Raw genomic sequence first — 109,732 nt, 5'->3', positions numbered from 1 at the left:
AATGCACACTGGATGTTTAACACAGTGTCTGTCCCCCCCCCCCCAGCAGATGCTCTGAATACCATTTTAAAATGCAACTGTTGGAGCTGGCACTGTACATTAAGCCTCCACTGCAGTGCCAGCATCCCATATGGGCGCCAGTTCGAGTCCCGGCTCCTCCACTTCTGATCCAGCTCTCTGCGAACATGCTGGGGAAAGCAGCAGAAAATGACCCAACTACCTGCATCCCTGCGACCCACGTAGGAGACCTGGATGGAGTTTCAGGCCCCTGGCTTCAGCTTGGCCAGGCTCTGGCTGCTGTGGGCATTTGGAGAGCGAACCCGTAGATGGAAGATATCTCTCTCTCTCTCTCTCTCTCTCTCTCTCTCTCTAAATCTGCCTTTCAAGTAAATTTATTGTGGATGTGCTGAATGCCACAGATTTTTACATTTTAGAAGAGTGAATTTTATGGTATGCGAATCTCAATTTAAAAAACAAAAAATCACTTATTTTCTAACTATAGGTTTATTCTAATTTTTAAATGTTTCCATGTTAGTTTTGGCAAGCTATTGTTTTAAGGAAATGTATTAATTTATCTAAATTGTCAAATTTCTTGGCATAAAATTGCTCATCATGGTTTTTTAATGAATATAGGCTCTGTAGTAATGTCTCCTTTTTTATTTTTTGGTATTGCTAATTTGTGCCTCCTCTCCATTTATATCTTACAAAGGGTTAATGTTTTATTTGTTATTTTTAAAAACAACTGTGGTGTTGTTGATTTTCTACATAGCATATTTGCTTTCTGTTTCATTAAATTCTGCCTTTTCTGTTACTTCCTTTCTCCACTGTTTGGATTTAATCCGTTTTTCCTTTTTTGTATATTTAGATGGGTACACTGATTTATATAGATATTAAAGAGAGGAAACACAATTTTCTCCCTACCCTTCATAGTTCTTAGTTGGGGCAGATCCTCAAAACAAAAGACAGGTTGATAAGAGGATAACAAACAGAAGTTTAATAGCAGCCGGCGCCGTGGCTCAATAGGCTAATCCTCCACCTTGCGGCGCCGGCACACCGGGTTCTAGTCCCGGTTGGGGCGCCGGATTCTGTCCCGGTTGCCCCTCTTCCAGGCCAGCTCTCTGCTATGGCCAGGGAGTGCAGTGGAGGATGGCCCAGGTGCTTGGGCCCTGCACCCCATGGGAGACCAGGAAAAGCACCTGGCTCCTGGCTCCTGCCAGGATCAGCGCGGTGCGCCGGCTGCAGCGGCGGCCATTGGAGGGTGAACCAACGGCAAAGGAAGACCTTTCTCTCTCTGTCTCTCTCTCTCACTGTCCACTCTGCCTGTCAAAAAAAAAAAAAAAAAAAAAAAAAAAAAAAAAAAAAAAGTTTAATAGCGTGTATACCTCATGCATACATGAGCCATCCAGGAGACGTTACTAACTCTCAGAGAGGTGGCTCAAGCTCCGGCTTGACCTTCATCTTCAACTGAAACAAAGAAGGAAGGCTGTGGAGAAGGCCAGGTGAGAGCGGTGACCTGGGACGGGGCAGTGCCGCAGGGGAGCTGCGTCCTGCAGGGTTAAGTCAGTGCCTTCTCTGACGTCAGCCATCCTGGGGTTGAGCAGCAGACACTCGAACAAGTGGAGTCTTTTATAGACTCACACTTCTCTTACAAGAGGATAATTTCTGTTCTGTTTTTAGAGCTTCTCCTGTGTCTGTAGTTTCTCAAAATAATCAGCTTAAAATAATCCTTATGCTTAAAGAGGCGTATTTTGGGCCGGCATAGTCTGGCCTCCCACAATGTTAAATCCTTCTCCTTTGCTATGTGCATTTAAGACGATAAATTTACCTCTAAGCATGACACTAGCTGCACCCACGTAGTGTGGTATGTTATGTATTTATCATTCAGGCAAAGTTATTTTCTGACTTTTTCTTCACTTTGGGAGTTACTTTGAATCATACTAATAATTTCCAAATATTTTAATATTTTGTGTTTGATTCTTGTTATTTCTTTCTTGCGTAATCCACGGAGTAATAGAATATTCTCTGTCACTTTTTAACCCAGTAACATTCTGGGCGCTGAATTTGTGACTCGGTACACGGCCAATTTAGAGAACTGCTCAGTGTCTGCTTGAAGAAGAAGGTGTTTTCTTTGACACGTGGGTGAAATGTCCTATGTATATCACTTGGGTCAGTTTCTAACTGTGCTGTTAAAATCTTTCACGTCATTACTGATGTTATTGTTGTCTACTAGTTTCATCAGAGGAGTAAGTGCTTTTTCACTACGACTGTGTGTATTCTGTCCCATTGCTTTCGTTTTCTTCTTGAAAACCTCATTTGTACATGGGTTGGATCTTCTCTGTTTTCTGTATCTATCACTTTCATATCTTTTTTTCCTATTCTCTAGTTATTATGATTTTTTAAAAATTTTTCCTATCTTTTCATCTTTCATTTCTGTTAACATTATTTATATTAATTATTCACTCTAAGCATTTTCATTTCTGAAATGGTTTTTGACTTTTAGAAATGTTTTTCTTTACTAAATAATATGCAAACTTCATTCAGATTTTTTTACCTAATTATCTAATTTCTTAACTTTTACAACCATGACTTGCACTGTGATTTCACAGATTCTGTCATTTTAAAAAGCCACTTTACTTCATTTTGAGATGGTAAGTTAGGGCCAGGCATTGTGGTGCGGCCAATTAAAACAATGCTTGGGAATCCTGCATCCCATATGCAACTGGTTCAAGTCCTGCCTATTCCTCTTTCTATCCAGCTCCCTGCTAATGCACCCGGGAGGCAGATGATGACCCAAGCACTTGGGCTTCTGACACACAACTGGGTGGAATTCCTGGCTCCTGGCTTTGGCCTGGCCCAGCCCTGTCAGTTGTGGCCATGTGAAGACTGAACCTTTGAAGATCTATTTTCTCTCTCTCCCTTCCTATCTGCTTTTCAAATATTTTAAGGACACATTGTTAAAGTTCTCATTGGGCTTGTTGGCATCTTTCTAGAGACCCTCATGGTATGACGAGCTGTTCTGATGCTCCGTAGTCTCTCACTTGTAAGAAAACCTGAACGTTGCTGGCTCCCTTCTCTGCAGTCCTTCCTGGCCCCCCTGTTTATGTGAAAACGGGCTTTCCTGTTTTCCTCCACGGGGAAAACGGACAAGGGTTTCTCAGCCGAGAAACTGACTCCAGGGCTCCTTCCTTGGCTGCCACAGAGGAGTCTGAGGCGGCTTCCTCGGTTCCCCTCCCAACTTCCGCTGCACCTTCTCTTTTCCAGGCCCCCCACTGTCCTGTTCAGCTCAGAGTCTACCCCAGCCATTTCTCCCCAGTGTGGGGCTCTTCCCTAGATGGGATCCTTGGCTGGTGAGTTTCAAGATTTTAGAAGGAGATTCCCTGGGTTGTTGGGACGTTAAACGTTCATGATAATTATAAAGAACTTTAAAAGGTGCATGAGTGAGCTGTAATTACAATTATTATTATTGTTCCACCTGCACACCAGTGCCATCCATGAGCTCCGCTGTTTCCTGCAGGTGTGCAGCCCTTCTTGGTCTCTGTGCCATTGCTCCAGTGCTTTGCTCTGAAAACCCAGCAGTCGCTTCCACCTACCCATCTTTTCTTTTCTTTTTCTTTTTAAGATTTATTTATTTATTTGAAAGGCAGAACTACAGAGAGGCAGAGACAGAGGGAGAGACAGAGAAAGGTCTTCCATCCACTGGTTCACTCCCCAGTTGGCGGCAACGGCTGGAGCTGCGCCAATCCTAAACCAGGAGCCAGGAGCTTCTTCCAGGTCTCACATGTGGGTGCAGGAACCCAAGCACTTGGGCCATCTTCCTCTGCTTTCCCAGGCCATAGCAGAGAGCTGGATCGGGAGTAGAGCAGCCAGGACTCGAACCAGCGCCCACATGGGATGCTGGCACTATAGGCGCCGGTCCCCAACCTACCCATCTTTCAAGACCATAGTATTCGGAGGACCCCAGCTCAAAATTACTGCTCCCTACCCTGGACCACTGTATCTCTGCATTATTGAACTGCACATTCTAAGTCATCATTAGCTATGCTAATGGCCTTTTTGTTTTTTAATTTGAAAGGCAAGGCAACAGAGGGAGAGATCTTCCATGTGCTGGTCCACTCCCCAAATGCCTACCAGAACTAGGCCAATCCAAAGCCAGGAGCCACGAACTCCATTTGGATCTCCCATATGGGTGGCAGAAACCCAAATACTTCAGCCATCACCTGCTACCTCTGGGAAGCTGAATCAGAAGCAGAGGTGGGACTCAGTCCCAGGCACTCTGGTCTGGATTGTGGGCGTCCCAAGTGCCAGCCTAACCACTGGACCACAATGCCCACCCAATGACCTGATTTTATTTAAATCCTTGCTCTAACGCCAAGCCCTTTTACACACTGGTTCATTTAGTCTCCACGGCAACACTGAGTTACTGGTGTTGCTGATGGTGCAATTATTAGTCTTAGTTTACAGCTGAGGACACCACGGCTTCCAGAGGTTAGATACTCATCCAAGGAAGGTTTTTAGTTGTAAGGTAGAGCCGGGATTCTGGCCAGGCAGACTGGTTCCCAGAACTCTGAGCTCCATCATGGTGCTGAAACGTCTATGGGTTGTAGCCTCCTGCAGGGACACAAGCTTGTCTTAGGCATCGTCGCAGCCTTCTCTGTAGTCATCAGTACCTGGCACATGGCGGGTGCTCACTGAAGACCACCAGTGAGCAGCAAGCCAGACGAGCACGCACACAGCTGTGCCCGGCAAGTGCAGGGAGCTTGGGGGTTTCTAGCTGAGAGGCAGATGGAAAAGTCTCAGGCGCTACGAGCGGTCAAGTTCTTCCAAGGAGCCGTTAGTCAGTCTCTTACTCAGAATTTCTTTTATTTTTTTTTTCTTTCCATTCAGGTTTGAACTCAGGGAGGCATTTATATTTTCACAAGCCTTCCTTGGTCACGGGCAAGCCATGAAAAAACACGCAGGCCGTGGCCAAGCGTGGCTGGCTGGGCAGACCCAAGGTATTAAGCTGACGGGCCCACGCGGTACCAGCTCTCACAGAGGAGTCCCAGACCGCCTGTTCTCCAGCAGGCACAGAAAGTCAGGAGCTCATGGATGAGGCAGCAAGGCAGCTTTTCCAGACGCTGAAATTGCTCTCGAATGCGTTAAGCAGCAGAGTGGGCTGGGCTCCGGGGAGGGCACTGCCTCAAGCAGGCAGCCTGGGCTCGGTCCCTGCTCGGCCACTTGCTGGCTTTCTAACATCGGGAAAGTACTTCCTGCTGGCTCCCAGAGGGGGCTTTCATTAAAAAAAAAGAAAAACGGAACAACGTCCTGCCTGTGTCATAACACTGTTAGCACAGATGGAATAATGTATGTGAAACTTTGCGTAAGCTGTGGAGTCCGCTCTCCCACAGAAACAGGAGGGTGAGTTGTGGAAGCCAAACGGGAAGGCGGGGGCTGCCGTTTTTCTTTCTGTCTTTGCTGCCAATGGTAGAATTCCACTTTTTTATAGCTGAGTAATACGCCACGGTGTATATAGACCACATTTTCTTTGTCCACTCATCTAACGATGGACACCTTGGTTGACTCCCGATCTGGCTCTTGTGGGCAGTGCTGACCGTGCTGCCGTACACGTGGTGGTGCAGGGATCTCTTGGGTTCCATGGTGTTCAAGTCCTCTGGGTGCAGATCCAGCAGTGGGATTGCTGGATCACAGTCTATTTCTAGTTGGTTAAGAAATCTCTACACTGTCTTCCACAGCGGCTGCACTAACTTGCATTTCCCCCGAACACCGTGTAAGTGTCCCCCTTCTCCACATCCTCACCAGCGTCTGTAACTCTTTCTCTTGCGTCTTAGCCATTCTGACAGGAGTGAGGTGACGGCTACTGTGGTTCTGATTTGCATTTCCCGGATGGCCAGTGATGCTGAGCATTTTTTCGCATTTTTCTTTGAGAACTGTCTACTGAAGTCCTTTGAGGGCTGCCACTACTAAGTTGCTATGCTGGGACCAAGAGGTAAATGGGTGGGCTGAGGAGAGGATCCAGTGTTGGTGAAGAATGAATTAGAGGGGCTGGCGCTATCGCATAGCAGGTAAAGCCACCACCTGCAGTGCCGGCATCCCATATGGGTGCTGGTTCGAGTCCCAGCTGCTCCACTCCCTATCCAGCTCTCTGCTACAGCCTGGGAAAGCAGTGGAGGATGGCCCCTGTCCTTGGACCCCTGTACCTATGAGGGGGAACCGGAAGAAGCTCCTGGCTCCTGGCTTCAGATCGGCGCAGCTCCAGCTGTTGTGGCCATCTTGGGGAGTGAACCAGCGGATGGAAGACCTCTCTCTCTCTGCCTCTCCTTCTCTCTCTGTATAACTCTGACTTGCAAATAAATAAATAAATTTTTTAAAAAAGAATAAATTAGAGAAAAAAAGAGCAGCTGAAATGCTCTGAAGTCCACAGGAGAAATGGAGAAAGGACAGGGAGAGGTGGAGGCTGAGTCTTCCTGCTCCTGCAAGGACCAGCCGCGTCCCGGGAGGCTCCCGCAGGAAGATGCCCTCCCGGCAACCCTCACTCTTCTCAGGGACTGAGCACGGACTAAACGCAAGCCTCCTCGTGTGTTCAGGCTGCTCTGCAAACATCACAGACTGGTGACGTGCAAGGACAGACGTTCATTTCTCACAGTTCTGGAAACTGCAGTCTGAGACAGAGGGCCAGCATGGTCAGGGCCACGTGAGGGCCCCCTTCTGGCTGCAAACGGCGGTCTGCTCCTGGAGTCCTAACACGGTGGAAGGAGGGCCCTCGCTCTCGGGGCCTATCTGATGCGGCGCGAATCCTGCTCCTAAGGACGCCACCCTCATGGCCTTATTACCTCCCAAAGACTCCACTGCAAACGCCATCACACTAGGGGTGAGACTCCCAACACAGAAATGTTGGCAGAGAGCAGACAACACTGAGTCACAGCAGCAGGAAGTGCTCCTTCTACTCCTCCCCAAGAGAGGCACGTTAGCATTCTAGTCTCCTGGGCTGCTTGTTAAAAAGATTAATTTTATTGATTTGCTAGAGAGAGTTACAGCGAGAGACAGAGATCTTCCATGAGGGCAGCAGGGGCCAGGTACTTGGGCCATCTGCTGCTGCTTCCCCAGGCACATTAGCAGGGAGCAGCTGAGACTTGAAGTGGCGCTCTGGCACGGGGTGCCGGTGTCACAGGCGGTGGCATAACTCACTGCCGCAGGCTGGGCCCCTCAATTCCCGTCTTATTAGCCTGCAGAGATGAATGTGGTAGAGTGACCTGCAAATGGAGGGTGGTACCAATGCCCTCTTCATGCCGCCTCAGTTGAGTCAATCTGATGTGGAAACATTGTTCGTATGAATTAGTTTCCTGCAGAAAATTATTCATAGCCAATATCCACCATGAGCTTAGATGGCTAGGTTAAAACGGGAAACTATTTTCCCTTCATTTAATACTGTGAATTAACTGAATGTTGCTATATCAACCAGAGTCCTTTGAGTCTTAAATTGAAAGAATAGAATCATCTAGCACATAGTGGGCAGTCAGTAAATATTTGTGGGAAGAAAGAACAGTTGCTGGCACTGTGGAGCAGTGGGTTAAGCCGCTGCCTGCAGTGCTGGCATCCCATATGGGCACTTGTGTGAGTCCCGGCTGCTCTTCTTCCAATCCAGCTCTCTGCTATGGCCTGAGAAAGCAGTGGAAGATGGCCCAAGTGCTTGGGCCCCTGCACCCGTGTGGGAGACCTGGATAAAGCTCCTTGCTCCTGCCTGACTCAGCTCTGGCTGTTGAGGCCATTTGTGGAGTGAACTACTGGCTGGAAGATTCTCTCTCTCTCTCTCTCTCTCTCTCTCTCTCTCTCTCCTTCTCCTCCTCCTCTTCCTCTCTAACTCTTTCAAACAAATAAATAAATCTTTTTTTAAAAGACAAATAGATTGATCAAATACTATTGAACAACTATCCTAAAAGCTCCCTCGTTACAAAACACAGAGGAAGGCCAGGTTAAGCATAATGACATGTATCAAAAAGGATAGATGAAGCCTTTAAAAAGGAAACTCAGGAGTCAAAAGGTCAGAGAAGCCAGAAGTAGAGGGTGAAGCAGGCCAAGCTGCCAGGGAGGGCCTGGGACACACACCCGGCCGGGAACACCGCAGCCTCCCTCACAGTCCAGTGACCACATGTGCAGTGTGGCCAACACGTGCCGGTGGAGCTGGAGGCAGGGGAACTGCAGCTGAGCCCACCCCACAGGAAGCCTAACCAGATGCGCAAACGGCTAACGGTGTCAACGAGAGCACGGGCTCTCAGCGCGTGTCTTCGGCAGAAAAGGAAGCCAAGGAGGACACGTGCCTGTCTCAGTCTTAAATGGCTGTGGGAGGGTGGCGTCTCCTAACCGTCACAGCCACAGACCTCCCTTCCCATACATCTGAGGTTCTAATTATACCACATGCCAAGCCAAAAAATAAACATAAATAGGTCAGGGGTGGTAGAACCGGGAGGTGCCTTACAGAAGTAAATACAAACCCAGTTTGGGAGAATGCTCTCAGTGTGGGCCCCCTGGGACTCCCGTGGTTGTAAAAGGTGGCCAGGAGTGAGCTCACCATCGAAAATGACAAGCAAACACTTGGGGAAACACGAGAGAGAATTCATTACACATAAAATCCAAAGTGAGCATGTTTGAATGATTTTGGTTTATTTAGCATTTAAAGGAATAGAAGACACAATCATGAAATTTGAAACAGAATGGAAACAGAGTTCACAAATTTCAAAAAAAAAATCATCGTTGTAAGTAAAACTTAACAAAAGTCTAGAAGTTTGGGTCGGTGTTGTGGTGTGGCTAATTAAGCAGCCGACCTGCATGCCACAGCCCAGACCAGCAGGCCACAGATCCAGTCCCAGCTCCACCTGCAATTCAGCTTCCCGCTGATGCGCCTGGGAAGCAGCAGAAGGTGGCCCACGTGCCTGGGCTCCTGCACCCACGTGGGAGACCCAGATGGAGTTTCCTGCCTCGCGGTTTCAGCCTGACCCAGCCCTGGCTGTTCTGGGCATCTGAGGAGTGAACTTGTGATGGAAGATCTCAATCCTCCCTCTCTCTCTCTCTCTCTCTCTCTCTCTCTCTCTCTCTCTCCGCCCCCTCCCTCCCTTCAACTAAACAAAAAAATTTAAGAAAATCTAGATGTTTGACCACACACTCCGTAGGTGAGGCTGAGAGAACACAGGCCGCTCATGAACACTGAAAAGAGTGCAAACTCGTGCCAGCCACAGGGAGGCGATTTATAGCAACTTTAAACACACAATGGAAAAGGCACAAGATTCTGACCTGGAAATCCAGTTCCTGGGAATGTGTTCTGCAGATACACCTGCCTGTGTCCAAATGAGGTACGGACAAGTTCATTCATTGTGGCATTATAACAACAAAAGAAGGTAAGCAAGCCAGGTGTCCCTCAGTGGGAGGCTGGCTCAGCCATGACAGCTCACCCGCACACTGACACACTCCACAGAGGTTTACAAGAGGGGGCACCGCTCTGTGTGCTGATGGGGAATGAGCACCAAAGCATGGGATTCAATAACGAAATCAAAGTGCAGAAGAAAACAGACAATGTGCTTCCTTTTTGTGGGGAAGACAGAGAAAGAAAGAAACTGTTCATGCCTCTATTTGTGTGAACAAAGTCTGGGAGGAGGACACCAAAGAAACTAAAAAAGAAAAAGCAGAGGGGGTAGGCTGACGTGGGGCAGAGAACAATAATTCATTGTCACACTTGCGATATTCTTTTGATTTTCGCATCTTGACAAATGTACTGTATAATCTGAAAACTCAGAGAATGAATTAACAGCAGGTTACTCACATCTGAAGTAAGAATTAGTGAACTAGGGGGCCGGCACTGTGGCACAGCGGGTTAACACCCTGGCCTGAAGTGCTGGCATCCCATATGGGCACCGGTTCGAGACCTGGCTACTCCATTTCTGATCCAGCTCTCTGCTATGGCCTGGGAAAGCAGTAGAAGATGGCCCAAGTGCTTGGGCCCCTGCACTCATGTGGGAGACCCGAAAGAAGCTCCTGGCTCCTGGCTTCAGATCAGCGCAGCTCCGGCCGTTGCGGCCATCTGGGGAGTGAACCAGCGATGGAAGACCTCTCTCTCTCTCTGCCTCTCCTCTCTCTGTGTAACTCTGACTTTCAAGTAAAATGAACAAATCTTAAAAAGAAAAGAAAAGAGAAAAGAGCCACTAAACAGCAGCAGTGGTGGAGCCAGAAGCCGTGCCATGGTCACGGCTAACAGAACATCCGAGTCCCCACGCTGAAACTATGATTCAAGACTAACTGAGGGGCAGGCGGTTGGCCTGGCGATTGGGCCCCTGGCTGGGATGCCTGCATCCCCATCAGAGCACCTGTGCTGTGGGCAGCGGGGTTGGCTCTCCCCGCCATGCATGAAAGAATGCAAAGTGGAAGCGTAAAGATGTGCAGGGAAACAGGATCCATTCAAAGCAAAGGAAAAGTGCAGGAAAACTCCCGAGAAGGAACAAACAGTCTAAATACAAAAGGACCCCAAATAACGAAAAAAAGCACAACCAAAGGGAAAAACCCTAAACAAAAAAAATCCCCTCATCTAGGGTGGGGCCATCCTTTTATACCATCAGGAGGTATGGGCTGATGTTTAGGGGTGTGGCTAAGTTGAATATTCAAAAGTGGGTGGGGCTTGAGTGCCACTCGTTTTCAGAAATCTCAGCATTATCATGGTGTCAGGTGTATGACAGGAGTGGGAAGGCCGGCATGGTCATTTTATTCTAATTAACTAAGGACACATCCTGCAGCCATGCCGGGTATTTCCAGCCGATGCTGATTCTGCGTTCATTAGGTTTCCACTACTTAGAAGGGGCAGGGGCTCAGCGGTGTGTGAAAGGCCGGCCTGGATGCTGCGGTGGCAATGCCGCAGCCCACACCACCACGGACGTCGCCCAGGGCTCTCCAGCAGTAGCCTGTGCTGCCACACATGCCACCCGGAGCTGTCCAGCCACAGCCAGGGCTGTCACACAGGTCGCCCAGAGCTCCTCCCTCTGACTGCCGGCTCCACCCCCAATTCCAGCTTGCTGCCCATGTGCCCCCTGGGAACCCGCAGGTGATGGCTGAGGTGGTCAGGTTCCTGCCACCCATATGGGAGACCTGGGTTGCGTTCCTGCCTCCCTGTCTCTTTAGGGAGTGAATCAGAAAATGGAAAATCTTTGTCTCTCTGCCTTTCAAATAAAATGAAAATAAAAAGTTCAAATAAAAAGGAAAATGATTCTCAAGTGAAGCAAAGAAACTGGTAAACACAGATAAATAAACAAGTTGATTATACCAAGTAATAATACAAATTACTAATTTAGCAGAGGGAAAATAAGATAGAACTAAAATACTACACAAAAAATAACTGAGAATGAGAAGAGGTGATTTTAGTCGACAGCACTGTAAGGTGTCTGTGTGCCTAGGAATGAGAGCAGGAGTGAACAGCCCCACACTTTGCTCAGAACACATCACAAGCCCGGTGCTGCGATGCAGCAGGTTAAGGCGCCACCTTTGCCACAAGCATCCCACATCACAGCACTGGCTCAAGTCCCAGCTACTCCACTTCCAATGCAGCTCCCTGCTAATGTGCCTGGGAGGGCAGCAGAAGATGGTCCAACTACTTGGGCCCTGCCACCTGTGTGAGAGACCTGGATGGAGTTCCTGGCTTCTGGCTTCAGCCTGGTCCAGACCTCCCTGTTGCAGGAATTTGGGGAGTGAACCAGCAGGTGAAAGACCTCTCTCTCTCTCTCTGCCTCTCTCTCTGCCTCTCTCTCTACCTCTCTACCTCTCTCTCTCTCTCTCTCTCTGTTGTTCTACCTGTCAAATAAATAAATATTCTTTAAAAAAAAAAAAAAAGAACACATTACCATTCTTATGGGTAACTATCAGAAACAAAACGTATAAACTCCAGGCCAGGACAAAGAAGAATGTAGTATTTTCAAAGTTTGCTCAATCTAAGAGAAGGCAGGAAGGAGGGGGAGAGGACACAGATCTGATGACAGAAGCGAGCTCTAGCAGAACAGCCATCACAATACGTATGAACGACCAAGTGCGCAGATACGCAGAAACTACTCTGGCTGGAGGACGAAACAAAATCCAACGCTGTTTAACAGAGATCCACAGAACCTGAAACATGGAGTTTGGAAGTAAGGGAGAGGAGGCGCTCCATGGAGAGTGTAATCAAAAGTCTAATGAACATGGTTAAAATGGTCAGTTTTATATCTATATTTTGCCACAAATAAAAATATCAGTAGAAAAGGAAAACTGGAGGGACTCTATTAACATTGGAGAAAATAGACATTTTCTCAACAGTTGTTATTGAGAATAAAAGGGGTCATGACATAATGATAGAGTTCAATTCCCAGGAAGAGAAAACAATGTTTAACCTGCTGAGTTAGGCAGCCTCAACAAACATGCAGCAAAAATTGCAAAAATTGCAACTGCAGGGAGAAACGGAACAATCTGCCTTCCTTCAGGGAGACTTTAACACGACTGTCGACTGTCGTGGTAATTAACACATCAGAAGGCCATCTGCGCATGGAACCCTGCAGCCCAACATTAGTGAAAACACGTCCTCACGTACACTGGGGCATTTGCAAAAACTGAACGTTCAGTGGATCACACAGAAACTTGCAGCAAACATCAGAGAATCGCAGACACCACTCTCTGACTACAGCGTGACTGTGTCAGGAATTCACAACCACAACACAAGCTAAAACCCCAGGCCCCTGAGCTCACCTTTCCAGCACTCACAGGCAGAAGGAGAAATCACAAGGAAATGCAGAGAACATTAAGAAACGAGGCGATAGCGAAGACACCACACACTAACACTCCAGAGATGCAGTAAAAACGGCTCCTGGAGGGAAACGCTTTTGTCAAGAAGAAAAACTGGAAATCAATGAACTACAGACTCAACAAAGGCAGAAAAAGAACAGCAGAAGAGTCCACGGGGTGCAGGAACAGGAAGGAGAGAGGGAAGCAATAACAGGGGGAAGAACTACGCAAAAACCAAGAGCGGCTTCTCTTCTGCAACAAATTCACGTAAACAACCTTGAGCCAGACCGATCAAGAAACCAAGAGAAAATTCTGTGACCAAAAGGGGGCAGAGATAGTTTTCACAAAGACGAAGGCAGAGTACTGTAAACAACTTCATGCCCACAAGTGTGAAATTTTAGACCGACTCTGTGTGATCCACTAAACGTTCTAAAAAAAAAAAAAAAAGTAACTTGCCAAAACTGACACCAAAAAAAAAAAAAAAAATCAGCAGAAAACCTGAATAGAAGAAATGGGCTCAGGAGTCGGAGGTCTGCCCAAGTGTGGTATGGAGGGCCAGGCTCTCCCTCCATGGGATGGAAAGAGAGGAAAGAGCCTGCAACTCACTCCAGGGGACTACAGGTGAAGTGAGCAGAAATGTGGGTAACACATGTGAGGGGTGAGGAAGAAGAACCCCAAAGTTTCACAGACCTGTAGAGAAAAGGAACCAGACAATTACCACAGCAGGAAGACAACAGCATCTATGGCCGCATATGAAGCAATAATTATGCTCCAAACATTTGCTTTGTCAAAAGACCTCTGATTACGGTACGTGACTAGTTTAGGTAGCGAGCACTATATAGATAGATAGATAGATAGATAGATAGATAGATAGATAGATAAGTAGATGCAATCAGGATCAATATGCCCTTCGTGCATTTTTTTTTTAATTTGAGAGAGAGAGAGAGAGTGAGCACGTAAAGCTCTCTTACACTGGTTCACTCCCCAAACACCTGCAATGACTTGGGGTAGGCCAGGGCTGAAGCCAGGAGCTGAGTAACAGAAACCCATCTATTTGAACAATCACCTACTGCCCCAGTGTGCACATTAGCAAGAATAGGAAGCAGAACTGGAACTCAAAGTCAGGTACTCCATCCAACCCCAGGTACCCCATCCCAGGCACATAAACACCTTAATCAGCGTCTTAACCACCAGACTAAACATCCTCCCAACTCATGCACTCTGTGTAGAATAGTGTCTATTCCTACCACTCTAATAAAATGCCTCAGCCTGGGTAACATGAAGAATAGAAATGTGGCCAGCACTGCAGCTCACTAGGCTAATCCTCCACCTTGCGGCACCAGCACACCGGGTTCTAGTCCCGGTCAGGGCATCAGATTCTGTCCCGGTTGCCCTTCTCCCAGGCCAGCTCTCTGCTGTGGCCAGGGAGTGCAGTGGAGGATGGCCCAAGTGCTTGGGCCCTGCACCCCATGGGAGACCAGGAGAAGCACCTGGCTCCTGCCTTCGTATCAGCGTGGTGCATCCGCTGCAGCGCGCCGGCCATGGCGGCCATTGGAGGATGAACCAATGGCAAAGGAAGACCTTTCTCTCTGTCTCTCTCTCTCACTGTCCACTCTGCCTGTCAAAAATAAAAAAAGAAAAAGAAATGTATCTCCCTGGTCCTGGAGGCTGGCAAGTCCACGATCAGGCACCCGCAGGGGCATTTGTCCACTGAGTGTTGCCCTCGGGTTCCTGGGCAGCACCGTGTTGCTGAGTCCTACGCGGCAGAGGGGCCACAGGGACCAACAGACTCCCTCGAGCCCTCTGCAAAGGCACCCATCCCCTCCTTACGGCGTCATCTCTTAGGATTACTGCACTGGGGATCAAACTTTACATGAATGCTGAAGGGGCGCAAGCGTTCAAACCATGGCAAGGATCTATGGAGCTTTGGCGTCAGGGCAGATATACAGTAACTTGAAAACATCGACACCACATTGGATATCCACCTGCAGAAAAAGGAAGTCAGACCCTTTTCCATACACCAAAATTAACTCCCAGGGGATCGAAGAGCTAAATGTAAGAGCTAGAGCTATAAAACTCTTGGAAGAAGACCCAGGAGCAAATCCACATACCCTTGTGTTAGGCAGGGTCTTCTTAAATAAGACACTGAGATGACAAGCAACAGAGCAGGTGCTCAGCAGAGCAGCCACGACAAGCAGGTGACACGTCCGAGTCCCTGGACCACAATTCAGCCACGGCAAGCACATGCCACGTCCGAGCCCATGGACCACAGTTCAACCATGGCAAGCACATGCCACGTCCGAGCCCATGAACCACAGTTCAGCCACAGCAAGCACGTGCCACGTCCAAGTCCCTGGACCACAGTTCAGCCACAGCAAGCATGTGCCACATCCGAGTCTCTGGACCACACAGTTCTGCGCCCTGCTCCAGCTCCTAACTCCAGCTTCCTGCTAATGCAGATCCTGGAAAGCAACAGTCATGGCTCATGTACTTGGGTTCCTGCCACCCACATGGGAGATCTGAACTCCTGGCTCCCAGCTTCAGCCCCTGCCCCAGTCCATGGCTGCTGCAGACATCTGGGAAGTGACCCAGTGGATGGGAGCATTCTCTGTCTGTCCCTCTCTCTCTCCCTCTCCCTGCCTCTCAAATATGTAAGTAAATAAATTCTTTAAATGAGCAAATGACTTAGATATTTCTCCATAGGAGATACACAAATGGCCAATAAGGACGTGAAAAGATTTCAGGGAATGTAAATCAGAACCACAGAGAGAGGCCACTTCAGACCTGCTAGAATGTCTGTAATAAGACAGCGAGATAAAAACGAGGAGGGGGAGGATGTGGGGAACCACATCAGACACTGCTGGGGGGACCATGGGGCAGCCACTTGGGCAAACGACTCCTAACAGCGTTCTGAGGGTACCCGTGACCCAGCAGCTGCATTCCTATACCCCCAAAAGCAAATAAAAGCACACGCGCACACAAAACCTTCTGCTAAAGTGCTCAGTGCAGCATCGTTCATGACAGCCAAGAAGTGGAGGCTGCTGAATGGGTACACAGAGCATGCTGTGTGCATACAACGGAGCACTGTGCAGCCACAAAGTGGAACGAAGTACTCATTCACGCTGCAACACACCAGCCCTGGTGAGATAAGCCCAGCGCAGATCATGAATGATTCCATTTGTGTGAAAGGGTCAACACAGGAGACGCCATTGAGTGCAGCACTGGAGGGGAGTGAGCTCCTCCAGTGAGTCCGGGGTTTCTCTTTTGGAGGTGGCGAAAACGCTCTAATATTGGCTGTGGCAGTGGGTGGACATCTCTGGACATACCCCAGCCATTGCGTCCCCTGCTTTAGATGGGTCACTTACATGGTATGTGAATGACATCTCGATACCATTGTTCATAAAAAGCCGCATCATTGGTGTCCGGCCACTGAACAAATGAATCGTACACTTGCTAGGACGCGCGTCTCTGGGAGCAATGTGCTGGCACGTTGCTGGCGTTAAGTTTCAACCGGACAGGGCAGCGGCCATCAGTTGTACCAGCCAAAAAGAGCTGAAAACGTCAGTGTCATCATGGCCCAGCCACAGGGGCACCCCTGGAACACGAGCCTTCTCACAAGCCCCTCAACACCTGCTAAAGGCACCTTGCTCGTGAGTTAGAAAGAGTGTCTGGAATGCTAAAGTCCCCTCTTTGATTTTACTTAATATTTATTTATTGAAAGGGAGGGGTGGGGAGAAAACTCTCATTTGCTGGTTTTCTCCCCATAAAGCCTGCAATGCCAGAGTTGGGCCAGGCTCAAGCCAGGAGCTGGGAACCCAATCCATATAGGTGGCAGAAACCCGAGTGTGGAGCCACCAGGGTCTGCATTAGCAGGAGGCTGGAATCACCGGCACCCCGACGTGGCATGGGGGAGGCAGATGTCCCAAGCAGCAGCTTAGTCACAAAGCCATACACCCGCCACACTGTCTCCAGTTCTACAGAATGAACTACGGTTCAGAAGGGGTAAGTTTAAAACATCTACAGAGAGCCGCGCGGCAGTTTCTGGTGAAGCTGGGACTGGGCCCTGTGCAGAAACTGTCTCTTCCCTGCAGGTGCAGAGCTTCTGTGACCCATACTGGCCTTCCACTCAGGCACAGGGCCGAAGCTCCTCAGGGCCTCGGGCGGGAGCTGGAGGGGGCTCAGGGGGCTCAGGGGGATATGGTTACCGGGAAGCGAGCGGGAAGGACGGGGCCGGGTTCCCAGAAGGCAGCACGGGGCCCTGTTCCTGTAAGAGGGCAGTGGTGGGGGCCCAGACGGAAGGGATGAACCTCAAGATGTGACCCACAAGACACAGGTCACACGTGGTCCAGGCCTGCGGCTGTTTGTCCCCATTGCGCCTACAGCTGGAGATGGTAAGAAGGGGGCCCCCTCGCCCACTTGTCCCCTAAAATGTGCTCCATGAGTCACTCCACCCAGGGAAACACCATCCTCCACCCCCCCACTGACCTTGGTCCCACCCCAGCCTCTGGTCCCACCAGATCTCTCTCATCTGCACCTGCACCCTCAGGCCAGGCCTGGGGCCAGTGTGGGAGCCACTGATGCCCTCACAAAAGTGGGGGTCCTATCCCAGGAATGTATTTGGGGGTCAGAGCCTGGGCTGAGAGGGAGGGTGGGCAGGAAGTGGGTGCAAGGTTTGAACAACATTTTCCCCCTCACTGCTCAGAGAAGAGGCGGCGGCCACACGTATGGACAGCACCGAGGGCAGGCACAGCTCTAAGCACCTGACGTGACCGACACACCTCATCTTCACAACCGCCTCTGGGGTGTACATTCACATTATCCCCAATTGTTTGATGAGGAAACTGAGGTAGAGAAGCCATTTGCCTAGCCACAAAGCTGGTACATACCAGAGCTGGCACAAGCCCAGGTGGCCTGGCTCCCACACCGCCGCACCCTGCTCCCACTATGGAGTGCCCGGGTCATCCTACAGATGCAGTCAGAGCAGGGCAGTGGCCCTGCCGGCCTGTACCTCAGCCCTGACAATGAAGTACAAAGTCCTATGAGCCCAGCGCCCCCTCCACCTGCTGGCCCTGGGTCTCCACTCCCAGTGCAGTTCTGTTGGGCAGAGGAGCCCTGAAGCTTCTTCCTTAAGCGTTGTCAGCAGGGCCGGATGAGGAGCTGGTGACAGGGGGTGTGCTGGTGGGACCTGTGGCCACCGCTAGGGGCGGGGCAGGAAGCAGCAGTGATGTGAACCAGCCCCGTGAGGGGCTGTGCATAGGAAGGCCAACACTTCAAAAGCCCTCGGTGGGGAGCGAGCGTGCCTGCGCAGGGGCTTCTCTCCGTCTACTCCAGGTAGGAAGGAGGCGGGGGCAGGGAGGCTGCAAAGTCCTGCGGGGGAGGGAGGGGAGCCTGATGGGCAGGAAGTGCCCAGGATGCTCCTGCTCAAAACTACTGCCCAGAGCAAGGCCTCCTGGGAGCCATGTCTGGGTCGGGGCAGAGAGGAGAGAACGGACCCAGGGCAGGCCCCAGCTTCCTTTTAAAACAAGCAGGCACCTGCTAGCCAGCCTTTCGCAGGAGCAGGCATCAGGCAGGTCCCTGTCACAGCCAGGCCTGGGAGGAGACTTGGGCAGGGGAGAGGCTCTGAATGACAAACTTCTAGGGTCCTGTGTGTGCTGGACCAACAGGTGCAGGCAGAGCGGCAGACTGCAGCCTGACACTCCTCCCTGAGGCTCCCAGCGAGGGCCCCAAAGGGAAACCGGGGAGAACAAGGGTGAGGCCTGATCCCAGTTCTGCTAGCAGCTCAGCAGGAGAGACTGGAACAGAAGGAGCATGGCAGTGGGGAAATGCAGCCTGTGCTGGGGTTAAAAATGACTCCCCAGGCCCCCAGCCCTTCCCTAAACCTGCTACCACCACTCTGTCCCTTCTGCGGCCAGAGCCCCCTCCTCATCGGCAGCAGGTGCAGCACTGGGGAGACCTCCCTCTAGATCCCCATTAGGCTTTAGTTAGATAAATCCTAGCCAGGAGCACCTCCCGGCTGTGTGACCCTGGGCAAGGCACTCCCTCTCTCTGGTCCCATTTAACAGTGTGGGGTGGGTCAGGCCTGCGGGGCCTATTCCAGCCCCCAAATCCAACGACTTTAGAGATGGCTCAGTCCCTTGCTTGCCCCACGCCCCAGTGATGCAAAGCAGAGAGCACGACTCAGCCATCCTCCATCCCCCTAACCACAGCTTCCACAGCCCAGACGCCCCTGTCATCAGCTCCATGGCGACCGGCCTGCTCCTCCCAGGCTTCCTCCTGCTGCTGCTGCCCCCGCCCACTCCGGCCCCCTGCTACACAGCTGCACGCTCAGAGTGCAAACGTGTGCGCAGGTTTGTGCCCGGAGCGTGGCTGGCCGGAGAAGGTGTGGATGTGACCAGCCTCCGGCGCTCGGGCTCCTTCCCGGTGGACACACGCAGGTTCCTGAGGCCCGATGGCACCTGTACCCTCTGTAAAAACCTCCTACAGCGGGGTGCCCTGCAGTACCTGCCCCTGGCATTCACCCACTGGCGTGCCCAAGGCTCCGGCTGCCAGCGCCACGTGGCGAGGGCCAAAGTTAGCTCCACAGAGGAGGTGGCCCGGGACGCGGCTAACAGCATCAAAAACGACTGGCGGGTGGGACTGGACGTGAATCCCAAGCCCAGCAGCAATGTCCAGATGTCCGTGGCCGGCTCACACTCCCAGGAGGCCAACTTCGCAGCTCAGAAGACTCACCAGGACCAGTACAGCTTCAACACGGACTCAGTGGAGTGTCGCTTGTACAGGTGAGGGCTGGGAGGAGGCGTCACGACCTCTGCATGGCGGGGTGGGGGCTCAGAAGGAGGAAACTGCAACCCAGGTTCTCAGACCCCTTGGGGCCTCCTCCCATCCACGAGGGCCCCAACCTGCGAGTGCCCAGATGGAGGACGAGGGCAAGATCACGCCCCAGAGCCCCAACCCCTTCTTCCTGGGCACTGCCAGTCCTCCACAGGGTCCTTCCTCGATACAGGCAAGGAAGGACTGCCCGAGTTATCCCTCCTTAGCGCCGTGTGGCTCTGGGCATCTCGCTTCTCCTCCTCGGGCCTCAGTCATTCAACTGACACTCATGTCTGCCTTGTGTCCAGGCTGCACTGGCGAGTGACAGCAGTCACTGCCCCGGTGCTGGGGAGCAGGGTCCTGCATCACGTATACCTGGCTTCTGGGACTGGAAGCCATGTCCAGCCCCATTCGCCACAGCTGACCCCAAATCACTCGCTCTGAGTCACACAACTATAGGTCCTGTCTTCTCCACAGCTGTCAGGAGCCCGGGCATATGGGGCTTCATAGGGGACAGAATGGTGCAGGTCACACAATAGGTTCCAAAGCCAGATGGGGCCGGCGCCGCGGCTCACTAAGCTAATCCTCCGCCTAGCGGCGCCGGCACACCGGGTTCTAGTCCCGGTCGGGGCGCCGGATTCTGTCCCGGTTGCCCCTCTTCCAGGACAGCCCTCTGCTGTGGCCAGGGAGTGCAGTGGAGGATGGCCCAGGTGCTTGGGCCCTGCACCCCATGGGAGACCAGGAAAAGCACCTGGCTCCTGGCTCCTGCCATCGGATCAGCGCGGTGCGCCGGCCGCAGCGCGCCGGCCGCGGCGGCCATTGGAGGGTGAACCAACGGCAAAGGAAGACCTTCTCTCTGTCTCTCTCTCTCACTGTCCACTCTGCCTGTCAAAAAAAAAAAAAAAGCCAGATGGACATCTACCACAAGGGCAGCATCACTACTTTAAAAAAAAAAGTATTTATTTATTTATTTGAAAGGCACAGGGAGAGAGAGAGAGAGAGAGAGAAGGACACAGAGAGATCTTCCGTCCCCTTGTTCACTCCCAAATGGCCACAACGGCCAAGGCTGGGCAAGGTCAAAGCCAGGAACCTAGCACTCCATCAGAGTCTCTCATGTGAGTGCAGAGACCCAAGCATTTGGGCCATCCTCTGCTGTCTTCCCAGGTGCATTAGCAGGAGCTGGATTGGAAGTAGAGCAGCCAGAGCACAAACCAGCACCCACATGGGATGCTTAACCCACAGCACCACAAAGCCAACCCCTGTCATTGCTCTTATAATAGGAAAATAAGGAGGGAAGAACCTTGGTGTGTTCTGCTCACTCCCATGTGTCCTGGGACAACCATTATTGTATGGGGAAAACACTACTGTCTGTGGCCCCACCTGAGGTTTCTCTCTCCCCACTCAGTTTTCACCTGGTGCACAAGCCCCCGCTGCACCCTGACTTCAGCAGGGCCCTCAGGGACCTGCCCCCCGATTTCAACACCTCCACGGAGCCCTACTACCACAGGCTCATCACCAACTATGGCACCCACTTCATCCGGGCCGTGGAGCTGGGCGGCCGCATCTCAGCCCTCACCGCCCTGCGCACCTGCCAGCTGGTCCTGGATGGGTTCACAACCGATGAGGTGGGGGACTGCCTGACGGTGGAGGCCCAGGTCAGCATCGGCGGGCAGGCCAGCACCTCCTCTGAGTATAAGGCCTGCCAGGACAAGAAGCAGAAGCACAAGATGACCACCTCCTTCCACCAGACCTTCCATGAACGCCACTCCCAAGTGGTTGGCGGCCACCACACCTCCATGCACGACCTGCTGTTTGGGCGCCAGGCCGGGCCTGAGCAGTTCTCCGCCTGGGTGGCCTCACTCTCCGCTAGCCCTGGCCTGGTGGACTACAGCCTGGAGCCCCTGCACCTGCTCCTGGAGAGCCAGGACCCGCGGCGGGAGGCTCTGAGGCAGGCAGTGAGCAAGTACCTGATAGGCAGGGCACGCTGGAGGGACTGCAGCCGGCCCTGCCCCCCAGGGCAGCAGAAGAATCCCCACAACCCATGCGAGTGCCAGTGCTCCAGCTCAGAGGTCACCAGTCAGGACTGCTGTCCACGGAAGCGGGGCCTGGCCCGGCTGGAGGTCATGAACTTCCAGGCCACAGGCCTGTGGGGGGATTGGATCACGGCCACGGATGCCTATGTGAAGGTCTTCTTCGGTGACCAGCAGATGAGGACGGACACCGTGTGGAACAACAACAATCCCAGGTGGACGACACGCCTGGACTTCGGGGACGTGACCCTGGCCGGACAGGGACCCCTCAGGGTGCAGGTCTGGGATGCGGACTATGGCTGGGATGACGACCTCCTTGGCACCTGTGACCAGTCTCCGAAGTCGGGCTCACATATGGTGAGCTGCAACCTGAACCATGGCCATCTGAGGTTCCTCTACCGTGCCATATGCTTGCCCCACCTGGGAGGGGAAACCTGCCTGGAATATGCCCCCCAGGGGCTTTTGGGGGAGCCCCCTGGGAACCGGAGTGGGGCTGTGTGGTGACAGCAGTGGGCTCTAGGAGGCCCCAAGATACTCAGACTGAAAGGGGCTCTCACTATGGAAGCCCGGGCCAGTCTGTTTATTCTCATTAAATGGATGGAAAACTGAGGCTCCAACTTTTTCCTTGAGGTGTCTGAGTTCAGAGGCCGTGGCCTCTGCCGTGGCCCTGCCACACACAAATAGCTACCAGCAGAGTTAGGCAGGGGCCAGGAGCCCTTCCCTCCACACTGCCCAGAGCTCGTCCTCAGAGCCCCTCCTCTTGCAATCCTCTCCAGGGAGCAAGGCTTTGTCCTTGTAGATCTAACCCTTCTGCCTCACTTGTTCCGTTGGCTCCTTTGTGTGGCACACGTTGCCTCTCAGGTCAAGTGCACGCACAGCTTGACAGCAGCCAATCCACACGATGCGGGAGCAGCCATAATGGGGGTGCTGTGGCAGAGCAGAACACAGGGCCCAAACACATCCCCAGGGTTAGCTTCCCCATCAGCAACCCACATGCCAAGGCGGGCAGGCAGGTAACATACGGAAGCTGATTCTTACCTGGGATGCAAACATAGGGGCTCAAAACCTCTTACCTCCCTAACTCTCTGATCAGAGAACCCATGCATGAACTGTGGGGCATCCAGCTCCTGGAGGCAAGACAACAGGGAATGGCGAGGACTGTGGTGGCCTGGCTTGCATGGGTCTCATGCCCAAAGGGGCGGCTAGAGCTCTGCTCCAGCCAGGCGTGGGGGCCCAGTGCTACGCAGGCTTCTGCTTTCCCAGAGTAACCACACATCCCAACTGGACCTGGTGAAAATAAACCCCTGAGGCTATCCACAGCATAGGCTCATGGGGACACGAACACAGGCCGGCCCTGACCCGAGGCTATCAGTTTTGCAAACCCTGCATTCTACAGTATCCACTGGCACTGACTGCAAAGCTCCCCCCATCTCGCAAGTTGAAGGGCAAGGGCAGTGGCTCTAACAGGGGAGTCTTGGAGGGCCTCCTGGGCTTGGCACACAGGAGGCCCAAGACCTTTGATTCCCGAGTTAAAGTGAAACGGTCTGTGTGCCGGTGGCTGGAGCCAGGCATCGGCATGCAGGCCCACAGGGTGGGGGCAAGATTCAGGGCAGCTTCCTAGATGTGCGGGGACTTGGCTGCGTGGAGTCGTTGTCAAGGGGCAGAGGCCGGGGTTGGTGAGGTTTGCCTGGCACCCACCTGCCAAGCAACAGTATTTTACTGTCAGTTTCCAAGGGGCATGGAGGGACCAGCAAGGTGGCAAAGCCTGGTTGAAACCCATTTTTAAACGCTTCTGCTCACAGCCACACACCCAAAGACAGCATGAGACAGCGAAGATGCTAGCGCTGTGTAATAACGAAAATGGGCTGGGTGTGGGCCACGCCCCTTAGAGAAAGCAAATCCTTGGGGCGAGGGTGGGCCTGGCTCAGGTAACAGCCCTGGCACAAGACAGGAGTCTTTTGTATGCTTTGTTTTTAAGAATTGTGTATTTATTTGAAAGGCAGAGTTACACAGAGAGAGGAGAGAGATTCTAACTGCTGGTTTACTCCCCAAATGGCCACAATGAATAGGGCTGGACCAGATCAAAGCCAGGAGCATTTGGGCCACCTTGCACTGCTTTCCCGGGTGCATTGGCAGGGAGCTGGATCAGAAGTAGAACAGCAGTGATTTATATGGGATGCCAGCGTCTACAAGTCCTGAGCGCTCCATTCCAACATGGCTTTGGGGGGATCTGGGTCAGGCTCTGTCTGACCTTTCATGCAGGCTGCCCCCTCTTTCTGGAATTTCTCTTCTCCACCCATGTCCTCTTTGAGCTGCTTCCTCCAGGAAACCTTCCCTGACTGCCAGGCCTGGGTCACACCCCCTCCATCCCGCTCCGGTAGTCCCTAGTACTTCCCCATCACAGCACTGTGTGGCCACGAGCCATTTCTATCTTGCTCACGGTTGAATCAACAGGCAATAATTTGATGAATGAAAAGTATCGGGCGGATGAGTGACTCTGCCAAGGAATCTTCTGGTCCCTGTTGGAACTCTCCCAGAGACGGAGAGCTCATTGCCTCCTACGACAGCTGTCCGTGGGAAACCTCACCAGGGCCTTCGTATTTTATGCACCTGCCTCCTTACAACTCCAGCCCTGGCCGTGGCCCAGGGCTTCCACGTATCTAATCTCTGGCCCAGATCCAGTTGGGTCGGGTAAAAACGGCTTCCCCTCGTTCTCCTTCTGTGAGGGAGGCACAGATGGGATGAACTCCACCTGCTGGACGGAAATGGGGCTGGGCTGGCACCTCTGTCAGTGACGATAGAAACGAGAGCCTCTCGGGGAAGCTGATGCACTGCTCTCGCCTCTCAGTGCACCTGTCAGCAGCTGGACAGGTGACAGCTCCAGCTCAGGTGTCTCTCTCTGGGCAAAGCTGGTGCACACTTGGCCTAGAGGGGCGGGGCCTTACCTTGGCCTGCTCCTGGGGTCCCCTCTCTCCTCTATTGCCTCATGAGGTCCTTTCCAGCCTTATTTCCGCAGCCCAGCTGGCCACAGGGCCCCTAGGGTCCAGGACAGACTGAGCATCTGCCCAGTGTTCACTGCCTTGGATGGTGTGGGGAGGGGTCCGGTGCAGTGAAGACCAAGGTCACAGCAGAGAGTCTCAAGGGGCGGTCAGAGTGAGGGGCACATAGGAGCAGGCACATTCAGTCACAGACAAGACCTAGAAAGCTGCTGAGGACTGGCACTCAGGCCGCCAAGGAAGAGACCTCAGCCTGGCACATGCCCCAGACCCGCCCTCAGAGACCAGCCATACGAAGCCAGACTCAGGTCCGGGACTCACCTGGACCCCAACCAGACCTGAGGACAAGGAACTCCGCTCCTCCACACTCCAGGGTCCCCTGCTGTAAAGCAAGGGGTGTGAACCCCAATTTCTGTAGAGCCACACGTGGTCCAGCCCGACACTCAGGATGGAGCAGGATCAGGAGCCCCCCATCTTCACCTGTCTGCATGGTGGGCACAATCCACAAGCCCCACCCCTCCTGCCTCTGTTTCCCCGACCGCCAGGGACTCAGCCCCGTCCACCCAGAGCCAGGACGGCTGCTGCAGTTTTGCTGTCTGCTGCTCCTGGGTGTCGCTCCCCATCTTCGCGGAGGAACGACACAGGACCCTGCGTTGTTCTTCTGTCTGCTCGGCCCTCCCGGGGTTTGCTGCTGGTTCTTCCCGGGTTGGCTGCTGGTCCTTCCCGGGTTGGCTGCTGGTCCCTTCCACCTCTGTGAAAGGGCGGTTCCCCCTGCCACATTCCCCACTTCCGCAGGGGAGCGGCACACCGCCGGCCAGCTCTCTCGGGGGCTGCACAGGTGTTCCCCTTAGATGTTCCTGGTGCATGCCGTCTCTCTCCTCCTTTATAGTCCTCTCCACCAATCCGTGCTCTGCTACCCACACGCCGAGCGCGCCGCTCTCCTCCAATCAGGAGCGGCTCTTGCAGCTTATCAAGTTGGCAAGAGGCAGCTGCGTAGAAGCTGTTTTCTCCTCTCCCAGCGCCATATTGTGGGAGAGCAGATGCATAGAATAAGTCTTAATTCCAGTAACTTAGTCTAGTCCGAGTTGCTCCCCACACTGGGGCTCACAGTTCATCTCCACAGCAGCTGCTCTGGGCTCCATATGCAGGATGCGCTGACATCAGCATGCTGGCAGGACCCCAGCTTGCACCTAGGAAATCCAAACGCCTGCCTCTCCTCCTGTCCACTCTCAGGCATCAACTCCAGGTGGCCAGGGTCTGGCACGTCCTGCCACCGGCAGGAGGCTGTGATAGGCAAGGACTCTGCCAGCAGCCACGCCTGTCGCTCCACCAGGCAGCTTGGTTTTAGGGCTTTCTGTGATGTCACTCGGTAAAGCATTTTCCAAGCTGGAGAAACCCAGAGACTCGCTCTCTTTCCTGCCCCTTCGCTTCCATTTCTCTCCCACAAAGCAGGAGGTTAACAGGAGCAAAGAGCACATCCCAGGGCCCACGGTGCCTGCAGCAGCTCCTCCAGCCTTCGCGACAACTGACAGGTGGACTGACGGCTCCCTTGGTGGCTGGGGCCAGCCCCTCACGCTGTCCACCTCCCCTAGTGGTCCCACTGCGGGGCTCCTGCAGGGTCTCCTGTGCATTTGGCACTGCTCCCTGGGGTCTCCCCCACAGAATCCCCCAGCATGTCAACACAACACTAGAAGTGGCTGGAGGGGACCCCCCACGGCGGGGTGGGCACTGGAGGGGAGAAACATGCCACCCTGGCACTTGCTTTTTTCTAACGTGGTAAAATGTAGGTAACATAACATTTATCTTGTCAGCCATTCGTAAGTGTGCAGCTGGCCATCAGTGGTATTAACTGAGCTTACGATGTTGTAACCATCACTATGTTTGTACTGAAAAATTCTCCATCCTCCTCAACAAAAAGTCCGTTCCCATTAAAACTGACTTCCGAGCAAGTGTGTAGCCTAGTAGTTAAGCCACGTGTGTTGGGGCCAGTGCTGTGGTGTGGTGGGTAAAGCCGCCGCCTGCAGTGCTGGCATCTCACATGAGCACTGGTTCAAGATACGGATGTTCCACTTCCGATCCAGCTCTCTGCTGTGGCTGGGGAAAGCAGTGGAGGATGGCCCAAGTGCTTGGGCCCCTGCACCTGTGTTGGGGATCCGGAGGAAGCTCCTGGCTCCTGGCTTCGGATCAGCCCAGCTCCGGCCGTTGCGGCCATTTGGGGAATGAACAAGTGGGTGAAAAGTTCTCTCTTTCTCTCTGCCTCTGCCTCTCTGTAACACTGCCTTTCAAATAAATAAATAAAATCTTCCAAAAAAAAAAAAAAAGTTCACATGTGTCCTACATCAGGGTGCCTGGGTTTGATGCTCAGCTCTGGCTCCTGACTCCAGCTTCCTGCTAATGCAGACCCTGGGAGACAGCAGTGATGGCTCAAGGAATCGGGCTTCTGCCACCCACATGGGAGACCTGAATTGAGTTCCTGCTTCAGCCTGGCCCTGGCCCAGCTTTTGCAGGCATTTGGGAGGTGAACCAGAGGACAGACACCTGCCTGTTTCTTTCTGCCTCTCAAATTAAAAAAAAAAAAAATAGGAGCCAGTGCTGTGGCACAGGATAAGCCACTGCCTGCAATGCCAGCATCCCCTATGGATGCCAGTTCAAGGCCCAGCAGCTCCACTTCTGATCCAGTTCCCTGCTAATGTGCTGGGAAAGCAGCAGAGGATGGCCCAAGTGCTTGGGCCCGTGCACCCACGTGGGAGACCAGAAAGAAGCTCCTGGCTTAGCCTGGCCCAGCCACAACTGCTATAGCCATCTGGGGAGTGAACCAGCAAATGGAAACGTTCTCTCTGTCTCTCTCTTTCTCTCTCTCTCTCTGTGTATGTAACTCTGCCTTTCAAATAACTAAAGATAAACCTAAAAAATAAAAAAATAAAAAAACAAGGGGCCAGTGCTGTGGTATACCTGGTAAAGCCACGGCCTGCCGTGCTGGCATCCAATATGGGCACTGGTTCAAGTCCTGGCTGCTCCACTTACGATCTAGCTCTCTGCTATGGCCTGGGAAAGCAGTGGAAAATGGCCCAAGCCCTTGGGCCCCTGCACCCGCGTGGGAGACCCGGAGGAAGCTCCTGGCTCCTGGCTTCAGATCAGCACAGCTCCGGCCATTGCATCCAACTGGGGAGTGAACCATCGGAAGGAAGACCTCTCTCTCTCTCTCTCTCTCTCTCTCTCTCTCTGCCTCTCCTTCTCTCTATGTGTAACTCTGACTTTCAAATAAATAAATAAAATAAAACTTAAAAAAAAGATAATGCGAATTTTCCATGCACTTATTACAGCCCCCACACGCAGGTTGGAGCTGCTGAGTCATACAGAGCTCCCTGCTTAGCCGTTAGAGGAACCAAACTTTTCCACATGTGGCTGCAAGCTTCTTAGCTGGTCTCTGCCCTGGCCACCCCAGGCCCACCTTGCCACTTGTTGGACCAGGACTAGACCCCTGGTCCCACGCAGCTCTGCTGCATCAGGGAGACCCCTGCACACCCCTGGCTCCCCTCCCTGAGGTGCTACAGGGGACCCAGCCTCCTCACTGCTCTGTACTCCATGCTGCTCCCCACTAAAGCAGTGGTCCCGGTGGGGGGGGGGGGGGACCTATCACCGGGTGCCAGCATCTTCCCACTTGTGCCCCATCTCATTCTGTCTTATTCCTCAGTCTCCACAGCCCCTAGCATGTGCCTGGTGCATAGCAGGTGCACAGTACACACCGCCGAGTGAGTGAAGGACTGCTGACCTGTATCCCCACCCCCACCGCCAGGTCTCTGAGTTCCCTGAGGGCAGGGGACATGGCTTGTCCATCCCAGTATCCCCACAAAGCCTGGTGTGAAAGGCAAATCCACAGACAAGAGGAGGTTTGTTGAGTCAACTGGAATGACAAAGACTGAGAACTGAGAACAGCTTGTTTGGCCAGCAGGGACGGGACCCCTGGGGAATGAGGCTGGGTAGGGCAGGGAGACGGAGCTCGGCTCCCATGACCATCTTCTGGGCCAGAAGGGGGAGGGGGCCAGGGCTGGATGTGGGAGCTCCAGGGAGCCTGATGGAAAAGCAGGGGCAGTCATTGGGCAGCCCTCTGTGACAGGCTGGTCACTCTGACCCCCTGGAGTGACAGCACAGGAGGGCCCTCCCTCCAGCCCATGCTGGCAGCCCTGGAAGGCCCTGTTGCTAACAGTCCTTCCCTTCCACTGCCCCAGGCCGACTGCCAGGGGACAGCTAGCTGGTGCAAGGGCCCTGAGGCAGGTCTCATGCCTGGCCAGGACCCGTCCTCACCGCCGAAAGAGCAAACTGGTAGGAGGAGAAACAGAAGGGCCTGCACTGGAGGTAGAGCCTGCTGCCTCCACGCAAACATGTGTTCACAATTCAAACAACAAAACAAAGCTGAGGTTTGGGGAGCCAAGTGCTGGGCAACTGAGATGGCAGCGATGCTGTGACTTTTTTAAAAATTTTTTTAAAGATTTTATTTATTTATTTGAGAAGTAGAGTTACAGACAGTGAGAGGAAGAGACAGAGAGAAAGGTCTTCTGTCCGCTGGTTCACTCCCCAGATGGCCACAACAGCCAGAGCTGCACCAATCCGAAGCCAGGAGCCAGGAGCTTCTTCCAGTCTCCCACGTGGGTGCAGGGGCCCAAGCACTTGGGCCATCCTCCACTGCTATCCCAGGCCACAGCAGAGAGCTAGATTGGAAGAGGAACATCTGGGACTAGAACCAGCGCCCATATGGGATGTTGGTGCCGCAGGCAGAGGATTAACCTACTGCGTCACAGCGTCGGCAATGATGCCGTGACTTTAAGGACCCAAACTGCCTCTAAGGTGTCCAGGAGCCTCAGACCGAGCCCCTTTGCACAGTAAGCACAGCGCGCACACCATGCATACGAGTGCCTGCAGTCCTCACCTGCTCCACTTCTGATCCAACGCCCTGCGGATGTGCCTGAGAAAGAAGCAGAAGACGGCCCGAATCCCTGGTCCCTGCACTCGTGCGAGAGACCAGATGGACTTCCAGGCTGCTGGCTTTGGCCTGGCCCAGCCCCAGCTGTTGCAGCCATTTGGGAAGTGAACGAGCAGACCAAAGAGGTATCATCCTGCCTTTCAAATAGACAAGTCTCTTTTGAAAGCAGGAAAGGAAGGAAGACGGATGACTGAAGAGCGCAGCTTTTGGTGAGGGTTGGGCCAACGAAGACCACACGAGCGAACGAAGCACGGGCAGCATTGGAAAACCAGGGCGTGGACACAGAGCCCCAGCAGTTACGAGGGCCTTGTCCCAGCAACTGGAGTGCTTCGTTGGAGTCTGGGCTCTGGCTCCTGACTCCAGCTTCCTCACGATGCAGACCCTGGGAGGCAGCAGTGATGGCTCCAGTAACTGGGTGTCTGCAGCCCAAACGGGAGACCTTGAGTGAGTGCCAGGCTCCAGGCTTCAGCCTTAATTCAGCCCCAGCTGCTGTAGGTATCTGGGGAATGAATCAGCAGATGGGAATTCGGTCTGACTCCTAAATAAATTAAATTTTCTTTGGACATGTTAATAAAATGGGAAAAGATGACCAAAGAAAAAATATGTGAAATATCCACAAAACTGATAAAGGGGACAAAGCTACAGATGCAGAGCGGGCTTGAAAATGTTTACGAGATGACTGCATGTGATTTACATGATTAATCTGACAACCTTGGCAGCAGATCTGTGTTTTTCCAGGGAAATGTTGGTATTTGGCTAAAACTGATGCAAGGAAAAGGAACAAGCCTGAAAAGGCTAATGAATGCAGAAGAAGCTGAAAAGTTTACGAAACGTCCACACGTGAGCCCTGCCAGCTGCAGTGGGCGCTTGTCACAGTGGCCGTGAAGCTACTCAACAGGCTGCATCCCTCACAGAGTCCTGGGCTGGAGTCCCTGCGCCACTCTCAGTTCCAGCTTCCTGCTCACGCACACCCCGGGAGGCAGCAGACGATGGCTCAAGTGCCTGGGTTCCTGCCTCCACATGGAGAGCCAGGTCTGAGTTCCAGGCTCCCAGCTTTGGCCTGGCCCAGCCTGGCCGTTTGGGGAGTGAACAAGCAGACTGAAGAGCTCTCTCTCTCTCTCTCTCATTTCAAATAAATAAATAAATCTTAAAAAATTAATAAAGTTTATCATTAGTCTTAGTAACGAGTGGAAGGCCACTATTCCAACCTTGTATAGAAATGTCCATCTCATATAAAAAGACAAGAAATACCAATTATAAGGCTGGCGCCACGGCTCAATAGGCTAATCCTCCACCTGTGGCACCAGCACACCGGGTTCTAGTCCTGGTTGGGGCGCCAGATTCTGTCCCAGTTGCCCCTCTTCCAGGCCAGCTCTCTGCTGTGGTTTGGGAGTACAGTGGAGGAGGGCCCAAGTCCTTGGACCCTGCACCCACATGGGAGACCAGGAGAAGCACCTGGCTCCTGGCTTTGGATCAGCATGGTGCACCAGCTGCAGCACACTGGCCACAGCGGCCATTGGAGGGTGAACCAAAGGTAAAGGAAAATCTTTCTCTCTCTCTCTCTCTCTCTCTCACTGTCCACTCTGCCTGTCAAAAAAAAAAAAAAAAGAAAGAAAGAAAAGAAAGAAAGAAGAAATACCAATTATAAAAACTACAAGTATCAGAAATAAATGAAAGTTATTATATTCAGATAATATGATCACCTATTCTCCCAATTCAAGAGAACTTTAAGAATCAGCAAAAAAGTTATTTGATGTTGAGCACAGGACTACAGCCAAAATCAAACAAAAACATTATTTTGAATTGTTCCCTTCATCAGGAATGACCAAGTAGAAACTATAACAGAAAACATGCATAATCACAAAAAATATATAAAAACCGTCATCACACTCCATGAGAAACAGGCACGACTTACATTCACAACTCGGATGAAAACAAAGCTTTATAAACAGGGCAGGACTGGTGAGCTCCAAGGACCAGGCGTGGCACCAGGGGCTGGGCGAGGGGCGGCTTCGACTCCAGCCCCAGCTCCAACTCCAGCTTCCTGCCCACTCAGACCTGGGCGGCTCAAGCAACCAGGTCTCTGCCCCAACACAGGAGCCCTCGCCTGAGCCCCCGGCTCCTAGCCGCAGGCCTGGCCACTGCAGGCACTTAGGGAGTGAACCAGCACCCTGCCTCTCAAATTCACAAAAAACAAATGTAAAAAAGCAAAAATGTCTTTGACAAAAGAAAGTTCACGAGGCACCAAAGTCCCTGGCTCTGGACATGATGTGACACAGAAGCTTGACGTCCACATCTTGAGCGCCAGTTCGTGGGCCAGGGTGTGGTTAGTTCTCAGATTTGCTTCTATCTCACGGCTCTGTGACAGCCTCTACGCTCCCCTGTGCAGCCGCCTCTCACCTCCACTCCTTTAAGTTCCACAAGAACAGGTAAGGCTCTTCCGGTCACTTGGACAAACATCTGGGATACACTCTGATGGGATCTCACAGGCCAGCTAAGTCACAGGCCCAGCCCTGAGCCAATCAAAGTGCCCAGGACACTGCGATGGACAGGTGCCTGTCCCTCTGGGGGATGAGGAAGGTCAGAGGTGGTCATAGCCAGGACAATACACATAGGTAGGGACAGAAACCACCCCACATGTCCCTCTATGAACCTGGTGATACATGGGGACCTAATTCACCAGAAGGCTCGGGTTCAAGGGGTGGCAAGATGGGGCTGCTCGATGGATAGTGGCCAGCTCCATGTCCACTCAGGAAAGACAAGCTATACTCTATCTCGTATCATTGACACTTATTTCAGATAAGCTGAAGAAGCAAACACAGAGGCTGGCGCTGCACAGTGGGTCAAGCCATCATTTGTGAGGCTGACAGCCCACATCATAGTGCAGGTTTGAGTCCCAGCTGCTCTTCTCAGTTCCGATCCAGCTCCCTGCCAACGCACCTGGGAGGCAGCAGATAATGGGCCAAGCACTCCCTGCCACCCATGTGGGAGACCAGGAAGGAGTGCCAGGCTCAGTCTCAGCTGTTGAGGCCATTTGGGGAAGGAACCAGCATGAGGAAGACACTTTTCTCTGTCTCTGTCTCTTTGAATTACTCTGCCTCTTACATAAATAAATCTTTTTTAAAAAATAAAGAACTAAACATAAAAGAAAATACTGTTGAAATATTCAAAAGAAAGCATAGAAAAGAGGTTATCAGAGAGTGTTCAGGGAAATTTTATCTTATGAAAAACCTTATTCATGGATTTCAAAAACATTTTTGTACCAAAGTAAGCATCTTTTAATTCTATTTTCCATGAAGTTTCTGAAATACTTTCAAATAAAACCTTAGGTGGAGAAGGCACACTTCCACCAGGCGCAAAATACACCAAGCAGAAGCTTACGACTGCGCTGTGACAAAATACCCCACAAATTTGACACGAGACAAACTGAGAGAAAGAACTGCCTATGAGACAGATTCTGTTAAAGAATTACACCTACTCGTTTGAAAAAATAAAATAAAATAAATAAAGACAAACCAGTAGCGAAGCGGGCAAATACAGAGCAGAGTGGACCCAGGGGCCGGTAACCCTGTGACGACACCGCCCAGGAGAGTCTCCCGAAGACAGAGCAAAGCCCCTTTTGTTCCTTATCGCAGTGGCAGAAATGAGCTGGAGGCGGGAACGGGGTCGTGGGTGCTTGTCAGCCCTGGAGACAGCGCCACTTAGCTCCTCTGGGGGGCGCTGTGTCGCTGGGCGGGGTGTGGGTGCGGGAGGGGGGAGAAGCGGCACAAAGTGAAACTGAGAAGGCCCAGGCCCCTGGGAAACAGGCCCTCCTGGCGGCCGTGGAGGGGGCCTCTTGAAAGTCCACAGCGGTGCGTGCCGCAGTGAGTCACAGAGCCGCAGGGACCATGCTTTCCTCTCAGTCCCCTCCCCAAACCGCAGCGGCCTGCCGCCTCTCACGCCCCTCCCCCGCTGTGAACGGCCCCACCCTGGGCCTCAGTCTCCCCTGCCATAGAACGGGGATGGTGATACCCACCTCGTGCTTGGAGGGCTGAGCGAGATGACTGCAGAGACAGCTCAGCCTCGTGCCTGCCACAGAGAACAGGCGGAGGTCGGCAGAGGACAGGGCACCTCCAGGGAGGCCGAGGCACAGGGGAGCCCGGAGGACAGGCGCTGTGGGGGGCGACACAGACGATAACACAAGTCAACAAGACAAACACTCCAAAGGAAAAAGCAGCAGGGACTAGGTGGTTCACACAAGAGAAGGTATCAAAGGCCACACAACGTAAAGAAAGGCTCACTGTTAACATTAGGAAGTGGGCGGTGAGCCTGGTGGGTAAGACACCCACGTCTGTCCTCTGTCCGTGTGAGAGCCCCTGGCTTCAATACCCAGCCCCAGCCCCTCACTGCAGCTCCCTGCTAATGCTTCCCTGAAGACAGCGTGAAGGCTCACGATGCTGGGTCCCTGCCACCCACGCGGGGGGCCTGGGTTGAGTCTGCAGCTCTCAGTCTCAGCCTAGTCCCGGCCCAGCCTTAGCCAACACAGACACCTGGGGAATGAACTAGTGGATGGATGGGAGCTTGCTCGCTCGCTCTCTGCCTCTAGAATAAATAATTTAAAAAGAAATAGAAGGTAAAAGAACTATGAGACTCCATCTGACTCATGAAACTCAACAAGAAGTCTCAGAGCGTGCCCTGGGCAGTGCCTCCGAGTCAGGACAGATTTCAAGTGCATGCGGGCGCCCTGCAGCATAGGAAGGAAGTGTGGGCTGGCACTGCCACCCACACATGGGGCACACCTGCCTACATGCCTACGGCCTCCTCCTCCCATCCACAGGGAGGGTCCACAAACAAGTGCCTGCCCTCTGGCCGGAGTGGATGGGACAGGCGGCCACTCACGGGCCGGGGGGGGGGGGGGGGAGGCAGCACAGCCTGGCTGGAGCTGTCACTTAGGAAGTTGGGGACTGGGTGGTCACGTCCACCAAGAGGTGGCAGAGAAGCGCCAACCTTGACCAGAACAGCACAGATGCCCCAAGAGGCCAAGGCAAGGCGGGGGCAGGGGTGTCATTCAGGGCCTCAGAGCCACAGACCTGACACGGGGTCAGGTGAGCGAGGGGTTATCTGGGGAGACACCTGAGAAGAGGAGGAGGCAGGGGAGGGCGGAGACAGACAGAGGCAAAGGGCTCCTGGGGCTCGCTGGGTGCCAGTCCCCAGCCTGAAGGCTTCACACGCAGTCTCAGTCACCAGTGGGCCTGAATTAGCAATGGAGACTTTACAAACAGAAAAAGGCTGAGAGAGAGGCTGGGCGGGGCATCACCTGTTGTGTGCCTGCTGGCCAAGTCCTCACCAGGCAGCAGGGAGGGCAGGGGGCGGGGGGTCGGCCCGGACCCCAAGGTCATGTCTGTGACACCTCACAGCCCGGGCACCTGCAGTGGGGGGGCATGCTAGCAGCACGGATGCCCACAGGACAGTGACCAGACGTGTGGGCAAGTGGGGTTCTCCTAAGGACCCCACAGGGCTGGCACAGACACACGACACGTCAGCTGCTGCTCCAGAGTTTCCACAGTGATGAGGGGACTTCGCAAAGTTTGTGGAAAGAGGAATGAAAAGATAAAAGTTTATTTTGGTGCAAAAAATATTTGGAATCTGTGCACATGGGTGATTTTTAAAATGTTCATGGAAAATGGGTATTATGAAAAGAAAATGCATGGATGCCAAAACCCTTTACATCAAAATAAACTTTTCATTCTATTTTCCATGAACTTTTGAAGTCCCTCCCACTAACTTATACCTTAGAATCATTATTCAGCAACGTATACCAGCGCTTATGATAGCAGCCGGCACTGTAGCATAGCGGGTAAAGCTGCTGCCTGCAGTGCCAGGCTGCTCCACTTCCAATCCAACTCTCTGCTGTGGCCTGGGAGAGCAGTGGAAGATGACCCAAGTCCCTGGGTCCCTGCACCCACATGGGAGACCCAGAAGAAGCTCCTGGCTCCTTGCCTCAGATTGGCACAGCTCTGGCTGTTGCAGCCAACTGGGGAGTGAACCCATGGATGGAAAACCTCTCTCTCTCTCTCTGCCTCTCCTTCTCTGTGTAACTCTTTCAAGTAAAAGAGAGAAAGAAACAGCTGTGACAAAGAACACATTAAAATATCAACAATTTAGATTAACACAGAAGAAAGACCAAACTAAATTATCAAGTACCTTTTCTTTTTTCAAAATTAATTTTTTTTTTAAAAAGTGGTAGGCAGAGAGACATAGAGAAACAGACAGATCTCTCCCATCCACTGCTTCACTCTGTCCCCACAACAGTTCGGGCTGCACTGGGTTGAAGCTGGGTGCCAGGAACCCAATCCAGGTCTCCCATGTGGGCGGCAGGGACCCAGGTACTTGAGTGATTGGCAGGTGTACATTAGCAGGAAGCTGGAATCAGGAGAGAGCTGGGACTCAACCCAGAGGCTGCAGCATTTTAACGCTAGGTCACACACCTGCTCCAGAAAAGTAACTTTGAATTAGCAAGTAGATTGAGTGCGATGTCCTGATGTAGGTGTTCCTTGTGGGATGGCTTTGTGGAGCTAATTAACATATGCAACGTCTTTGGTGATGAGAACACTGAGCAATTTTCAGGAACACAGCACACTGCCCACGCAGTCCAACAGCGCTCCTGAAGCCACTCGTCCTCACCGGAAACCCATCATCTGACCAGCGCCCCGCCCCCACGCCAGCCTCCCGACCCCCACCTCTGCTGTCCAGCACCTCACAGTTCCTGTTGAGTCCACTTCTTCACACCCAACATGCATGTGAGAGCTTGTGGTGTGTGTCCCTTGGTATCCGGTGTTTGTCACTTCACGTAATGTCCCCCAGGCTCGCTGATGTCACAAACCACAGGGGTTTCTTCTTCTTGAGGGCTGATTAGCCCTCCATCCAATACCACATTGTCTGCTGATGGCGCCACACCCTGGCTCAGGCGAGGAAGGCGGCAGCGAGGATGGACGGCAGAGCCTTCCACAGATGGGTTTCAGCCGCTATGCTCTGTCCCCGGAAGCAGCCTTACGGGATCCTAGGGCAGCGAGTAGAGCTCCCCACTCGCGGCTTCGGCGTGCCCTACAGGGCTGTCTCCTGTCCCCTTTCCGCCGGCCGCTCTGGCAGGGGCGAGGCGCGACCTCAGTGCGGCTGTAATGTGCGTCCATCTGAGGATCAGCGGTGCTGGCCCTCCGCAGGTCTCCCGTGAGGCAAAGTCTGTCAGGTTCGTCGTTTGCCCGCAAGGCTGTTCATTTCCTGACTGAGCCGTTGTCTGGGTTCCCTGCTTGTCTGACGGTGCCGCACTGACTCGTGGGAGCGCAGGGGACAGCACTGTTCATGTAACCTCCAGCAGGCCTCCCACAGCCCGAGCAGGCCTGGGGCACTCGGACACGCACCCTGGGCATCCCCGCCCCGCGCCACGCTGGCACGCCGCCCTCGGTACACACCGCGCCATGCCGGCACAGGGGGCCACATACAGAGTGTCCGGGGCCCTGCCCCACGCGGGAGCCACGCACAGAGCGTCTGGGGTGTGTCTGCCCCACGTAGGGGCCACGCACACAGCGTCTCGAGGTCCCTACCCCACCCCAGGCCATGCACAATGTCTCGGGGTCCCCACCCCGCCCGCGTTACACACCACACCGTGCCGGCATAGGGAGCCACGCACAGAGCGTCCGGGGCCCTGCCCCACGCGGGAGCCACGCACAGAGCGTCTGGGGCGTGTCTACCCCACGCGGGGGCCACACACACAGCGTCTCGAGGTCCCCACCCCGCCCCTGACCATGCACAATGTCTCAGGGTTCCCACCCCGCCTCCGGTACACACAGTGTCACGCTGGCACAGGGGGCCACGCACAGCGACTCGGGCACTGGGAAGCCCACTGCCGCACCACACCGGGCTTCGCTGCCGGTGCACAGACAGGGTGGACTCCGGGTTCCATGTAGACACCTGGCTGACCCGGGACTACAGCCCAGAGGTCCTGGGGGAGGCCCAAGGGGTCGGTGCTCTCTGCCTCACCCTCTCTGCCACCTCTTCGCCCATCACCAACCCAATGCGACTGTGTGCCGTCAACCAGAGGCCCGAGGCGGCCAGGGAGAAGTGGAAGCCGGGGGCTGCCCTGCAGACGCACCTTCCTTGGACCGGCAGTCCTCCCACGTCAGTGCGAATTCGCTGGTTAGGATGCCTCCCTCAGGGAGGGGCTCAGCGCGGCAGCCCTGAGCACCCAGCGCTGAGAGGTTGGGGCTACCTGGGGGTGGGACGCACAGGCGGAACTCTGTCCCAAGGACCGGAAGTGCCAGGGGCAGGGACCCTGGACTCGCTGTGGCCACCCAGCCTAACTCTAAAGGAGCAGGGGCTCCGGCTGCATCAGCCCCACATGAAAGACACATGAGCCCACTCCACACACTTAGCTGTTTTTAATGCTCAAAAGCTCTGTACAAAAAAAAAAAAAAAAAAGAATCCTCACAATGCCCCTGTGAGGTAGGTAGACAAGTATTATTCTCCCATTTTACAGATGGGGAAACTGAGGCTGAGGCAGAGAGGTGAAGTGGTCAGCCAGTGGTCCCAGCACAGCTGAAAGAGCCAACCACACACACACAAGGACCCAATCTCTGACTCCTCATCTGGACCGCGTTCCACAAAGAATTTAAAACGTTTTCATACATGCGAAAAGAATTAAAAAAAAAAAAGGTAGTGAACAGATACACAGTAGTTCTGCAAAAGGCGTCAGCCAAGGGGTCAGCCACCTTCCCACGCTGGGGGGCTCTGCACAACGCTGGCCTCTTCCCTTTTCAGATGCAGGTGGCACGTGGCTCTGTCTTCCCGCAGAAGTGTCTGAGCCCAGCGAGCCAGCCAGGTAGACAGCGGGCAGCCCCCTCCTCACTGGGCAGCCCCCGGCCACAACAGCTGCAGGACACAAATACAGTTCTGCTCTGCTGCGGCCTCCTCCAAGCAGCCTGCCCGCTGCGTGGACACAGGCAATCCTCACCAGGCAGCCCAGGGTCTCTGCGATGGCCTGGAATCCAGGTGAGCCCCTCACGCCACACGGAGCCCAGCCCCTCACACACCACTGGCCACAAGGGCAGGGCTGGGAGCCCCGCTGGGCGCTCAGGGCCAAGATCAGCGCAGAAGTGCCCTCCGCTCCAGGCCGCGGCTTCCTCAGTGCCTCCTGGCCGGCTCCCAGGCTCTGCGCTGCACCTGGTCCCCCCGAGGACTTCTGTGGGCCTCTGGCCTCTTGGCCTCTGCCAGCTCCATGGCCACACAGGCTGTCTCTGCAATCTCCCAGGCTGGAGGGGCGCACGGGAGGCCAGACACGGGGAAGAAGCTGCCGTTAAGGTCACAATCCACCCAGCGCATCTCAGGGAAGAGGCTTGGGCAGGACAGCAGAGGCAGCAGCGGAAGGGAACGGTGCTGGCCTGGGGCTGCAGACGACGGCAGGAGGCGGTGGTGCTCAGCTGTTTGGCAGTTTGGGAGGGAGCTCCTTGGAGGCCAGGGTAGCCAGGGGTGGGGGAGCCTGGGGGTCAACCACACGCTGTGCTAAGTGCCCCAGGAAAAGCTCTTTCCAATAAAAGGCTGCCAACCCCACCCCAGCCTCTCCAGGAAGCTGGGAATCGGTTCACAGTGGCACCTCCAGGATGCAAGGGGCCCTGACAGGGAGCCGGGAGGAAGTCCCCTACAGGAAGTCCCCAGCCGCAGAGGGCTCGGGGCTGTCAGGCCACTGCTGCCACCGGTGGCGCAGCCTGGAGCAGGGCAGCCTGGAGCAGGGCCGGTCCTCGGTGCCCTCCAGCTCGGGGAAGCCCAGCTGATTGAGAAGCTCATAGACTCCTGCCTTCGCCGCCACCTGGGGAGGAAGGCAGAGATGGGAGAGGCGTTATGGGGATGGGGTGGGGGTCCAGGTGACCCTACCCCTGCATTAGGCCATCGCCCAAAGCACATGGCTGAGACGGCCAGAGCTGCTCCCCCACCCCAAGCCCAGCCACCTCAACAAATCCGCACGCTCAACAACCCACCTCGCAGGACTGCCCTGGGCAGCCACACATGCACAGAGCCGTCAGCAGAGAGCCAGCAGCACGGCAGGCCCCCAGGAAACCACTGTCAGGTCTCCTGGCCCAGCCCATCCTCACGCAGACTTTGCCCACCTGGCATCCCAGGGCCAGCCTGAAGGTGTGTACACAGCGGCCTCCATTCCTGCCTCCCCGTACCCACTGCGGCTGGGCCGCCAGCTCCAGCTCTCCACCCATCCAGCCTGGAGTCCAGCTCAGAACCACCCAGGTCCGCCAGTGAGGTCAGCAGAGGGCCTTCCTGGCCCAGGGGTAATTACAGGCTGCTCGGGGCCGGGGCAAAGCTGTGGGCCAAGCACAGAGGGATGGAGGCGGCTGTGGACAACTGCAGGGTCTCAGGCCAGCAGCAGCTCCGGTGCTGACCCTGCACTAGCTACTCCGCCGCTCTGCGTTCGGTCTGCTCCTCTGGACGACTACATCCAAACAGGGCCACCGCAGTCCCATTTTGGCATTGAGGATGGCAGCTTTGGAGCAGCCGACTGCCCTGTCCAAGGTCTTAGCCTAAAGGTCACACAGGGCCCTGGGAAGGCACAGGTGGCATTGAGCACAATAATGGCCTTGAAGTGCCCAGGCTGGCCTAGAATGGGGTCCCTGCCCGGCAGCCTGCCCTGCTCCGTGCTGACTCGGTGTCTTCTCCTCTCTCATTCTTTGTCTCATCAGACTTTGCCTGCCAAGTGCAAACACTTTGCCTGCCAAGTGCCAAGTGCGCTGGGACCCAAAGCCCACCAAGACACGGTCTCGGCCAAATGGACACTTCCCGTGCAGCAGCAGTGAGAGGTCGCCTCGCTGGACAAGGGGGCCGGTGCACGGGGACCAGGTGGGGAGGAGCCCCGCGGCCTCCCTCCTCTCACCTCCCGCATCCAGGTGCTGAAGGGCCTCTGCCAGGAGCCGGCCCTCTCCAGGTGGAGGTAGGCGTTGAAGAGAATCAGGTACACGTAGCGCTCCAGGTACTGCAGGCTCCGCAGCTGCAGCCGCCACACATCCTGCTCCCCTCTGGCTGCCTTCGCCTGGGGGAACGGGGCAGGGCAGACACAGGGTGAGGGCTCCAGCGCCCCCACCACACCAGCACCCCACTGCCCTGAGCACCTGGACAGGGTGGTCCCTGTGGCAACACCCAGGGCACACCCCTGCCTGGGTTGCAGCAAGGACAAGCGAGCACGACGGGAGCTGGGAGTGCTGGGAGTGAAGGGCACGCAGGTCCCTGGCCTCCCTCCCCGCCGCCCGGCTCTATGGGGGAGGCCCCACATCACCTCGCACCCAGCCCCCAGGCCCAGGGCAGCCCTGTCCCCTGCAGGATACTGGGCCACCTCTCAGGCACCAGGAGTATCTGAGCCCTGGGCCTGGAGCCCCCAACAGCTGGGCCACAGCTGGAAGTTTCTATGTACAGCACACAATGTGACCCGTGCGCGTCCCCTCAACCATAGCAGGAACTGCAGGCCTGATACGAACCACAGCCACCAACCCCCCACCTCCACCTTCCCGGCCCCTGCCCCCTTTGCTTCAGGGGTGCATGACTTGGGGGGAGCTCTGGGGCCTTGGAGATGGGAGGCACAGGTGGGAGGCAGACAGTGTGCCCCACCCAGGAAGGGTACAGGAGCTGGGGGCCACAGCTCTGAATCCCTGGGAGACCCATGCACTAGGTCCTGGTCCTACCCCTGCCATTAAGCTCTCATTCCCCCACCCCCAACCCTGTGTATACAGGAAGGAGCCCTCAGGAACGGGAGGGAGAAGAAGGTCCCTGTTCCCTGGAACGGCCACACAGAGGCCTCAGCAGGGAGGCAGGAAGCAGCTAGCCCATGCCACTGGGGCTGCAGACAATCACGGCCTGGCAGGGGAGGCAGAAGCTAAGGCCAGAGCGGGCAGAGCCCCTGCGCTATGGGGTGGAGGCCCCGCAGCCAGGAATGGCCCTGGAGGCAGGTCAGGAAGACCAGGAGGCAGAGAGGGGCTGAGATGAGGTCTGCCCCCACCCCACCCCCGCCCCGCGCGCAGGAGGTGGGGAGGATCCTGCGGTGTGCTGGGGGTGGGGGTGGGGTGGGAAGGGCAGGGCTCAGAGGGGCGCAGACTTGAGCCAGCAGACAGAAGGGCAAGTGAAGGCTTTGGGGACCTCAGGGTGGGCACGGCTCATGGCTGCCGCCGGAGATGACTGGAGCAGGTGGGAGCAGGTCGCCGAGGGTTTAAAGCACATTAAGCATGCGCTCAAAAACTCAATCAATGTTACTTAGCAATCAGGCAGTAAACCAAAAAGACAAGACTTTAGCTGACTACAAACGACGGTGAGTAAGCCACGGCCAGTGAAGGCGCCCCTGCCTGTGTCCCGCTGCAGCGGGCAGTCTCCACCCAGGCCCTTGGGCTGCAGCCTGTCCCCTCGGCCACCAAAGGCCGGGAGCCCATGTGCAGACACGTCCTTAGAGAGCAGGAGAGGAAAGCCCCACGGTTCCCGCGGGCAGGACGGGCCTTCGTCCCGGCTGTGACAGCACTGTCCTGCGGGCCCCGCTGCCTTGGCAGGAGAGACACTGGAGGGGCAGGGGGAGGCGTGAGCGCTTCCTTCCAAGCCCCAGCAGCAAGGGTAGGATTATCTCTAAATTCAGGCCACCCCCAGAAGGTTCCGCGGGCACTTCCTGCCGGCTTGCAGGGCTGTGATTTTAGACAAGGGCGCACCTTCCTACCGAAGCCCTGCTTCCCTTAAGACCGTGCGTGACAGCACCGCCTGGGCCACTTCCCACGGGGAAAACCACGGAGCCGTTCCAGACTGCTTGGCAGGCCAGGCTGTCATTAGCAGCAGTGGAGCCGGGCAAGGCTTCTTCACCTCCTGAGCCTAGGCCCTAAAATAGTAGGGGGCCTCTTGGACGTCTGTCAGTCACGGCAGGGTCAGCCTGGGGGCCCCTCCAGGCTCACCTGCTGTCACAGTGCAGAGAAACTAAAGTTCAAATCGCAGAGACGTTAAATAGAAAGTCTGCCCATCCTGTGCGCACACACACACACACACATACACGTGCACACACACACATGTGTGCACACACACACGTGCGCGCATCCGTGGTCCAGATGGCCCTTCTGATCTGGAGGCAGCTGGAACCTGTGTGACCACAGCAGGTTGGGGGGGGGGGCAGCCTAACTTTTAAGCTAAAGGACACAGTGGCCAGCTGTGACAGCTGCGTACCCCACACCCAGGCCTGTGGTCAGCTTTGTTCAACCACCAACACTGAGAAGCACAAACCCGCAAGGCCAGCCCCCTGCCGACAGGACAGCCACCTGCTTTCCTGTTACCAAAGCATCCTTGCTTTGTATGAAATACCCACCACAGTGGATGAGGCTGGCTATACGGTTTTGTCCTTTCTTCCTAATGGACACATTTAACAACATCACACATTGGCAACATAAGAGGCCCCTTCCCTTTCTCTAAATGGGTCTGTGAAATACCAATACTAGGGTTAACTTCTCTTCAATCATCTCTTTTTAATATTTATCTATTTAAAAGTCAGAGCTAGAGAGAGAGAGGGAAAGACAGAGAGATCTTCCATCCACTATTGCACTCCCCAGATGGCTACAACAGCCAAGGCTGGGCCAGGCCAAAGCCAGGAGATTCCTTGGGGTCCTACATGAGTGCAGGGGCTTAAGCACTTGGGCCATCTTCTGCTGCTTTTCCAGGTACATTAGCAGAGAGCTGGATCAGAAGTGGAGCAGCCAGGACTTGAATCGGTACCCAGATGGGATGCTGGCATCACAGGGGGCTGATTTACCTGCCACACCACAGCGCTGGTCTCAATTCTTTGTTCTCCAATACTTCATGAGTCTAGGATTGGATGGTCTCAAAGATCTCATGCTGCCTAAAAATCCTGTGGCAGGCATTTGGCACAGTGGTTAGGAGACTGCTTGGGATGCCTGCATCCCATGTCAACGGGCCTGGGTTCAAGTCCAGGCTTTGCTCTCAATTCCAGCTTCCCACTGATGTGTACCTTGGGAGGCAGCAGGTGATGGCTCATGGCTGGGCCCCTGCACCTCACACCGGAGACCCAGATGGAGTTCCCAGCTCCCAGCTGCAGGGTGGCCCAGCCCTGGCCATTGCAGACATTCGGGGAGTGAACCAGTAGATGGGAGTGCTCACTCCCTCTGCCTCTGAGATTAAAATAAATAAATAATTTTTAAAATTCTATAACCAGAACCACGAAATAAAATCCCGTCTCCTTTCAAGTAGTGGCACATGGGTTAAGCAACAGCCCCTAACAGGGTGGCCTCCAATGGCCACTTCCCAAACTCAGGTCCCCCTGCCACCCCCAGGCCCAGGTGTCGGTGGGGAGTGAGGGGAAGCCACCCTGGCACTGCACAGGGACAGTCCCCACATTAGGAGTGCCACAGCTGACACCAGGCCTTCCCCCACAGACCAGAGTGGACATGAATAGAGGCGGGGCGTGTGGACGAAACCAGGCTCCACTCCAGCCAGCCCGGCTCCTACCCCTGGGGGAACGCCAGCCTGGAGGCCCACTTCCGGGAAACCCACACTGGGCCTTGCAAGAGGCTCTGGTGCCTAAGACCCCTGGCACCGGGGCCAAGGGAAGAGCAAGCTGTGATGGTGTGAACCACAAACACCACCCAGAGGAGTCAGTCATACAGGCCTGACAGCATCTGGGGTTTCCAGACACGGGGCCAGGTGCTGGGCACCAGGGACCCTGCCAGGATGGGGCACAGAGCTTGGGGAAGGTTTCCCGGGCCGAGCTGCTCAGCAGGATGGCTGCTCACTGTTCTTCCTGCTTCTGTGTGTGTGTGTGTAAGGCAGAGAGAGAGAGAGAGACAGAGAGACAGAGACCTCTCACCTACTGCTTCACTCCCCAAATGTCATCAACAGCCAGGGCTGGGACAGGCCACAGGCAGGAGCCGGGAACTCCACCCAGCTCTCCCATGTGGGTGGCAGGGACCCAAGTACTTTAGCCATTATCTGCTGCCTCCCAGAGTGCATTAGTTGGAAGCTGAATTGGAAGTGAAGCTCAGACTTAAACCCAGGCACTCCCACAAGGTATGCAGGCGTCTTAACTGCTGGGCCAGACACCCGTCCCTGCTCCCAGCGCTTTGATGGGAAGAATAGCAATGGTGCCAGTGACCCTAGCAGGTGGTGCTGTGAGTGCCTCGAATTCCCGGCTGGGGGCACTAGCATCTCACTCACAGAGACCCTGCGCAGCTGCTGTTCTCAGAACAGGAGACTCAGACCCCACACACTCAGGTCCTGGCCCCCCTCCATCTCCACGTTGTCCCAGCGGAGGGGATGAACTCCAGGGCAAAACCATTTTATAAACTCAGGGGGAGTGTGCCCGAAGGGAAGCAGTATTACCCCGACACCGAAATCAAACCACAGCATCTGGAGGGGGAAAAATACAGACCAAGATCTCCTAGGAACAGAGATCAAAAGTCCTCAACAAAATGCTAGTAAGAAGAACTGACACCATGACCAAGTCTGATTTATCCTAGGAAGGCAAGGCTGGTTTAACATCTGAAAATCAATGAAAGGAACATGTTGTCTATCAACAGAATAAATGCAGGATTGATTGAGCCCACCCAGATTACAGAGAGTGATCCGCTGCACCCAGAGTCTGCGAACGTTAATCGCATCTAGAATATACTTTCACAGAAACATCTAGAATAATGTTTCACACATACCGGGGTTCTGTGGCCTGGCCAAGTTGATACATAAAATTAACCATCGGGGGTGGGAGGGCCTAGTGGTTTAGGCAGCAGTCAAGACATTCTCTACATTCCATAGCAGAGTGCCTGAGTTCAAGTCCCAGCCCTGCTCCCAGTTCCAGTTTCCCACTAATGTGCACCCTGGGAGGCTGCAGGTGATGGCTTAAGTAGTTGGGCACTTGTCATCCACACGGGACATCCATACTGAGTTCCTGGCTCCCAGAGTTGGCCTGGCACAGCCCCAACCATTGTTGGCATCTGCAGAGTAAATCAGCAGATGTCCACCCACCAGCCCTCCCTCTCTCTCTGCCTCTCAAATAAATTAAATAAATAAGATTGTCCGTGATGAAAACATGAGCCTAATTCATCATGACCCTGGATTAAAAATGACACCAAAGGCACAACTAAAGTAAAAAATAGATGTTGGGCTTTGTATCAAAGAAGTCTACCAACAATGCTAATACATCTGGGGAAGCAGCAGAAGATGGCCCAAGTTTGGGTCCCTGCCATCCACATATGGGAGACCTGGATGGAGTTCCTGGCTCCTGGCTTCGACCCGGGCCAGTCTTGGCTATACAGCCATTTGGGGAGTGAAACAGAAGATAGAAGATATTTCTCTCTCTATCTCTTTCCCTCTCTGTTGTCACTCTTTCAAACACAAAGATCTTTAAATAAATAGATTAAAAAAATAGCGTTTGTCCTAAACTCAGCTCACTGGGGCCACCTGGTGGCCATGCTGGGGCTCAGGTATCCTCCTCCCCCTGCAGAGACCAGCCCCACTCCCAGCCTTGGGAACAGGAGAGGGGCCAGGGAGGACCACCCGCTAAGGCTCTGCTCCCTTCCTCCTCATCACCAGTCTACACCTGGAAGGGGGCAGAGCCACCACCTCCACTGCCAGCCCCAGCCACGCTGGCCAGTAGAACCCACTCACCTGGCCAACCTCACTTCTGATGACCAAGGGAGCTGTGTCGGCACCAAACCAGCTCCACTGGAGACTCTCAACTCGCTCTGCACCTGGCACACCGGGCAGCCTCCCAGCCTTCGCCATGCGGCCACTCCTCGCGCTTATCATGGGGGTGCGTGAGGCCAGCCCTGGGGAGCGTCTCCTCCCTCCCATGCTCCCTGGCGCACCCTGTGTACCTCACAAAACCCGCACAGGGCTGCAGACTCAGGAAGGCAGGGTCCCCAGCAGGGGGAGGGGTCTCTGATGGCCCTGGCCAGCCCCAGAAGGGGAACCACGGTGCTGAGATGCAGGGCTGGGCATCACTTTTCAACTCCTGGGACCTCCAAGGGCAGAGAGGACCATGCCCTGTCTCAGTGCCCTCTGAAAGTAGAGCATCTCAGCCGCTTGGCTCAGTGCTGCCACCTGGTGACGGCACATGCAACCACAGTAGGCAGGGCCCAAAGGTTACACAAAAGGGGCCTGAGGGTGCTGTGTAATACACGCCCTATCCCCCTGCCAGTCAATGACAGTGGGCCACACAGGAGGGGGCTTTCCCAAGTTCTCCTGCAGAGCGGCGGGTTCTGGCACAGCGGCTAGGACACCAGGGTCCTCCATACTGACTGCCTGGGTTCAAGTCCCAGCTCTGGCTCCTGACTCCAGCGTCCTGTAAAGGCAGCCCCCGGGAGGCAGTGGTGACAGCTGAAGTGATCGGCTTCCTATGGCCCAAGTGGGAGACCTGGATTCAGGTCCAGGCTCTGGGCTTTGACCTCAGACAGCAACCATTGGGTACACTTGGGGAGGGAGCCAGCAGCTGGGAGCACCTGCTCACTCTGTGTCCCTATGTTTCTCTGCCTCTCAAATAATAAAAGCATTTGTAATTTGGGTTTTTTTTTTTTTTGCTTTTGTTTTTTTTACTTTATTTATTTGAAAGGCAGAGTTGCAGAGAGAGAGGGCTTCTATCTGCTGGTTCACTCCCCAGATGGCTGCAGTGGCCAGAGCTGGGCCGATCTGAAGCCAGGAGCCAAGAGCTTCCTCTGGGTCTCCCATGTGGGTGCAGGGGCCCAAGCATCTGGGCCATCTTTTACTGCTTTCTCAGGCCACAGCAGGGAGCTGGATCAGAAGTGAAGCAGCCAGGACTCGAATCAGTGCCCATATGGGATGCCGGCACTGCAGGAGGAGGCTTTACCCACTACACCACAGCGCCGGCCCAGAAAGTTTTTGTTTTAAGTTCACGAGGAAATTAGGTTAAAGGATAACATAAAAGGGGTCGACTCTGTGGCACAGTGGGTTACAGGCCCAACCTGCAGTGCCAGGATACCACAGGGGCGATGGTTCGAGTCCCAACTGCTCCACTTCTGATGCAGTTCCCTGCTAATGTGCCTGGGAAAGAAATGGAGGATGGCCCAGGTCCTTGGGCCCCTGCACCCATGTGGGAGATCCCGAAGAAGCTCCTGGCTCCTGGACTGGCCTAGTCCTGGCCACTGCAGCCATTTGGAGAGTGAACCATCAGATGAAAGACCTCTCTCTCTCTGTCTCTACCTCTCTCTGTAACTCTTTCGAATAAAGACAGATGCGTCGGCCGGCGCTGCAGCTCACTAGGCTAATCCTCTGCCTGCGGTGCCGGCACACCGGGTTCTAGTCCTGGTTGGGGCACAGGATTCTGTCCTGGTTGCTCCTCTTCCAGTCCAGCTCTCTGCTATGGCCCAGGAAGGCAGTGGAGGATGGCCCAGGTCCTTGGGCCCTGCACCCGCATGGGAGACCAGGAGGAAGCACCTGGCTCCTGGCTTCAGATTGGTGCAGCGTGCCGCAATGCACCGGCTGTAGCAGCCACTTGGGGGGTGAACCAATGGAAAAAGGAAGACCTTTCTCTCTGTCTCTCTCTCTCACACTAACTCTGTCAAAAAAAAAAAAAAAAAAGATATGTGTCTCTTGGAACACGCCGTCTTTAAGCGCCACAGGCCTGCACTCTGGCCATCACCTCTGCACACATCCCACTGCCCAGTCCAGAGTCAGGTGACAGAGGCTTGGACCTGGGGACATTTCCATCACCAAGAATCACCTCCACTTCCGGAAGGTGGAGAGTGACCGAGAGCCGATGACGGGGCCTCAGACTCCGGGGCCGAGCACGTCGGCAAGGCCCTGGGTCGGGGCAGGCTTACCTGGCGGTAGGTGCAAATGATGATCTCCCGCAGGTGGTAGTGCATGGGCGTCATGGTCTCACTGACCGTGTCCAGGGCCGCATCCACCTCCTTCTTCACGTGGTGCCCGTCGGGCAGCAGCTGCACCACCTGCATCACTACCTGGGGCCAGAGCAGGGGTTGAGCAGGCAGAGAGCCAGCGGGGGTGGGGAGAGGGGTGGGAGTGTCTCCAGCCCCAGCACCAGGCTCAGCCCACACCGAGCCCCCAGCTCTGCCCAGAGCCCTGCCTGCCTCTACTCTCAGGCTAGGGGCCTGAGATGTCACGAGGTGACATTGGCAATGATTTCTCAGATGTAACAACAAAAGTAGGGCAACAAGAGCAAAAGGAGTCAAACCAGACTTCATCAAAATGGAAAACTTGTGTGCACCAAAGGCCACTATCACAGAGCAAAAAGGCAGCCAAGGCTCAGGCGCCTAGCCCAGCAGGTAAGACGCCCACGTCCCACACCGGCTCCTGACTCCAGCTTCCTGTTAATGTGGATCCCGGGAGGCAGCAGCCAAGGCCTCATCACTGGGTCCCTGCACCCACAAGGGAGACCTGGACAGGATTCCCGCTCCCGACTTCAGGCCCAGGCCCAGCCCCAGTCGCTGTAGACACTCGGGCACGGAATCGGCAATGGGAGCTCTCTCCCTGTCTCTCTAACAAGCCAAGAAATGTAAAGGCAATTACAGAATAGGAGGAAATCTTTGTGAATCACACATCTGATCAGGGATTAATATCCAGAATACGGAAATAGTTCCTAAAACTCAGTAACAACAGGGGTAGGTGTAGCCACCCGCAGTGCCAGCATCCCACATGGGTGCCGGTTTGAGTCCTGGCTGTTCCACTTCTGATCCAGCTCCCTGCTTACGTGCCTGGGAAAGCAGTGGAAGATGGCTCAAGTGTGTGGGCCCCTGTCACCCACGTGGGAGACCTGGAGGAAGCTCCTGGCTCCTGGCTTTAGCATGGCCCAGCCATGATTATTGCAGCCATCTGGGAAGTGAACCAGCAATGGAAACGTGCTCGCTCGCTTGCTCTCTCTCCTTCTCTCTTCCCCTTTCTCTCCCCATAATTTTGGCTTTAAAATAAATAAATAAATCTTAAATAAAAGACAGCCATCAAGTGTTGGTGCAGATACAGGAAAGTTGGAACCCTTGTGCACAGCTGGCAGGAAGGGGGAATGGGACAGCAGTTGTGGCAAATTAGGTGGCAACTCCTCTAAATAAATAGATAGATAGATAGACAGACAGACAGACAGCACGACCACCTGGCCCAGCGATGCCACTCCTGGGTGCACACACACAGGGGCGGAAAGCAGGGACAGCCACGTTCACAGCAGCCCGAGGTAGAAACTGGCCTGCGAGGGGTGACTGGACACACAAACAGCACACGCAGGTCCAGCCTTAAAAACAAGGGGACTCTGGTTCCCGCCACAGCACTGACGAGCAAGGAGAATGCCGCAGACACCGTGTGGCAGCACCGCCGTGCGCCCCCAGCACCGTCAGATCCACAGAGACGGAGCAGGGCCGGGTGCAGGGGCTGCGGGAGAACACCTACATGTGTTCTACAGATGTGCCTGATGCCCCCGAAGTGTACACTTAGAACGGCTGCAGTGGTAGCTTTTCTGCTGTGTGCATTTTCACACAGTGAGAAAGGGAAAAGTGGGGCACTGTGGTGCAGCAGGGAAAGCCGCCGCCTGCAGTGCCTGCATCCCATATGAATGCCAGTTCAAGTCCCAGCTGCTCCACTTCTGATCCAGCTTCCTGCTAATGCCCTGGGAAAGCAGTAGAAGATGGCCCGAGTGCTTGGACCTCTGCACCCGCATGGGAGACCCGGAGGAAACTCCTGGCTCCTGGCTTCGAATCAGCGCAGCTCTGGCCATTGCGGCCATTTGGGGAGTGAACCAGCAGATGAAGACCTCTCTCTTTCTCTGCCTCTACATCTCTAACTCTGCCTTCCAAATAAATAAATAAATCTTAAAAAAAAAAAAAAAAAAAACAGGAGGGGGTAAAGCATCTGAGAATCAGCCAGGAGCAGGAAGAGAGAGGAGGCCCTGGCGGGAACAGCACCCGCAGAGGCCCAGACGCTGAATGGGCTCTGGCCAAGAACTGCAGGGACCTGCGAGGCTGGCCTACAGTGAGGTCAGGAGAGGGGCGTGTGGAGAGGCCAGCCCGGCAGGCAGGAGCTGACCACTGGGCGGCCACTCTGAGGGGACCTTGCCACCTGCTCACACAGGGAGGTGACACACTGCACCCAGCAGGTGTACAACACACGCGACTGAATCTGCCAGATGAGTGGCTGCCCATCCACTGCCCTGAACTGAAACAGAGCGACAGGCAGGGCTGAGCAGGCACCATACCAAGGCCACCGACCACAGCCAGGTGCTAGGTGCCTGTCAGGCAGCCATCAACTTGACCCAGACCACAGAGTGGCTCGGGACCCACCCCAGGGCACATGGCAGTCCCTCAGCTGGGTCGGGGAACAGCGGGGGTCTGGCCGCTCCCTCTTCTGTGGCCACCTGCTAGGACCCCAGAGTCAAGCTGCCCCACGCCTTAGTTCACTCATCTGTGCAATGGGCACAGAGGAGCACAGGGAGGATGAGGTGGAGGAGGTAATGCTGTTAGAAGGAGCTTTAGACTCTTCCTGCTGTCCAGGGACCCCCGAGGGCACTCACCTGAAACTCGCCTTTGGTGAACTTGGCATCGGGCACACTCACAAGCTCCTCTTCACCCACCTCGGGGAAGCCCTGAGCACGGACAGCAGTGAGATGGGGCACCCAGCCCCAGGCCAGGCTCTCCCGCGGTAGCTCTGCCCAGAACCGACGGGAAAGGGGCTACAGGCCCACAGCCTCCGGCCACAGCCAGCATCCCTGGGGCCCCTACACGAGAAGCCTCACGTACTTGGATGTGCCAGAAGGCCAGCACGGCCACCACCATCGCCGTCGTGGTCCGGCCTTGGCCACTGAGGCAGCTGAACACGAAGCCACTGCCCGGGTCCTTGGCAAGGGGGGCCTGCAGGGCCTGCAGCAGCCTGTCGAAGTCCTGGGCGGGGAGGCCGAGGCGTGAGTCGGGGGGCCTCCTGGCTGCGGAGCCCCAGCGTGGACCCCGTCCAGAGGGCCACCCCAGCAGCTGCCCTCAGGCTCACAGCCTCACATGCGCACAGGCAACTCACGGGGTGCCCCGGCGACCACAGGCGAGTACTGCTTCTCCCTGTGCTGTTGTAGCCGCCCGCCCCATCACCGGGGATCAGACTCGTGAGCACACACAGCCCCCACCTGGGCCCCAGGGCACCCACCACCCGCCAGGCGGGATGCGCACGGGCACGCCTTCCTCATGTGCTGCACCCCTGGCCTGCACAGGGCCTGCCTGGGCTGGACGGCTCACAACAGCAAAGCCCTGCTCTACACTCACTGCAGCACATGGCCACCAGGGGGCAACAAACCACAGGCGGAGGCCAGGAGGGCCCCAGGCAGGAAACCCCAGGGGCAGCGGCACTCACATGGCAGGCACACGGTGACCACATACAACACAGGCCAGGCACACACCCCACACAGCTCAGACACCCACAATGACACCCACATCACAGACCCACAGAGCCACATGCCAACAGCCTCAGAGCTACACACCAGCAACACACAACGTTCTACTCCACAAACCCAGGCCCGACAGGCACCACTCAGCACCAGCACCAAGACCACTCGGCACCAGCACCACGCAGCACCAAGACCATTCAGCACAAGTACTACACAGCACCAAGAGCACTGAACACCAAGACCACTCAGCACCAGCACCAAGACCACTTGGCACCAGCACCACACAGCACCAAGACCATTCAGCATAAGTATTACACAGCACCAAGAGCACTGAGCACCAAGATCACTCAGCACCAGCACCAACACCACTGGCACCAGCACCATGTAGCACCAAGACCACCACACAGCACCAGCACCATACAGCACCAAGACCACTTGGCATCAGCACCATGCAGCACCAAGATCACTCAGCATCAGTACTATACAGCACCAAGACCACTCAGCACCAGTACCACACAGCACCAAGACCATACAGCTCTGACAGTACGCAGTGCCCCTGCAGGCAGGCTCTCCACACACCCCACAAAAACCAAGGACACGTCCACCCCCAACATACACACAGTCATGTACACTCTCCTACAAGACACAACACAACACCTCATGGGCCCTCAAAAGGGTCACAGAAAATGTACATTATGGAAAACTATGCATGGACTTCAATATTTTGCAACAAAATATATCTCAATTGTATTTTTCCATGACTTTTTTGAAATAGCTTTAATACATACACACACACGTGCGCATGTGTGCGCAACCATAACACATCACAAATATGTCTGCACACACGCATCACACAGCCTGGAAGGGATGTGCATCAGCAAACCACCTGGGCCAAATCTGAAATTCAGTCATTGTCCCAGCCCCACAGAGCACCAGGGACGCCGCCTCCCCTCCTGCCAGGGCCCAGGCCACCTCACCTGCTCGCGGGGGGCACAGAAGTCGGGCACGGGGATGCGGTGGTAGGTGAGGCCAGGGCAGGCCCTGCTGTGCTGGCTGAAGACCTCCTGCGTGGTCAGGCACATCTGGAACCTGGGGGTCGGTGGGCCCTTGGTGTCGGCCGCAGGTGGGCTCAGATGGGCCTTTAGCTGGGCCTCCAGCGCCTGGGAGGAAGGCACAGAGGGCACAGGGCCCGAGGCAGCCTCCAGCCCAGCCCAGGTTCCCAGGCCCATCCCTGCCCCGGAGCCACGGAGGGGACAGGGGCGCTAGAACCGAGTCCCCACTCAGCCCCACTCAGCCACCCTCTGCGACCACCCCTCCCAGGAGGGGGAGGGGCCTCCTGGAGACCCTGCAGACCCACTTCCCCCAAGGCCTCCTGTGCAGGTGGAGGAGGGAGGGGCCTCACCTCCAGCTGGGCAGGGTCCAGGGGCGGCCCGGGCGGCCTCAGGCTGTGGGTGCGCCCGTCACACTCCAGCACGGCCTCTTCTCGCAGGTTCACCCAGACCACCTGCCGCAGCTTCCGCTTGGCGTCCGTCAGGTAGGCCAGGATGCTCCCCAGGGCCTGGGAGACACAGGGCCGTGGGTGACGGGGCTCAGCCCTCCCTACCCCCAGGCCCTGAGGAGCCGTCGGTCACCTTGGCGCTGGGCTGGGCCATGCCGTAGATGGGCAGACGGGGCACCCGTCGGAAGTTGGCCACGTCCATCTCTCTGACAGTGCTGAGCGCGTCCGGGGACACGAGATCATCTGCCCCCTGGAGGGAGAGCATTGAGCCTGAGACCCTCAGCCGCTGACTGCAGCCGCAGACGCCCCTAGACCCGGCAGAGGGCGGGCAGAGGAGCGGGAGCGGCCGCCAGAGGGCGTAGTGCATTTGCAGGCTCCAGTCTTCGTCAACACCCCAGCCAGACAGCGCCGTGCCCACTCTCTGGATGGGGAGGCTGAGGCTCAGAGACCAGAAACTGGTGGCTAAGATGCTGGGGCCCAGGCCTCCTGACCTCCTTGCCAAGGTTCCTAGGTTAGACACCGAGAAGGTACTAGAACAGCAGTCAAGGCTGGGGCCTGACAGTGAGCCCACTCGGCTCACAGGAGACCGCAGCACTCAACAGACATCCAGTATTCAGCAGGCAGGGGGCCCGCCCATCCCCACCCTGTGCCCCCAGGGACAGCCACACACTCACCAGGGAGCCCTCGGCAATGAGGTCCCCGGGCACCACAGGCCCCGCCAGGCTCAGCGTCACAGGCAGACGGTACAGCTCGGGGTGGGCACACAGCCAGCGGCTGAAACTGAGGGCAAGGGCCAGCGGGTACTGCGGCCCGAGGCAGAGAGAGGTGGCGTTCAGGGGCGGCACGGGGCTGTCCTGGCTTCTCCCTGCCGGCCCCCGGGGCGAGGAGGCGGGGAAGCCCAGGGACAAGAGGGTCAGAGACAGCCAGGCTCTCTGTTGCCCTGGCTGGGGGTTCAGGGACTGGGGCAGGGAGAAGGTGCAGCACCAACCCCCATCTGGGTCTCTCCTCCAAGGCCCCACTCCCCTCCCCCGTTCCACCAGGGTCCCTGTCAACACAGGAGGAGGCAGGGTGCACCCCGTACCCACCTGCTCCTGCAGGTAATAGTTAAACAGGATCAGGTAGAAGTACCGCTCCAGGCTCCACAGCGCCTTCTGCTGGACACTGCGCCTGCTGGCCTGTTCCTGGGAAGAGACAGCAAGGCGGGGGCCGGGTCAAAAAAGGGGGCCCCTCCAGCCATCCCGGCCCCATCCCCAGAGGACGGCCTTCCCCTCTTCACGACACAGTTCTGCCAAGCACCTGACCACTTGCTGCCATTAATTGTGGTGCAGGGGGAGCTGCAGATGACGCCAACTTGCAGCTCTGCTCCCACGCCAGCCCCATGCCATGTTCTGCACCTTCTGTGTTGAGGAAGCAAGTGCACAAACACCCCTGCCCATGCCAGAAGCCCTGCTGTAGGAACCGGGCCCTCCTCATGAGCAAACGGAAGACCCTCCGGGCTGCGCTCCAGCAGCCGTGACCGTCACCCCAGGTTTACCCAGGGAAACAGAGGCTCAGGGAGCCGGTCCCAGAGTCTCCTAAGCCCAGCTCTGCGTCCTCTTGGGGGGAAGAACCTGGGGCACCTCTCCCACCCCTGGACGTCAGAGTTCCCCTGAAGGGTCAGCCCCCCAAGAGGGCAAGTGAGATTTGCACAGGCCTCAGAGAAGGCCCCTGCCCTTTGCCGAAGATTGATCCCAGATCTGGACTTCCGGCCGGGGCTCGGCAAGCTTTTCTACCGAGTCTGCTGGTCTCTGCCGCGATGACTCGGCTCTGCCACTGCAGCCAGGCACAAACAAATGGGCTCCCGTGTGGGTGGTGGGGTCCCCAGCACGTGGGCCATCCTCTGCTGCTTTCCCAGGCCATTAGCAGGGAGCTGGATCAGAACAGTAGCAACTGGGACTGGAACAAGCACTCGGACGGGATGCTGGCATCCCAGGTGGTGTTTTAACGCCCTGCACAACGCTGCTCCCTAAAATGTATTTCTTGAAAGTGTTAAAGAAGAAAAGGGCTGGCCAGCGCCGCGGCTCAATAGGCTAATCCTCCGCCTTGCGGCACCAGCACACCGGGTTCTAGTCCTGGTCGGGGCGCCGGATTCTGTCCCGGTTGCTCCTCTTCCAGGCCAGCTCTCTGCTGTGGCCAGGGAGTGCAGTGGAGGATGGCCCAAGTGCTTGGGCCCTGCACCCCATGGGAGACCAGGATAAACACCTGGCTCCTAGCTTCGGATCAGCACGGTGCGCCAGCCGCAGCGCGCCAGCCGCGGCAGCCATTGGAGGGTGAACCAACGGCAAAGGAAGACCTTTCTCTCTGTCTCTCTCTCACTGTCCACTCTGCCTGTCAAAAAAAAAAAAAGAAGAAGACGAAGAAAACAAGGCCCTGAGGCTCCAGATCCTTCCCAGCACTGCGTCCACGGGAGCAGGGAACAGGTCTGCCGAGGGAGCCCAGAGCCCAGCGATCTTCCAGGAGCCGCTGGCTGGACCGGACGCAGGCTTCCCAGAGAAATCCCAGCAGTTCCATTTGTGGGGGGCCCGTGAGCGGTCTGGGAAGTGTCTGAATCCCGAGGCCCCGGGGCCCTGGCCGGCAGCCCCTTCCTCCATCCTGTTTATGCCGTGGCCGCGGAGACCTGGTCCGGGAACATAAACTTCCCTCGCACGGTCCTTCCTGCCGGCCTCACGCCCTATCTCCCCGTCCTCTCAGCCCTGAGCCAGCAAAACTCAGCCTGAAAGAAAGCAGCCCATGGCCTGCAGCCAACCAACTGCCGGGCTCAGGCCAGAGTGGGCTCTGGGGCCACTCCTCCCTCCCCGCGCCTCACCTGGCCTGGGCGCTGGGGCCCCACGCCTTGCAGCGTCCTCTGGTTTTCCAAGACCACTTCCTTCAGGTCATGCAACTCTGCACAGGCGGTGATGGCGCGGTCCACCTGGGGCCAGGGCAGAGGGGGATGGGAAGGGCTGGCGGGGAAGCGGGCAAGGGCACGGGGAGGAGGAGTGCCCCCGCGAGAGGGGCGGCCATGCCCACCCCTGCTGCCGCCCTGGTCCCGGCCCCCGCTCACCTCCTCCACCAGCTTCCTTCCCTGTGGCACCAAGCGGAGGAAGCTCTGGACCACCTGGAACTGCTCCATGGGCAGCGGCCGGGCGGCCCTGGCAGGGCAGGGATCAGCAGCGTCACTGGGGCTCACGGGGCCCCGCCCCACCCTGGGGGCCGCCTTCTGAATCAGGGTGTGGGAAGCAAGGGGCATCCCCCAAGCGAGGACTCTGTCCAGGTCACCCAGCAAGGAGGAAATGATGCCCAATTTCCCACCCTGGCTCGGGGCTCCTAGACACATTCCCCATCATCCCGGGGCAGGCCTCCCTCGTCCTTGCCCTCGGGGGCTGAGCCCCTGCCACTCACTCTGGCTGTGAGGTGGCCCCACTGCGGTGAAAGAGGATGAGGGTCCCCAGCGCCATGCCCAGGCTGGTCCTGCCCGCTCCTGTCTGGCAGCTGAAGAGGAGGGCAGGGGGTGGCCCATGGGGATCGCGGAGCCGCAATAGGCTGGGGGTCTCCTGGGGGAAAGACCTTGAGTGTCAAGCAAACGCACAGCCCAGAGACCCCCAGGCTGGGGGCTCATCACAGCAGCCCCCACCCCGACGGCTGCAGCGAGGTGAGGTCAGGCAAGCTGCTCAGCCTCTCACGCCAAACCCACGGCCCGACCTGCCCACCTGCCCCGCCCAGGCCTAGAGGGAACTCTGTGGGCTGCTGCGGGAGAGCCAGGGCATGAACAGGTGCCACTCAGGGGGCCAGGCCTGCTTCCTGGGAGACGCAAACCAGACGGGGCAGCGTCCTGAGGGGGGCGGCACAGAAACACTGCAGTATGCAGGAAACACCGGCTGAAGGCTAAGCGGGGGACTCTTAGCTCCCCTAAAGCAGTGAGGTCGAGCAGGTGAGGTGACTCGTCCAAGCCCACGCAGCACCTGAGCAGCCCAGCTGCAGCGAGGACCCAGTCCTCCAGGGGGCAGTGCTGCACTCTGCACTAAAGGATGTAGAAACACACACACACCTCCAAGCATCTCATTACAGGGGTACACGCACAACACAACTACCTCCATAATGGTGCATGAACACACACACAAATGTCTCCATACAGGTGTATGAACACACACACACACACAACTACCTCCACACAGGTGTACACACACGCAAGTAACTGTACAAATGACTCCATACAGGTGTGTATACACACACACACACACACTCCTCCATACAGGTATACCACACATGAACACAAATACTTCCACACAGGTGCACCCACACACAAACACTCCATACAGATGTGCACACAGAAACATCTACAAGGGTGCTCAGGGTTAACAGAAAATGGAGTTAAGGGATAAATTTATTTCAGTGCAAAAAACTGTTGAAATCCATGCACCTGAGAGGTCTTCCTGGAAAAAGTACACTATGAAAAAACCTATGCTTAGACTTCAAAGCATTTTGGCACCATGATAAACTTAGCTTTTTAATATTTTTTAAAATGTATTTGATTTATTTGAAAGTTAGAGACAGAGAGAGAGGAGAGAGGCAGGCATAGAAAGAACCCAGGCAGAGCTAAACACCCTCCCCTGAACTTATCTTTTAGTTCCATTTTCCGTGATGTTTTAGAATTACCCTCGTCCATGCACACAAAGACAGAGAGAGACACATATTCAACACAGAGACACGGACTCATACACACACGCTCCCTACCAGGACACAGCAGCCAGAACCACTTACCCGGAGGACACTGACGAAGGCATCCAACTGGGCTTCCAGAGGGGCCCCGTGCTCCGGCAGGGGCAGGCGGTGGTACCTGCCAGGTGAGAGAGCAGCCCATCAGGCAGGCCCCCAGCTGTGAAGGGGTGGGGGAGCAGGTGTGCGGGGCAGGGAGGCCATGCGGCACCTGTAGCCTGGCTGCAGGAAGAGCGGCCGCTTGTACACCTCCTCCGTCACGTGCATGTCGTCCTCCGCCCGGATGGCCACCGTGTGGGGCTCGCCCCGCAGGTCCTCAGTGTTGTGGTACACGTGGTACGTGTTCTCGCTCAGCTGGGCGAAGTCGTGGATCTAGCAGGAGGTGCAGGGGACACAGGGCCACGACCTGACCGTCTGGCTGAGCTCTGAAGTGACCAGGCCACATGCAGGCCATGGACGGACTGCTCCCCTGTCAGCAGGCCGGAGGCACCACATGGCCTGCAGCACTCTATGTCCTGCCTGGGGGTCCTGACGCTTCAGGAGAGGGCCGGGCAGGGGGCTCTGCGCAGTGAGGGGGCCGCAAGGATGCCCTCTAGTGGACAGGACGGGGCAGGGCCGAGCCACAGCACAGGAGGCCCAGACAGGGTGGGGCCCAGACAGCCTCCAGGGCACCAGGACCCCCACCTCTCTCTGCACAGCTCTGCGGACCACCCACAGCCTCGACCAATCTCTGTGTTGTTGGAGAGGGGCAGTGGGATAGGGAAATCTTAGAGACTGACGAGAGGGACCCAGCACGAGATGTGACTCCCAAAGGGCCCCCAGCCCAGTTAGGGCTCAACCCCAGGGGTGGGCCTCCTGGCCTAGTGCCCTTTCCACTCCATCAGACCCCTCCACACACTGTTTTGAATTTTAATTTATTTCTTTGAGAGGAGGACAGACACAGATACAGAAATATAGACAGACATGCGCAGGGGCTCTTTCCAAGTGCCGGCAACATCACGCCTGGGCCAGCTGAAGCCAAGAGTCTGGGTCGTAGTCTGGGTCTCCCCCATGGGTAGCTCAATTACATGAGGCATCTGGGGAGTGGGGGGGTGCACTAACAGGAAGCTGTGATCGGGAGCGGAGGCTGGACTCGAACCCAGGCACTCCAATGTGGACTGTGGACGTCTTAGCTGCTGCCTGAGAGCCTCCCCTGTTCTAAGAATGCTGAGCGTGGGGAGAGAAGCAGGGTGGGCCAGGCCATGGCAGAGGGCTGGGACCCGGAGGTCCCTCCTCTAGCCACCCGCCCAAGCAGGGCAGCAGCACGTGGACGGGCCCCAGGGAGCGGTGTACAAAGCGGGGTGTGGGCTGGGCTTTTGGCTTAGCTGCCAGAGCAGGGCTCCATCCGTCCCGCTGGCCCTCACCTCTTTGCGGATGGCCAGCTCCAAGCTCTCTGCGGAGACCCCGGGGCCCAGGCCCTGGAGGTTCTGGCGCAGGCTCTGCTTGTCCCGCGGCGTGTAGGGCACAAAGTCGTCCTCAGCCCGCAGGAACAGCACTGGCTCCTCCCGCACGCAGAAGAAGATGCACTCCTGTGGGAGCCCGGGGCCACAGGAGGCTGTCGACTGCCCAGCGCAGGCAGCCACACCCCTGCCCCACCCTGGGCCTTTGTCCAGGCACCTCCTCCCTCCCCGAGGACCCAGCACCCCATCCTGCCCTACCCCAGAGACGGAACTCGGTCCCGATGCCACCTCCTCTCGACTCCCCCGGGCGGCAGCAATTGACAATGCAGTCGTCAATTTCCCAATCATCTGGCCACGATGACCACCCGGGCAGTTAAACCCTGGCAGCGCCCAGTCCAGGGCACCGCGTGCTCTCCCCAGCATGCAGTGGGCCCCTGCTAGAAGTCCCTTTCCCAGACTTGGGGGGGCTAGCCTGGGAAGCAGAGCACTCGGGGCTAGCCTAGTGCTTACCTTGTGTCCCTCCTCCTGGAGTTTCCGGAGCACCCGCCTGAACCCCAAGAGGCTGGGCTGTCCCATGCCGAACACGGGGAGTCCGCCCCGCGCCTGTCGGAAGTTGGGGGCCCCGCAGCTCCCCGAGGTGCCCAGCACGTCCATCTGCTCAGTGACGTCCCGCACCAGGAAGTAGCGGCCCTGGCAGGGGGACAGCCACAGGGCATCACTCAGATACTGCAGGTGGGGCTCTGTCCTGGGCTCCAGGGGACAAGGAGTGGGAAGAGAGGGGAGAGAGGGACGGGATCCTGCCTTCAAACAGCCTGCGGGGGCATGGGAAAACAGACAGCAGGCAGGGTCACCTGGGATCTGGGCAGCGTGTCTGAGTGTGGGGACAGGAAGGACGGCTCCTCCCCGGGGGTGATCAGAGGAGGTTCCATGCACGAGGCGGCCTCGGAGCCAGGGTTGAAGGGCGAGCCAGAGAGGCACTCCAGGGCAGGAAGCCAAGCCTGGCTCTGGGGTGGGCCCTGAGGAGGAAGTCACCGCTGGGACACCAGAATCCCCCGGAGGACAACAGTGCCAGCCTCTTCCTGGGCTCTGCCGGTTCTCAGGGAGCCAGGCTCCGGTAATGACCTCACACAAAGACCTCAGAGAGAGGACGAAGATGCCATCTGGCTGACCACACAAGAGCAGAAGGGACCAGAAGAGTCCATTCCTGGGCGGAAAGGACCCCTGAGTCACCTCATCCATCCCCCTGCCTCCAGCAGGAGCCCACCAGCACTACCCAACAAAGAGGGGGAGGGAGTGGGACCAGTGTGCCCAGGTAAGCTGGGATCCCCAGCTCCTCTGCATCAGGCAAAGTTTAATCCTCATGGTTATTCATTCCCTGTCTACTCAGCACCTGTACTGCTTCCCAACACAGTTCCAGGCCCTGGGACCATACCAGGGAACAAGGTAGGGTGTGTGAGCATCTGGTCTACCAGTTTAATCTGCTGATATTTGAGTACTTGGGTTCAATGCCAGGTCTGGCTCCCATTCCAGCTTCCTGCCAGCGTGCATCCTGGGAGGCAACAGTGACGATGCAACACACTTGGAGACCTGTCACCTTGTGGGAGACCTGGACTGAGCTCCTGGCTCCCCGCCCCAGCACTGACCCAGGCCTGGCCAGTGACCCACTGATGGATCTCCCTCTCTCAACCTAACTCTTTGCCTTGCTCTCTCTCTCTCTCTCTCTCTCTCTCTCTCTCTCCCCCTTTCTCTCTCTCTCTCTCTCTCTCAAACGAATAAATAAAATTTTATTTTGAAGAAACAGCCCTAGGGGTGAGCACTGTGGTACAGCAGGTTAAGCCACTGCCTGGGATGCCGGCACCCATATGAAAGTGTGGTTCACACCCCAACTATTCCGCCAGATCCAGCTCCCTGCTAGTGCACCCGGGAGCAGCAGACTCCCCAGTGCCTCAAGTGCTTCAGTCTCACACGGGAGACCTGCATGGAGCTCCTGGCTCCTGGCTTCAGCCTGGCAGCTTCCCCGCTACTGCAGCCATTTGGGGAGTGAATCAGCAGATGGAAGATTGATTCCTCTCCCTCTCTTCTCCTCCCCCCTCCTCTCCTCCCCTCCCCTGGCCCTCTCCCATTCTGCATTTTAAATAGATAAATAAATTTTCTTTCTAAAATATCAGCCCAAGGGCCAGCATCGTGGCACAGGTGGCATAGCAGTAGCCTGCAACACTGGCATCCCCTATGAGCGCCAGTCCCATCTGCTCAGCTTCCAAGCCAGCTCCCTGCTAATGCAGCTGGGAAGGAGCACAAGATGGGCCAAGGACTTGGGTCCCTGTCAACCACATGGGACACCCAGATGGAGTTCCTGGCTCCTGCCTTTGGCCTGGCCCACCACCAACCACTGCAGCCATTTGGGGACTAAACCAGCAGAGGGAAAGATCTCTGTCTCTCTCTCTGTAACTCTCCCTTTCAAATTAATAGCATATCTTTTAAAAAATTAAATATAATCAGTCCTCATGGATTTAACATTCTAAGAGACACTTAAAGCAAAAAAATAAATAAAAAGTTAAAGCTAAAGGGGCTGAAGCTGTGGCACAGCGGGTAAAGCTGCCACCTGCAGCACCAGCATTCCATATGGGCGCCGGTTTTCCTGGCTGCTCCACTTTCAATCCAGCTTCCTACTAATGTGCCTGGGAAGGCAGTGGGTGATGGCCCAAGTGCTTCTGGGAGACCCGGAAGAAGCTCTTGGCTTCAGATCAGTCCAGCTCTGGCCATCATGGCCATTTGGAGAATGAATGAGCAGATGGAAGATATCTCTCTCTCTCTCTCTCTCTCTGTGCCTTTCAAATAAATAAATAAATCTTTTTTTAAAAAGTTAGCTAGAGCAGAGTTCAGAAACTATGAGAGAAAAAGATGGAGACTTGCAGCCAGGAGGAAGCACAGGCCGTGGTCCCTGGGGCCACAAGGCTCCATCTCTGCTCCCCCTGGTGCCCTGAGGAAAAGGTGCAGGCAGGCTGGGGTCAGGCTGGAACCAGGCAGAGGACGCATGGGGCAGGAGAGACAGGGAGGGAACCGGGGATGCGGGGAACTGACATTGCCCTGCCTCCCACAGGGAGTGAGCTGCTTCGCAGGTGGGGGAGCCAGAGGCAGATGACGGAGGGAACCCATGAGATAAGAGACAGGGGGAGGCAGGGGGAGGCTGGAAGGGCAGGGCTTGACCTCACCTGCACCAGGTAGTGCTCGGGGGTGACGTCCGAAAGCCGGCCCAGGGTGTAATGAGCCTTGAGCAGGTCATCGTGGATCTGGAACTCCTCCTTGCAGTTGTACCTGCCAGGGGCGGAATAGAAACTGCATTGGGGAACAACCCCCCTCCCCAGAACCCACGTGGGGCCGAGACCCATCCCTGTTCCCCAGTATCTATTCTCCCCTTCTTCAGCATCAGAATCCTGGAGTTGTGACTGAGCCATCCACGGCTGACTGCATTTCCTGGCCTCCCTTGCAGCTAGCTGTGGTCATGTGATTAAGTTCTGGTCAATGAGATGTGAAGAAAAGTGATGTGTGCAAATTCTGGGGCATTCCTAAAAGGAAGAGGCCTCTACTTTGTTTTTGTTCCTTCTCTCTGGCTAAAATCCTGCAGTGATGGCAGAAATAGAAAAGTCACCTGCTGATGACACTGCGGCAATGGGAATAGGAGGCTGGCTGGTCCTGGGGCAGCCACACCAGCCTGGACTAGTTCCCAGGCTGTTGGCTGAGAGATGACCATCTGCCTGGATTTGGGGGCTGTTTGTTGCAGCAACCTAACCTGCACCCTGACTCCAACACCACCGCTGGTGGTCTACCATCAGACTGTGCCTGGAGCAGTGCCCACACTGCCAATCCCACCGCATGTCGTGGAGGTCCAGAGCCAGCATCCCAACCCTACAGAAACTCTACAGCTCTGGGTAAGACGCTTGGTTTCCAGGAACTCCTTCACCCTGGGACTTCTGTGAGAATTCAAACTAGTAATGGATGTGCGTGTCCAGCTCGGGGTTAGGTGCACAGTGAGCATCTCCTAATGGAATCAGTAACAGCAGGAGCTCTACAGGCTAGCGTTGCAGTACAGCTGGCTAAGCCGCTGCCTGCGACACCAGCATCCCATATTCAAAGTATTGGTTCAAGTCCCAGCTGCTCCTCTTCCAATTCAGCTCCCTGCTAATGCACCTGGGAAAGCAGCAGAAGATGGCCCAAGTGCTTGGGCCCCTGTCACCCATGTGAGAGACCTGGATGGAGTTCTAGGCTTCTCGCTTTGTCCTGGCTCAGCCAGTGCCATTGCAGCCATTTGGAGAATGAACAAGCAGATAGAATATCTCTGTCTCTGTCTCTCTCTCTCTCTCTCTCCCCTTCTGTTACTCTGCCTTTAAAATAAATAAATCATAAAAAAAAGTAGTAGTTCTACCTCCAACCAAGGTTTTTCAATAAAACCCACAGATGTAAAGTAAGATTTCTGTAGATGTTAAACCAGGAAAAAGTCTACACAGGCAAAAGTCTACACACTCACATAGGACTTCCCACACCCTCCAGACAGAAAGCCATGGTGCTGACTCTAACGAGAATCAGGACATGGCTTTGGCTTCCCAAAGCCCACGAGCTGGACCTGATCCTGCAGTCAGAACAGAGCTTTGGGAAGGGCAACCCTTCCCCCGCCAGGGACCAGATACTAAGTGTGCCCCCGAGAGCACCAAGCCCCCATAGGCAGTCTGTCCTCGGTTACAAGAATGGGGATGGGCCAGATTCGGCCGCAGGAAGCAGTCTGCCAGCCTCTCTATCAAAGGACGCCTGAGGTCTCTTCTACATTGAAGGCTCCACATGGAAACAGCGCGGTGCTCACAGCTGGCTCCAAGCCTGAGCATGGTGTCTCGTGCCAGACTTCATGGCCAGCCAGTGACCGTTCCGAGACACACACGGTCAAACATCTATTTGTTTTCATCTACTTGAAAGGCAGAACGATAGAAAGAGATCTTCCATCTACTGGCTCACTCCCCAAAAGCCTGCAACAGCCAGGAGTGGGCCAGGACAGAGCGGGGAGCATGAAACTCCACTGGGGTCTCCCACATGGACGGCAGGGACTCAGTCACTGGGCTATCGAACCTGAGTTGGAACGCCGATATGGGATATGGGATGTGGGTGTCCCAAGCAGTGACTTAATCCTCTGAGCCACGATGCCCGCCCGGGGTTAAATATTCTGAACTTCTGCTCTGCTTATGTTGGTAAGGAAACCGAGGCCCCGAGCGGGAAAGGGACCTGCTCAAGGACACAGAGCAATGGAAAGCCAAAGCCAGGCCTGGCACACATGTTTCCAATGCTGCCCTCAAGGCTCAAACCTCCCTTAGTGGCCTGTCCACACAGAAACGACACCTCGAGTCTCTGACGGCGTCACTCTCCTCCCCAACTGTGAGCACGGCCTTGTAGCAGGTGCCCTCTTCCCGTTAGGCCCCACGGCCTGACCACTCCCACCCCACAGCTCTCCTTACGCACAGGCCCCACCTGTGCCAACAAACCTCTGTGTGGGGGAACCTGCTTCATCCTGAGCTCACCGACCTCCTCCCTCCTGCCTCCTGGAAGGCAGGGGAGCCCCGAGGGCGGGTGCCAGGGGAGGCACAAGGCTGCCCGACTCCCTAGGAGACACCGCCAATGCCCTTCCAGCCTCCTGTCCCTGCGTTCCTTCATCCAGGGCCCCACAGGACAGACAGCCCTACAGCACGCCCCTCCTCTGGACACAGGCCATGAGTCCCTATCCCTCTCACAGCACGCTGCCAGCCTCCCCGGACAAGGTTCCCGCAGACCCTAACCAGGAGCACCAACAGCAGCTCCAACCTGTGGCCCTTAAACAGCCCGGTGTGAGCCTCAGTATTGGCATCCCAATGTTGGGAAAATATCTGAAGTCCGTGCATCTAAGCACATACATTTCCTTTGAAAATGTTCGGCCAAACATGATTTTCAGGGCACTGGCACTGTGGTGTAGTAGGTTAAGCCTCTAAACCTATGGTGCTGGCATCCCATATGGGTGCCAATTTGAGTCCCAGTTGCTCCTCTTCTGATCCAGCTGTCTGCTCATGGCCTGGGAAGGCAATGGAAGATGGCCCAAGTGCTTGGGCCCTTGAACCTGCATGAGAGACCAGGATGAAGATCCTGGCTCCTGGATTGGCTTACCTCCAGCCTATGCGGCTATTTGGGGAGTGAACCAGTAGATGGAAGATCTTTCTCTCTGTCTTTCCCTCTGTCTCTATACTTCTGCCTCTCAAATAAATAAATAAATAAAATCTTTTTTTAAAAGATTTATTTTATTTATTCAAAAGACAGAGTTAAAGAGAGGTAGAGACAGGTAGAGAAAGAGAAGTCTTCCATCTATTGGTTCACTCCCCAAATGGCTGCGACTGCTGGAGCTGAGCTGATCCGAAGCCAGGAGCCAGGAGTTTCTTCTGGGTCTCCCACGTGGGTGCAGGGGCCCAAGGACATGGGCCATCCTCTGCTGCTTTCCCAGGCATATTAGCAGGGAGCCAGATCAGAAGTGGAGTAACCAAGACTCAAACTGGTACCCATATGGAATGCTGGCGCTGCAAGCTGGGGCCTTAACCTGCTGTGCCACAGTGCTGGCCTCGTAAATAAAATTTTTTTAAAAAATGATTTTCAAACAGGTTTCCCTCCACCCCCTCCTCCACACTCCCTGGCACCACAGACGTGGTAAGGAGTGCGGGCTCAGGGACCCACGACAGGGCGCCAGCTCCGCTGTCCACCTGCTGTGGAACTCCCTGGGTATCAGTGCCTCCATCTATAAAACCGAAGGCAGGTCTTACAGGCTGAGTGCCCCAGGCCACCACAGCCCCCAGCAGGTCCTCCCGGGCCGTGTCTCCCAGGAGCACAGTCTTGCTCCCCCGCCACTCACGTGATCACGACGGGAGCCACCTTGTTGGGGATGATGGACTTGGCCTTGCTGTTGTGCACGCTTGTGGTCTGGAAGGAGTGGACGCTGAGGGAATGCCGGCCATCCATCATGCCACTGCCCTGGAGGCCCTGGAAGGGAGCGGCCGCCGACACCGTCTGCTGGGCTGTGCTGGCCGTTGTCCCCATAGTCCACCGGCAGCCTCAGGACCCGAGACCTGCGGGGGGAGAGGGCATGCAGTGAAGAGGCCAGGGCAGGAAGGGATCCCTCAGCCCCACCACACAGCAGAGGGGGCACCCACTGCAGCTGGAGCAGGCAGGCAGGCTTGTCTACTCTCCCCTGGGGCTCAGAAGCACACAGGCCCTGGGGTGGGGTGTGGCCTATATGGCTAAGGCGCACTTGGGGCACCAGCCTGCCTCCCATATTAGAGTGCCTGGGTTCAAGTCCCAGCTCTACTCCCAATTTCCAGCTTCCTGCTAATGTGCAACCTGGGAGGCAGCAGGTGACAGCTCAAGTCCCTGCCACCCATGTGAGACCTGGGAGAACTCCCAGCACCTGGCCTGGTCATCTCTGTTGTGGGCATCTGGGGAGTGAAACAACCTATGGGAGACGGATATCTACCTATTGTGCACACACTCTCTCTTTCAAATAAATGTTTTTTAAAAGATTTAGTTTTTTGAGAAGCAGAGTTACAGACAGGGAGAGGGAGAAATGGAGAGAGGTCTTCCATCCACTGGCTCATTCCCCAAATGGCCACAATGGCTGGAGTTGGGCCAATCCAAAGCATGGAGCCCGGAGCTTCTTCTGAGTCTCCCACTGGGTACAGAGGTCCAACCACTTGGGCCATCCTCTACTGCTTTTCCAGGCCATAAACAGAGAGCTGGATCGGAAGTGGAGCAGCTGGGACTCAAACCAGCAACCATGTGGGATACCAGCACCGCAGGTGGAGGCTTAGCCTACTATGCCACAGTGCCAGTCCTAATATTTTTTAAAAACAAAAGAAAAATCCTACTATGTGCCTGGATCTTTGCTGATGCCTTGCGAGACTCCCAGATCTAGAGAGACATAAAGACACAGCCTTGGGTACTGGGGTGCAGAGGGTTAAGCTGCCACTTGGGATCCCACAGCATCAAGTGCCTATTCAAGTTCCAGCTTCTAATCCAGCTTCCTGCTGGTGCATCCTGGGAGGCGGTGGAGGCAGACTCAAGTGCAGACCGAGATGGGGCACCTGGCTCCTGGCCTCAGCCTGGCCAGCCCTGACTGTCAGGAACCGCTGGGGAGTGAACCAGCAGATGAAAGATTTCTCTCGTTCTCTTCCCCTACCCCAACCCAGCTTGCTTGTTCTCTCTGTTGTTCTGTCTTCCAAACAGATGAAGAAACAGATAAAATATAAAAAAAAAAGACATCGCTCCTGATCCTAAGTTTATATTCCTCTGCTGAAAATAAGACAGCTAGGAAGGGGTTAACCATCCAGCCCTTGTCTAGGAGTCTATTGATCTGTTGGGGGAAGGGCAGTATAGACAGAGACCAGGCCTCCCATGCTGGGAGAAGTGGGGGATGTCACTGTTGCAGAGAGGAGAACCAGGGGCACACAGATGCAAAGAGAGAAGTCTCCTCTGGGTTTGAACAGGCTGCAGGAGAGCAGTCCAGCCACAAATTTCATAGGATGGGGACAGGCAATCCATACAGGGAGCTGTCAGCACATCAAGGTTCCAGAGAGAACACCGGGCCCCCGAACTCAATGTCAAAGCACTTCCAAAACAGTATCAGCATGAATCCTGGCCCCTGGCAGAACTCAGGGCAGCCAGGGGCCCAGCAACCCTCCTGCAGGGCTGTCTGCATGGGGACACTAAAGGGCACCTGCAAAAGGGGGCCCACAGAGCCAGCACAGTTGTGCAGGCAGGCTAAGCTGCTGCTTGGGCCACGCATCCTATATGAGAGCACTGGTTCAAGGCCCTGCTATTGATTCAGCTCCCCCACTAATGCACACCCTGGGAGGTAGCAGAAGATGGCTCAAGGACTTGGGTCTCTGACATGTTCAGGGAGACCCAGATGGGATTCCCGGTCCAGCCACGGCTGTTGCGGCCATCTGGGGGGCAAACCAGTAGAGGGAAGATCTCTCGATCTCCTTGTCTGTTACTCTGCCTTTCACGCAGATGAAAATGAACACACATCCTTAAAAAACAAAATAGGGGCCAGCAGTGGAACACAGTTGTTGTCTGCAATGTGGGCATCCCGTATCAGAGCACCAATTCCTGTCCTGACTACTCCACATTTTTTAAAAAGATTTATTTTATTTATTTGAAAGAAAGAGTTACAGAGAGAGATAGAGACAGAGAGAGAAGTCTTCCATCTACTGGTTCACTCCCCAGATGGCTGCAATGGCTGGAGCTGAGCCGATCTGAAGCCAGGAGCTTCTTCCGGGTCTCCCACATGGGAGCAGGGGCCCAAGACTCGGGCCATCTTCCACTGCTTTCCCAGGCCATAGCAGAGAGCTGGATGGGAAGAGGAGCAGCCGGGACTAGAACCGGTGCCCATATGGGATGCCAGCGCCTCAGGCCAGGGCTTTAACCCGCTGCGCCACAGTGCCAGCCCCAGTACTCCACACTTCGGATCTGACTCCCTGCTAATACAACTGGGAAAGCAGCCCAAGATGGCCCGAGTGCTTGGATGTGGGAGACCTGGGGGGAGTTCCAGGCTCCAACATGGCCCAGTTCTGGCCATTGTGGTCATTTGGGGAGATTGAGATTGGGGGGGTGGGGTTTACCTTTCAGATAAATAAATCTTCAAAAATAAGATAAAAACCCCCAATTTCTAAACATCAGTGGGCCACAATGGTGGGGTATTGTTTATAAAAACAAAACACTGGAAGCAAGCCCCAGGCAGCAGGGGATTTACTGGCTAAGCTTTAGGATATCCGTCAGGTGAAATGCTTAGCAGCTGTTACAAATACACTGACTTATGTGGAAAGACACAGAGGATATGGGAAATGGATGGATGGATGGGGTGCAAAGCAAGAACCTGCCCCAGCCCACAGCAGCTCAGGGGATGCAGCCTGGGACCCCCACAGGGCGCTGCTCCACACTCGGGGCACATTCGCGCAGGCCGCAGAGTGATGAAGTCAAAGGCCAGGTAAAGCAGAACAAGAACAGCTGGGCAGGTGGCCCTCCGGCTGCCCACGGCACAGCTGCTGCCTCCTCGCATTTCATGGGGCCCGACAGGTCCCAGACCCCACTCACCACAGCTGCACAGAGCCCTCCTGGCAGCCTGGGCCGAGCAGGCCAGTGGGAACAGCATGAGAGAAAAGGGCACAGGGAGACAGCAGTGGCCAGACTTGGGAGAGGCCTGTAGGAGGCAACAGCTGGGGGCAGCTGAGGGGCCAAGGCCACGCCCAGGGCCCTTGGTTCCCACAGGGCTGCAGTGGCCCGACACCTCCGCCTTCTCTGCCCCCTTGCCTGGCTCTCAGCTCTGGCTCCAGCCACATGCCCCTCCTTCTCGTGGGTTCACAGGCGATGACAGGTCCCAGCTGGTGCCTGCAGAGGCGGCAGGAGCCCACACAGATGTGCACAGCTGCGGGGCAGAGGCAGGGCCAGGCAGGACCCTTTGAAAACGGAGCCCATTGAAATCCACTCACACACCCATCAGGCAGTGAGCACCTGAACCAAATGCGGCAGAGCCAGACAAGGGGGCAGACCTGTGAGACACGCCAGGAGAAGCCAGCCAGGGCCCAAGGCTCCCCCAGCAGAACCCCACATGCTAGGGCAGTAAGCAGGCCGGGGGCCACACTGCACAGGGGCTCACAGGCCCACACTAGCCAATGTGGGTCAGCCCACACACACGACACGGACTGCTGTTACAGCACAGCGCCCACCGTGTAACAGGCAAGGCGCGCTCCTCTACCCCCGCATGTCACCCCTGCAGTCACCTTGTCCCACCCAGCTCCCAGCTCCCCTGGGGTGCCCCCTCCACTGAGGCCCCTCTCTGGGCCTCTCTGTAACATGGGGACGATAAAGTGGCAAAGAGAACAGGTTTCAGTGGAGGTGAAATAACAGAAAACATAGGACGGCCTTGGAACAGGGCCTGGCCAGCAAGTGCCCACTACAGGCTGGCCACTGCTAGGCACAGCATGTGCCGATCCCCTGCGCTTCAGTTGGCTCTGCACCACGCTGACCCCCAGCCGACATGGCTACTGGGCACTGGGACGCGCTCTGCAGACGCCACCAGCAAAGGACCTGGAACAGCTCATCAGCGACTCACGTCAACCACCCGCCAACCACCCATCAAAATCACAGTCTCTCTTTTTGAGATGTATTTATCCATTTGAAAGGCAGAGCGACAGAGACAGATGGGGAGACAGAGAGCTTCCATCTGCTGGTTCACTCCCCACATGGCCTCAAATGGCCAGGCCTGGGCCAGGCCAAAGCCAGGAGCCAAGAACTCCATCCTTGGCAGGGACCCAAGCACTTGGGCCACCTGCTGCTCCTTTCCCAGGTGCATTAGCAGGGAGCCTGATCAGAAGTGGATCAGCCAGGTCTCAACTGGCAGTCTGACATGGGACGCCGGCCGCACAAGCAGCAGCTTAACCCACTGTGCCACGGCATCAGCCCCAAAAAGACAGTCTTTTGATTTATGTGGGGCTAAATAATATGTTACTAAGATTGACCCTTTGCTTTTTGCTTTGTCACATGACTATTCACCATGGTGCGGGAAGCTCCCTCCCAGTTACTAGGGGACAGAGCTGTTCTGAGACCCGAGTCCTCTGTGGTCCTCTGGGACACCCCTCTGGCAGTCGGGGTCCTCAGCATGGAGCCCAACGCCCACTGCAGTGAGGACTTGGCCGGAAGGAACCCCAGAAATCAATGCTACCATTCCCAGTAAGAGACGGAAGAGCAAGGACTGGCAGGCCTGGGGGACACAGCGGTCCCAGCTCTGTGTGAAGCCGGCTGAGCCCACTTCCTCCCCTCGTTAGCTGTGTGACCTTTCCAAGCCCCTGTAAACTGGGGACCCTAACAGTAGCTCCCCTGTCAGCCTGCCCCAGGATAAAGTAAGTGACATGACTTCCCGGCAGCCCAACACGCCCACACAGCGACGGCTCCAACCCTCAGCTGCCCTCACTGTTGTCCTGCCCTGCCCCCGCCACACCTGGGCCGCCCTGTACGTCTCCTGGTAACTGCAGGTGCCACAGCCCCAAGCCCCAGGGCCCAGTCCACCACCAGCCTGGGGGAGTCCCGGTGCCCCTCCCCAGCCTGGGCCCCCACGGCTGCCCGTCATCGCTATCCTGTCACACTCCGTGCGGTACACACTGCGAGAGGCTCCAGGAGACCCCAGCCCTGCTCGGGGCCATGGGCAAGTCCTCCACCCTCCTAGGGCAAGTGTGCACCCCGAGACAGTCCAGCTGTCACCACGCCCTCTGCCCCAGCCTGGCTGGCAAATGCACAGGCCCACAGGCAGTCTGGCTCCTTGCCCGTGTGCAGCCCGGGGTCTTCCAGACGCCCAAGCCAGATCCTGCCTGTGCCTTTCTTCCTTTTTTGTGTAAAGATTTATCTTATTTATTTGAAAATCAGATTTACAGGGGCCGGCGCTGTGGCGTAGCAGGTAAAGCCACTGCCTGCAGCACTGGCATCCCATAGGGGCACCGCCATATGGGCGCCAGTTCAAGTCCTGGCTGCTCCGCTTCCGATCCAGCTCTCTGCTATGGCCTGGGAAAGCAGTAGAAGATGGACCAAGTCCTTGGGCCCCTGCACCTGCGTGGTAGACCCCAAAGAAGCTCCTGGATCCTAGCTTCGGATTAGTGCAGCTCCGGCCATTGAGGCCACCTGGGGAGTGAACCAGCGGATGGAAGACCTCTCTTTCTCTGCCTCTCCTTCTCTCGCTGTGTGACTTTTTTTTTTTTTTTAAGATTTACTTATTTATTTGTTTTTTTTTTTTTTTAATCTTTTATTTAATGAATATAAATTTCCAAAGTACGACTCATGTGTTACAATGGCTTCCCCCCCCATACCGTCCCTCCCACCCACAACCCTCCCCTTTCCCACTCACTCTCCCCTTCCATTCACATCAAGATTCATTTTCAATTATCTTAATATACAGAAGATCAGCTTAGTATACCTTATTTACTTATTTATTTGAAAGTCAGAGTTAGAGAGAGAGAGAGAGAGAAAGAGAGATCCATCTTCCATCTATTGGTTTACTCCCCAGGTGGCCTCAGCGGCTGGGCTGGGCCAAGCTGAAGTCAGGAGCTTCTTTCAGGTCTCCCACATGGGTGCAGGGAACCAAGCACTTGGTCCACCTGCTGCTGCTCTTCCCAGACCACTAGCAGGGAGCTGGATAGGAAGTGGAGCAGCCAGGACTCGAACCGGAGCCCATATGAGATGCCAGCATTGCATGCAGCAGCTTTACCCACTGTGCCACGAGGCTAGGCCTGTGGGTGCCTTTCACAGGCAAAACAACAGGCAGACCCCCACACTGGCATGGTGCTCCATCTCTGCTCACGTCCCCCAACCCTCCCGACACGCCAGGCCCCTCCTCCTCAGGCCAGACCAGAACGTCCCCTCCTCTTACAGGCAGTGGTGTGGTCACAAGACCCCCACGGTTCCTCTCCGTGTAACGACCCCCTTTTCTTAGTCACTTTGCTGGAGGCAGGCGTTCGGCCCGGCAGCTAAGAGGCCACTTGGGACACCAGTATCCCATCCTGCAGCGTCCGGGTTTGAGTCTTGGCTCTGCTTCCAATTCCAGCTTCCTGCTGATGCACACCCTGGGAGGCAGCAGGTGAGGGCTCCAGTACTTGGGTCCCTGTAACCCACATGGGAGACCTGGATTGAGTTCCTGACTCCCAGCTTCTGCCTGGCCCACTACAGGCACCTGGGGAGTGAACCAGCAGACGGACAATCTCTTTCTCTCTCATACCTCCCTCCCCAAGTCTTTGGAATAAATAGAAGATTTTCTAAAACTCGCCTGGCTGGCAGGATTACGTGTGTACCATCAGAGCAGGCGCAGAGCCCGACCAGTCGGCACCGTGGCCCCAGCAGCACAGCAGTGCCCAGGACACAGCAGAGGCTCTGTAAACATTCCTGAAGCCAACACGTGACACCTCCCACTCGCAGGACCACAGCACAGGGAGGAGCAGGCCTCAGCTTCCGCAAGAGAGTGAGAGAGAAGCTGCTCTAGCCACACGCTTCTCCCCTGCACTGGCCTCCTCCCAGACCCTCCACATTTTACCCAGCCTCAGAGGTTGGAGCCCAGTTCCTCCATGAAGCCTTCCCTGACTACACTCCCAACCCCACCTCTCTACTCCCACAGCCCCTCCTGAGCTCCGCAAACTAGGACACTCCATTCGCTGAGCTCATGCTGCTCCTAGCGGGGCCCGTGCCCTTCCCGGCTCTGCAGCAGGTGCCTGGTTCAGCAGAGGAGGTGGACAGTGACTGCCAAGAACACATCAGCTCTGAGAGGGCAGGACGGGGTCTCTCCACCACTCCACGTCCCCACCCAGCCTCACGAGCTGGAACAAGGCCGGCACTCAACAGCAGATGCCCACACAAGACTTGGGGACAGGTAGGCAAACAGGCACTGGCTAGGTCGGGCGTGGTGGACAGAGTGCAGGACTTCCCTCACTCACTCGCTCTGGCTTACCCTTTGCTCCTAAGTTAGTGCCCACCCCCAACCCCCACCCTGCTCCTCCACCTGCGCAGCTCGGCCGGCCCCCCGCCCGGTACCCTCTGCCGACTGCAGTCCCTGTTCCCCTGACGCTAACTCCGCTCACACAGCCAGGCCGGGCTCTTAAATCCTGCTGCCGTTTCTGCCTTGGCTACTGACAATAACCCTCGAGGGACCCGACCAGGGGCCCTGACCCCACTTCACAGAAGAGGAGACAGCTGAGCAAGGCAAAGAGCAACCAGCCCCAGGGGACGCGGCCCAGGGCAGGCACAGTCCCCTGCCCTGGCCGGCCTCTGCCCGGGCCTCCTTCTTTTGAACACCAGAAGAGATCAACTCAACACAGAGAATGAGAACACCCAGGGCTGGGAGTGCAGGAACCCCACCACCACCACCTGCTAAACTGTAGGTTTCTAGCACTTCTATTTCCCTACACTGGAAGAAAAGACTTTAAAGTGAAAAACAGACAAGACGGCTGGAGAAGGCTGTCATGTGCCCAGCGGGTGTGGCCTTGATTCAGCTTGCAAGCCCAGGGGCCTCTTTAGGGGCTGGGGGCCGCAGGAAGGAGGCGTCACATGTCAGGATGACAAGCAGAGGTGGGCTGGGAGCAGGGAGTGGACAGAGCCCGGCAGAGTGGCCGGCCATGGGCAGCAGCAGAGGTAGGTAGGGGGTTGGACTGTTGGAGCTACCGGTCTGGAGAAACTACAGCACAAGGCTTAGCCTCAGAGAGCCGGGACACGCGTCCGGCACAGCTCACCGGACAGGTGGAAGGCAAGAGCAGGGGCTCTGGGGATGGCAAAGACCGCCCTGTTGCCAGCAGCGGTCACCGGGTTACCCGATGCTTGGCAGCACACAGCGGCCCAGAGCCAAGATTGACTCCTCACCTCCCGTGTAGCACCTGGGGCCACGTGACCACGGTGGGACACGAGGGGCAGCATCACCTGCCAATTTCTGGACCCCTTTCCTTCCTTCCTCCACCCTGCTGCCTGGAACACAGAAGCAATGGCGGAAGTCTTGCAGCCATCCTGAGCCCCGAGCACGTGAAGCCACGTCCCAGGAACAGTGGAGATCAAGCTCCCCGAGGAAGCCGTGGGACGGAGCCACCACCCTGGCTGGGTCCGCAGCACTCTGGGCTCCAGCAGGACAGAGAAATAAACTTCCACCTCGTGGGAAGCACAGTTGTTTGGCTTTTCCTATTCCTCGCAGCCAAATCTAATCCTGACTAATGCACTCTGTTATTTTTAGGTTTGACCCTCGGTGGCCACCCGCCACATGGCTGCAGTGAGGGGCTGACTTCTCCCCCTCCTGCAGGAGGACAGCAGGTTTCCCTGAGGGTGAACACCAGAGCAGCACCAGGATCCTGGGAGCTCAGGGTCCAGAAGCCGCCAGGCCAGGCCGCCGGGGCCCACGGGCAGCGAACGGGACACATACAGGGGCCAATCAAACCATCCCCAATGCCTACAGCCCAGCCCTAAGCCCCTCCTCCCACCCTCCTCACCCTCAAGATTCCAGGCAAGCCCAGCTCCCAGCTGCCCAGTGGAGTCCAACAGAAAAGCGCCAGCCAACGTCGCCCCCACCTGCCCAGCACTGATTTTGTGGGTACTGGGGCTCAGCCGGGCCCTCTCTGTGCCAACCTCACTTTCATCTGGAAAGTGAGGCTGGCTGAGATGGGCGGGTACCCCACGGCTGAATCCTCAGTGCAGAGTGCACATTTCGGTCAAGCCCCAGCACAGAGCTGCAGTGCCAGCGGCAGGCTCTGGAACGGGTGGTGGCACCTCCTGCCCCCAGACCCAGCCTGCAGCCCCTCCTAGGAGGAAGCTGCAGCAAGGTGGCCAGGGCCGCTCAGGCCTTCCAGGACCCCCGGGGCAGCCTCTGCCCTCCTGGCTTCTCCGGCCAGGCATGCCACCCCCAGGCACGCTCCCACACCCATCCGTCGGCATCCTTCCCCGAGGCCCTCCGGCCTCAGCCCGTGCTCCGGGCAACCCTGGCCTTGACTCCAAGGGCCTTCAGGTCTGAGCCGTCTGCTCTTCCACACCCCACAATACCTGCAGTTCCACACGTCACCCACTACGTGAATTTCACAGTCACCATCTCACGGGAGCCTCCGAACACGCGAGAAGACCGAGCACTGACTACTGTCCCATTGAGCAGGTGAAAAGCACCAGGCTCACAGAGCGCAGCCAGCAGCAGAGCCAGGCCTCTGGTTCCGAAGCCCTGCTCTTCCGACTGTCTGGGAGACACTGGGCCTGGGGGAGGGGCGCCCCTCCCAGGGCCGCAGCCTCGGCCTCCCACTCGCCCCTGGCAGCCAGATGCCCAGGGCGGGTAACAATGGGGCTAAAAATAGGGCTGTGCTTCTGCGGGGCAGCAGGGGCTGAGCGGCCAGCTGCAGGAAACATCTGCCTCAGCTTCAGAACAAACGCACAGGAAGTGGCCACGCTGCAGGGTTCCCTCCTGCGGGGGCGGGGCTGGGGGAGGCGGGAGGGGCAGGAGCTCCACCGCTCCTCACCTGCCCCAGCCTGTCTCTCCAGCACACACACACACACACACACACACTCACACTCACACTTACACACACACACGTGCACCCACTTGGTACAGTATCATCGTTCCCCCCCCCCAGCACCAACACATATCCGAGAGCCAGAGGTGCTTTGAAATCCCTCATCTGCTCCCCTCAGTTTACAGATGAGGAGACTGAGGGGCAGAGGTGGCCAGCGACCCACCCACAGCCACAGCCACAGCCACAGCCACAGCCACAGCCACAGCCTCAGCCACAGCCTCAGCCACAGCCACAGCCATAGCCACAGCAGGCAGCAGGCAGCAGGCAGCAGGACCAGGGCTGGGCGTCTCCACCCCCACCCTCTCCCCTGTTCGTCGCCTTTCCTGGGCCCAGCCACTGAGAGCCGTGGGAGTCCCTGGCGGGGAGAGCACTCCCACTCCCAAGAGTGATGCCCACGGAGCTGAGGAGGCGGACGTCCCAGGGAGACCCTCAGCTGGGCTCCAGGAGGACCCAGGCGGCAGGAGCAGGCCAGCCCCTCCTTGCCTGATGCCCCCGCCCGACTCCCACTCTGTAACCCAAGGGGCCTCCCACAGTCCCCAAACAGGAAGCAGCACCCAGCCTTGGCCCATGGCAGCAACAGGACCTGGGTAACGACCACCAACACAAATGGTAACAAAGCAGAGGCAGCCCCATGCAGCTGGGACAGAAGTGGCGGGTTCCATGGTCTGCCCAGGGCAGAGTCCCACCTCTGAACTAACAGCTGGGCCACCTCCCGTGGACCCAGGCCGGCCCACTTGCCTCCAGCCATGGGCAGGTGCCAGTCTCTGCCCACTGTCACACAGGCAGTGACACACCAGCCTCACGCTACCCTGTCCCCCTCTACCTAATCCACTCCCATCATCCCCTGCACCAGAAAGCCTTCCTCAACCTCCCCTCCTCACCCTCCAACCACGGGTGTCTCTCCTGCTGAGCCCCACTAGGTTGCCCCCAGCTGGCGCCTGAATGAACAAGAATGAGGAATACCGTTAGTAAGCACAGCAGGATCGACTCTGCAAGCGTGGGTGCTGCGAGGGTGGGACAGGGCCCAGGCCCAGCACGCTGCCCCGTTCCTGACATGGGAGTCGAGCTGTGATTGCCTCATGGAAAATGTGGCCGAGCCCCGAGCCCCAGGCAGCCGAGAAGGCAAATGAGGAAGGGACGCAGAGGCCGAGGCTATGGGCACCAGGGAGGGGGAGGGGACGCAGAAGCAGGCCCCAGCCGTGTGGGGCGGCAGCTTGCCTGGGCCCTGCAGCCTGTCCTCAGAGAGGCAAGAAAAAGGGGCATGCATAAGGTTCACAGGCCCCTGCCTCACTCCCAAAGACCCAAGACATTAGAACCTAGAGCAGCATCAGAAATCTGAAACAGCAAATGGCGAACCCTGCTTTGTAAAAAGGATTATTTATTTTCATCTACATGAAAGGCAGAGTGAGAAAGCAGAAAGAGAAAGGTCTTCCAACCTCTGGTTCACGCCCCACATGCTCCCCACGGCCAGCACCGAACCAAGCTGAAGCCATTAGCCACCAACTCCATCTGGGTCTCCCACATGGGCGGCAAGGACCCCAAGCACTTGAGCCGTGATCACGGCCTCCCAGGCGCATCAACAGGAAGCAGAGGAGGCAAGTCTGGATCCCAGGCGCTCTGATACAGGACGTGGGCGTCCCAAGCAGCGGCTTCATCCCCTGTGCCACAACGGCCGGCCCACAAACGATAAATCCGAATCCCAAACAATTTATACCTCCACTCCCCCCGCATTGCGCTCCTCCGGGTTTATTAGGGGACAGGGATGAAACTGACAGCAGGCGACCACACTGGGCCCCAAGAGAACGCAGGCACTGCACCGAGATGACGCATCGTCCCCTGATTCCCACTGGGAAGGCTGCAGAAGCCACAGTGGCTGACACTGTCAGAGTCTCAGCAGGGACCAGGCCCTGGGCACGCACTGGGCCGTGCTCACAGACATGCGCTTGCAATGGCAAAGTCTGCCGGTGCCAGGGAGGCTGTCCTCGATGAAGCAGCAAAAAACGACTAGTTTCACTCTCAGCCCGTGAGTAGCCCGCGTGATGAAACAGGAAGTGCACATAAGGCATTTCAGCGGCTCGTCGGGTGTGACGAGGTCCGGAGGCAAATCACAGCGCACCTGCGCAGGTGTTCCAGTGGGAGCTGGACCGGCCTGGCATCCGGGGAGCGCTATTCTCACTTGAGAGAAACACGGGCAATCGAGGGGTGTTCAGAGTTGGGGATCTGGTAGAAGTTTTCTCAAAAATGCGCCAAGGGAGCTGTCCCCTCCAGGAAAACAACCGCGGGCACGTGTTGCCAATGACAAAGTTGGAGCAGGCGGTGGAAAACGCACACGTGGGCTCCCAGCTTCCCGGCGCCGGATCTTTCCAACAACAGCTGTGATGATGTTCCCAGATCCGATGTTTGGAAACCCTGGCGGGAGATGTGTCCACACGGGTGAGATCTCGTAACTCAGGGAGCCACACCCAATGTCACATTCAAGGTGCAGCACGGTCCAGGGGATCTGAACCGAACAAAGTGTGCCAATGTTTCCAGATTCCATGCTTCAGTGAATGCTTAGTCCCATGTTTTATGTAGTATCACAGGAAAATACCATAGGCTAATAAAATACTCCTTCCTTTTTTTTTAAGATTTATTTATTTTTTTGAAAGAGTTACACAGAGAGAGGAAAGGCAGAGAGAGAGGTCTTCCATCTGCTGGTTCCCTTCCCAGATGGCCGCAATGGCTGGAGCTGCACCAATCCGGAGCCAGGAGCTTCTTCCGGATCTCCCACGCAGGTGCAGGGGCCCAAGGACTTGGTCCATCTTCTACTGCTTTCCCAAGCCATAGCAGAGAGCTGGATAGGACCTGGAGCAGCCAGGACTTGAACTGGCACCCATATGGGATGCCGGCACTGCAGGTAGCAGCTTTACCCACTATACCACAGCGCCAGCCTTTTTCTAACGGCATAGTATACGCAGATAAATGAATGGATGTTTGCATTCCATTTTCCACGCACTTGCTGAGGTCCCCCCGGATCTGTGCACAGCTGGATTTTCTTCACATCTCCCACCAAAAACAGCACAGCCCACCAGAATGGAGGCAGAGCAGATGTGGAAATCCACCTGGCGCCTTCTGGGCCACGTATAAAAGGGACTGCCAAACTGTAAAGCAATGCCACTCTTCCCACTGCTGCTTGTTTCAGAAAAGCTAGTGACTTTTAAAACACAGTACATTTCATTTAGGCTAACATATAGTAAGTTTGTTATAGTTATTTTTAAACGCATTTATATATAAGCATTTTTTTGACAGGCAGAGTGGACAGTGAGAGAGAGAGACAGAGAGACAAAGGTCTTCTTTTGCTGTTGGTTCACCCTCCAATGGCTGCCGCGGCTGGCGCACCACGCTGATCCAAAGCCAGGAGCCAGGTGCTTCTCCTGGTCTCCCATGGGGTGCAGGGCCCAAGCACTTGGGCCATCCTCCACTGCACTCCCGGGCCACAGCAGAGAGCTGGCCTGGAAGAGGGGCAACCGGGACAGAATCCGGTGCCCGGACTGGGACTAGGACCCAGTGTGCCGGCACCACAGGCAGAGGATTAGCCTATTGAGCCACAGCACCAGCCTCCGTTTTGGTTTCTAACATAGTAAACACTGGAATATGCATATAATCCCTTAAACACAAACTCTTTGGGGTCCTCAACTTGAAGAGTGTCAAGGTGAAAAGTCGACTAACAGCTGTGACTTAATCATTTTGCAGGTATAGACACTGAGGCACTGAGGTGTGTACAATGTATCTGAGGGCCACAGGGGGCCAGGCAGGGGAGCTTCCAAGTGCAAGCTCTTAACCTACATGCCCCCCACCCCATCCATCATTTGTTCCCAAGGCAGAATGCAGAAGGTTGAAAGCCGATAATGCCACAAGCAGAGCCCCAGAGCCCCAGACTGGCAGAAGACACGAGAAATAAGTCACCTTGGAGTGGGAAAGAACCTTCCATGCAAACTGCTAGAGGTAGAACACATTGAGGTGAATGCCAATAGCTCAGACCACACAAAAGTGGTTGCCTTTTGACCAATATGGAAAACCCATAAAGTTAAAAGGCAAATAACAAACCAGATATGCCCCAAGTGTTTTTATTAGTTATCATATGCGATATATGGTTTTTCCAAGGAGATGAGAAACTCAGCAGAGCTGCCCCTCAGTACTGCCGGGGGGCACTGGTTCCAGGATCCCTCCCTGGGATACCGAAATCCAGTGACACCCAAGTCCTCAAAGAAAATGCCATGGCATGCGCAGACAGAGCCTACAGGCATCCCCACTTCACATCCCCTCCAGATCACCTACAACCCCTAAGGCACTCACAGGCTCGGGAGCAGCTGCTACGCCACAACATTCAGGGAGCAATGGCAAGAACACACTCCACATTGCTGCAGCCCAGGATCCACGCTGCTTTCCGGATGGGGTCAACCCTGCTGTGGGCCGACTTCACAAACACTGTGGGCCAACTGCCTCTCGAGGATAAGAGAGACCAAAAACAGGGGGTGGGGTGGGAGAAAGGGGAGAGTATTGTGGGAGGGAGAGAGAGCCCAAGAGAAGAAAGAAACAGAGAAGGAATGCAGGTAGGGGCAGGTGGGCATCAGGCACAGTGGTCAGAACACCACTTTAGGATGCCTGCACCCCATATCAGAGTGCCTGGGTTCAAATTCCAGCTCCACTCCTGATTCCAGCTTCCTGGCCAGTGCAGACCCTGGGCGCAGCAGATGATGGCTCAGGCACAAAGTCCCTGGCCCCCGTATGGGAGACCTGGAGTGAGGTCTGGCTTTCAAATGGGGCCAGGCCCAGCCCAGCATTTGAGGAATAAACTATGGCATGGGAGATCTGTCTCTCTTGCTTTCTCTACCTTTAAAATAAATGTTTTTTTTAAAAAAGAGAAGAAATACAAATGGCCAATAAATGTGAAAAAAATTCAACCTAACTTGTAATTTAAAAATTAGAAACTAGGCAATTCCATGCACTGCCCACGCTCGTATTGGAGGTGAGGCAGGACGGCCCCCTGCCCCCAGCGCCAGCCCAGGTCCTAGGCGTGGACTCTCTCCGAGGCACCTGGCAGGGTACAAATGGCACAGCTCTCTGGAGGCCAATCTGGCAAGGACTCCAAACACCTTACAAATGTGCAGCACACGGACCCAGGATTCTTCTAGCAGCTTATTCAACAGAAATAAGCTATGGCCACAAAGGCGTTCAGTACAGCTTAGCTCACGGGAGTCATGTCAACAACACACAGCAACAGCAGCCCAGGTCCAGAGTGCCATGGGCGTCACTATGTGGTCACTGGCACAGCAGGAGCGGCAGATGACCGTCACTGATGGAACATGGAGGCGAGGAAGGCAACACAGGCAAACGCCCCGGGACCCCATCCTGCCAACTCAGAAGCAGCGACACCAGACAAGACACAGGAAGCCAGCCAGAGCACGGCGTGCCGCAGCAGGCGGGAGGCTCAGCGGTGCGGCTCAGGGGCTGCCGGCGGAATCACACACTGTGACCCGCTGGCCCCCACAGGGGCACTGCTTGGTAGATCCCTCAAGCCGTCTACACACCTGTGCCATGTGTACTCCACCGTGAATGCGAAACCTCAGCTTAGACAAAAGAACGAGGCAGCCGCTCATACCGGCACGGGAGACAGCCACTCGTTCATTTTTTGTAAAAGGCATCAAATGATTTCAGAGTTTCCTCCCATCAAGTAGCAGGGCAGCCCCTCACACGCAGGTGCACACACACTAGGAGACGCCTGCCAGGAGAACCCGCAGAGCACAGATGGGGCACCAGGGTCACGCCCAGGACGTGGGATGAGGGACGACCTTTCTCATCTTCCTGAATGTCTTCACTTTCCTTCCACAAACACATACCAGAGGAAGAACAAGATCTGCACAGGGCGGCCACTGATGCCAGTACCAGCGCCACACCCTGTGGGAGAGCAGCCCTCCTGGGGTGCCCGGCTAGCAGCACAAGGTTACAAGGACCGGGAAAACCAGGCTGACTGCCAGGCTGTGCCACGGCCTCCCAGCCTCCTTGCCTGGAGGGTGGCGAGGGGAGCACAAGGGCCCTGGTGCTCAGAGTGGTTCCCACAGGCAGGTACCTGGCTCCGCAGCAGGCAGGGAGCCCAGTGGGGATGAGTACCTGCCTCACCTCACATGGCCAGGCCCTCGGGCACCCTGGCCCACAGAGCCCTCCCTACCACGGCAGGGTGGTGCACAGGCCTGACCCCTCCCAGGCCTCAGTGTCCCCAGCAGCAAAAGGAGCTGGCTGGGCATTGCACTTGACCTCAAGTAGCCTCCCCCAGCCCCCACGCCCATCATTCCCATCAAAGCCCCCACAGTGGGGTGTGAAAGCAGGAAACCTACGCAGACAGGAAGTGACCTCGCCGGATGAATGACAGGCCCACATTCCATCAGGAACCCCCACCTGCCGCTGACCCGCAGGGTCATGGGAGCCAGAGGCCGGTGGGCACGTGGAGGCCAAGGAGGAAACAGGATTCAGTGCAGAAGGCCAGGCACACGGCAGGGAAGTGACTTCACTCCACAGTCTGTCCTCTTGGCTTCCGCTCCTGGCACGGGGCAGTTAACCCTGAGAGCACCACGCTCGTCCTACCACCCCTTGCGGCCCAGGAGGCAGCTGCATGAAGGAGCTTGCGGCAGAAGCTCGGGCCCAGTAGGGGGTACCCAGGCCTGGGAGGAGGGGCCCACTGACCACAGCCCAGGTACCGAGCGGCTCCATGCTGAGAAAGATTCGAGGAAACAGCCCCAAGCCCTGTGCCCGGAGAGGTGCCTGAGCCTGCCCCGGGATCAGGAGCTTAGAGCCCAGGCCAGGCTGGCAGGCAGCCCTGCACCCAGTCCTGGCTTCCAATGACTTGCTGCTCTGTGATCCTGGCCAAGTCGCTGAACTCCTCTGGGCCGGGCTCCTTTATCAGTACAATGAGACCATTATCGACACCCAGTTCACCGGGCTGTGGGGAGGACCGCACCTTGTGAATCTCCATGAATGCTTACTTCCATTCCCACCACCAGCTGACCTCCCTGGCTCAACCCTGAAGACGCGAGGTGCCTTTAACATGTGCTCTAAAGAACAATTACCACTTAAAAAGGAAGGAAGCCCTGACACAAACTACCAGGGGATGGACCCTGAGGACATTACGCTGAATGTCTGAATAAGCCAGGCACAAAATGCCTGGACGCCCAGCTCGGCCTCCTGACTCCAGCCTCTTGCTACTGCACACTCTGGGAGGCAGCAGGCGATGGCTCAAGTGCATGGGCCCCTGCCATCCACACGGGAGACCTGGACTGCATTCCTGGCTCCTGGCTTCGGCCCGGCCCAGCCCAGCCTCTGCTGCTGCAGCCATTTGGGAAGTGAACAACTGGATGGAAGCATGCTCACTTGCTTGCTCTCTCAAATACATAAATATTCTGAAGTACAACCACTGCAAGATTCCACCCCTGGAGCCGGCACTGTGGTGCAGTAAGTTAAACCTCCACCTGTGGCACCGGCATCCCATATGGGCACCAGTTCTAGTCCCAGCTGCTCCTCTTCCGATCCGGCTCTCTGCTGTGGCCTGGGAAAGCAGTAGGAGATTGCCCAAGTCCTTGGACCCCTGCACCTGCATGGGAGACTGGGAAGAAGCACCTGGCTCCTAGCTTTGGACTGGCGCAGCTCCAGCCGTTACAGCCACTTGGGGAGTGAACCAACAGAAGGAAGACCTTTCTTTCGCACGCTCTCTCTCTCTCTCTGTAACTCTACCTCTCAAATAAATAAATTAAAAAAAAAATCTTCAGCCAGCGCCGCGGCTCACTAGGCTAATCCTCCGCCTGCGGCGCCGGCACTCCAGGTTCTAGTCCCGGTCGGGGCGCCGGATTCTGTCCCGGTTGTTCCTCTTCCAGTCCAGCTCTCTGCTGTGGCCCAGGAGTGCAGAGGAAGATGGCCCAGGTCCCTGGGCCCTGCACCAGCATGGAAGACCAGGAAAAGCACCTGGCTCCTGGCTTCAGATCGGTGCAGCGCACTGGCCGTAGCAGCCATTTGGGGGGGGAGCCAATGGAAAAGGAAGACCTTTCTCTCTGTCTGTCTCTCTCTCACTGTCCACTCTGCCTGTCAAAAAAAAAAAAATCTTAAAAAAAAAATTCCACTCCTATGCAGTCCCTGGAGAACTCAAATTCACAGAGACAGGAAGCAGAAGGGCGGTCCCCGGGGTCTTCAGGCAGGGGAGAAGTTGGTGCTTACTGGGCAGGGAGTGTCGGGTGGAGAGGAGCAAAGAGCTCTGGCTCCTCCCCATCTCTCCCCAGCAGCCAACGCACAAGAGGCAAGCATCTGGCCTCCATCTCTGGGGCCAGGGATGTGGGAGGAGGAGACTGCTGAGCAGTGGGCATGCACGGTGCCCTGAGACCCGGAACACGACCCTCCAGGGGCCCCCTGACTCTTAGCCTGAGTGTGGGAAGTGGGTGGGACTTGGCAGGGAGTCAGAGAGGCTGAGCGGCCACGTGACGGTGGGCAAGTCTCTTCCCCCTCAGGTCTCTCCGAAGTACGGCGAGGATCTGCCCTTGGGCACACCGCCCGGGGAAGGCAGTGAGAACGGTCATGGGAAGACACAGCAGTGTACGGCACAGGCGTCCACAACGCCAAACACCAGAAACAGCACGAAGGTCCCACCACGCGGAAAAAAATGAGCAAACGGCCATCTGACCACACGTGGAACACCACACAACGACGAAAAGGAGCAGCTGATAGTGACACAGCCGTGGGGACTTGCAGTGCCTGTGTGCCGCGGAAGCAGCCAGACGGAGCAGCTCTGACTGCACAGTCCACTGAAGTGAAGTTCAGCGCAGGCAGACTGCTGGGGGAGGCAAGCAGAGGGCGGCCGCCTGCAGGGGTGGCAGGTCAGGAGCACAGGGACCCCTGAAGGGCACAGAGCTGGTCCGCACCCTGAGCGAGTGGTGGGGCACCACCCACTCAGGTGACAACTCATCGAGCAGCGCCCCGAGTCACGCCTGAGAAGCACAGTTCAACCTGGAGAACCCAAAGGAATCAGTGACTCGAACTCAGCCCCCTGGGAGCGGTAAGGGCCCAGTGGTAGGCAAGGACGCAGGTCAGCAGTCAGGACTGCGGCTCAAGTCCAAGCGCACCCTCCAATGGGGCATTTTCTTGGCTTTTTTTGTTTCTTATCAGAGCTTATTATAAAAGTAATTTAGACTTATCATCACCGGACAAAGACTGATAAAGGTTATTTCTTTCCATCCCCCTGCAAGTCCGTCTTTTTTTGTAAATATTTATTTATTTATTTGAAAGGCAGAGTTAAGAGAGAGGAGAAACACAAGAACGAGATCTTCCATCTATGGGTTCACTCCCCAAATGGCCATAAAAGCCAGAGCTGCGCTGATCTGAAGCCAGGAGCTTCTTCCGGGTCTCCCACGTGGGTGCAGAGGCCCAAGGACTTGGGTCATCTTCCACTGCTTTTCCAGGCACATTAGCAGGGAGCTGAACTGGAAGTAGAACAGCCAGGGCACAAACCGGCGCCCACATGAGATGCCGGCATCACAGGCAGTAGCTTAACCCATTAGGCCACAGCACTGGCCCCCAAGCCCACCTCTTAAGCTTCATTTTATAAGAGGCTTTTTCCCTTAACAAGAAAATACAAACATACTTCACACCCCAGCCAATACATGTGACTTCATCCCTGCCTGGTTCGTTGTTGTTATTCCAGAAGCAGAGAGACAGGAGATAGAGCTTCCCTCTGCTGGTTCACTCCCCAAATGCCCTCGATTACTGGGTCGGAGCTGGACCTGGACTGAAGCCAGGGGCTGGAAACTCAACTCAGGTCTCCTGTGTGGATGGCAGGAACCCAACTACCTGAGCCACCGCTGCTGCCTCCCAGAGTCTGCATGTGTTGGAAGCAGAGTCGGGACTCAGAGACAGGTATCAACCCTGGGCACTCCAATATGGGGCACAGGCATCTTTTATTATACCATCATCATCATCACTTAAAATGCAAAGAGGCAGAGGCTGAGAGAGACTGAGAGTAAAAGGGATGGGGGAGACAGACAGAAATCTCCCATCTGCTGGTTCACTTCCCAAATGCCTGCAACACCGGAGCTGAGTCCAGCTGAAGCCAGAAACTAGGAACTCAATCCAGGTCTCCCATGTGGGTGCAGGGACTCACCTGCTGCTTCCCAGAGTACACTCTAGCAGGAAGCAGGCCATGAACCCAGGTGCTCCAAGCAGGGGCTTGACTGTTGCGCCAAGCCCTCCCCTGATGGGACACAGGCATCTTCCCAGCATCTTCAATCTCCAGGTGGCTCCACCCCATTTAATGGGGCATGCCTGTTTTATGTTATCACCACTCATTCAATGACAAGCTACTACTGACTGTCAACCAGATGGGCATGGTCCTGGCCCCTCTTGGAGCACCCATGCCAACTAGAGAGGGAGGGAGAAAGGCAGCAGAGAAACACAACAGCGATACATTGTACGCACTGTGCACTTGTGCACCTGCGCACCTGGCTACAAGGGGCCCACACGCTGAGAAGGAAAATGCCACATTGTAGATCTGATCATCACAGGCCTAGGCTGACACACCAAGAACAAGAAGGCCAGACCATGGGAAAAAAAAAAAAAAAAAAAAAAAAAAAAAAAAAAACAACCTGGCCAAGCAGCGGGCACAGCATGCACAAATGTCCTGAGGTGGGGAGGAACAGAGAACCAAGAGGAGACAGTGTGGCCTCGGTTCCCCGCCACAGGCTGCCCTGAGATCCTGGTGCCCATGGCCCGGCATCCTGGCGGGCTTCTCCAGGACAGGCTACAGCATTCTGAATGCTGAGAACCGAGGGCCTGTGCGTAGACACGGCCCCGTCACTCTTCCAAAAAGCTGCAGCGTTTCACACAGCAAGCAACGCCGTGTGGGAGGGCGGGTTTCCCCACATCCTCATGGCTTCAAGACGCTATCGATCTGCTCCGTCTGCCCCTGTGAAAGCGCCCCACTTCCTCGTCTGTGGAGCGGGAAAATTGCCCTTCCTCATCCGGCGGGGGAGGGGGACTAGCAGGAAGCAGGAGTGGAGGGTAGAACCAGGAACCAGACCAAAAGGCATCCCACGTGGCCACTGCACCAAATGCAGGCCCCTCCACCTAATGTTTTACCTTTTTTTTTTAATAGACTTAATCTTTTTAAAAGGTTTTTATTTATTTTTATTTATTTGAAAGGCAAAGACACAGAAACAGAGAGCCTCTCATCCACTGGTTCACTCCCTAAATGTCTACAACAGCCAGGGCCAGACCCCAGGTCAAAGTCAGGATCTGGGAACTCAGTCTAGGTCTCCCATGTGGTCACCAGGGAGCCGACCAGGTGCACACGAACAGGAAGCCGGGATCAAGAACAGAGCCGAGAGAGCAGAGCCGGACTCTGCAGCTGCTGCATCCCAAGCAGTACCGTGAATGATGTGCCAAATGCCTACCCTCGCTCTGACTTCTGTGTTCTCACAAGGTCACCTGAGCTGCTGGCTTGGAAGGGCCAGTTAGGCGACAAGGGCAGAACCAGCACACCTGTCAGAGTCCACCTGGGATGCTTGGGCTGGCAGAGCAGGACAGGCAGGGAAACAGCTGCGACCTGGTGATGCATCGTTTGGGAAGTGAGAAAGACAGGGGGGCCATGGACCACCCTGAGGCGTCGGGCCAGAACCACCAGACGGATGGGGGTGGTGGAGGGGGAGCAGGAGCACAGTGAGGACGGGACACGCAGACCTGAAGGCCACGGCCTCCACCCCTGCTGCCAGCTCAGAAAGAAGCCCAGGCCCTGCTGACTCCACAGAGAAGGGGGAACTGGTCCCGGGGCTCGCACGGAGGCTCTGGCAAGCAACACAGAGACAGAGAGGGAAGAAGGGGTCAGACAGGAAGTCTGCGAGCTCCGCTGCCTCGCCAGACTCTACTGCCCCAGCTCCCAGACCACGGTCAAGGCTGGGCTGCTCACAGGCCCTCAGCACGGGTGGGGAAACTGAGGGAGTGGTGCCTCGTCAGAAGCCAGAAAGCACCGGCTGGGCCCAGACAGTGGGGCAGGCAGCCAGTGGGCCGTGTGGCTCCTACAGCCCCCTGCTGCCACCCTCAAACCTGCACTGTGCGGTGTGGCCCAGTGTCCCCAGGAATCCTAAGAAGTGACACAGGACTCTGGGTTTCCAGAGCTGAGGACATAACACAGTTCAGACTGCACAGACACCTGTGAGCTCTTTTTAAAAAAAAAAATGGGACACAATTCACCTACCATAAAAGTCACTCTTTAAAGCAGACAACTCACAGGTTTTTCAGCCAATTCACAAAGCTGCGCACTCCTCACCTCTGTATAATCCCAGAACATGCGACTCAGAAACTTCAACACAGAACTGTTGTCTAACCAGGCAAGCCTACCCGTCAGCGTACACCCAAGAGAACAGGCACAAGAACCCAAGCAAATTCTTCTACCAGGAGCTATCATGGGGCCGGTGCTGCAGCATAGCAGGTAAAGCTGCTGCCTGCAATGCTGGCATCCCATATGGGGGCCGGTTCGAGTCCCGGCTGCTCCACTTCCAATCCAGTTCTCTGCTATGGCTGGGAAAGCAGTAGAAGATGGCCCAAGTCCTTGGGCCCCTGCACCCTCATGGGAGACCCGGAAGAAGCTCCTGGCTCCTGGCTTCAGATCGGTGCAGCTCCAGCCATTGTGGCCATCTGGAGAGTGAACCAGCAGATGGGAGATCTCTGTCTCTCTCTGTAACTCTGCCTTTCAAGTAAAATAAATAAATCTTTAAAAAAAATAAAGTGTACAATTCATCTTTCAGATAACTTTCTGTTCTGTGAATTTCAAAAGCAAAGCAAGGAGAGAATTCCCTGGCCACCTGAATGACCACCCCCTGAGCACGCCAAGCCATGCAGTTTTGGGCTCAAGTTTGTTCCTGTGTTTATGATCCAGTTCCCTCTCTGTGAAGGCCAAATGCCATCATCACACACAGCACAAGGAGGTCATGGCTCAGATAGGGAAGGGGGTAGAGAGAGAACTGAGCCACCCACAGCCTGTGGCAGCCAATGCCCAGCCTCTTAGACGCCCGGCCTTGTTCACGTTGACAACATCTGTGTGGATTGAGCAAAGCCCTTCTCTGTGCCAAGTTCCTGATTCCTACAAGCAGTGGGTTAGAGCCACTTTACGCAGACTGCAATGACACCAGTCTTCTGCTCTTACCTCCCAATAGTACAGCCTTCCTGCCATCAAATGATGCCCCGTGAAGACAGGCACCTGTGGGCAAATGGTGGAACCCTGACAAAATTATTATACTATTCTGCAGCAGGTGCAGGGAACTGAGAAGACCTTTTATAAAGATAACTATTTTAGGGGCCATGGCTGTGGTGTAGCAGGTAAAGCTGCTGCCTGCAGTGCCAGCACCCTATATGGGCACCAGTCTGAGTCCTGGCTGCTCCACGTCCAATCCAGCTCTCTGCTGTGGCCTGGGAAAGCAGGAGATGGCCCAAATGCTTGGTCCCCTTCACCCATGTAGGAGACCTGGAAGAAGCTCCTGGCTCCTGGCTCCTGATAGTGCAGCTCCGGCTGTTTTGGCCAATTGGGGAGTGAACCAGCAGATGGAAGACCTCTCTCTCTCTCTCTCTCTCTCTCTCTCTCTCTGCTTCTCTCTCTCTCTCCTTCTCTCTCTGTGTGTAAATCTGACTTTCAAATAAATTAATTTAATTAATCTTTATAATAAAAAAAAAGAATGCTTTGGAACTTCATAGCGCTGGCGGTTGCACAACACTGTGGTTGTGCTGAACACCACTGAACTGAGCGCTTTAATGGTTATCTTTAAGCTAAGTGAATTTCTTCTAAAAACCGTTTTAAAGGTAGATGGGGGCCAGCGCCGTGGCTCACTTGGCTAATCCTCCGCCTGCGGCGCTGGCAACCCGGGTTCTAGTCCCAGTTGGGGCGCCAGGTACTAGTCCCAGTTGCTCCTCTTCCAGTCCAGCTCTCTGCTGTGGCCCGGGAGGGCAGTGGAGGATGGCCCAAGTGCTTGGTTCCCTGCACCCGCATGGGAGACTGGGAAGAGGCACCTGGCTCCTGGCTTCGGATCGGCGCAGAGCTGGCCGTAGTGGCCATTAGGGGAGTGAACCAACGGAAGGAAGACCTTTCTTTCTCTCTCTCTCTCTCTCTCTCTCTCTCTCTCACTGTCTATAACTCTCTCTCACTAACTCTGCCTGTCAAAAAAAAAAGAAAGAAAGAAAAGGTAAATGGAGAAAAAAATGATGCCCACTTTGCAGGTGAGAAAACTGGGCTCGAAGGGAACAGTCAACAATACAGGCCAGGGCATGTTCACCAGCTGCCCCAGGCCCAAGGCCCCCCGGGACTGCACAGCTCCAGTGTTAGCTCCAGGGAGGGCCCCCCTCTCTGGGCATCCAGAAACCAGAACTGTCCATCAGTTCTGGCTTGGAGTGAGCAAGGCCCAGCTGCGCCTGCAGGTCACTCCCAAAGTCCAGACGCCCTACCACCGCCCAGGCAGCCTGGCAGCAGGGAGTGAGCCGCCATCCGGAGGGTGCTGGAAGGCAGGCTGACCCATCACACACAGCAGGCTGGAGCAGGCCTTCTGGGCCCTGCCGACCAGACTCCTGGGGCACCAGTGGGGAGCTGCCCCTGGGGAGAGAAGGGGGTCTGCACCCCCACCAGGGGTCCCAGCCACTACAGGGCAGCAAAGGGGATAGATCCGTCGTACTCGGTGGCCAGCAGGAAATGGTTAATCCCTTCCTGATGTTCTCCAGTCCCAGGAAAAGGAAAGGGGAGGAGAAGTGCCCCTCCCACTTTCTAAACAGAAGCTTCAAAAGAAGTGTCCCTGTCCCCCTCCCCTCCGGGAAGGCCCGGCCAGACAGGCAGGGCCTGGTGCTCAGCAGGAACAGAGGCTGCCTGGGCCCCAGGACATCGGAGGGCACCCACCACCCTCCCCCTGCAAAGCCCCCACCCAGAGTCTTGGCAGTGGGGCCGTTTCCCTGGGGGACTCACGGCCCTCCCTGTTCCTGGAACTCACAAAAGCCCCAGCTCCCTGGAAGCCAGCAAGGTCGGGGGCAGCGCACCCAGAGCCTTTGGGAGGCTCCCGTGCAGGTGTCCCCGACGCCCCACGTCTCTTGCATTAGCGCCCCAGCTCCAGCCCAGGTGCGGACGTCCCAGGAAGCACATGGCACACCCCCGGAGAGCTGTCACCGTGCACAGGCCCTCTTTCTGCTGGGGAGCCTTCCCTCCCCAGGTGAACGCCAGGTGATCCTGTGAAGCCCACAGACAAGCCCCACCCCACCCCACCCCCACCCCCACCCCCGTGCTAACACAGACCCTATCATGGCAGCGCCTGGCTCACCGGCCAGCAGAGGCCGACTCTAATCCACCTTTGGATCCCCCGTGCCTCACACCAAACGCAGGGCCAAGAAAGTCCAAGGACCTAGGAAAGGATGCCACCCAGGTACCCTCCTACCACGTGGCACTGCACGCGCACCCTGGCCACCCCGTCTCCTGCTCAGACAGCCCTGGCTGTAAGAACAGCAACAGCGCCGGGTGCTTCCTGTGCCCATCCTAGGAGCCGCCGCCCGCACACATCATCTCCCCTCATCCCTGAGTTCAATGAGGAGCTTCCATCAGGAACCCTGCTGCTCAATGGAATCGGGGCACAGAGGGGCTACGGTTGCTGCCCAGGGCCACAGAGCCTGCGGGAGAGGGAGCATGGGGTCGCTTCCTGAGCCAGGGCAGGAAGACGGTCAGGGCAGTGGTCAGGACAAGTCCTGACTGGGGGACGAAGGTAGCATCACAAAGGCCAGTGCTCGCCCACCTTTTCTCTTCCTGGACCCCCGCCCAAGGCCTAGGAAGGGGTGCAGAGCCTCCTCCCAGACCGCGCCTGCTGCTCCAGGCCCGTGGCCGCGCCAAAACGTGGAAAGCCCCTGTCCTGTGCGCGCGCCTGGGCCGGGCCAGGGGGGTGCTGCCCTGCTGGGAGGCAGAGCCATGATTTGGGGCTATTCTTAGCAAACCACTGGCTCCCCTCCCAGAGGCCCAGCCTTCCATCCACCCTGCCTGCGGGGAGGCGGGGGAGGGTGGCCCCAGGGCTAAGCAGGGGCTGATGGGCAGCACAGAAGGGAACCAAGCTCCCTAGCTCTCCTCCCAGGCGTCCCCAGGGCCCTGTCCCCAGCTGCTGAGGACGTTCTGGGGAGTGCTGGCCACGGACAGGGCCCCTGACCCAAGCCCCACACTGGCCGCACACTCACTCTGTCAGGCACTGGGTCACACGCTGGCCACTGGTTTTCTCCCTTCTAACCCTCCCAATATCCCCAAGGACTAGGGGTTCCTGGCCCCTCTTTAAAGATGAGGCAATGGACCTTACGTAACTTGCAGAAGGTCACACAGAGTTGGTGTCACGCTCTGTCTAGAATCTGGGCTGCTGCCCGGTTGCCAAGCTGGGCAGAGGAGACCCGACCACAGCCAGGAGCGGTGGGAGCGGGGGTGGCTGAGCTGACCACAGTAGAGGGCGCGGCCCTCATCACAGACCCAGTCCCATGGTGGCTCTTCCTCTCCCCACCCCCAGCAAGGACCCCCAGGCTTGGGTGTAGAAGGAAAATCCCACAGCCAGTACGCCCTGAATCTGAGAGGCAAAAAACAGTTGGAATGGGGGTCGGCATTATGGCGCAGCAGGTTAGACTACCATCTACAATGTCAGCATCTCATACAGGCACTGGTTCAAGTCCCAGCTGGTCTGCTTCTGATCCAGTTCCCTGTGAAAGGCCTGGGAGAGCAGCAGAGGATGAGCCCAAGTGCTTGGGCCCCTGCACCCATGTGGGAGAACCAGATGAAGCTCCTGGCTCCTGCCTGGCCCAAGTCCCAGCCATTGTGCCCATCTGAGAATGAACCAGAGGACAGAACACCTCTCTCTCTCTCTCTCTCTCTAACTCTGCCTTTCAAATAAATAAAATAAATCCTTTTTTTAAAAAAAAATGAATAGTCGTAGAGTACCCAGACCACACAACCTCACTTCTGGAAACTTCTGAAAACACTAGGAAGATGAAAAATCAAAGGCTCATGAAACAGCCCTGCAGCTCAGTAAGCAGAGGACTCGGAGGGGAAAACACAAGACACGGAGCACATGGGGACCCTCAACCCCCATGTGGGAGTCTACACATGAAGCCCCAGCACACAGCACCAGTACCACCACCACCCCAAACAGGACAACCTCGGGGCACACTGGGGGGTCCACAGCCGACTCTACCTCTGCTCAAGTCCTGGACCCAATTCTGTGCTCCACGTCTTATATCTGTCAGTGTCGGCTCAAGTCCATGTCTATGCTCCATGGGTCCACCTCTGCCTGTCCACTGCCGTGTCTGCCCCTTCCATGAGAGGATTCCAATCCCAGTGATGGTACAGACTTGTCTATACCAGAGTCCATGGCCCACAGGTGGTTCATGTTTGCGTCCCTGGGTTGCTGGCCCACCTCCGTTGTCCTGCTGTGTCTCTGCTCAAGCACAGAACCTTCTACGTCTCTGCCCCCACAGCCACAAAGCTGATCGTGCACAGGCATCTCTGCCCACACAGGCACCCCCCACCTGTGCCTGGGTAACCAGGGTGGCGGTGTGTGCCACCTGCTTGGGGGCGGCTGCGTGAGCTGGCTCAGGTTCTCATGTCAGCCGTGGGCATCAAGGTGAGCTCAGCACATCTCGAAGCCAGCACAGGGCCCAAGGCCACAGGCAGGGCCACATCGCCACCTCCAGAAAAGCAGGAACCTGCCAAGATGGCAGAGCCCCAAAAATAGCAGAACCTCACGGAGGCGAGGCCAGAACTGCCTGAGGCGCCACCCACCTCCAGCCAGCCAGGCCCCCATCTGCCTGTCCCCAGATCCGACCATCATCTGGGGCCTGTCTGCACTCACAGGAAACCATGTCTGGCTCAGGGCCTCCCAGCCCCACCCAAACCCCTGGTGATGGAGAAAGGAAGTGAGAACTTCCTTCCCCTCCTCTCTGAACCTCCTGCCAGGCTAGCTGGAGACTCTAAACCTCAGGGCAGGTGGGAGAGTCCCATGCCCAGCCTGACCCAAGAAAACCAACCTGGGCATAGGTACAGGACAATCTGCCCAGCCCTCCTGCTAGGCCCTGCCCTAGGAGGTGGCAAGAGCCCCTGGATACCAGCAGGGTAACAGGAGGGTGAGAACAGAACTGGAACCGGAGACATAGCTGCTGGCTAGCCTGAGAACCAAACCCCAGCTCCTCTAGCGACCTCCACGTAGCAATCAATTGTGGGTAGCCTCGCGGCATTTCCATGGCTACCAGTCTAGGACTGGGAAGGAAAACCGCATCTCTGCCAATTTTCTGTTCACGTCCTGTCCTCCCCACTGGGGCTGGGCTGCATGAGGCAGAACCTTCCTGGGCCACCCCCCAGTGCCTGGTGTCTAACAGGTGCTCCGTCCCTGGAATCAGGTTGCTCGCCCAGAAGCCAAGGAGTTGGAACCCGGACCCCTGGCTGGGAGAAGAGAGAAGCCCGTTCGCTTCCTGAAGTCGGAGAGCTTTCTTCCATCCTGCCTCCCCAGGACAAGAGATGCTCCAACCACCAGGACCACAGGAAGACCCCCCCCCCAGCCCTCCCCTCCATTCACCACACTCTGACAAGTCGCTGCCTTCCAGGAAAACTAGACTCTCCCAGGACAGCTAGACTCACAAAGAGGGCCTGATGGGGCCAAGAATCTGAGCCGGTGCCTACTGGAACCCCAGGACTCATCCTACGGTCTGCGGGTTTCAGGCGCCCTAGAGATAAGTCCAGGGACCCCATCTCTGGATCACAAGACGGACCCCCTTCCTGAACCGCCCGTGCTCCCAGGCCTGGGATACAGAGCCAGGGTGGCGCCAGCGCATGTCCACCCCAGGCCGAGAGCTACCTCAGGAGAGGGGACAGCCCAGACCCCGACGTACACAACCCCCCAGTGACTGCTCTCGGCTGGGTCAGTGAGGTCCCTCTTGGCTCCCAGGCACCAGTCCGATTGTTCCTGGGGTGGAGACCCAGGATCCCTCCTCTTGGAGCCCGGCGAGTGGGTGGTCAGAGCTGCCCCGGGCCGGATCTGCTCTCCCCTCGCCAGTCCCGGGCCCGGACGCGTCGGTACCTGCCAGCCCGCGGCTCCGGGGGGCATCCGTGCTCCTGCGGCCAGCGCGCTGCGCTCGCACTGCGGGCGCCGAGTCGGGCAGCGGCAGGGCGCGCCCAGCACGGGCTACGGCTCGCTCCTCCCAACGTCCCTGGCCCATCCGCGGGCAGAGGCGGCTCCGGAGGCGGGCAGGCCGGGCCCACCAGGCGAGGCCAAGAGAACTGCAGCCCGCGCGCGCCGGCGATGAGAGCTGCGCGCCCGGCCCGTGCGCGCCGCGCCGCTCCCCCGCGCCCGCGTCCCCCACGCCAAGGGGCGGACCCGGCCCGGCCGCCAATCACCGCGCCCGCCGCCGCCCGGCCCGCGGGAGCCGGGGCCTCACCGCCGCGGGGGCGGGGGGCTCGGATTTAAAGACACACTCACCCGAGCCCCACGCCGCTCGGCAGCCGGGAGCCCCGCTCCGACGGGCAGGGAACTGCGGCCCCGCCCCCCTGGCCCGCTTCCTCCCTCCGCTGGAAGGAAAAGTTTGGGGCGGGGGCGTCTGCCCGGGAAGCCAGTTCCTCTTCCCTTGTTATGAGCCGGGCTCCTTCTGGAAGACGCGCGACCCAATGTCCAGCCTCGCTGGCTGCAGGACACGGGTGTCCGCGGCGCCACACCCCTCCCGGACTGTAGCTCCCCGGGGGATCCGCAGGCCGGGCTTCCCTCGCCCCTCTGCTTTCTAACACCAGGCCGAGGCTCGGCAGACCCGAGATTCCGGAGCCGGCTACCCTGGGCCGTGCACTCTGAACCTGGCGGTGGCCCTCCCTGGGGTGTCAAAGAGCGAGTCCGGGAAGAGCGCGCCGTGCGCTCTACGGCGGCTTCTCCCCAGCCTTAGTTTCCCGGGGAAACGCGCCCCGCAGCCCCGGACACAGGGGAAACAGCAGAGCCACCGTCGTGTAGGTAGGGTCCTCTGCCCCCACCCCCACAGCGCCAGGCGGCGCTGCGCACCGGGGCCCCCCCCCCGCCCCGGAGCCGCTCTGGCTGCAGCTGGACCGCAGCCCAGCCGGGCCCGCCGCGCCCCCGCGGGCACCCACGTGCGTTCGCTCTCTCGCCGCGGCTTCCTCTCGGGGAGTCGGGCTTTGTTGTATTTGGTGAGTCACTTCCTTCCTTTCTCCGCTCCACGCTCGGGAAATCCTTCTTCCTCACCTGTCACTACCTGCCTCGCCCCCAGTCAGGGCTGAAGGGGACGCTTACAGGATGCAGACAGCTCAGGTGCTCAGGCGCCACTTCCTCCTGCCGTGGGGCCGGAGGGCCATGGGCTGGAAGAGATTGGGCAGCACCTCGGACCCCTAATTAGAGACGCTGACATGGGGTGGTCCTTCCAGGTCGTAGCCCCCAGGTGCTTTCATTACACATGTTTTATGAATGAGGGCACCAGGCTCAGGGAAGACCCCACCCCCACCCCCGGCCTGGCTTCAGGGTTCCTCCTGCTCCCACCCCTGCTGAGGGGAGAAAGTCCCCTGGCTGTGTAGCCTGGGGAAGGTGGCACTCATTCTCTGATGCCCGGCTTCCTTGTCCGTGAGAGGACCCCGCCCTCCCAGTGAGCTGGGCACTTGACGCCCTGGGCACTGTGTGGCACGTGGGAAGGCTCCTTCCTCTTGTCACCCCATGTCCCAGCTGGGCCCCTGCCAGACCCACCAGCTGATGCCATCCTCAGAGGCATTCCAGGGCAATTCCCCTCATGCACCTGGATAACAGTGCGCATATGCACAAGCGCACGCACGCACTCAAAGTTGCACAAATACATGTGCACACGTGCACACATACTCATACCCAGACGGCGCATACACACGTGCATGTGTGCACACAGCCATGGGTGAGCCTCCTCACCTAAGCACATGCACCCCATACACATATACGCACACAAAATAGCATACTCTCAAGCTCTTGCACACCTATGCACTTGCATGCACACACACACCAGGCTTCCAACCACTCTCCTGTCCAGCAGCTGCTGTTGCCTGTGGCTGTTTCTCCGGACTGAGCTGCAGGGTGAAAGCCATGTCTGAGCCATGTGTCTCCTGATCCCCAGCACAGAGCCCTGCAGGGCAGCCCTGGGCACACACAAGAAAAGATGCTCAGCCCTCTCTCCGGAGCCCCAGGCAGGAAGCAGGAATCGGTGGAGCCACTTGGAACCTTTCAGACAGTACCAGAAGCCTAGAGGCTCAGAGCAGAAACCCAACCTCCACCCCCGAGAAAGGAGCCTTGGGTCCCAGAACAGGACCTCAGAGGCTCAGGACCAACAGCCACTCCCCAGCTCCCAGCACCACATCCTCACAAAAAGCACCTCTTATCATCTGAAGAAACCCAAAGCCCAATCTGTGCTTGTGAGGGGCCATGCTTGTGCACCCAGCTGTGTGGCCTGTGTGTGAGCTCAAGCGTACAAGGATGCAAATCGGGTATGCACGCTTCGGCAAGGGTGTGGTGGGAGTGATGTGGATATACACGTGTGCATATGTGGGTAAGCACAGCACACACACAGAAACCAGCCACAGTCCGAAACCAGCCGAGCTGGTGACCCGTTACACTGGCCCGAGATCGCCCACGGCCGTCTGCAAGGTGCGGAGGCTGTTGGGAGAGAGCTCCCAAGTTCAGGCCCTCGGCAGACACAAAAGCCCTCACTCCCCACCACACCTCCTACAGGCTGGGAGACCCCGGCCAGAGCATGGACAGCATCGGAGCAGGGGCCAGAGTCCTCGTGAGCACGTTACTGCCAAGAACAGGGGCCACGGGGGCCCTCCAGGGTGGGTGTCTTGGGGCCTGCCATTTCCTGCAGTCCGACGACCTCTGTACTTTACACACCTCATCCCCGACACGGAAGTCCCAACACAGTCCCTGTCTGCCCCTGCCCTGCCCTGCCCTTCCGGGCCCCCTGCCCCATTCCCAGAATGCAGTACTCGCTCCTGTAGTCAGCCTGCTTCTGTGTGCGGTCCAGGAGCCAGGATTCTGGCTATGCCCAGGGCAGACCCAGCTTGGATCCAGCCGCGACTGCTGTACTGCCGTGAGCCCTCCCCTCTCTGCTCTCCTCCTTTGTGACCAGTGCCAAGAGTGATTCTTGCCTCCCAGGAATGTCTGGAGGATGGAAGGGGTGCCTGGCACTGAGCCAGTGCAGCTGCTCTTGTCATTGTTATCGCCACCTGAGCTCAGTGTGACCCGGCCCTGAACCTGCCAGGGTATGGGGGTTTTTCAAGGCTGAGTTCAGGTCCCTCTTCCAGGCAGTCTTCCTTGAACCCCTCCCTCACCTGCCCATGGGATCTCTGTCGGCTCAGGTCTCCTTCCGCCTCTCTCCTTTCTTTTATTTATTTATTTTTTTTTAAGATTTACTTGCTTATTTGAAAGGTAGAGTTAGAGAGAGAGAGAGATCTTCCATCCACTGGTTTACTCCCAAATGGCTGCTACAACTTGTCCAGGCCAAAGTCAGGAGCCTGAAACACCATCTGGGTCTCCATGTGGCTGGTAGGGGCCCGAGCACTTGGACCATCTTCCGCTGCTTTCTTAGATGCCTTAGCAGGAAGCTGGGTCAGAAGTACAGCAGCAGGGACTCAAATCAGCACCCCTGTGGGGGCCAGCATCAATACAGGGGGCGGCTTAACCCACTGTGCTACAACACTGGCCTCACCCTAGCCCTGCTTCTTTCTGTGCAGGGGGCTCCTGGGACCCAAGCACCCCTACCCAGTGCAGAATGCATGTTCAATAATCAATGTCAACCTTCTTGGGAGGGCCAGTGATTTTTGGGAAAGACCCTCCTTTGAGTCTAAGGTTCACATCTCCCTCCCTCAAGTTCCTACACAAGGTTCAAACTTTTCAAAAGTTTCCATTCAAACTTTTTTGACCAAGACCCAAAGTAGGAAGTACGTTTTGCACTGGGAACAGCTGCACAGACAGTGAATTCGCTGCACCTAGAAACCGCTGAGCCTAACCGCGGCTGGTGCCCACACTTCCTAACCTCTCCTAGCCCAGCTGACTACGTGCGGGGCGTGCCTGTGACAAGCTGTGTGACAGTGCTGTTCAGAGCAACAAGGCCCCTGAGCAGGGGCCAGATCTTGTTCCCTCCTGCCCCAGCGCCACTCAGGCCTGACTGGAGAGTGCCCAGGACACACAGGGGCAGGGGGACTCTATCTCCAGGCTGGGGGAGGAGAGGGGAAGAGGGAAGGAAGCTGCTGGTGCAGACAGCAGCCCTCTCAGTCAGCCAACAAGCGCGTCCACAGCCTCTTCCCAGTTCCAAGCCTGGTTTTGCACCCTGAGCTGTGAACAAGGCAGATAATCCTGCCTTCCTGGAGCTGGGCTGGCGTGGAAGGAGCCGATCACCTCCTCAGGTCCCTGCAGGGCTGTCGGGGGAGATGGCCAGTCCCTGTCGGGGAGAGCTGCTGGAGCTGCAGGTCTGTAAGCACCTGAGCTCAGTGTGCAGATTGCCAAGCAAGGCCCCGCCCTGCCCTCAGCGTGCTCACAGACCTGTGGGAGAAGCAGATGAGTACCGGTGGGAACTCTCTGCTGGGCCACACCAAGGCCCTGCCAGCCTAGCGATGCGGGGTGGTTTGTTCCAGCTTCCACAACAGACAGTCCTGAGTTGTTGCTGTTTTAAAGATTGATCGATAAAAAAAAAAAAGATTGATTGATCAATTTGAGAGGCAGAGTTACAGTCGGAGAGAGGGAGAGACAGAGAGGTCCTCCACCTGCTGGTTCACTCCCCAAATGGCTGCAATGGCCAGAGCTGGGCTGATCCGAACCCAGGAGCCAGGAGCTTCTTCCGGGTCTCCCACACGGGTGCAGGGGCCCAAGAACTTGGACCATCTTCTACTGCTTTCCCAGACTATAGCAGAGAGCTGCATTAGAAGTGGAGCAGCCAGGACTTGGCCAGCACCACAGCTCAATGGGCTAATGCTCCACCTGCGGCGCCAGCACACCAGGTTCTAGTCCTGCTCAGGGCGCCGGATTCTGTCCCGGTTGCTCCCCTTCCTGTCCAGCTCTCTGCTGTGGCCCAGGAGTGCAGTGGAGGATGGCCCAAGTATTTGGGCCCTGCACCCCATGGGAGACCAGGAGAAGTACCTGGCTGCTGGCTTCGGATCAGCACGGTACGCTGGCCGCAGCGGCCACTGGAGGGTGAACTAACAGAAAAGGAAGACCTTTCTCTCTGTCTCTCTCTCTCACTGTCCACTCTGCCTGTCAAAAAAAAAAAATTAAAAAAAAGAAGAAGTGTAGTAGCCGGGACTTGAACTGGCACCCACATGGGAAACGGGCACTGCAGGCAGAGGATTATCCTACTACACCACAGTGTCAGCCCCAAGGCTGAAATTTTAATTCTGTTTCTGCCGTTTAGTTCTGTGACCTCAGGCAAGCCACTTAACCTCTCTGAGCCTCAGTTTCTGCAACTATAAAATGGGGATAGCTATACCCACCCTGATGGGGCTTTGAGATTAAATGAACTAAAGGCCTTAGGAATATCTGTTGGAGAGGGAGCCAACACAGAGCTGTGGCTGTTGTTCTCAGCACGATCATCACACCCTCTCCAGTGTGCCATCCTCCCGCCATTCCTCCTTCTCCCCCTAGCCAGCACTGTACAATTCCTCCAAGAACAGGCAGAAGCCCACCCACCCACCCAGCTGCTGTCAGAAAGGAGCTCCCAGGAGCCTCCTGTGGCATCCCAGGCCCAGGGGACACTGGGGTTGTTGCGGGGGGGGGGGGTGGGGGGTGGGGGCGGCTGCCGACACAGCAGCTTGCAGCTTAGAGACAGACCTTCACAGAACACACAGACTGCCTCCCTTCCCCCACACTTTGTCTCTTTTAAATAACCCAGATCTGTTGCCCAGTTGTCTCCCGGCAACACCACCCCAGGCCCCATGGATGTCTCCCTGGGACAGAGCTGTTTATGAAGATGCTGCGGTTGGGCCTGGGACAGCGGTCAAGGGAGCTGGGGGCGGGGGGGACTGACCCCTCCTCTCCTCCTGGCCGACTCCCAGGAGCCTCCATGTGACCAGCCCTCTGTCCCCAGAGGCAGAGCTGATGGGCTGACCCCTCACTGGGCCAGTGGGCACGGGTGGGTGCTGGGAACCTGCGGCACCCCCAGCGAGGCCAAGGCCCCCAGGCCTGCAGGGAAGAGCCTGGACTCTGTGACACTTGCACACACAGCAGCCTTAGGAAGGCCCCTGTCCTGGGCTCAGCCTGCTGGTTCTAGTCTCAGTGCCAGTGCTCAGTGGCCGTTTCAACCCAGCCAGGCCACTCACCCTCTTTGAGCCCTCAAAGAACCTCAATGCTAGAAGATGGCTTTGATGGGGTGAACTGTGTGGCCCAGCAGGATAAGCCGCTGCTTGGGGTACCAGCTTCCCATACTGGAGTGATTCTGGTCCTGGCTGCTCTGCTTCTGACCAGCTCCCTCCCAAAGGCCTAGGAAGGCAGGGGTGACGATGGCTCAAGCGCTTGGGTTCTGGCTCCTGGCTTTGGCTCTGAACCAGTTGTGGTAGGCATTTGGGGACTGTCTCTGTCTCCCCCTCTCTGTCACTCTGCCTTTCAAATAAAATAGACACTTTTTTTTTTTTTTTACAGGCAGAGTGGACAGTGAGAGAGAGAGACAGAGAGAAAGGTCTTCCTTTGCCGTTAGTTCACCTCCAACGGCCGCCGGTGCGTCGTCGGCCCAAACGCAGGAGCCAGGTGCTTCTCCTGGTCTCCCAAGGGGTGCAGGGCCCAAGGACTTGGGCCATCCTCCACTGCACTCCCAGGCCACAGCAGAGAGCTGGCCTGGAAGAGGGGCAACTGGGACAGAATCCGGCACCCCGACCGGGACTAGAACCCGGTGTGCCGGCGCCCCAAGGCGGCGGATTAGCCTATTGAGCTGCGGCGCCGGCCAATAGACACATTTTTAAAAAGAAGATGCTGTGGACAAGGGGTGGGGAAAAGACACACCTTTCGGCAGGAAGCATCAGGTGACAAGCCCAAAGGCCTCTTGTCCCAGGAACTGACACACTCCAGGAACTGACCTCAGCTTGCACAGGTGCTGGTTGCTAACACGGTTCTTCACCGTGTGCAGTGAAGCCTGGACCCCTGGAAGGTCTCTCAGTGGGAAGATGAGGAGCTGGATCAGCCACAGAGCGCACAGGCCGACGGAAAACGACATCTGGAGCAGAGAGGCAGGGGAGGCCTCCGTCCAGAGGCAGACGGACAAGATGATCAGCTGTGGCGTCTGTGAATGTGGGCGCCCACATTCAGAAGTGCAGAGCGAGAGGCCTGCATCAGCTACAGCGGCCAAGTCCCCCGGCCCTGGGATGCCCACGTTCTATGTGGTGTCTGGGTTTGAGTCCCAGCTACCCTGCTTCTGCTCCAGCTTCCTGCCAATGTGCAACTGGGACACAGCAGAGATAGACCTGAGGGTTCCTGCCACCTGCTTGAGAGACCCAGATGGAGTTCTGGACTCCTGGCTTCGTCCTGGCTATTGTGGGCATTTGGGGAATGAACCAGTGGATGGAAGATCCCCCTGTGTGTGTGTGTGTGTGTGTCTGTCTGTCTGTCTGTCTGTCTCTCTGCCTTTTAAAATGCTGTGTGAGCTTGCAAACAGCATCCAGGGGCAAGAGTGACAAGTGGAGCTACTCAGCTGTATAACCCTAATGATGTAAAGTCACGCGTATGCATGAAATGCTGTAATGTTTTTTTCTTAAAGATTTATTTATTTAGTTATTTGATAGGCAAAGTTACAGAAAGGCAGAGAGAGAAGTCCTGGCAAGTGCAGCCCAGGGGAGGGGGCGGGGAGAGCATCAGGGAGAATCGATGGTGGGGGGCTGCCTCTCAAATATCTGAGCAGTGCCTTTCATACCCCACCCCCAGACCCCTCTGGCTAAACATCCCAGGACTCCCAAAGGCTGTGGGAGCCTGCGTCCCCAAGGCGTCTTCCCTGTTGTTTGCCTCCAGCTTCCCTAGGGGAAGGGGGCCCTCCCCAAGGGGTCCCGCCGACAATGAGGCCCTTCTTCCTCTGGCCACTGAGCGTCTCCCACACCCTCCCTCTGAAGCTGGACCCTGGCGGTGACTTCACGCCTGGCTGATACTTTACACTTAGAGACTTGTAGACAAGTCCCCCACTGGGATGCCCCCACTCTCACCTGTCACCCGGCAAGTCTCTGAGGAGGTGCAGCACTGGGCTACTGCTGGCAGGGCAGTGAAACAGTCAGAGGACCCCCTGTTCTGCAGGGGGAGAGAGGTGGGTGGTGAGAGCCAGGCCGGGAGGGAGGCAGGCAGGCGGCTGCCCAGAGGGTCCTGGAGGGGAGCGGGCTAATCCTCGCCTCTGGGCCCGGCCCCCCCACCAGACTGGCTCCCAGTCTCTCCCTTCCAATTACAGCATCTCCCGGGTACCTTCCACCTCCGTTCCCACAACCATGATGGAGAAGCTGACGGGTTACGCTGTGCCATAGGTGTGGAGGTGGAGGCCCCACATGGCCCCGGGGGTGGGGGTGGGGGTCGCTCTGCAGTCCCACAGCCATGCTGCTCTTTGGTCTCTCCTGAGGCAGCCAGTGAAAGCCAAGAGACCCCCAACTCAGGTCAGAGGTGCAGATAGGAGGTGCCTGACCCGAGGGCTCGCAGCCAGGTATCCAGGAAACTGGGGCTTGCATTGATGAGCTGACCCCACTCTGAGCTCCCAGGGTCTGTTCTCCCAAGTGCACCCCTTAGAGGGGAGAACCCCCTCAAGGTCAGCCTTTGCATTTGACCTTTGCAGCCCTGGCACCTGATGCCTCTTCCCCTCCCTGGGTATCGGTGTGATGTCACAAAGGCGGCCACCTTCTGCATGGACAGGGTCCCCAGTGCTGAGTGCACTCTGTAAGTACATTTCTTAGCTTCAGGCCCTCCTCAGTAAGGGGGGCACCCTAAGGCCTGGCCAGCAGAGTTGTCGTGAAGGTCACAGCAAAGGACGTAATGCTGTGGAGAACCGGCCATGTAGCAGGAGGCACTCAGGAAGTTGCTGACCTCTCCTCTCGCCCACCTGGAACTCAGAGCCTTCCACCTCTAGAACGAGCCAGCAGCGGGGCCGGCGTTGTGGGCTGGCGTGAGTCCCTCCCCAGGGCCTTTGCACCTGCCGGTCCCTCCTGGCATGCCCTTCCTCCAGATCTGCCTTTTGGATAGGTCCTTTCTCCAATGTCACCTCCTTGGAGAGACTGTCCCTGCCCTCCCCCCACCCCAGACACACTAAGTAGCCGCTCAGCCCCTCATTGCAGCCCCTCATTGCTCCCCCTCTGCCTCTGTCTGAGGGATTGGAGATGGCCCTGTTCTGTCCTTTGTCCTTTGTCTCCTTCCCCAGGAGGTCAGCTGGAGAGGGCAGGAACGTTCCTATCTGGGTTCACATCTCAGGCACAGGGTGGGGCTTGTGGGAGGGGCAGGCCAGCCCCAGAGCAGGGTGGAGCCCCCCTCCTCACTGGACCCTCCTCAAGGTGCAGAGAGGGAATTCACATTTTGCTTTTGTTCACCCCACTCTTCGATCCCAGCACAGTCTGAGCCCTCTGGGAGCTCACTCCGGGTAGGGGAGAAGGCCTCCCCACCGACCTCTCCAAATGAGGGTGGGGAATAGGCCAAGGGGGCCTGTGCCCAGGCCAGGCAGACACCCAGAAGTGAGAAGCTGGCTCAGCCTCTGGTTCCCAGGACCTGGAGCCGTAGTGGGTTCTGGGTGTGGTCCCAACTGCAGCCAAGTCGCAGGAGGCCTGTGCCTTGGCAGGAGGCCACCCCTTCTAAAAAGCCAGAGAGCTCAGCCAACAGCAGCCACTGTCCCGCCTGCGGCATGGTCACCTGTTGTCATGGCAACCTGTCTTGCCAAGCCAGTGGCGCTGAGTGTGGGAGGCACAGGGCCAGGGAGGCGACAGGGCATGTGCTGGACTCCCTGCCCTGGCGAGGGAGGCACCTCAGCCTGCAGGGACTGCAGCTGGGAGAGCCATGTGTTGTTCCTGCTCCCCTGTGTGTGTGTGTATGTGTGTGTGCACATGCACCATGCACAAGCATGCACAATTATGCCCAGGGCCACAGTGGGCAGCCTCTCTCGCCCCAGCTGGGCTGTACTAGGGGGGTAAGGAATTGTTCAGGCACAAAAACTCTCCCGTACTGAGTGCTTGCTTGCTACGCACCAGGCCCCGTTCTCAGTGTCTCGGTGCTTTCCAAGTCTTTCCTTGCTGTGGCCTCACAGCAGCCTGTGAGCCAGGGACGGTCCCCCTCTACAGAGGACAGGAGGAAGGCACAGGTTGGCTGAGCGGCTCGCATTCTTCTCTCAACTAGCAAGCCTCAGAGCCAGGACTGCAACCCAGGCAACCGGGCTCCATACCTTCATGGTAACCACCCACAGGGGGCTCTCCAGAGACCGAGGGTCTCCATTACCCCCACTAGTTCTGTTTTCTGAGCTCTGCACAGGCACAGAGAAAAGGGAAACAGGTTAGGGCAGGGCCCTGGCTCCGAGTTGTCCCCAGCTGGAGAGGCAGGTAAATAACCATACGGGAACCCTAAGTCCCAGAGAAGCAAGAGAGAGGCAGAGGGTTCGCAGGGACTGAGAGGAAGAGAGGGAGGCTGGGCGCCAGCACGGGCCTGTGGCTCTCACCCGTGGGCCCGGGGATCTCACCTGGGGTAGGAGTTGTGCTGGAATCTGGCAGCTGCGCACCGGTTCAGGAGGTGACGCGCTGGCCTGGGAGGCCACCTGCTGGCCGGATGGCAGCAGGACAACCTTGGCCGCCTGGCTTTTAGGGCTCTCCCGCACAGCAGATGTTGCAGGGCAGGGGTGCCCACTGTGTGCCTGGCACCCTGCCAGGTGCCTGTTGTGCCGGAGAGCCCTGTTGAAGCTAAGGCTTGAAGGTAAGTATGGCAAAGCATGGGAGAGAGAACACTGCAAGTGGAGGGGACAGCCAGCAAGGGTGAAGCCCTGGGAGGGGAACAAGCACGTGGGATTCAGGGCCTTTCCCTCCCTGCCAGGCACTGCCCGGCCCCAGCCACCCCCACCCCCACCCCCACCCGCCCTGGGCAGTACTGAGGTGGACACGGACAGCCCGGGGACAGGGCATCCCCCTTACCCGTGGTTTTGCTTTCCAGGGTTTGGGTTACCTTAGTCCACTATGATCTGAAAATATCGCGTGGGAAATTCCAGCAGTAAACAGCTGCTGCACAGTTCTGCCCTGTGCGCAGTCCCGAGCCGCAGTGTGAAGTCTCGCTGTCCTGGGACACGAATCACCGCCCTGTCCAGGGCGCCCTCCCTGGTGCACGCTGCCCAGCCGCCTGTCACTCAGCAGTCCTCTCGGCCACCAGACCCACTGTGGTGGAGTCCCAGTGCCGTGTATCCTCTCACTCAAGGAAGAACTTGAGTGAGAGAACGTCTGTGCTGTCATTAACTGTTATTCTCTGTCTCTTACTGTATCCAATTTTTACATTTTTATCCTTTGTTGTCTATTTGAAAGGGATTCCACAAATTCTCACAACAGCCAGTCCTGGGCCAGGCCAAAGCCTAGAGCCTGGAACTCCACCTGGGTCTCCCACATGGGTGGCAGGGAGCCAAGCCCTTGGGCCATCACCTGCTGCCCCCGGGGGCCCACATCAGCGGGCAGCTGGTTCTGAAGCAGAGGCAGAACTGGAACCAGTTGATACCAGCATCCCAAGAGGCAGGTTAACTGCTGTGCCGAAAGCCCCCCCAACGGCTCTGCCCATCTCCTACTCTAAACTGTTCAGCATATACACATCCACAGTAGGTTCAGGGCTTCATGTGGCTTCTGTCTGCTGAGGGTCTTGGAGCGCATGCCCCATGGATACGGGGGCTACCGTGTGGTGCGGAGCCTCATTCTGCTGGGGGAAGGGGCTTTTAGGGGGAAAGAACACAAAGATATAAACTCAAAACGGGGCCCGGGGGCCTTGGAAGGTCTGAGGTGTAAGCTTTCTTGGGAACGGTGCTGTGGTGCCGCAGATGGAACCGCCCGCTGCAGGGGCTGGCGCCGTGGTGCAGCCTGCAGCGCTACCCGGCTCCCGTGAGTACCTGAGTGATAAGCAGCGTTTATTTTACTTGTACTTATTTGAAAGGCAGAGTTACAGAGAGAGAGGGAGGGAGAGACAGAGAGTGACGTCATCTATCATTGGTTCACTCCCCAGGTGGCCACGACAGCTGGGGCTGGGCCGGGCTGGGCCAGGCTGAAGCCAGGAACCAGGAGCTTCTTCCGGGTCTCCCATGTAGGAGGCAGGGACCCGAGTACTTGGGCCATCCTCGGCTGCTTTCCCATAAGCAAGGGACTGAATTGGAAGTGGAGCAGCCAGGATTTGAACGGGCACCCATATGGGATGCCAGCATTGCAGGCGGTGTCTTAATCCACTGTACCACAACGCCCACCTATTTTTTTTTTTTTTTTTAATTTGAAAGGCAGAGAGACAGAGACAGACAGAGCTCTTCTATCTTCTGGTGTACTACCCCAAATACCTACAACAACCAAGGCTGGGTCAGGCCAAAGCCTGGAGCCTGGAACTCAGTTCAAGTCTTTTATTTGGGTGACAGGGACCCAAGCACTTGAGCCATCGTCTGCTGCCACTCAGGATGCACGTTAGCAGGCAGCAGGATCAGAAGCAGAGCCAGGGCTGGATCTCGGGCACTCTGCTATGGGACGCACAGGTGTCCCGAGCCGTGCTGTAAATGCTATGCCAAATGCCCACACGGCCATGCCTGCTCGGCAGTGGCAGGGGAGACGGGTGTTTGCCGGCCCCTCCCCGTCCCTGTCCTGTGCTAGCTTCTGAGGCTATGTGCGTGTGTGCACTGCTGTCGTGTTGAGGAAAGCCAAGGCCGAAGAAGTAAAGGGGGAGCGTGGGCTGCACTCCAGGCTTGGCTTTCTGGGGGAAGAAGCTGGGAGGCCCACACACGCAGGACCCAGAGGCTGGGAATCGCTTCCCCACCGCCTCAGTGCTCCCCAAGACGGGAGAGGTAGGGGCAGGAACTGGGCTGCGAGCCGCCTGGGACTTGGAAACTGAGGCGCAGCACGATCACAGGCTGGTCAAGGTAGAGCTGGGAGGCGGGCCTAAGAGGAACTCATCCACGCACCAACCTCTGCCCTCAGGGGTTCCTTGGCTGGGCCTCTCTGGGAAGAGGGGCTTCCTTCCCAGCAGGGCGGCCCCTCTGCACTCTGCAAGCTTCCTCCCAGTCCTGGGAGGCAGCCCAGGCAGAGAAAGGGCTTTAGGGGTGGGGGGTGGGGCAGCGGGAGGGTGGACTGAGGTCCCCTGGGAGGGACTGAAGGTGGGAAGACCCCGGCTGGGTCCCCTCTGACTCTGAAGCAGCAGCCTTTGCCAGGGGGGTGTTTGCAGAGTGGGTTGGGAGGATGCTTGGTGCCTAGGGAGGTGGACCAGGGGACAATGGCCCACCAAGGGGGAGTTTATGGTTTCACACCTTCTCTAATCTCAGCTCTGAGCTGCCCACTTCCAGTCCCTAAGTCAATGGAGCTAACAGGCACAGAGCTACTCCCTGCCACCCCTCACACCCACAGCACAGGAAAGGGCCAGGGGGCAGGTCTTCGCTGCGTGCCCCCTCCTGACTGCCAGGGCACGAACGGACGGGTAGAATGAGAACAGATCTGGACTCCAGTTCTGGCTCAGCCGCTTGGTACCAACTTGAACTTGGGCAGGTGCTTAAGCCATCCCAACTTCAGTTTCCTCACCAGGAAAATGGGAGTCTTTATTCCTGCAGAGAGCGACATGGATACAGTTCCTGGGAGCTGTGCGTATGACGTGGTTATCCGTGTTCCTGGTTTCGGGATGGAAACGAGGCTTGTGCCCGCAATACTCGGCCCTGTGCCTGGCACACAGTGGGGGCCAGCTGGCTCCTTTCAGGCTTTTCCACCCATGGATGGCCCCACA

At 56.6% G+C, this 109,732-nt stretch overlaps 2 protein-coding genes across 6 annotated transcripts; one reads left to right on the top strand and one right to left on the bottom strand.

The window, feature by feature from the left end:
• Nucleotides 1–17,995: 17,995 nt before the first annotated feature.
• Nucleotides 17,996–22,237, top strand: PRF1 (perforin 1). 2 transcript variants are annotated; one of them, XM_008270008.4, is made up of 3 exons: nucleotides 17,996–18,111; nucleotides 18,987–19,559; nucleotides 20,996–22,237. In XM_008270008.4, exons 2-3 carry the CDS (start codon nucleotides 19,021–19,023, stop codon nucleotides 22,122–22,124), a joined length of 1,668 nt encoding a protein of 555 aa, XP_008268230.2. In that variant the 5' UTR covers nucleotides 17,996–18,111; nucleotides 18,987–19,020; the 3' UTR covers nucleotides 22,125–22,237. The 2 variants fall into 2 exon arrangements, with proteins under 2 accessions (XP_008268230.2, XP_051679781.2); XM_051823821.2 differs by lacking the exon at nucleotides 17,996–18,111 and having other exon boundaries at nucleotides 18,826–19,559.
• Nucleotides 22,238–37,992: 15,755 nt separating this feature from the next.
• Nucleotides 37,993–96,593, bottom strand: PALD1 (phosphatase domain containing paladin 1). 4 transcript variants are annotated; one of them, XM_051823824.2, is made up of 20 exons: nucleotides 96,293–96,593; nucleotides 66,563–66,776; nucleotides 62,865–62,967; nucleotides 60,163–60,342; nucleotides 59,617–59,781; nucleotides 58,425–58,585; nucleotides 58,259–58,334; nucleotides 56,900–57,051; nucleotides 56,562–56,649; nucleotides 56,325–56,429; nucleotides 54,565–54,660; nucleotides 54,154–54,282; nucleotides 53,613–53,729; nucleotides 53,384–53,539; nucleotides 52,959–53,141; nucleotides 51,350–51,490; nucleotides 51,124–51,195; nucleotides 48,431–48,571; nucleotides 40,507–40,662; nucleotides 37,993–39,435 (listed from the first exon to the last, which is right to left on the bottom strand). In XM_051823824.2, the coding sequence occupies exons 2-20, from the start codon at nucleotides 66,745–66,747 to the stop codon at nucleotides 39,268–39,270; spliced, it is 2,574 nt and encodes an 857-aa protein (XP_051679784.1). In that variant the 5' UTR covers nucleotides 66,748–66,776; nucleotides 96,293–96,593; the 3' UTR covers nucleotides 37,993–39,267. The 4 variants fall into 4 exon arrangements, with proteins under 4 accessions (XP_051679784.1, XP_051679782.1, XP_051679785.1 ...); XM_051823822.2 differs by lacking the exon at nucleotides 96,293–96,593 and adding an exon at nucleotides 95,894–96,167; XM_051823825.2 differs by lacking the exon at nucleotides 96,293–96,593 and adding an exon at nucleotides 77,733–77,755.
• Nucleotides 96,594–109,732: the final 13,139 nt, after the last annotated feature.

The sequence above is a fragment of the Oryctolagus cuniculus genome, chromosome 15, assembly GCF_964237555.1.
Source record: "Oryctolagus cuniculus chromosome 15, mOryCun1.1, whole genome shotgun sequence".
Taxonomy (NCBI): domain Eukaryota; kingdom Metazoa; phylum Chordata; class Mammalia; order Lagomorpha; family Leporidae; genus Oryctolagus; species Oryctolagus cuniculus.
Note: the sequence above shows the minus strand (reverse complement) of the source record. Positions and strands in the feature narration are given on the sequence as shown.

What these genes read in the sequence shown, in the direction of transcription:
- PRF1 (XM_051823821.2), top strand. Translation starts at nt 18,937, where the DNA reads ATGCAAAGCAGAGAGCACGACTCAGCCATCCTCCATCCCCCTAACCAC. An exon ending in GTGGAGTGTCGCTTGTACAG is followed by an intron (nt 19,560 to 20,995) that starts GTGAGGGCTGGG and finishes CTCCCCACTCAG; the next exon opens with TTTTCACCTGGTGCACAAGC.
- PALD1 (XM_051823824.2), bottom strand. Translation starts at nt 66,747, where the DNA reads ATGGGGACAACGGCCAGCACAGCCCAGCAGACGGTGTCGGCGGCCGCT. An exon ending in GAAGGAAGCTGGTGGAGGAG is followed by an intron (nt 56,430 to 56,561) that starts GTGAGCGGGGGC and finishes CCCTGGCCCCAG; the next exon opens with GTGGACCGCGCCATCACCGC. An exon ending in TGGACCCTGCCCAGCTGGAG is followed by an intron (nt 53,142 to 53,383) that starts GTGAGGCCCCTC and finishes CCTTCCTCCCAG; the next exon opens with GCGCTGGAGGCCCAGCTAAA.